This window comes from Ranitomeya variabilis, chromosome 4 (genome assembly GCF_051348905.1).
Source record: "Ranitomeya variabilis isolate aRanVar5 chromosome 4, aRanVar5.hap1, whole genome shotgun sequence".
In the NCBI taxonomy this organism is placed as follows: Eukaryota; Metazoa; Chordata; class Amphibia; order Anura; family Dendrobatidae; genus Ranitomeya; species Ranitomeya variabilis.
Genome location: NC_135235.1, coordinates 269422475 through 269566191, shown reverse-complemented (window position 1 = coordinate 269566191; position 143717 = coordinate 269422475). Strand labels below are relative to the sequence as shown.

The window sequence follows — 143717 nt, the reverse complement described above, 5'->3', positions numbered from 1 at the left end:
GTCTAATTATACTCACCTACTCCTGGCGCGGTCCCTGCAGGTCCCTGGCTTCTTCCTGTACTGAGCGGTCACATAGTACCGCTTATTACAGTAATGAATATGCGGCTCCACCTCCCATAGGGGTGGAGCCGCATATTCATTACTGTAATGAGCAGTAATGGTGACCGCTCAGTACAGGGAGAAGCTGCCGGCGCCGGGGAACCAGGGACTGCACAGCGCCAGGAGCAGGTGAGTATGATGGGGAGGGGGAGCGCTGTGCTGTGCGATATTCACCTGCTCCTCGTTCCAGCCGCCGGTCCGTCTTCTGCAGTGACGCTGAGGTCAGAGGGCGCGATGACGTAGTTAGTGAGCGCCCTCTGCCTAAACGTTAGTGCAGAGGAGGCGGAAGATGGAGCGGTGGCTGTAACGAAGCCAGGTGAATATTGAAAGTGCGGGGGCCTGAGCGACGGAGAGGTGAGTATGTGATTTTTTTTGTATCGCAGTAACAGCAAATGGGGCAAATATCTGTATGGGGCCATAACGTTGTGCAGCACTACATGGGGGCCATAATGTTTGTGCAGCACTACATGGGGGCCATAATGTTTGTGCAGCACTATATGGGGGCCATAATGTTTATGCAGCACTATATGGGGGCCATAACGTTTGTGCAGCACTATATGGGGCCATAATGTTTGTGCAGCACTACTGTATATGGGGGCCATAATGTTTGTGCAGCACTATATGGGGGCCATAATGTTTGTGCAGCACTATATGGGGGCCATAATGTTTGTGCAGCACTATATGGGGGCCATAACGTTTGTGCAGCACTATATGGGGACCATAACATTTGTGCAGCACTATATGGGGCCATAATGTTTGTCCAGCACTATATGGGGGCCATAATGTTTGTGCAGCACTACATGGGGGCCATAATGTTTGTGCAGCACTATATGGGGGCCATAATGTTTGTGCAGCACTATATGGGGGCCATAACGTTTGTGCAGCACTATATGGGGACCACAACGTTTGTGCAGCACTATATGGGGGCCATAATGTTTGTGCAGCACTATATGGGGGCCATAATGTTTGTGCAGCACTACATGGGGGCCATAATGTTTGTGCAGCACTATATGGGGGCCATAATGTTTGTGCAGCACTATATGGGGGCCATAACGTTTGTGCAGCACTATATGGGGACCATAACGTTTGTGCAGCACTATATGGGGGCCATAATGTTTGTGCAGCACTATATGGGGGCCATAATGTTTGTGCAGCACTACATGGGGGCCATAATGTTTGTGCAGCACTATATGGGGCCATAATGTTTGTGCAGCACTATATGGGGGCCATAATGTTTGTGCAGCACTATATGGGGGCCATAATGTTTGTGCAGCACTATATGGGGGCCATAATGTTTGTGCAGCACTATATGGGGCCATAACGTTTGTGCAGCACTATATGGGGGCCATAATGTTTGTGCAGCACTATATGGAAGCCATGATGTTTGTGCAGCACTATATTGGGGCCATAATGTTTGTGCAGCACTATATGGGGGCCATAATGTTTGTGCAGCACTATATGGAAGCCATAATGTTTGTGCAGCACTATATGGGGGCCATAATGTTTGTGCAGCACTATATGGGGGCCATAATGTTTGTGCAGCACTATATGGGGCCATAATGTTTGTGCAGCACTATATGGGGGCCATAACCTTTGTGCAGCACTATATGGGGCCATAACGTTTGTGCAGCACTATATGGGGGCCATAATGTTTGTGCAGCACTATATGGGGGCCATAATGTTTGTGCAGCACTATATGGGGGCCATAATGTTTGTGCAGCACTATATGGGGCCATAATGTTTGTGCAGCACTATAACGGGGCAAGTGTCTGTATGGAGCATCTTATGGGGCCATAACGTTTGTGCAGCACTATATGGGGCAAGTGTCTGTATAGAGCATCTTATGGGGCCATAACGTTTGTGCAGCACTATATGGGGCAAATATCTTTATGCAGCATCTTATGGGGCCATAATCAACGTTTCTGCAGCACTATATTGGGCAAATGTGTATATGGAGCATCTTATGGGGCCACTATTAACCTTTATGCAGGATTATATGGGGCTCCTGATTCAATATGGATATTCAAAAACACTTAACCTACTGATGTCTGAATTAAATTTACCTTTATTGGTATCTATTTTAACATTATGGAGATTCAGGAATGTACCTTGGCTTGGTCATACAGTTTCAATAGAGTTAAGGCCCCGTCTCACTAAGCGATTTACCAACGATCACGACCAGCGATATGACCTGGCCGTGATCGTTGGTAAGTCGCTGTGTGGTCGCTGGGGAGCTGTCACACAGACAGCTCTCTCCAGCGACCAACGATCACGGGAACGACTTCGGCATCGTTGAAACTGTCTTCAACGATGCCGAAGTCCCCCTGCAGCACCCGGGTAACCAGGGTAAACATCGGGTTACTAAGCGCAGGGCCGCGCTTAGTAACCCGATGTTTACCCTGGTTACCAAAAAAAACAAACACTACATACTCGCCTTTCGGTGTCCAGGTCCCTTGCCGTCTGCTTCCTGCTCTGACTGAGCCGCCGTACACTGAGAGCAGAGCGCAGCGGTGACGTCACTGCTGTGCTCTCACTTCTCACTGTACGGCGGCTCAGTCAGAGCAGGAAGCAGACGGCAAGGGACCTGACGGACATCAGAAGGCGAGTATGTACTGTTTTTTTTTTTTTACATTTACGCTGGTAACCAGGGTAAACATCGGGTTACTAAGCGCGGCCCTGCGCTTAGTAACCCGATGTTTACCCTGGTTACCAGTGAAGACATCGCTGGATCGGTGTCACACACACCGATTCAGCAATGTCAGCGGGACCTCAACGACCGAAAAAAGGTCCAGGCCATTCCGACACGACCAGCGATCTCGCAGCAGGGGCCTGATCGCTGGTACGTGTCACACATAGCGAGATCGCTATGGAGGTCGCTGTTGCGTCACAAAACTTGTGACTCAGCAGCGATCTCGCTAGCGATCTCGCTATGTGAGACGGGGCCTTTAAGGTTCAAATGGGGGAGGGTTTGGGGGGGGGGGGGCGCCAAACTGATCCTTTGCCCCGGGCGCTGGAAAGGCTAGATACACCCCTGCTTCTAGGACCTACAACACACAGGCCACTCAGTGCCAAAGCCCAACCATGTGCTATTTAGGAATTCCAACACAGGCTTCCAGGGCCTTGCACTTGGACCATTCAGATACAAACACAGGAACCATGTGATCCACACCCTGGTCACATTATATACCCTCAACCACTCCCTTGGATGGGAGTGTAGATGTGTGGCTAGTTTGTCCCGGCCATCTCACACAACTAGCCTAGTAAGTCTCCCTTGACCATTATACAACACTACACAAACTCTTGAGGGACTACAGGTCCCAGAACAACCACGTTACATCAGAGTTACCACGCAGACTCCCTCTGCGACACATATCGGCCAATCACAACACTGCCAGTCACTGTTTCATCACAACTATGCCTCCAAGTGCATCTTGATGTGCACACACAGCACCCCCTGGCTGTAACATTGGTCACTGCACCACAGATGGTAAATGTGGAAACAAAGGTTCCCCCCCCTTTTTAACCCCCTTAACTACTGGAGGTATTTTCCTTTTTGCGTTTTCGTTTTTTGTTTCCCTTCTTCCCAGAGCTATAACTTTTTTATTTTTCGGTCAAAATGGTCATGTGAGGGCTTTTTTGTGGCGGGACAAGTTGTACTTTTGAACAACATGATTGGGTGGTGAAATTGCAAAAAAAGTGCAATCCCACACTTGGTTTATTTTTTACCATGTTCACTAAATGCTAAAACTGACCTGCCATTATGATTCTCCAGGTCATTACGAGTTCACAGACACCAAACATGTATAGGTTCTTTTTTATTTAAGAGGTGAAAACAAAATCCAAACTTTGTTAAAAAAAAACGATGCCGGCTTAGTGTCTCCATTTCTCGTGATCTCGGGTTGGGTGAGGACTTATTTTTTGCGCACCGAGCTGATGTTTTTATTGATACCATTTTGGTGTATATATGATCTTTTGACCACCCGGTATTGCATTTTATTGCAATGTAGCAGCGACCAAAAAAATGTAATTCTGGCGTCTTAAATTGTTTTCTCATTACGCCGTTTGGCGATCAGGTTAATTTTTTTATATTGATAGATTGGGCGATGCTCAACTCGGCGATACCAAATATGCGTATGTTTGATTTTTTTATTGTTTCATCTTGAGCGGGGCGAAAAGGGGGTGATTTGAACTTTTATATATATTTTTTTTTTATATTTTGAAAAACATTTTGTTTTTACTCTTTGCATGCTTCAATAGTCTCCATGGGAGACTAGAGGCTGCAGCTATCCGATCGGCTCTGCTACATACAGGCGATGATCAGATCGCTTGTATGTAGCAGAAATGCTGACTTGCTATGAGCGCCGACCACTGGGCGGCGCCATTAGCAGTCTGGCTATAACAACCATAGAGGTCTGCTGGAAACCTCTGGTTGGCAATGCCAATCCATCAGTGATCCGAAATCATGTGACAGGGTTGCCGATGGGCGGGATTTCTGATTCTCCTACCGGAAGTGTGAGTTAAATGCCACTGTCAGAGATTGACAGAGGCATTTAACAGGTTAACAGCAGCGGGTGGATCGCAATTTCACCTGCTAGAGGCACATGTCAGCTGTTCAGAACAGCTGACATGTGCAGGGAAAAATGTGGCCTCAGCACCGCAGCCCACATCAAAGGGAGGGATTCCGATGGGCTCAAAAGTGCAACCTTGGACAGTCTTGGCGTTAGCAGGTCTCAGAAGAGCCCTGGCTTTCACATTTTATCCACTATACAACAGTCTGGACTTACACTGGGGCCCCACTGGGTTGTGTCCACAGAGTAGGTGCCAGCCTGAGTACTCAAATCACCTGGCACAGAAATTGGATGGACTGAACCAGTGTCACAATCGGGAGACAACATTGTAGTCAGAGGAATAGCTGGGGTCAAATACCAGGAGGATAGACAAAGGCAAAGTCAGGCAAGTTGAGTTCAAAATCATGGGGCGGAGCAGAGAAGGAGAAAGAGAGCAGAGCCGTATAGCACCACAAACCAAGCAGTAAATCAAGTGATAACTTGCAACTCACAAAAAATTGCTGGTAGTTTTAATAGGGTGTGGTACTACCCCATAGGCCACTTTGGCCAGTTGAGTACCTTTGCTGTGAAAATGGTGATCACACATGCACTGAAAAAGCTCCCCATAAAATGAACATAAAGCACAGCAATGTCAAAATGGCATTGCTGTGCGCATGTTTTGTCTTATGTCGATATTTTTAACAGTTTCAGGGTTCGTAAACTCTCAAGTGGTTAAATGAAGTAGCATGCTCATTCTTAACAGTATAAAGTGAAAGTCGCCAGGAAGAATGCAAGAACGATGGCAGAACCTCCTTTAAAGCTGCCTAAGGAAAACAGACAACCGCTGGCTGAAAAACCCTCGTCTGAAAACTTTATAGACCCTTTTTTGTTGTGTTTTATGTGTTGGCATTTTTGCTTCCATTGATTCCATGGTCAAATTTGTAATGTTTTTTACTAAGTATGAAAGCCTCAAATTGATATGTTGCTTCCTTTTCCCATGTCGAAAAAAAAAAAAAAACACCTGGGAAAAAACAGCACTATGTGTCCTGCAGGCTTGTTTTTCTAATAAAATTAATAGTAGGCTCATTCAAAAATAATTTGAAGTGTTTATTTTAGAGTAGATTTTGGAGCAGAATCCTTTCCAAAAATCCACATGAAAAAAATTCTCGGAGTGAACGTCCCCTTAAAAAGAATATTATATTTTAAATCAAAAGCCTAAATGAGATTTTTAGAAGTTTGGAGAAAAGTTTGCTGAACTTGGAGATAGATCACGACCCAATTGTCACTTTATACAGAAGGTTATTTATCACATATTTAGACACAAACCTAAAAATAAAATATATGAAAAGCTATTTTGACATCCAGTCATGAGAAGGAGATTTGGTCAGCATGAAGAAACTGACGGCGGACCTTGACCGGCTTGTGTGACTCATGGATATGTGGCAAGCTTGTGATGAGGGCCATATAATGTCATAAATATGTCCTCTGTGATATCAGGGTGTTATTCACACTATCGCGGAGGAAACAAGGACGTGTCAGCGCATTATATCATTGGTATATGGAGGTACCAGTCATTCATTTATTATTGCTTTTAACTACCGTAACCTGTCCTGCAAATAACAAGCCCTCATGCAGTGATGAAGGCAGAAGAATAAAAAAAATGTTATGGTTCTTAAAAAACGGGAAGGGAATAAAAACAAATTAGCAAAAATGAAACTTTCAATTAGTTTATCCAATTATTTTATCTTCGGGAGCACACGGCTCCTCAGCCTCCTGGCTTTATGCACGACAAAGGGCAGTCTGCTCTTAAAGATTGACAGTCGGGGTTTGTGCACACATTAATAATAATAATAATAATAATTTTATTTATATAGCGCCAACATATTCGCTTACAACTTATAGAGGGGACTTGTACAGACAATAGACATTACAGCATAACAGAAATCACAGTTCAAAACAGATACCAGGAGGAATGAGGGCCCTGCTCGCAAGCTTACAAACTATGAGGTAAAGGGGAGACACGAGAGGTGGACGGTAACAATTGCTTTAGTTATTCGGACCAGCCATAGTGTAAGGCTCGGGTGTTCATGTAAAGCTGCATGAACCAGTTAACAGCCTAAGTATGTAGCAGTACAGACACAGAGGCTATTGACTGCATAAAGTGTATGAGAACATGATGCGAGGAACCTGATTATGTTTTTTTTTTTTATTAGGCCACACAGGGATAGTTAGGTTCATGCATTGAGGCGGTAGGCCAGTCTGAACAAATGCGTTTTTAGGGCACGCTTAAAACTGTGGGGATTGGGGATTAATCGTATTAACCTAGGTAGTGCATTCCAAAGAATCGGCGCAGCACGTGTAAAGTCTTGGAGACGGGAATGGGAGGTTCTGATTATTGAGGATGCTAACCTGAGGTCATTAGTGGAGCGGAGGGCATGGGTAGGGTGGTAGACTGAGACCAGAGAGGAGATGTAGGGTGGTGCTGAGCCATGGAGTGCTTTGTGGATGAGGGTAGTAGTTTTGTACGGATTCTGGAGTGGATGGGTAGCCAGTGTAATGACTGGCACAAGGTAGAGGCATCGGTGTAATGGTTGGTGAGGAATATGATCCTGGCAGCAGCATTCAGGACAGATTGGAGCGGGGAGAGTTTGGTAAGAGGGAGGCCGATTAGTAGAGAGTTACAATAGTCCAGACGAGAATGAATAAGTGAGACAGTAAGAGTTTTTGCAGAGTCGAAAGTAAGAAAAGGGCGAATTCTAGAAATATTTTTGAGATGCAGATAAGAAGAGCGAGCCAGTGATCGGATGTGGGGGGTGAACGAAAGCTCGGAATCAAGGATGACCCCAAGGCAGCGGGCATGTTGCTTGGGAGTAATGGTGGAACCGCACACGGAGATGGCAATGTCAGGCAAAGGTAGGTTAGTAGAGGGAGAGAACACGAGGAGTTGAGTTTTTGACAGGTTCAGTTTCAGATAGAGGGAGGACATGATGTTAGAGACAGCGGTAAGACAATCACTGGTGTTTTCTAAGAAGGTCGGAGTGAAAGCAGGAGAAGAGGTGTATAATTGGGTGTCGTCAGCATAGAGATGGTACTGGAAACCAAATCTACTGATTGTTTGTCCAATAGGGGCAGTATACAAAGAGAAGAGGAGGGGGCCTAGGACTGATCCTTGAGGAACCCCAACAGTAAGGGGAAGGGGAGAGGAGGAGGAACCAGCAAAACATACAGTGAAGGATCGGTCAGAGAGATAGGAGGAGAACCAAGAGAGAACGGTGTCCTTGATGCCGATGGAGCGGAGCATAGTGAGGAGGAGCTGATGATCCACAGTGTCGAATGCTGCGGAAAGATCCAGGAGAATTAGCATGGAGTAGTGACCATTAGATTTAGCTGTTAGTGGGTCATTAGAGACTTTAGTTAGAGCAGTTTCAGTAGAGTGTAAAGAGCGGAAGCCAGATTGAAGAGGGTCGAGAAGAGAGTTATCTGAGAGATAGCGGGTAAGACGGGAGTGGACCAGGCATTCGAGGAGTTTAGAGATGAAGGGAAGATTAGAGACAGGTCTATAATTAGCGGCACAATTTTGGTCGAGGGAGGGATTTTTAAGTAATGGATGTATGATGGCATGCTTAAATGAGGATGGAAAAATAGTGAGGGAAAGGTTGAATATTTTTGTTATGTGAGAGGTGACAGCCGGGGAAAGGGACTGGAGGAGTTGTGACGGAATGGGGTCACTGGTGCAAGTGGTCGGGCGAGAAGATGCAAGGAGCCTGCTTACTTCTTCTTCTGTAACTGGTTCAAAGTCAGAGAGTGAACTAGATGCAGTGGGGGAGGGAGGACAGTGCCTGGTATGAAGAGATTGGGAGATGATTTCCTGTCGAATGTGGTCAAGTTTTTCTTTGAAGTAATTGGTCAGCGCGGAGATCTGTGGTTGGGGCCTGCTCTCTTGGGTTGAGTAGGGACTGGAAAGTGTCGAAGAGGCGTTTAGGGTTATTGGACAGTGAGGTGATGAGGGTGTTGAAAGGTTTGTTTGGAGAGGTGAAGGGCAGAGTTGTATGTTTTTAGCATGAACTTATAATGAATGAAATCTTCGGGTAGATTAGATTTTCTCCACAGACGTTCGGCGCACCTGGAGCACCGCTGCAGGAAACGTGTTTGCATCGTGTGCCACACGGTTGTCGCCGTCTGTGTCGAGTTGCTCTATGTATAGGAGGAGCAGCTTCATCCAGGGCACTTTGCAGGGTTTCATTGTAATGCTTCAGAAAAACATTAAGTATTTGATGCAGACATTTCTGCTCGCAGAAGAATATGCAGCATAAAATACACAAGTTTTTGTTGCGTTTTTTATGGATTTTCTGCACCAGCCCTAATGCCTTCTGTGATGTCCGCACTAACCCCACTGTTTCCTCTGATGTCTGCACCAGCCCCAATCCCTCCTGTGATGTCCACACTAACCCCACTGTTTCCTCTGATGTCTGTGCAGCGCCCCAGAGTCCTGGTCGTTGCAGTACTGACGCTAAGGGGAGTGATGGTACGTCTGATGGCACTTAAGGAGTTCACCTGACCAGGTATCACAGACACCAATACACTTCATAGTCTGGCCTCCAGGGGGAGCAAAGGGCACTATGTATTGGGCCACCCCTCACAATCTGGTAAAACTGGGGGTTGGATAGAAAGTTAGACAGAAGCTGACTGGGTTGGAACCAGGCAACATCCTGTGGCAGAGGGTGTTGCAGGGGAAGATTCAGGGGGGTCCCTGTCAGGGGTGGGATCCTGACAAAGGCCTAGCGAACAAGACAGAACGTTAAGGAACCGCGCCTGCACTACATCGCGGCGGTATCTCAAGAAAGGACAAGAAGCGAGGTTTATTGTGAAGAGTGAGAAACGAGATCATAGCAAAAGAGGAGATAACACCAGTAGGAGTCGTGCCATAAGAGCGAGGCAGCATCCTACTGAGGCGCGTAGCCGGTGGCCGGAACGCCGAGGAAGTATTGGGCTCCAAGCATTACTTTAAACCAACGGCAGGACAGTTAATTATAGGTTGGCTGTCTCACCTAAATCACCTAAGCAGACATAGGGGGTAACTGTGGGAGAGGGGCGTCACTAGGGTCCCGGAAGAACTCCAGGCCTTCCCGTCATACGGGTGCGTCCTAGCCATATCATCTGGGGGACGGAGAAGAACATCAGAACAGACATAAGTTGTGGGAAAGAACATCAGAAAGAGACACAACAGTTGTGAGGACTATCCCGTGGTGCTCAGCAGGGAAGTACTACAACACACAGGCGCTAGAAGGTAGGCACAGATTTCCACCTGCAAAGGGAACTCTGGAGGTGCCATCGGACCGGCCGGTCTCAGACAGCCCTGTTGACAGTACTCTGTATTGAGGATCTTGAAGCCTTCAGTAAAGAGGTAAAGAGACTGCAACACTGTGTCCTCGTTATTCATCGCGACCTGCACCACGCACCACCACCTACACCTTTCATTGGACGCCCCTTAGCAGGGTCACGGACCGGGTCTAGCCACCGTGACAACCCCAGAACTGAGACAGAGAGGCCCGGTACCGAGTACCCCGCGGCCCTGCGTCTGGGGGGCGCTCCATCTGCACCAGCCCCAATCCCTCCTATGATGTCCGCATTAACCCCACTGTTTCCTCTGATATCTGCACCAGCCCCAATGCCTCCTGTGATGTCCGCACTAACCCCACTGTTTCCTCTGATATCTGCACCAGCACCAATGCCTCCTGTGATGTCCGCACTAACCCCACTGTTTCCTCTGATGTCTGCAGCAGCCCCAATGCCTCCTGTGATGTCCGCACTTGGAGCGCCCGCCATGGGGCCGTGGGGTACTTAGTACCGGGTCCTGCAGTTCACAGGGGAATGTCACGGTGGCTGACCCGGTCAGTGGCCCTGGGACTCCTTCTGATATCCTCTCCTTTGCTTCCTCTCCTTACACGCTCGCTGCAATACAATTCTGCCTTCTGAATGTCTCTTTCTGGGAGCTGCAGCTCTGAGGGCATGCACAGCTCCTTGGACCCTCTGTCCTCCTCAGACTACTGTCTGGAACTTTCTAACAGAACTCCTGTGTGGAGCTCTGCCAGGAACTGACAAACTTTCCTTACAGACTACCAGTTATATATATATGGGGAGTGACCTAATAAATAGGAGCAGACGCTCCCCCTGGTGGTCTGGAGTGTGAAATGTGTTGCATGTTTGTGATACCTGGATGCAGTTATCCTTCTTTGCCTCCAAACGCAGCATCACTCTCCCCGAGAGGAAAGCAATACCACTGCGATGACCAGGACCCTGGGGCACCGCACACTAATCCCACTGTTTCCTCTGATATCTGCACCAGCCCCAATGCCTCCTGTGATGTCCGCACTAACCCCACTGTATCCTCTGATATCTGCACCAGCCCCAATGCCTCCTGTGATATCCGCACTAACCCCACTGTTTCCTCTGATGTCTGCAGCAGCCCCAATGCCTCCTGTGATGTCCGCACTTGGAGCGCCCCCCATGGGGCCGTGGGGTACTTGGTACCGGGTCCTGCGGTTCACAGGGGGATGTCATGGTGGCTGACCCGGTCAGTGGCCCTGGGACATCCGTGTAAAAGGGAAAGGTCTTTAAGGGGAATGTTCATGATGTCACCTGTGGTATTCGGTCAGGGTGACCGACGCTGCTTTAAGGGGTCAACTGGGGTGATGTTATGGCAGCTAGATGGTATACCTTCACATGGTGACCAATAATACCACATACCAGGGACAACTACCACCACACCATGACCAGACCACATATTACCACCACAGTGACCAAATAATAGCACATACAAGGGACAAATACCGCCACACCTTGGCCGGACAACATATTACCACTGCATAGTGACTGAATACTGATCATTAATAAAAAAAAATAAAAAAATTCTATCACCATAAGTGCCGTTATACACAGGAGATCTGTACTTAGTATGTAGTGTCTGTGTAATGATTATAGGGGATAACTCAGGAGACTATTTGCATGGAACAAGACAACTACAGGACACAGTTTTATAAGTGGTAAAGTCTATATTATCACACGGTGATTCAAACAGGTGCAGAGCAAAGCTCAAGTCCACAACAGTTGGTGTAAATATAAAATGCAGCTTAACAGTCTATAGTGTTATGATCCGGTGACCCTGGAGCCGCATGAGACTATCTCTGGAGTAGGTGGAACCTGTACTGACCGCAATCCTAATTCTGACACCGCAACTAGAAGTAGCTGTGGGATGTACCTAACCAGGCCTAGACACCTCGACACAGCCGGAGGACTAAATACCCCTAAAGATGGAAATGGGAAATCCTATCTTGCCTCAGAGCAGAGCCCCAAAGGATAGGAAGCCCCCCACAAATATTGACTGTGAATTTAAGAGGAAATACGTACACAGGCAGAAAAGACAGAGTTTAGCAAAAGAGGCCCTTCTAGCTAGATAGAAAGGATAGGACAGAGTTCTAAGCGGTCAGTATTAAAACACTAGAAAAATCCACAGCAGAAAATACTATACACTACATCTAACTAAAGACATAGGATGTATATCTGCATCTCCAGAGAAACCAGCATGACAGAAAAATCCAAACAAGTCAAAGCTGGACAAAAACACAATAGATTGCACTGCACATAAAAGCACACTGCATGCGTGCTACAGAGAACCAAAACAGGGCACTTATCTTAGCTGAAATGACAGCAGGGCAAGTGGAGCCAGACAGAGATGCAATCCCTCCAAGATACAATGGACAACTGGCAGGGATAGATGGATCCTACAAACCTAAATACCTGATAGAGCTGCAATAAGCAGAAACACCTGCCCAGCTTATAATCCAGAGACCACTGCACTACCACTAACAACCACCGGAGAGAGCCCAAGAGCAGAATTCACAACACTATAGGAACTTTAGAGGAAAAACGCAATCAAGCAGAAAGTCTTTGAAGCACAGTTGTACTTGTGGAAACTTGACACGAATAAGTCCTTGCTTAGTCCAAACACAGATACATATGCTTATAAGGCAGTTCAAGGAATGTCTTAGCTCAACCAGGAAGGCCTGGGTGATAATCTCAGGTTTAAGCAGAGCAGCAACAGCTTACATGTCCAGCAAATGCAGATGGAAACAAACACAAGCAGCCAGATGGAGGAGGATTACTGGAAACCGATGTATGCAGCAGAAACTCAGAGCTGAGTAGCAGGATATCCACACCAGTTCACAGGAGCAGGTGCAGGTGCAAAGCCAGGGAGACACCAGGGTAGGAAGCTGGATGCAAGGCAGAATACTCTAGTGTCGCGCCCCCACTGCCGCAGGGCCGAGGGGTACCCGGTACCGGGCCTCTGAGTCTCTGCTCTGGGGTTGTCACGGTGGCTAGACCCGGTCCGTGACCCTGCTGAGGGGCGTACAGTAATAGATGTAGATGATGGTAGTGGTGGTGGTGGTGCGGTGCAGTAAATAACGAGGACACCAGGTTGCAGTCTCTTTACCTCTTTACTGAAGATCTCTGGGTCCTCAGTCCCGAATACGGTTTACCAGGCTGCGCAAGTCCGGCCGGTCCAATGGCACCTCCAGAGTTCTCTTTGCAGGTGGAAATCTGTGCCTTCCTGCTAGCGCTATGTGTTGTGGTCCTCCCCTGCTGTGCTTACGGGATAGTCCCCACAACTGTTGTGTCTGTTTCTCGTGTTCCCTCACAACTCGATTAGATGATGTTCTGCTAATCCTCCGTCCCTCCCGGTGTTATGGTTGGGACGCACCCGTATGACGGGTAGGCTCGGAGCTCTTCCGGGACCCTAGAGTCGCCCCTCTCCACAGGTTGCCCCCTATGTTTTCTTAGGTGATTTAGGTGAGACAGCCCGCCTATGACTGACTGTCCTGCCGTTGGTTTGAAGTATTGCCTGAAGCTATTTGTATAGAAATACTTCCTCGGCGTTCCGGCCGCCGGCTTTGCGCCTCAGTAGGATGTTGCCTCGATCTTACAGCACGACTCCTACTGGTATTCTCCTTCTTGCTTTGATCTCGTTTCTCACTCAGCACAATATATCTCGCTTCTGATCCTTTCTTAGGGCACCGCCGCTATGCTGAGCAGGCACGGTCCCATAGCTTTCTCTCTGTTTGCCAGGCCTCTGTCAGGATCCCACCCCTGACAGGGACCCTACCGAATCTTCCCCTACAACACCCTCTGCCACAGGGTGTTGCCTGGTTCCAACCCAGTCAGCATTCTCCCTAACTTCCTGCCTGACCCCCAGTTTTACCAGTATGTGAGGAGTGGCCTAATGAATAGAACCCTTAGCTCCCCCTGGAGGCCCGGCTGTGAAATATATTGGTGTCTGTGATACCTGGTCAGATGAACTCCTTCAGTGCCATCAGACGTACCATAGCCCCCCTTAGTGGCGGAGCCACAGTACTGCAACGACCAGGACTCTGGGGCGCTGCACTCCCCCCCGGTTAAATCCAGTACTCCTGGACTGGGAAGAAAACAACAATACAGGTTAGCAAAAAGACATACAATTTTGAAAATGCAATAACGATAAGTAAGCTTGAACAGAGCTTCCCTTTATGGGAGGTGAGGACACTTGAACGTTACAAACATGGTTAAACATTATAGATTACAGGCTATAAACAACTCCTGTTACCCAACCGGGTATTCTACTCAGTGCAAACTTTTGAATAATAAGTTAACATTGTCCTTAAGGACGTACACTTCCTATCCACTAAAGACTTTACTTATAAAACATTATGAAACTGACTTCTTCTTCAAGGGCGTACAGACTAAACCCACTAAAGAATTATTCTGAACATTATAATATTAATTAACTCTTTCTCTTTCATTCTCCTTCGTTAAATCTGCAGGACCGCCTGTCCTAACTGCTCCAGGCCTGCTGCCTCTCCTTTCTTTACAGGACCGCCCCTTTCAGCCCGGGCCTACTGCCTTTTCAACTACTATACACAGTATAGAACATAACATTTACTTTCAGTTTGAAATCACTGAGCCATCCTTACATGGCTCCTAAGAGGACTCGCTGACTAACCCCGTACGGGTTCACTTTCTGTCCTCATTTTTCTATCAACGTTATCAAACATTTCTTACAATCAACTAGTTGGATACATATAACTTTTTGTGTAAATCAAGTTTATTAGGTTGTAAATAAGCATATACAAGAATCAAAACAATAAATTATAATTATATTCACTTATAATGGGGTAAAGTGAATGTGATAGATAACTTTACTTGGAATCAAAGAAAAAATGTCTCTCTTACATTTTGAAGATATAAGTATGACTGTCTCTTAAAGAGAGTTGGGTTTGAGAACGAAATATTGTATAATCTGTCTTATAAACATATTACTTTTAGCTACTTTTAAAAAAATATACAGTGAGAAAGAAAGGGAAAGAAGAAGAGAAGAAAAGAAAAAAAAAAAAAAAAAGGGGGGGGGGGAGGGAGGGTGGGTGTGGGGGATGGAAAATGGGAAAGAGGGGTTAGAGGACCTGAAATGTAAGTCTGGGATCTAGTCCAGATAAACTTGGTTGCATGGTTTGTAGCATTACATTATTTCTCTCTTTCTCGATAAAATTTATGTATCAAGGCTCCAACGGTCCCGATTAAGTTAACTAGCAAGCCAACCAACCATTCAACTCTTCAGTCTCTCTAAAGATAATCCAGGGAGACCAAGTATTCAATACTTTATCTAGGGTTCCAGTGTCTTGACCAATCAGTTGCTCCATTCTAAAAATATGATTGAGTTCTGTAACAAACTCGACACGTGTGGGATATTTTGATTGTTTCCAATAACGGGGGATCAAATTACGAGCTGCCGTTAGAAAATGCCGCAACAGGCTCTTCTTGAATCTAGCGATAGAAAGATTACATATAGATAATAATGCTAGTTCCAATGTAGGTTGTAATTTGTGGAGAGACATTTTATTGTGAAGTTCAAAGACCCCCTCCCAGAAGCTGAGAATAGGTGGACAGGACCACCAGATGTGCGAGTATGTTCCCCTATCTCCCCAACATCTCCAGCAAATATCAGGAGTGGTGGGAAACATAATATGAATACTTGATGGGCATCTGTACCACCTACATAAAAGTCTATAACTTCTTTCCTGATAGTCCGAGCACAATGAAGATCTAAAAGTAAAGAGGAGACTTTTGCAACGGTCTTCCAGGGTTAGTGGTTTACCTAATTCATTTTCCCATTTAGAGAAAAATATATTGGAGTCAGTTGAGGTTAGTTGGTGGTCTAAGAACATTTTATATAATGCTGATACTGTGTGAGGCAAAGGGCCTCCACCCAGGCACGCAGACTCAAAGGGGGTAAGTTGTCTATAGATGTCAGTCCGTCCCGACAGTTCTGAGAGGTAGCTTTTAATTTGTTTATGGAAAAACCAGGAACCCCGTGGAGGTTCAACTCCAGCATAAATCTCTTGTAGGGATTTTATCGAGGTCCGGTCAATGTAGTCGTGGGCTATTGGATAGTTATCTTTATGTTTATGTAAAAAATTGATCCTACCAAGGCCCGCTGGGAAGTCAGGGTTATCAGAGAGTGGAGTCAGTGGTCCTGGTATAGAAGAAGTGTTAAATTTATGATTACCGTATTTAATAAATAATATGAGATTTCTCGTAAGAAAGGGTAGATCACTTTGTTGAGTGCGTTTGGATCCCTCCCTCCAAATCTGGGCTATGGGATTATGGTCTGAGAGCCTCATCTCCAGACCAACCCATTTTTTATTGAGTTTGTGGTGAAATAGATCTAGAACACAAGTTCCAAGAGATGCACTTTTGTAGAATGAAAAGTCTGGGAGACCCAACCCCCCGGTTGGATACATATAACTTTTACACGTAAGCATCATCATCACTTTCTTTTTGTCAAGACATTATTGCTATCTATCTGTCTTAAAGCAATACCATTCTTTAAGTGCAACAAGTGAACATCCCCTTTAAGAGGTGATCCAGTCTGTATGAGGTAGCACATCTTCTCAAGCTACCAGTCTGTACTCAGCAAAGGCTCCGGTGCGGTATCTTCACAAAGAGTCCTTCTTTAAGTAAAACCAGTAGGGAGCACCTTTAAGAAGGTGCAAACTATTTACAAGCAGTTTGTATCATGCACTGTTCATGATTGCGGCAGTTCTTGATAACAAAGAAGAAAATAGAAAATAACCAAACAGCAGTAGGGATCCCGGGTCAACAAAGGGATCCCTTTTAAAAGTTAACCCTGGACGGGTTTAGCAGCAACATAGTAAAAATAATTAACTTATTTACAGTCATTAAAACTTATTCAAAACCCAATTTCTGGCAGCCCCCACCGAGGCTTTACCTGGCAGGTGGCTTTCTGCTGCCCGGACAGGCTGAACTCCAAGTCCACTCCCGCGGCCAGGTGTACCCCGTGGGTCCGGGTCTTCTGCACGACCAGGTCGTGCGCTGCAATGAGGGTCTGGGTGGGTCGATGGATGATGCTGGCAGCGGCGGCGGCGGCAGCAGCGGCTTCAGCGGCGAGCTCCTCCCCCTCGGTTCGGGATACCGCCAGAACGGCGGTGCAGCGCTGCATATCCCGGGCCCACCAGCTGCTCCCCTTTAGGTGCCGGCGATATGTGACCACATCCCCCGGCTTCATGAAGGACTTGGCGCCGTCTCCGCACAGGCAAGGCTCCACTTCATCCCGGGTGATGCGGACTCTCAGGGCTGTCCCAATCTCCTGCACAAAGCCCTTTCCTGTCTGGGGCAGGTAAACAATCACGATGCCCCACTTCGGCAGGGAGCCCTCCAGCAGCTCACCACACGCCTCCCGCTCCACTTCTCGCTGGAACTCCGCAATTAGGTGATTCCTGTACTCTCCCCAAGGGAAGGGCCCCATGTCTGGCCCCCCCCGGTTCTTTGGGAGCAGGCGGCAGGAATGCTGGAACGCCAGTGGCCGCAGCGGCGGCCGGGTCTGGTGCAGAGGTGAGGCGATCTCCCTGGGGGTCGCGGGACTCAGTACCCCTACCTGAGGTGACTTCTCCAGCGTCACTCCCTTCCCCTGAGGGAGGCACACGAGCTGGGGACTGTGCAGGCAAAGGGTGCCCCATCGACAGCTCCCACGGATCCAGATCCTCCAGCGGGGGCATATCCGAATAATCCTCCGGTGACGGGGGTCGATGCAGGGCCATCCTTTTCTGCAGGCCTTCTCCAGTCTCCAGTTCCACCTCATCTGAGTCATAGTTTCGTTTCTTCGGTCTCCGCCCGCCATAGAAGATCAGGAGGCGGATCTCCCCTGCTGACGGGCCCGCCCTTAGGATGCAACAGTATTTAGACTGGGCGGCCATGGTCCTTCGCGCTCTTCAGCTTGTCTACGCCCACTCCACGCCCCTCTTCTTCTCCTGCGCTCTCCTCAGCGCTGTGGCGGCGGTTTTGGCGGGGACTTTTGGCGGCAAGTGGCAATCCACAGTCTTTGCAATAAATCACAGTCCAAGTATAATAAATCACAGTTCCAAGGCACACATGTGTTGTGAATTAGACTTTTTGGCTCCTTCTTGTGGTTACTAGTGATATGACTCTGGGAGTTTCTTCCCTCAGTTTGCACCCAGCTGGGTCATTAGTTCAGGGGTGTTGCTATATAAACCTCCTGGAACCTTAGTCCAGTGCCTGGCATCGTTGTAATCAGACACCTTCTGTTTGCTCCTATCTGCTGGTCCTGGTTCGTGCAAAATTAAGCTAAGTCCTGCTTCTTTGTTTTTTGGGTTATTTGCTTGTTCTCATTTTTGTCCAGCTTGTACTAAATGTGATTCCTGATCTTGCTGGAAGCTCTAGGGGGCTGGTGTTCTCCCCCCGGGCCGTTAGACGGTTCGGGGGTTCTTGAATTTCCAGTGTGGATATTTTTGATAGGGTTTTTTGCTGACCATATAAGTTATCTTTCTATATTCTGCTATTAGCTAGTGGGCCTCTCTTTGCTAAATACCTAGCTCATTCTTATGTTTGTCTTTTCCTCTTACCTCACCGTTATTATTTGTTGGGGGCTTGTATCCAACTTTTGGGGTCTATTCTCTGGAGCAGGTCAGGATGGTGTTTCAGGTTTTGCCTGAGAATGCTTTGTTTGTTAAAGGCTCAAAGTGTCTCTTTGGAGTCACAGAACCTGTTGGTATTCTTAAAGAGGGAGTTATCTTGTCAGCCATTTCTCCTGATTTGCGACGTGTGTTGCAGAGATTTCAGGCTGGTAGACTTGACTCTTGTCCACCTGACAGACTGTTTGTTCCTGATAAGTGGACCAGCAGAGTCATTTCCGAGGTTCATTTACAATGAAAGATAGCTGGCGCACTACAATTATGCATAATGTACATAAGACGGGGGTGCAGTAGAGTGGCTAATATGTAACAGCAACAAAACAAGAAAAGTAGCCATCCATAAGAACTGCACACCACCAGTAAATAATGAAAAAAGAGAACAGCTTTATTGGTAAACAATATTTAAAAACCAATTAAAAACATGAAAAACACCCATGTCCACCCATATGTCTGCTCAAACAATATACAAGGAATATACTTATGCATGCCTAATATGTACAGATATATACCTATTACAATACAGTGCTGAATATAAATCCACAATATATATGGGAAAGATATATGTTGCAATGGTCCCTAGATGCCTATAGGTTATCGATTCAGCCTCGTCCCCCAAAGCTCTGAACACCATGAGCCGTGGCCCACCACGGTGAAATGATCAATCTAATAGCCAGAGGCAGCAACACTAGGGACCAAATGTGTAGCCCTCACAATGCAGTGCTAGATATAGAGCCACAATGGCCAGATATAACTAGGGCAAATATATATTGCAATGGTCCCTCAATGCCAGTAGGGTAAAGGTTAAACCTCGTCCCATGGGGCCCTAAGCATCGTGCACCATGGCCCACCATGTGAGACAATGCTCACGACTGATATCGATATCCCCAGAGCCTGGGCCGTCAGAGACCAAACATACAAGTGCACTGTATTCCCAATACAACCTACAGGAGAATGAAGAAGCCAAAGTGGTCGGGAGCGAGAGCAGAACACAGGGTGGCAGGACCCCACGCGTATCGCGGCTTCCAAGAGCCGCTTCGTCAGGGGAAAGTGACTTACCAACCGCCGCATCATCCTAATATAACAATGTGCCAGATGCCAAGTACACACACGTGTGTTGCAGGGCAGTGGTAATGCCCCGGACCGGAACAGGAAGGAGTAGGTGGGACCGTAAAGCCGCGCATGCGCATTCAGCAGGGAAAGAAATAAAAGTAATGGGCAGACGTCTCTGCCCATACTACACCACTGCGCACGCGCCGTCAGAGTCGACAGCGGTGTGCAGTGGAGCTAAGAAGGAGAGAATGCAGCTTGTGCATAATAAGCTCCCCTCTACATAAACGTCTATTACAGACCGAATCCCGGTGGATTTATTCACTCCATTCTATTGCACCCCACGGAATTAATGAAGATTGCCTCTTTACGGGCTTTCTGGGCTAAACCCTCCCTGGATAATCCCTATTGTTTGCTCTTAACAGATAACTTCTTGGACTTCTGGACAAATAGGGATACAATCACCAAGGTCTATGTACCAAGGAATTCCAGCATGGAGGGCCCTGTGGGTATGCTTGCTTGGATCATCTATCCAGTGTGGAACTACTTGGAAGGAATGGAGTTGTGGTTATTCTTCCACTACTGCGAACTCGGCACCCCGTTGGACATTCCTTTGGGACCATGCAATTCCTGGTGGCCTGGATCATCCACCTACTGTGGAACAATTGGGAAGAAATGAAGTGGTGGCTACTTTTCCGCTGTTGCGGACTTGGTATTCCTGTTGGACATCCCTGTGGGACTATGTAATTCCTGTTCTGGTGACCCACCTCACATATGGACATAAAGGGGCGCCGTGGGGACGGATTTCTTATTATCATCTTTTTATGTAGTCTGTCGAAGGATCCTTATAGGTGGCTACAATCCTACCATATATTAGGGCTCTATGTATAGCTTGCTATTTATATATTTTGGGGAGTGATGTCCGCATATGTGCTGTTAATATTAAGTAGCTTGTATCAACATATGCATTTTCCTTATGGTCCTTCCCTCTCTTTGAGTCTATGGCATTATGACATCTGTTAAAAGTGCCAAAAATGTGTTGTGTGTTCCTCTATGTTCTTAATTCTATGATGATGTTGATCTTACTATAACGTGATGGTTTCTTTTCAGCTTCTTTTTCTGTATGTGCCTCTCACTGTGGCCCTTCTGATTGCTTTATGCCTCCGTGTCATGTGCCTTCAGTACCCCTTTTGCAGCTAATTATGCACAAGCTGCATTCTCTCCTTCTTAGCTCCACTGCACACCGCTGTCGACTCTGACGGCGCGTGCGCAGTGGTGTAGTATGGGCAGAGACGTCTGCCCATTACTTTTATTTCTTTCCCTGCTGAATGCGCATGCGCGGCTTTACGGTCCCACCTACTCCTTCCTGTTCCGGTCCGGGGCGTTACCACTGCCCTGCAACACACGTGTGTGTACTTGGCATCTGGCACATTGTTATATTAGGATGATGCGGCGGTTGGTAAGTCACTTTCCCCTGACGAAGCGGCTCTTGGAAGCCGCGATACGCGTGGGGTCCTGCCACCCTGTGTTCTGCTCTCGCTCCCGGCCACTTTGGCTTCTTCATTCTCCTGTAGGTTGTATTGGGAATACAGTGCACTTGTATGTTTGGTCTCTGACGGCCCAGGCTCTGGGGATATCGATATCAGTCGTGAGCATTGTCTCACATGGTGGGCCATGGTGCACGATGCTTAGGGCCCCATGGGACGAGGTTTAACCTTTACCCTACTGGCATTGAGGGACCATTGCAATATATATTTGCCCTAGTTATATCTGGCCATTGTGGCTCTATATCTAGCACTGCATTGTGAGGGCTACACATTTGGTCCCTAGTGTTGCTGCCTCTGGCTATTAGATTGATCATTTCACCGTGGTGGGCCACGGCTCATGGTGTTCAGAGCTTTGGGGGACGAGGCTGAATCGATAACCTATAGGCATCTAGGGACCATTGCAACATATATCTTTCCCATATATATTGTGGATTTATATTCAGCACTGTATTGTAATAGGTATATATCTGTACATATTAGGCATGCATAAGTATATTCCTTGTATATTGTTTGAGCAGACATATGGGTGGACATGGGTGTTTTTCATGTTTTTAATTGGTTTTTAAATATTGTTTATCAATAAAGCTGTTCTCTTTTTTCATTATTTACTGGTGGTGTGCAGTTCTTATGGATGGCTACTTTTCTTGTTTTATTTCCGAGGTTCATTCCTCGGTGTTGGCAGGTCATCCGGGAATTTTTGGCACCAGAGATCTGGTGGCTAGGTCCTTTTGGTGGCCTTCCTTGTCACGGGATGTGCGGTCATTTGTGCAGTCCTGTGGGACTTGTGCTCGAGCTAAGCCTTGCTGTTCTCGCGCCAGCGGGTTGCTCTTGCCCTTGCCTGTCCCGAAGAGGCCTTGGACACACATTTCCATGGATTTCATTTCTGATCTCCCGGTGTCTCAGGGTATGTCTGTCATCTGGGTGGTATGTGATCGCTTTTCGAAAATGGTCCATTTTTGGTGCCTTTGCCTAAGCTGCCTTCCTCTTCCGATCTGGTTCCTGGGTTCCTTCAGAATGTGGTTCGTTTACACGGCATTCCTGAGAATATTGTGTCTGACAGAGGATCCCAGCTTGTTTCCAGGTTCTGGCGATCCTTTTGTGCTAGGATGGGCATTGATTTGTCGTTCTCGTCTGCCTTTCATCCTCAGACTAATGGACAAACTGAGCGAACTAATCAGACTCTGGAGGCTTACTTGAGGTGTTTTGTTTCGGCAGATCAGGATGATTGGGTGACCTTCTTGCCGTTGGCTGAGTTTGCCCTTAATAATCGGGCTAGTTCCGCTACTTTGGTTTCGCCATTTTTCTGCAACTCTGGTTTCCATCCTCGTTTTTCCTCGGGACATGTGGAGCCTTCTGACTGTCCTGGGGTGGATTCTGTGGTGGATAGGTTGCAGCAGATCTGGAATCATGTGGTGGACAACTTAAAATTGTCACAGGAGAAGGCTCAGCGTTTTGCCAACCGCCGCCGCGGTGTGGGTTCCCGACTTCGTGTTGGGGATTTGGTGTGGCTGTCTTCTCGATTTGTTCCTATGAAGGTCTCCTCTCCTAAATTTAAGCCTCGCTTCATCGGTCCTTACAAGATATTGGAAATCCTTAATCCAGTGTCCTTTCGCTTGGATCTTCCGGTTTCGTTTGCCATTCACAACGTGTTCCATAGGTCTTTGTTGCGACGCTACGTTGTGCCTGTGGTTCCTTCTGCTGAGCCTCCTGCTCCGGTGTTGGTTGAGGGCGAGTTGGAGTACGTGGTTGAGAAGATCTTGGATTCTCGTCTCTCCAGACGGAGGCTTCAGTATTTGGTCAAGTGGAAGGGCTATGGTCAGGAGGATAATTCCTGGGTGGTTGCCTCTGATGTGCATGCGGCCGATTTAGTTTGTGCCTTTCACGCTGCTCATCCTGATCGCCCTGGTGGTCTTGGTGAGGGTTCGGTGACCCCTCCTTAAGGGGGGGGGGGGTACTGTTGTGAATTAGACTTTTTGGCTCCCTCTTGTGGTTACTAGTGATATGACTCTGGGATTTTCTTCCCTCAGTTTGCACCCAGCTGGGTCGTTAGTTCAGGGGTGTTGCTATATAAACCTCCTGGAACCTTAGTCCAGTGCCTGGCATCGTTGTAATCAGACACCTTCTGTTTGCTCCTATCTGCTGGTCCTGGTTCGTGCAAAATTAAGCTAAGTCCTGCTTCTTTGTTTTTTGGGTTATTTGCTTGTTCTCATTTTTGTCCAGCTTGTACTAAATGTGATTCCTGATCTTGCTGGAAGCTCTAGGGGGCTGGTGTTCTCCCCCCGGGCCGTTAGACGGTTCAGGGGTTCTTGAATTTCCAGTGTGGATATTTTTGATAGGGTTTTTTGCTGACCATATAAGTTATCTTTCTATATTCTGCTATTAGCTAGTGGGCCTCTCTTTGCTAAATACCTAGCTCATTCTTATGTTTGTCTTTTCCTCTTACCTCACCGTTATTATTTGTTGGGGGCTTGTATCCAACTTTTGGGGTCTATTCTCTGGAGGCAAGAAAGGTCTTTCTTTTCCCTTCTAGGGTTAGCTAGTTCTCCGGCTGACGCGAGACGTCTAGAACCAATGTAGGAACGTTCCCCGGCTGCTGTTATTTGTGGTGCTAGGATTAGATATATGGTCAGCCAGGTTACCACTGCCCTATGAGCTGTTTTTTTGTGTTTGCAGACTTAGAAATTATTTCTGAGACCCTCTGCCATTGGGGTCATAACACACATGACCCGATTTCTCAGGCTTAAGTAGATCCTGTTCGTGACGCCAAGTTGTAGCGCCCCCACTGCCGCAGGGCCGAGGGGTACCCGGTACCGGGCCTGTGAGTCTCTGCTCTGGGGTTGTCACGGTGGCTAGGCCCGGTCCGTGACCCTGCTGAGGGGCGTACAGTAATAGATGTGGATGGTGGTGGTGGTGCGGTGCAGTAAATAACGAGGACACCAGGTTGCAGTCTCTTTACCTCTTTACTGAAGATCTCTGGGTCCTCAGTCCCGGATACGGTTCACCAGGCTGCGCAAGTCCGGCCGGTCCAATGGCACCTCCAGAGTTCTCTTTGCAGGTGGAAATCTGTGCCTTCCTGCTAGCGCTATGTGTTGTGGTCCTCCCCTGCTGTGCTTACAGGATAGTCCCCACAACTGTTGTGTCTGTTTCTCGTGTTCCCTCACAACTCGATTAGATGATGTTCTGCTAATCCTCCGTCCCTCCCGGTGTTATGGTTGGGACGCACCCGTATGACGGGTAGGCTCGGAGCTCTTCCGGGACCCTAGAGTCGCCCCTCTCCACAGGTTGCCCCCTATGTCTTCTTAGGTGATTTAGGTGAGACAGCCCGCCTATGACTGACTGTCCTGCCGTTGGTTTGAAGTATTGCCTGAAGCTATTTGTATAGAAATACTTCCTCGGCGTTCCGGCCGCCGGCTTTGCGCCTCAGTAGGATGTTGCCTCGATCTTACAGCACGACTCCTACTGGTATTCTCATTCTTGCTTTGATCTCATTTCTCACTCAGCACAATATATCTCGCTTCTGATCCTTTCTAAGGCTACGTTCACATTTGCGTTGTGCGCCGCAGCGTCGGCGCCGCAGCGCACAACGCAAACAAAAACGCGGCAAAACGCACGCTAAAACGCTGCGTTTTGCGCCGCATGCGTCGTTTTTGGCCGAAAGTTGGACGCAAAAAAAATGCAACTTGATGCGTTTCTTGTGTCCAACGCTTGCGGCCATGCGGCGCAAAACGCAGCACAACGCATGTCCATGCGCCCCCATGTTAAATATAGGGGCGCATGACGCATGCGGCGCCGCTGCGGCGCCCGACGCTGCGGCGCTGACCGCAAATGTGAACGTAGCCTTAGGGCACCGCCGCTATGCTGAGCAGGCACGGTCCCGTAGCTTTCTCTCTGTTTGCCAGGCCTCTGTCAGGATCCCACTCCTGACAGGGACCCTACCGAATCTTCCCCTACAACACCCTCTGCCACAGGGTGTTGCCTGGTTCCAACCCAGTCAGCATTCTCCCTAACTTCCTGCCTGACCCCCAGTTTTACCAGTATGTGAGGAGTGGCCTAATGAATAGAACCCTTAGCTCCCCCTGGAGGCCCGGCAGTGAAATATATTGGTGTCTGTGATACCTGGTCAGATGAACTCCTTCAGTGCCATCAGACGTACCATAGCCCCCCTTAGTGGCGGAGCCACAGTACGACGACCAATCAGTTTGGCTGCATTTGGCTGGATCTGAGCACACAGTATGGCTCTGAATACCTTAGAATTCATTCGGCTGCTTCTGTCCTGTGTCCCATCATCAATAAACACTAGTGACCCAGTGCCACTGGCAGCCATGCATGCCCAAGCCATCACACTGCCTCCGCCGTGTTTTACAGATGATGTGGTATGCTTTGGATCATGAGCTGTACCACGCCTTCGCCATATTTTTCTCTTTCCATCATTCTGGTAGAGGTTGATCTTGGTTTCATCTGTCCAAAGAATGTTCTTCCAGAACTGTGCTGGCTTTTTTAGATGTTTTTTTAGCAAAGTCCAGTCTAGCCTTTTTCTTCTTGATGCTTATGAGTGGCTTGCACCGTGCAGTGAGTCCTCTGTATTTACTTTCATGCAGTCTTCTCTTTATGGTAGATTTGGATATTGATACGCCTACCTCCTGGAGAGTGTTGTTCACTTGGTTGGCTGTTGTGAAGGGGTTTCTCTTCACCATGCAGATTATTCTGCGATCATCCACCACTTTTGTCTTCCATGGGCGCCCAGGTCTTTTTGCATTGATGAGTTCACCAGTGCTTTCTTTCTTTCTCAGGATGTACCAAACTGTAGATTTTGCCACTCCTAATATTGTAGCAATTTCTCGGATGGGTTTTTTCTGTTTTTGCAGCTTAAGGATGGCTTGTTTCACCTGCATGGAGAGCTCCTTTGACTGCATGTTTACTTCACAGCAAAACCTTCCAAATGCAAGCACCACACCTCAAATCAACTCCAGGCCTTTTATCTGCTTAATTGAGAATGACATAACGAAGGGATTGCCCACACCTGTCCATGAAATAGCCTTGGAGTCAATTGTCCAATTACGTTTGGTCCCTTTAAAAACAGGGTGGCACATCTCCACAGGATTAACCCGGAGATCTCGGACGCCTGCTGGAGATGTGGCTCAGCCACGGGCTCTATGCTTCATGTTTGGTGGTCCTGTGGTCCCCTGCAACCCTTCTGGAACTCAGTTTTCGACGCCTTTCACTTGATGACTGGGGTCCCCCACGAGCCCTCCCCCCAAATGGCCCTACTGTCCCTGATACCTAGTTTGATAGCTTCCGTTAAAAAGGGGATCCTGAGATTTTGCCTAATAGCTGCCAGGGCAGTTATTCCCCGACATTGGAGGTCCACCGAGGTCCCCTCCACGGAGTAATGGATAGCTGAAATGGATAGATTACATCATCTGGAGTCGCTGGTGGTGGGTGATGGTGATGCTGCATATGACCAGGGACGCACCTGGTTTCTCTGGCAATCCTTCAAGGAGAGCACAGGGTTCCTGACTTGGCTGCGTACATTCTCATAATTCTCAATGTGTGGGCGTGTACATTGCTGGGTCTCCCTTAACCCCCCCTCCCCTCTTCCTCCTTACTCCCCTTCTTCCCCATTCCCCCCTCCCCCCCCCTTTTTTTTTCTTTTCCTCTCTCTCTTTCTTTTCTCCTATCTCTACAATTGCTTTTCTTAAAGGTTCTGTATTCTGTATATAAGGTCCATGTCCTGAGGTGATTCTCAAGATGAGAAGCATGTACCCTTTATGTGCCAGAGTCCTTGTTCAACTACACTTGTGCTGTGTTCTCAGAGGTTAATGTATAGCTCAGGACATTGTAATGATTCTTTTTATTGTTTTTCCTGTTTAAAAATTTCAATAGATATATTTACTGAAAAAAAAACAGGGTGGCACATGTTAAGGAGCTGAAACTCCTAAACCCTTCATCCAATTTTAATGTGGATACCCTCAAATGAAAGCTGAAAGTCTGAACTTCAACTGCATCTGAATTGTTTTGTTTAAAATGCATTGTGGTAATGTCTATTACCAAAATTAGAAAAATGTTGTCTCTGTCCAAATATATATGGACTTAACTGTATGCTCTCCCATCCTGCCCTCATGAGTATCCATTCTGCCCCCATATGATCTCCCCATCCTGCCCCATCTGTCCCATGATCCTGACCCATCTGTCCCATTATCCTGCCGCCCCATCTGTCTCTATCGTATCCATCCTGCCCTGTGATCCTGCACCATGATCCTGCCCCATCTGTCTCCATCCTGCCCCATCTGTCTCCATCCTGTCTTACATCCTGCCCCCCTGTCTCACATCCTGCCCCCTGTCTCACATTCTGCCCCCGTGTCTCACATTCTGCCCCCCTGTCTCACATCCTGCCCCCCTGTCTCACATCCTGCCCCCCTGTCTCACATCCTGCCCCATGTCTCACATTCTGGCCCAGTGTCTCACATTCTGCCCCCGTGTCTCACATCCTGCCCCATCTCAGACGCAGGTTCAGTGAACTGTCAGAAGCCTGCCGCTGGACAGATGAGACGGGGCCCGATGAAGGCCCCCTCTGCCCACCGGGCCCCATACGCCAGTCAGGGCAGTAATGCCCTGATGGCGGCCGTGAGTACCAGCAAAGTGAATGAGATTCCTGAAGCCTCATTTACACATTGCATGTTTTTTCCTTGCAGATTTGAGGCAGATTCCTGTCGGCAGCGTGTCAATTCTTTCAGCGTCTTATACCTATTCTAGTGAATAGGGAAAGACGCATCAAAAACGCAGCAAACACGCAAGTATTTTATGCTGCATTTTTCCTGCCAACACTTCAATATCTGCAGCAGGTATATTTGCAACAAATAGTTAACATGTTGCTGGCCCAAAATGTGCGCTCACTAATGCTGCAAGCGAAGGTAGATCTGCCTCTGCAGCATCGAAGATGAACCCGGGCATTGAAGCTCGCTCATATAGCGGTCTGGTCAGCTTCAGAGTAGTGTGTGCAAGCTGTATAGCAAACAACAAGCTGTACACTCCAGAGTTACACAATCCTTCTTTCCTAAAGGGAATCTATCAGCAGGATTCCCCCTTCCACAAACTATTTATACAGACATATAGCTCTTTCAAAGTCAAGTTCACAAATACATTTACATGTCTAGTCCATCCCTCCATTACTTAGTATCAGCGCTTGAATTGAACCCTCTGTCACTCCAGCTCTATTTCCCACCCAGCACCGCCTCCTCCTCCAGCCTCTTCATAGCTTTATTATTGATATTTTATTTTGGAGCCAAAAAACTTCCCAGGAGTTCCACCTGGTGGCAGAAGCATTACATGACATTTTTTTTTTAAATGGTCACTTTCTTTTCAGTATTTTTAGGCTCAGTTGTTGGCCAATGCAACAACTAACAAAATGCAAAGTATTTTACTAACAGCCCTAAAATTATTACAAAGTTCTGACCACTAGGTATCTCCATTCTGCTAACATTACAGGTATTTGTCTTCCTGAAAGAAGCGAGGGCAGTTTTATATCTGTATAGGAAGTGCTGGCAGCAAGTTGGGGTGGGATTTTGTTTCTTTATAAGAAATGTTGGGGATCTTTGTCACTCTACAGCATGTGGGGACAGGTGGTTGTCTCTCCATAGAAAGAGGGGTGGGTTATGTCTCTTTCTGGGAAGTGAAGGCAGGGCTTTTTCTTAATACAGGAAGTTGGATCGGGTCTATAACGCTTAACAAGAAGTGGGGGGTCTTGATCTTTCTACAGGAAGTGAGGGCAGGGCTTTATCTCTCTACAGGAAGTGGGGAGTGGCTTTATATCTCTAAAGGAAGTGAGGGCGGGGCTTTATCTCTACAGGAAGTGGGGAGTGGCTTTATATCTCTGCAGGAAGTGAGGGTGGGGCTTTATCTCTCTACAGGAAGTGGGGAGTGGCTTTATATCTCTGCAGGAAGTGAGGGCGGGGCTTTATCTCTACAGGAAGTGGGGCGTGGCTTTATGTCTCTAGAGGAAGTGAGGGCGGGGCTTTATCTCTCTACAGGAAGTGGGGTGGATCTTTGTTTCTACAGGAAGTAGGGGGGGTCTTTATCTCTCTATTGAAGTGGTGGCAACCTTTAAGAGACTGAGTGTCCAAACGCTAACCCAAAACCCACTTATTTATCACAAAGTGCCAACACGTCAATTTAACCTGGGGCTGGTGCAGACATTACAGGAGGCATTGGGGCTGGGGTGCACATCACAGGAGTCATTGGGGCTGGTGTGGACATCGCAGGAAACATTGGGGCTGGTGTGGACATCGCAGAAAACATTGGGGCTGGTGTGGACATCGCAGGAGACATTGGGGCTGGTGTGGACATCGCAGGAGACATTGGGACTGGTGTGGACATCGCAGGAGACATTGGGACTGGTGTGGACATCGCAGGAAACATTGGGGCTGGTGGGGACATTGCAGGAGACATTGGGGCTGGTGCAGACATCGCAGGAAACATTGGGGCTGGTGGGGACATCGCAGGAGGCTTTGGAGCTGGGGTGGATATTGAAGGAGAAAGTGGGGCTGGTGCGGATATAACAGAAGGCATTGGGGCTGGGGAAGACATCGCAGGAGGCATTGGGGCTGATGCAGAAATCGCAGGAGACATTGGGGCTGCTGCGGACATCAGAGGAGACAGTGAGGCTGGAATGGACATCGCAGGAGAAATTGGGGCTGGAGCGGACATCGCAGGAGACAGTAGGTCTTGTGGGAACATAGCAGGAGGCACTGGAGCTGATGCGGACATCACAGGAGACAGCAACATCTCGTGGGCCTGGTATGTGTGCCCACAGAGAGGACACTGGCTCTGCCATGTGTGCCATAGGTTCGCCACCATTGCTCTATTGGAACCAGGGGTGGGTCTTTATCTCTCTGCAGGAAGTGGGGGAGAGTCTTTATCTCTACAGGAAGTGGGGAGCGGGTCTTTATGTCTACAGGAAGTGGGGGCGAGTCTTTATCTCTACAGGAAGTGGGGCGGGTCTTTATTGCTCTTGTGGCACCCCTAGGGGTATTTGCCACAAAAATAGTTATTGACACCAAATACAAATATTAAAATAGCAAGACTGCACTACCATCTCCGGCCAGAAGGGGGAGCTCCAGAGACTCCCCTTGATCTATTCTGGTCTGAGAAAAGGATTGGCACTTGGGTTGAGGAGCTGAAAGTGAGAGGTCGTATAACTGAACTCCTAACAGCCCTATGACGGATTATAGGCCTGTAATACCCATAGTAGGAAAAGAGGAATAGAGAAAAAGGACATTGTGAGAACCAGGTAGCAATAACCTCTACCCAGAATAGGCGCAGAGACGGATAGCGGATCCGTGGCTATATTCATTAGATATAATACAGCAACCGGAAGGAAGTGAGGTGATATCAGCTTCACCAGGGTAAGACGCAGCAACAGACACAGAGTTCAGCTGTACTCTCAGAGGGGGTAAGCCGACAAAAAAAAGGACTCGGGTTGTCCGTCGAACCAGAGCACAGAAGAGACAGATTGGGTCGGCAGCCAGTTCACATACAGCAGCAGGGCCATACAGAAACTGCGCATAATAAGAGGTGGAAATACTGACAGGATCAAAGTAATTCAGAGTTCTTAAACAGACTCCGGTGACAGTATTGGTTGCAAATCCCTTTTTGTTAAAGTAAACTGGTTAAACGTTTCAGCGCCTCAGTCTTTCATTTGGACAATAGCCATCGATCCAGGATCGGGGTCATCACAGCTGAGAGGACCTGCTGCTGATCAAGTAAGTGTCTGTTCCTTCATGATATCCCTTACACTGTGCATCGCCTGAGGCCACAGCACCGGGTCAAGCCACTAGTGACATCCCCCTCAAGAGACGGATCTCATTGATCTGGTGCTGGGTACCTCGGTCTCACGGGCGTCATACTCTACAGGAAGTGGGGGTGGGTCTTTATTTACAGGAAGTGGGGTGGGTCTTTATCTCTCTACACGAAGTGGGGTCTTTGTTACAAGGGTCAGAAGATTTAATTTCCTCCTTTGTGCACTGTGATGGAGAGTTTTGTGTGAGCGCTTATGGCAGACAATGGATAGAATGGACAGTTGCAAAAAGTCGCTGTTTACACATTGACATCTTAAGTGGTTGTCCAGATGAAAAAAGTATGTCTAAATATTTTTAGAGAGCACCTATACAGTTACTTTTGTGTATTTTTTGCATAGGCAGAATTAGCCAACTCCCATCACACAGCACTGGGAACAGTAATCTCTATTGGCTGGAAGAGGAGCTGCGGGGGCCCAGGACCAGTGCAGATATCTTCAGATCAATTCATTTTTGATAATTAAAGAATATTAGTAAGCTAGATATTTTAAACACATCTATATGTCATTTTTTTCAGCCTGTCACCCCCCCAGGCGTTTGAAACTGAAAGAGCCACCTTGTGCAGCAGTAATGCATGTGGCATTACTGCTGCATAAGGTGGCTCTTTTAGTTTCAAACGCCTGGGGGGGGGGGGGGGGTGACAGGTTCCCTTTAAGCTAAATAAATGAATGCCATAGAAATTGCTGTCAGTGTGACTTTATTTATAAAAGACATCCTTTAAAAAAACATTCGAAAAACTGAATGCAGAGCAAATCGGAGAAATAGCAGCATGGTAGCTAGTGCGGTTTATTGGCGGACAATCCTGCACCTGGACGTATTAAGAAAAATAACAATTTCCATGTTATGCCATATGTAATGGCCAGACTGGTACATTCCCTGTTCTCCGACATACGCTGTACATGTAGAGGTGATTGCCAGGAACCCTTCGGCTTGTAGAGATTGCTCGTTGGGTCACATTAGAAGGCTTTGGTCAGCTGTTCCCATCTCTCGCTTGCTGTGTTGAAAAATGAGGCGTACAAAGAGCTGACGTACTCGGATCCAGAATCATACATGCCACTAAAGGAATAAAGGACAGAACAGTCAAGCTGGGTTCACACTTACAAGTCTGTGAAGGAAGAACATTGGCCAACGCTTGATCCAAACCACCCTTTGATATAACGTAAAGCATTTTTGAAGTTCAAGCAAAAACTTGAAACTAAAAAATTGCCATTAGTGCCCCCATTTCTTTTCTACCCCCTCTCCCTTAATGGTGTTTTTCAAGACTTCGATATCAACTGCCTGCTATGACATATGGTGTACGCAAGAAAAGGAGATGTGTTGCAATACCCGGGTATAGTAACTACACAGTGTGTGGAGCTGTAATGTTCCAACTCCATACACTTTTGGTCACTATGATCAAGTGCCATGTCGACCCCTAGCGATCTGATATTGATGACCTACCCTAAGGCTGAACCATCAATACCAAAGAGAATCTCTTGACGTCTCCTTGGTGGAGTGCCATTTTCAATATCAGGTGACGGTGAATTTGGATTGCCATGTTCCCAAAGTTTACGACATACCAAGCTCCAAATCTAACAAAATCCTCACACAAACCTGCAGTGGAGGTATATTGGGATACATGGGACATGACTGAATAAGGAAACATTTTGGGTCCAGCTTTGGTAGCCCTGCACTAAAGCCACATCACCCTTAACCAACTTACCAAAAGTCCAACTCATTGCCACCTCTAAGGAACAGGAACCATTTTGATTTTATCTTTTGGTTGAAGGTTATAGGTGACAAGCCTGGGTCATATGTTTCCATTCTTTTAAGGTTGAAATTGACCTGCTTTGGGGGCCTAAATACTAAAGGGACACTGTGATTCCTCATAGGTTCTAAGTCATAGTTCCCAGCTCTTCTGGAAGTCCAGAAGGCTCCTCGATGAGTTGGCAGCCTCCAACAAGGCAATGCTTCCCCTAACTTTTCTAGACCATACACCCCCAAACCCAATCCACATTCAGGGGGAAGGCAAAGGGGAGAGACCTAAACAAGAGGTATGTGTGCTCTCATATCCGTCTTATATCCAAAATATCCTTACATTGCCTGCTGTGCCAGGGGCATTTCCTTTACTTGGTTCAAAGCGTCTGTTGTTTTAGTGGCAACCTCACTGGCCAAGTCCTGCACATAGTTGATTGTCGTTGACAGGAAGGATTCTTCCTCTGCAGAGACTGGAATCAGAACAGTAAAAGAACAATTAAAGCAGAAGAGTTGTGGTAAGAAGTTCATTAAGGGTTACATGGGTTAAGAAAGAACATTGGTAAAGAGGCAAAATGTTTCCTGTAGGTACCTCCCTTCCTTCAAAATGCACAACCCCTTGGCTGGTAGCCATTAACATAGTTGGAGAAACTTTATTTAAAAAAAAACTTTTCACGTGTCATAGGGATAAATCAAGTTTTGATCGGTGGGATTCTGAGTTCCGAGACCCCCACTGAAGATACGCTTCATAGAAATCACCCTCCTCACTGGGATCTCTGCCGATGACTTGACTTATGACACACCAAGAGGTTTTCCAAATGAGTTGAAGAAGACAAGAAAAACATGGCTGACGTTCTAGAGAAACTTGCAACATCCATCTATAGGTATCTAATATTACAAATCATTCCTGTAGAAATGGATGAGGCTGGGTGGCAATATATGGTCACACAAGCTGCGTTCAGTGTTTTTGGAAGAAGGTAGTCATGTTTTTTCTAATCCTGTCCAACACCTTTATAGGGTGGTTAACCTTAGTTTATTGAAAACCTACCCACAGGATAGTTGATAAATGTATGATCATTAGGGGTTTGACCTCACCATTCAGAGAACCGGGACACCAAAGTCTCCTGTGTGAATAGAGTAGAAGTGACCATGCGTGACCATCACCCTATTCCCATGCCATCGCTCTATTCATAATTGCTGACTTTGGACCCTTGTTCTTGGGATCGGTGATCGGACCACCGACGGTCATACATTTCTCACCTATGCTGTCATTAGATGATGAATGTATATAGTAGATCAACCCGGATCCAGCAGTTCTGCTCATCCACGGTCAATTGTTTCATCAGTTTGACATACTAAGGATGCATTTAGGGAGCGAAAATGCTTTTCTACATGTCTTCTGGATGTGTCCACACCAAAAAATGCAATACCCATCTGTACTGCTTATGGCGTGCTTGGTGCATGTTTTTATGCTTCTGGGTGCGCAGAAAAATGTAGTGTAAAAATAGCATCTTAGGCTGCCCATAGAAGTCTATGATGAAAAAACTAGCACCAAAAGTAATAGTGGTATTTTAGGGAGTAGATTTATAAAGTGAGTCCAGTCTTAGGAGGAAGATGGGTCAGAAAGATCTAGAAAATGTATCCCGGCAACATTACTACTAAGTCAGCCCCAATGTTTTTCCCTCCAGACCTCAGACGTTAATCAACCTCTGGATTGCAAAACTTTGTGTACAACATTAGGAAAGACAGATGAGGGTTCATGAGTCACAGTCCGACAAGAGGAAGTCAACAAAGGGTTATTAGGGGATGCAAGCTGAGGCAGGAACATGGAGCACGTAAATAGTCAGATTAAAGGGTAACTGAACTTTTACATGATTTCTTCATAGGTTGTAGCTCCTGTAAAGTAATGTTGATCGGTGGGGGTCTGGGTTTTTGGATCCAAACCCATCACTCAAAGCACTCAGCTTATGCTCGGGGGTTTTACCGATCCTCGGAGGTGGTACTCCATATTCTATGCCCTTCACAACTATCTACATGGATCAACAATACTTTTTATTCGCTTTTACGTATCAAAAAACATGTAAAAGTTTAGTTACCCACAAAACCTTTCTGTAAGTTGCAATATAGAGGAAGAAGTTCTCACCTGCACAGACTGCAAGGACGAGCAGAGCAGAGATCACCAGGAGCTTCATGTTCAGGTTAGTATAGCGGACCTGTGAAAAAAAAGAAAAACATCATAAAATGAAACACAAAAATATAACATATAAGTGGAGAAAGTCGATTTGTTAGCGATTTACATAGCAAAAAAATTTGCATCAAAATCCAGAGCCGCAAAATCAGCACCAAATCGTACAGATTTTGTTGCAAAGGATGAAATCAGCAATTAAAATTTACTCTGCAGAGTTTGAATGAGATTTTGCGATCTTTCTTAAATCTCATCCATACTTCTACTGCAATAGCGAATTTTGTACATGCAAATCTGCTATGTATCAGTCCTGAGTGGGCCCTGATGGTCCCTATGACTTATCTACGGCACTGCGGACTGGTACCTGAATAAATTAATCTGCAAAATTTACAGCGGGAAAATCAGCACCAAATTGAACAGATTTTGTTGAGTTTCAAAAAGTGAAAACTGCAGTTAAAATCCAGAAGTTAGTCAATTTCAGCGCAGATTTTTTTTTCTCGCCTCGTATGGATGAGATTTTTGAAGATTTTGTAAAATCTGATCCACAATGCTGGTATCGTCTGAACCAAAATTTATTAACATAACTCCACTTATAGGACAATTATTGGCACAGATTTAAAGGGGAACTCACCAGTTCAATACAGCACTTCGAGCTCAGTCCAGTCTCTTGGTCCAATATACAGGTGCTAGTGTTATATAGGCTGTGTCCGCTGAAGGGAGGGAGGAGGAGGAAAGTTGTGCAGAGAAGGGGTGAAGGTTGCAGAGCGAGATCAGAAAGCGTGCGCTGGAACTGCTGACTCTGGTGTCGAAGAGATAGCAAAGGATCAACTGATAGGAAACAATCTCAGAGCCAATACCTGTATAGGTGCCGATATTTGGCATATTTTGCTGAGATTTCTGCAAGTTTTAGACAAAGAGGTTTCTGGGTTTTGGGAACATTTTGCAAAAAGAAAAAAATATATACAAGTAAGAAATCACAAGAACATGGTTAATTTGCACGACAATGTTTTGTTATTTTAAATTTTTTAATGTAAAAATCACCTGAAGCATTGCAAATAAATGGCCATCTGATATAAAGCATGGGATCCCACGCTTGGGAGGTCTGCATACTGTAATATCGCATAAGGAAGGGGCTCATCTTTCCATATGTTGTATATATATGTGTTACGATTCGTTGGGTCACCTCTCCTCTTTCTGACCACTGTTGTCCTCCATCATCGCGACACTTCATCTGTTGATGTCACGGGCTCCTGGTTTCTTTCAGAGTCCGTGCACTCTAATACACTCAGTGATTAGCTCTATTACTTTGCACCACTGGGGTCTTGGGTGCAAATCCCACCCAGGACAACATCTGCAAGGACTTTGTATGTTCCCGTTTCCTTTGCGTGGGTTTCCTCCGGGTTCTCCATTTTTCTCCTACACTCCAAGGACATACTGGTAGGGAAAGTAGACTGTGAGCCCCATTAGGGACAGCGATGATGATCATATTCTCTAGTCTATATCCTACTTTATCTTCAGGACCTCCATTCCTTTGTGCAGCGCCCCAGAGTCCTGGTCGTTGCAGTACTGTGGCTCCGCCGCTAAGGGGGGCTATGGTACGTCTGATGGCACTGAAGGAGTTCATCTGACCAGGTATCACAGACACCAATACATTTCACAGCCGGGCCTCCAGGGGAAGCTAAGGGTGCTATTTATTAGGCCACTCCTCACCGTGTGGGTAAACTGGGGGTCAGGCAGGAAGTTAGACAGAAAGCTGACTGGGTTGGAACCAGGCAACACCTTGTGGCAGAGGGTGTTGCGGGGAAGATTCGGTAGGGTCCCTGTCAGGTTTGGGACCCTGACAGAGGCCTGGCAACAAGAAAGAACGTCACGGGACCGTGCCTGCTCAGCATAGCGGCGGTGCCCTAAGAAAGGATCAGAAGCGAGATATATTGTGCTGAGTGAGAAACGAGATCAAAGCAAGAAGGAGAATACCAGTAGGAGTCGTGCTGTAAGACCGAGGCAACATCCTACTGAGGCGCACAGCCGGCGGCCGGAACGCCGAGGAAGTATTTATATATCTAGCTCCAAGCAATACTTCAAACCAACGGCAGGACAGTCAGTCACAGGCGGGCTGTCTCACCTAAATCACCTATGCAGACATAGGGGGCAACCTGTGGAGAGGGGCGACTCTAGGGTCCCGGAAGAGCTCCGAGCCTACCCGTCATACGGGTGCGTCCCAACCATAACACCGGGAGGGACGGAGGATTAGCAGAACATCATCTAATCGAGTTGTTGTGAGGGAACACGAGAAACAGACACAACAGTTGTGGGGACTATCCCGTAAGCACAGCAGGGGAGGACCACAACACATAGCGCTAGCAGGAAGGCACAGATTTCCACCTGCAAAGAGAACTCTGGAGGTGCCATTGGACCGGCCGGACTTGCGCAGCCTGGTGAACCGTATTCCGGACTGAGGACCCAGAGACCTTCAGTAAAGAGGTAAAGAGACTGCAACCTGGTGTCCTCGTTATTTACTGCACCGCACCACCACCACTATCTACATCTATCATTGTGCGCCCCTCAGCAGGGTCACGGACTGGGTCTAGCCACCGTGACAACCCCAGAGCAGAGACTCAGAGGCCCGGTACCGGGTACCCCTCGGCCCTGCGGCAGTGGGGGCGCTACAACTTGGCGTCACGAACAGGATCTACTTAAGCCTGAAGAATTAGGTCATGTGTGCCTTGGAACTGTGATTTATTATATTTGGACTGTGACTTATTGCAAAGACTGTGGATTGCCACTTTCCGCCAGAAGTTCCCGCCAAAACCGCCGCCATTACAGCGCTAAGGAGAGCGCAGGAGAAGAAGAAGGGCGTGGAAGTGGGCGTGAACAAGCTGAAGAGCGCGAAAGACAATGGCCGCCGAGTCTAAATATCTCGGCCCCTTGAGGACGTGTCCGTCAGCAGCCGAGATCCGCCTCCTGATCCTCAATGGTGGGCAGAGACAACGAACACGAAACCGCCCACGAAGGAGAGAGCGGGAAAAGGACCAGGAAGAAGAAGTCAGTGAGATGGAGGACGCCATGGCCAGCCGCCCGGAGCCGGAGTGTGGGGTCGGAGCCGAGGACTCCCCCAGCTACCCGGAGAGGCATCGCAGCCAGACCTCCACAGTTGATGCTGACCTCCTGCAGACCGGAGCGGATGAGCTGATCCACCAACTCCTGCAGACGCAGCTGAGCACTGAGGCCGGGTGGAAGAAGACCATCATCGGGAGCCTCACCAGACATCTGTCGGCAGCCTCGCCTGGTCCGGAGCAAGAAAGAAGTTCCAGCGCTCCGAAGCCAGAAAGCAAGGCCCTGCCGGAAAGCGAGATGCTGCAAACGGAGATGACAACGCCGCAGCGCAAGGCCCTGCAACCAGCGTTCCAGATCCCAGCGGAGGCAGAGCAGACCGGCACCGGAGGGACTGCATCTGAAGCAGGTATGAAGGACGACCCTGCCCTGACGACCGACACCACTCCAGTGACTGCTAGTGCCACAACTGCTGACTCCATTCCAGTGACTGATCTTGCAGCAGCCGCTACCTCTGCTGCAGCAAATGCCCATACTCAAGCTGCGCAGACCTCCATCGCTGCGCATGACCTAACCGTACATGAAAGACGGATTAATGGCGTTTGTCCAGCACTGGGTGCAACCCTGGACTTCACCCTTCCCGGGCCAAGAGGGGTTAAGTGCCAGGTACAGCCCTGGAAGCCGTCAAACTAAACCTCGGAAACCTGAACCTGTAAATAGTTGACTGTTTGTCTTTTGCTGTTTTGCTGCTAAAACCCATCTAGGGTTATTCTTAAAGGGATCCCTTAGTTTACCCGGGATCCCTATTTTTGTCTTTTGTTTTTGTCTATTCATGTTGAAAAGAACTGCTAGAATCATGAACAGTGCATGATACAAACTCCTTGTAAATAGTTTGCACCTTCTTAAAGGTGCTTCTTACTGGTTTTACATACAAGAAGGACTCTTTGCGAAGATACGGTTCTTGGAACCCGCACCGGAGTCCTTACGGTGTACGGACTGGTAGCTGAAGAAGCTGCGCTACCTCATAAAGACTTGGTCCTCTTAAAGGGGATGTTTACCTGTGCACTTATGAGTAGTACTGCCTTAAAACAGTAAAGTGATGATGATGCTTTAAAAGAAGAAGTAATAATGTTGATATGTGAAAGTTAAATGTAACCAATTAGTTGATTGTAAAAAAAAAAGTTCAATAATGTTAATAGAAGAATGAGGACAGGAAGTGAACCCGTAGGGGTTAGTGGTGAGTCCTCTTAGGAGCCATATAGAGATGGCTCAGTGATCTCAAACTGAAAGAAAAACATGTTCTATACTGTGTATAGTAGTGGAAGGACAGTAGGCTCGGGCGGAAAGGAGCGGTCCTGTAATAGAAAGGAGAGGCAGTAGGTCTGGAGCCGTTAGGACAGGCGGTCCTGCAGACGTAAAGTAGGAGAATGAAGCACAGTTGCTTAAGCCTTATAATGTGTTATAAGAAGGTCTTTAGTGGATTCAGAGTGTACATCCTTAAAGGCAATGTTGAATTAATGTTTAAAAATTTTGCACTTAGTAGAATACCCGGTTGGGTAAGAAAAGTTATTTAAAAGTATTTAACCATGTTTGTAACGTTTAAGTGTCCTCACCTCCCATAAAGGGAAGCTCTGTTCAAATATGCTTATTGTTATTGCACTCACAAAAATTGTATGTCTTTTTGCTGACATGTATTGTTGTTTTCTTCCCAGTCCAGGAGTACTGGATTTAACCGGGGGGGAGTGCAGCGCCCCAGAGTCCTGGTCGTTGCAGTACTGTGGCTCCGCCGCTAAGGGGGGCTATGGTACGTCTGATGGCACTGAAGGAGTTCATCTGACCAGGTATCACATACACCAATACATTTCACAGTCGGGCCTCCAGGGGAAGCTAAGGGTGCTATTTATTAGGCCACTCCTCACCGTGTGGGTAAACTGGGGGTCAGGCAGGAAGTTAGACAGAAAGCTGACTGGGTTGGAACCAGGCAACACCTTGTGGCAGAGGGTGTTGCGGGGAAGATTCGGTAGGGTCCCTGTCAGGTTTGGGACCCTGACAGAGGCCTGGCAACAAGAAAGAACGTCACGGGACCGTGCCTGCTCAGCATAGCGGCGGTGCCCTAAGAAAGGATCAGAAGCGAGATATATTGTGCTGAGTGAGAAACGAGATCAAAGCAAGAAGGAGAATACCAGTAGGAGTCGTGCTGTAAGACCGAGGCAACATCCTACTGAGGCGCACAGCCGGCGGCCGGAACGCCGAGGAAGTATTTATATATCTAGCTCCAAGCAATACTTCAAACCAACGGCAGGACAGTCAGTCACAGGCGGGCTGTCTCACCTAAATCACCTATGCAGACATAGGGGGCAACCTGTGGAGAGGGGCGACTCTAGGGTCCCGGAAGAGCTCCGAGCCTACCCGTCATACGGGTGTGTCCCAACCATAACACCAGGAGGGACGGAGGATTAGCAGAACATCATCTAATCGAGTTGTTGTGAGGGAACACGAGAAACAGACACAACAGTTGTGGGGACTATCCCGTAAGCACAGCAGGGGAGGACCACAACACATAGCGCTAGCAGGAAGGCACAGATTTCCACCTGCAAAGAGAACTCTGGAGGTGCCATCGGACCGGCCGGACTTGCGCAGCCTGGTGAACCATATTCCAGACTGAGGACCCAGAGACCTTCAGTAAAGAGGTAAAGAGACTGCAACCTGGTGTCCTCGTTATTTACTGCACCGCACCACCACCACTATCTACATCTATCATTGTGCGCCCCTCAGCAGGGTCACGGACTGGGTCTAGCCACCGTGACAACCCCAGAGCAGAGACTCAGAGGCCCGGTACCGGGTACCCCTCGGCCCTGCGGCAGTGGGGGCGCTACATTTGCATATGGCACAACTCTGCCAAACCCAACCTTTGGTCTGCCTGACCACATTCACGCCAGCTGCCACAGTACCGCAACTTGGATTCTTCTGCTGTCTACATGTTAGCTGTCACAAATGGAGACCACTGAGGGCAGCAACATGTCTACATGCCCTGGTGGTGGTCATGGTTGATGAATGCAAAATTCCATAGATTCCGGTCCTTGGTTTATAGCTCTACGACAAATCTGCACAGTGGGTCTTTGAGTGAAATGGGTCCATGCATCCAGTTGTCCATTGGTACGCATTTGACACGCTGAAGCAAAAGTCTTTGTTTCCATGGCTCACCAAATGGGATGTTCCACTAACTTGGCTACCTTGGGTCCTTTCAGGAGTAAGATGATCATAAGATTAAGGGATACTGGATGGAGACAGAATGTTATTTGTGGCTTCTCTCTCGGTTACAAAAAATAATATCTAGAAATCTGACTGTGCCCAATTACATTGGGACCAGCAGAAATCTTCCCTCCTTAGATGTGGTTCTGAAAACTATGGTGGTGCATCATCAATACATGCCACCAGCCCTTCTGTAGTTCTTTGACAAGATCTGGTGGCCTGATGAGGTATGTGCCCCCAGTTGTTGGGTGCCAGGATGGTCACCAACATGGTACTCTGCTTTGGCCAGAGTTTTTTAGATTACAAAGTTAGAGTAGCAAACTGAATCGTTACCTAAAGTGAATGAGGACCTAACTGCATCTCTACTGTGGGATCATATGAGGTGTAATGGAGCATCGTGTATTTCATGAAATCCCTCCAGGGTCAGATTTAAAGATTTCACATGGAGATATTTCTTTATGAAAAACGTTGGGTTAATTTGAAGGAAGCAGGAACTGCAACACATGGGACTGCAGGTAAGTATGCTTCTTAAAGGATGATTCCCCCCAAAATCAAGTATTCTGTGGATAGGGGATAATTTTCTGATCACTAGGAGTCTTACCACTGGGACCCCTCAGTGATTTTGAGGTTGGAGCTCGGAAACCCTGAGAACGGGGCTCTGCAGCCACATCACGGATATAGTGGAGGTGCACATGCTTGACCTCTACACCAATCGTTGCCTATGGGACTTATGGAAATAGTGGTGTGCAGCGCTCAGGAGACCCATGAACAATGAAAGGAGAAAAGGCCGCGCATGCACACCTTCATACTGTTCAGGATGGAGCTACAGGGGATAACGTAACTTGTTTTTTTTGGGGAAAAATACTTTAAAAAGGTGAATTACTTGAATTTTCAATTGTTATACCTCATTTTTGCACGCCTGCTTAGAATTGTCAGAACTCCCTTATAAGTAAACTCACCACACAACTGTTAAAGAAACAAAAAGAGAAAAAATTCATAACCAGCATCCTCACGCCGGCAAACAAGAGAGTAGTAGACTCAAAAGGGATTGCCGAGACCTTCCGGCAATACTATGAATCCCTATATAATTTGCCCCTTTCTGATGACATGAATAACTACTCGTCGGCCACGGCTAAAATTCAAGCTTTTTTGGCTCCTCTTTCCCTCCCGACAATTTCCCCTGAAGACTGCAAAGCACTCACGACCAAAGTCACACTTAAAGAACTAAATGATATCTTAAAAACGATCCCGAATGGGAAAGCACCTGGCCCTGACGGTTTCCCGGTGGGCTATTACAAAAAGTTCTCTGATATCCTTCTCCCCCACCTAGTAAGTCTTTTTAATTCCTTTTTAGAAGGGAAGCTTCCACCTCGCCAAGCATTAGAGGCTTACATTACCATCATACCGAAGGAGGGAAAAGATGATAGCCTGTGTAGTAATTTCCACCCTATTTCATTACTCAATTCGGATCTGAAATTGTGGGCTAAAGTGTTGGCTTCAAGGATGAGTGGTGTTTTGAGCAGGGTTATTTGCCCCGACCAGGTGGGTTTCGTGAAGGGCCGCGAGGGCAAAGATAATTCCACTAAAATTCTTCATGCTATTTCGTATGCAAAGAAAACTAAGACTCCACTGACTATTCTGTCAACTGATGCTGAAAAAGCATTTGACAGAATCAGTTGGAGATACATGGTCTGCACGCTAAAAAAATTTGCCTTCCCATCAGCTTTTATAGACGCTGTTATGTCCCTCTACGTGGACCCATCTGCTAAAGTCGGGGTGAATGGTACTTTTTCTGAACCTTTTAACATAACTAACGGCACCAGGCAGGGCTGTCCTCTCTCACCCTCCCTATTTATCATGGTTATGGAAACCTTGATGGAAAAGATTAGACAAGATAACGAGATCAAAGGCCTTAGGATGGGTAACCTAGAGGTCAAAGTAGCTGCTTTTGCCGACGATCTTTTAATTTTGACCTCCAACCCCAAAATATCTTTTCCGAAATCAATGTCCCTGTTTGCTGACTTTGGCGAGATTTCTAACTTCAAAATAAACGCAAACAAATCTGAAGCATTAAACATCTCGGCAAAGATCTCAGATATTCTAGAATTAAAAGAAAACACCCCTTTTAATTGGCCCTCAGAAAAACTAAAATATCTTGGAATTTATCTAACAGCTAACCCCACCTCCCTTTACAAATGCAATTACACTCCCCTCCTGGCACGGCTTCAAGCAGATCTAAAAAATTTTGACCTACCCTACTTATCTTGGATGGGAAGAATAAACGTCATTAAATCCTACATATTCCCAAAAATCTTTTATACCATGAACATGGTTCCCATACCCCTTCCCAATTCATTCTTCCATTCAGTCAACCAACTGATTTCTCATTTCATATGGAAATACAAAAAAGCCAGACTCCCTTTTAAAATTCTATCTCTCCCAAAAGGTAGGGGCGGTCTAGGCCTTCCAGATATCAAAACTTATTATAAAGCTATACATCTCGCTAGATGGATAAACCTGCTAAAACCTAATCCAGAAAACCTCAACACAAAATTAGAACTTGCCCTGTTGGGCAAAGAAGTTAATCTTTATCTCTGGTCGTCTTTTAACTGCCCACATAAAAAACTTGATGAGATCCTACATAATACTTTATTTATAAGACGCTCCCTTATACCAAATCAGCTCCCGTACTGTCACTTTCTAGAAAGTATTCCGATTGGGATAATTCCATGGTTGGTAGACCCTACATATGAGGACATATATGGACTTTGGGCATCTCTTCCAGATGCCTCAATTTCTCAATTTCTATCAAATAAAGTACCTTGCAAAGATAATTGGCCAATCAAAGCCACAAAACAACCTACTAATTTCCTCCAAAAATATCACATATGCCGCATATTGACGAATTTTAGAACCAAGGTAAGTCAATCATCAGATTGGCTTTGGCTCGATTTACTAGTGAAGTTGAAATCCCCAATCACCAAACTGGTTTCTAAACTTTACGCAAACCTTCTCAAAAGCCCAACTCAATTTAAGCCTTTATATCTCTCCTCTTGGGAAACGGAGTTGGGGGTGACATTGTCCTCCCAGGAAACCCGACAGGTACTTGCCAACTCTCACGGGTTCTCCAGATGTATCCTACTACAAGAGAATTCATTTAAAATCCTATCTAGGTGGTACCGAACCCCAGAAAAGCTGTTTCATTGGGGACTGGTGGATTCCCCGCTGTGTTGGAGATGCTCTCGATCCGTGGGTTCCTTAGCTCACATTTTCTGGTTCTGTTTGGAACTAAAGCAATTCTGGACAGACATAAACAAATCTCTCCATAGTATGGGCCTAATGGATCGAGATCTAGCTCCTCAAGATGTTTTGCTTTCCCTCCCTTCCTCCTCCTTTAACCCAAAGAAACACGGCTTACTACCCATCCTATTAGCAGCTGCAAAACATTTGATTTCAATGCACTGGAGAAAAACAACCCCCCCATCGTTCAACGAATGGACCCTTAAAGTTCAAGACCTTTATCGTTTGGAGGAATTATCCAGTTGGGAGACACGAACCCACGAGAAGTTTAGTGCCTCTTGGCTGCCTTGGGTTTCTTTTTCATCCCCCACTCCTAGTTCTAGGATAAGAAATCTAAATTGAAGTCTGTTCCTTCAAATTCCCTACCAATAGTTCCTTCTATTCCCCCTAACTCGAATTTTAGTGTCAAGACGCAATGACCGACCTGCCTCCACGTTCGCAACAATTTTTTGCACATTGCCTACATTCCTCCTCTTCAATTTGATAACAACTTTACTTGCGATATTTTAGTCCTTCCTGTCACACCTACTAGCCTTACAAATTCTCTTATATAGTTCATATTGATACCTAAGGCTAGTTTCTATGATCCTGAAATGTTTGTTTTTTCTGTTTTGTATGCTCAACTGTTATTATTATCTAACGAGTATATATTGTTAATACAGTCTCTCTTGATTGTCTTATGAACTTATTATACAGCAACAAACCATCTGTATTTCTGTCACGAGAGCTTATGTTTGTTATAACATGTTTCTCTTATGTTTATTGAAAACTTAAATAAAGAATTTCAAAAAAAAAAGAACTCCCTTATAAGTGAATGAAGAGAGTTGCACATGCGCAGCCACCTATACATTCCCAGGAGCACAAGTCAGGACCATTCTAACATTAGGTACCGGAGATGGGACCTGCATCTCTAGACATTTATGACATATCTGGAGTATACTTTCTAAATGGCTGATATAAGATTCCCATTAGAGTGATTTAGCATGGAAACCATATTGTAAAGGTCTAAAGCTAGGCTCACATTCATACATTGCTGCGTTGGGGGTTTCCATCTAATTCCCTGAAAACAATATTCAGTCAGAACCCCTGATGGAGCCGTTCAGTTTAATTGAGCTGACGGAGTCACTTTGTCTTCCATTCAAGCAGTGTCCCTCTTATTAGGTGGACAAAAAAGCATAGTCTACCCTAGTCTATTATGTCCACCTAAAAAAACCCCAATGGTCATCATGAGAATTGAGGCCAAACGGAGTGCAAAGGGATTCCGTCTGCCCCTTTGAATATTGAATGTCTTCATTGAGGCTTCTTCAGGGGTTACAGCTGAATCCGATTGTTTGGAGATTTTGACAAAAAACCCAAAGTGCTCAGTGTGGAGGATTGTACAGATGTGAACCTGGCTTACTCCACATGGCCATTTGATTTATGTCATTTTCATTAGAGTTGGTGCAAATCAATACCCAGGACCTGGTCCATCAACCATGTCAATAATGGTCGCTGAATGGGAGCCATAAGACCTGTCTCCAAACTCCTGACATCTGACGCTCTTTTTTTGATTACCCGACCTGGGCACATGTTGGCTACTCAAAAGAATAACCTTGGATATTGCCAGGTACTAGGAGGTTCTTACAGTTCCTGTCCAGCGACCACAGATCATTGACGTGGCTGATGGACTGGGTCCTGGAAATCGATTTGCACCATGTCTAGATTTTATACACATTTTATGATGTTGGAGTTAATCTGAACTTTCTGTTTTTGTCAGATACTTTGCCCTGATGGAAGGTGAGCAGACTTTGGTATGGGATACACATCACAGCTTCTAACTACATGGAGATAAGACTCTGTGCTGACAACATATTTATCTCAGTCCGTCCATAACCTGACATGGCTCAGATCCACGTATATGGCACGGAAAGCCCCATAGTCCAGGAATATGAACCAACAATACAATATCATCTATTCCGCTTTATGTTATTTTAGAAAATTAGACATAAAAGTGATCACCGTTACCACAAAGTTCACACCGGGCTACTGCAGCCCCAAATGCCATATTAGCAGCCTAAAAAAGGTTCTCCGGTCAGATTTACTACAGAATCTGGCAATCACGTGCTCACCATCTGCTGTTCTGCAAGGGGGCAATAAAAGTCTAAGTCAAGATCACATCTGCAGGTAGTAAATTGCTGTTTGTTTTGCTGAGAATGGATGTTAGACCTTGTTCAGACCAAAACGTACCTGTATTACGGCCTCAAGTCCTGGGCCAGCGGATTTTATTCCTCCAACTACCAATGTTATAGAGTTCTATGAAGTTGTCAGGACTTGCAGGTGCAATATTGATGCTAAAATGTCCCCCAATGAGTCTTTAATCTGTCAAATGGAAGGATAGTTGATCGCTCTTTTATCCATCTATAGAGCCATATATTTTGTGGCACTCACCACCGATGATGGCCATAGGATGTATCAGATTGGAGCGTCTCACTTGCCTTCCCATTGGTGTAGTATGTTCCAGCGCCAATGATAACAAGTGCTGTGTCCAATCAAAAGTCAGCGAAAGAAAACGGTTTTAAAACTTTTCAAAACTGCTTTAAGAAGCAAAAAACTTCCCCAAAAACTCCTTAAGGCTATGCGCGCACAGAGTTTGTAGAGACACTTGGGGGAAACTGGGCAGGAACTCTCTAAATACTCCTGGAAACGTTGAGTTTCTGCACAGCAGAAAGCCTCCTTGTCCACATAGCCCCCAAAAATAGCATTTCATGCAGTAGTTTCTACAAGAAAACTCGTAATTTTTGAACAGCCCCCAAAAAACTCTCTAAGGATATGTTATTATTATTATTATACATTTTTATAGCGCCATTTATTCCATGCCGCTTTACATGTGAAATACGGGGCAAATATAGACAAATACATTAAACATGAGCAAAAAACAGGGCACACGGGTACATAAGGAGGGAGGTCCCTGCCCGCGAGGGCTCACAGTCTGCAGGGCATGGGTGATGATACACTAGGAGAGGGTAGGGCAGGTTGTGCGGCGGTTCAGTAGTTTGAGGATCACTGCAGGCTGTAGGCTTGTCGGAAGAGGTGAGTCTTCAGGTTCTTTTTGAAAGTTTCTATGGTAGGCGAGAGTCTGATGTGCTGAGGTAGAGAGTTCCAGAGTATGGGGGAAGCACGGGAGAAGTCTTAGATGCGGTTGTGGGAAGAGGAGATGAGCGGGGAGTAGAGGAGGAGGTCTTGAGAGGATCGGAGGTTGCGTGTTGGTAGGTACCGGGAGATCATGTCACAGATGTATGGAGGAGATAGGTTGTGGATGGCTTTGTAGGTCATTGTGAGGGGTTTGAACTGGAGTCTTTGGGCGATAGGAAGCCAGTGAAGGGCTTGGCATAGGGGAGAGGCTGGGGAATAGCGGGGAGACAGGTAGATTAGTCGGGCAGCAGGGTGTAGGATGGATTGGAGTGGTGCCAGAGTGCTAGAGGGGAGTCCAGAGAGTAGGAGGTTGCAGTAGTCGAGGCGGGAGATGATAAGGGCATGCACTAGTGTTTTTGCGGTGTCGCGGTCAAGGAATGCGCGGATCCGGGAAATGTTTTTTGAGTTTGAGGCGGCAGGAGGAGGCAAGGGCTTGGATATGTGGCTTGAAAGAGAGGGCAGAGTCGAGGATCACCCCGAGGCATCGGGCGTGTGGGACTGGGGAAAGTGAGCAGCAGTGTGAAAGTAATGTTCACACTGCATCATTTTCCTGCATTTTTTTGTGCTAATAAAGATCGGACAAAACGTTAAAAAGGACGGATGTATTTATTTCCATGGAAAAATGACTCGCTATTCACATGTTCAGGCTTTTAAAAGATACCAAATGCTTAAAAGAAGTATCATGTCTATTCTTCTGGGGTTTATCACTAGGAAAACGCTCAGGACTTTACAATGTAAGTAAAAGGGAAGGTTAAAAGAAACGCCCAGAAGACACTGGCATTTTCTCTATTGCCTTATGGATTTAAAAAAAATAAAAGTCTGGAAAAAGCCAGAAAAAAAAACCACTAGAGAAAAATAATCAAAATAATGAGAGAGGGAAAAGCCGTAAAAAAAACATCAGTAGACCAAAATGTATGAAAAAAGATGCCTTAGATTTTCAAAACGGGAAAGTTTCTGGATGCATCTTCTTCTTGAAAAATGGATGTTTTTCACCGATGGAAAAAAAAAATGCAGTTGGAAGATACTCCAAGAATATGCTCTCTCAATGAACCTTTTTGCTGAATTTTTGGAACAGAAACTGAGCTGAATCTCCAAATTTTTAAGGTTTTGAATTTTTGAAGCGGATTCATAAAGTTTCTTCTCAGTTTCAGGAAGTTGCTTTTTAGTTATCAACTCTATAAAGATGGATGTACTTATTAACTTATCATTAAAGTAAACTTTCACAGCAATAATAGAATAGAATGCGAAAAAAATAGCGGCCAGTTGGGTCCAATTGGTGTCGATAGGATATCGAAAACCTGAAATTGTTTTATAAAATCCCTTTCCATAGGTTTCATTTTGGCTCTTGGTGCTCACAAAAAGCAGCAGATGTCCCGGTAAAGGGTCCCACACTGAATCCAGTGAGCAGATAATAATTTTTGTAGTCTAGAATATCCCTTTAAGTGTCGATGAAATGCTAAATCATCACCGGTATCAGCATATCCCTACGGGACAAATCCCAGAGGATGGTGCCGCTCCGAGCCCTGTGATCCCGGGCATTCTCATTACATTATGACACTTGACCGCTGCAGCCGATGATGGACTGCAGCCTACACAATTCCATTATATTGAACCTTTCCTAGCCAAAATTAATTATCATGATGAGATCAAAATCCTAAACCCTTCACGTAGATTTATGTCTAGCAAATATTTTCTCAGTTCCCGGGATTGTCAATTAACTTTGTATTCTTCCAAATACCAGAACAGACCACAAAGTAATTCCAAGTATTCTATTAGGACAAAGTGATCAATTTGTAGAGTTTTTTTTTTTTTTTCATTAGTTGACCCCGTTCCATCAGTAAACAGATTATTCAGGCTGATGCTTTAGAATCTTTTCCCCTTGTTATTATGAATGTCCACAGATGTGACCCAAAATAACCTCCGGCTCACAGACAAGGAGCGTTTTGTAAGGATGGACACTTGTTATTTTTTTGTGTGTCAACTAAGCAGTTTTTGAACAAAAACAAATATTCACCCCCCCCAACCTCCTCCTCCACCGCCATCACCACCGTCCGTCATCGTGACTGTGACTCAGTGTCCAGGGTTTACAGAACTAATCAAGCTTTCAGCTTCGCTCGGAGAATAGGAACACGTCAGGAATTCCACGTTGTAAAGGTGATCTAAAGTCCAGGACGTTGCCTTGAAGCCCCGCCGCGACACAGAGATAGTCTACTATAAAGGGCGGCTCGTGGTTTCTACTCATCATCGTCAGACACCCGGAGATCAGGTAAGGAAACTGGGGCAGAGAGGGGTATCCGAAACCCCAAAAATGGAAGGGGGTCTGGTGGGATTAATAGACTGCAGCTCATTTTTACTCATGACCACCCTTTCTTTCTATAGTTTTATACGTCTTGGAAACTTGGCCCCCATCCAAAGAGTCAACATGTTGGCGAGGGTGACAGTGGTGGCACTGGTTTTGTGCACAATCACAGGTCAGTATCGGTTGTGTGGTTCTGTATGATCTGTAGTTGTCTAATGGGAGGATGAGAATAATATATATTGGCACTTAAAGGGGGTGTCCACTTTAGCTTTATTTTAACAAAATGTATTGAGGACATGACTTTGTGACTCTAATAAATAAGTATTGCGGGTTCTCTTTCTTCATCACAGACAGCACAGATTTCTTATTCCCAGTATGGCCGCTGATGGAGGAGCACGTGACCAGACCTGTCAATCAGCCTCCTCCAATTGAAAAGCACTGCACATGGGAAAGCTATTTTTCGATTGGAGGAGACTGGTCAGCAGGGACGTCTCTATAATAGATGTCGGGGTTGCAATCGCACCTGATCCCTGGAACCTAGGGAGCCCAAAAGGGGTCTTTGGCCCATATGAAAAGACCACTAGTAATAAGGACTTACAATAGTTGGGGTACCCGTTAGTGCTTTTGCATTGGGGTCTATGCTCTACAAGTTACGCCTCTGCTGATGAGGTCTAGTCACATGCATTTTTGAGAATCGGTTACTGTGCAGTTTGTGAGGAAGGTTCCGCTAACAAGGGAGTAGACAATCTGTAATAATTAATACTACACTATAAGAGTGCGCTCACACTGGCAGATAACATGGCCGAGTGCTATGTAATGTTTTATCGGATAGCCCTCTGGCCAGTGTTATTCTATGGGGCAGAGCAGATCTCATGCCGACTCAGCATGCTGCGAGTAAAACATCAAAATGCAGTCGGATGTCATCCGAGTGCAGTCCAATGTACGCTCACAGAGACAATGGAGAAATTAAGTTCTCCATCTTCTTAGCAGTTGTGCTTGGATTCTCTCATGTCATTGAATCGGAACACTCTTGGTTCAAACTCTGACAAAGTTTGAGCTGAGTGTTATTAGCATAATCGGCCCGATTGTCTTGCATGAGAGAATATATGCCAGTGTAAGCAAACCCTTATACTGTAAAATACTATAATGATAATGCACAAAATCATATCTCCATCACCTGTTGAAAAAAACACACAACATAGACAAATCCTTTAAAGCTGTCTCATAGATTCCATGTAAAATGTCAGCCACATTTCTTTCACCAGCAGTATCTTCTGCTCATGTTTTCATCTCCACCAGAATATCAGGTGTATATGCAATATTTGTAATATATGTTTTACTTACTTATTAGTAAATTATCTTCCAGCCATTCTTTATATCCTTTTGCCATGCAAGTGTCATAGCGCAAGACAACTAAATGTCCTAAACTATCCTGTTGCTCATGCTGTGGAGTTTACAGGTGACACTTGTGCTAGGCAGATATCTGTAGAGCAGTGTTCCCCAACTCCCATCCTCAAGAGACACCAAAGGGTCATGTTTTCAGGATTTCCATAGTGTTGTACAGGCGATAATTCCATCATCTGGGCAATACTAAGGAGGTCCTGAAAACATGATCTGCTGGTGGTTCTTGAGGACTAGAGTTGGGTAACATTGCTGTAGACGGATCCTGAAAACATGATCTGTTGGTAGTTCTTGAGGACTAGAGCTGACTAGACGGATCATGTTGCTCATGCTGTGCAGTTAATCAGTGACACACACTAGCCAAATATCTGAAGAGGGATCCTGTTGATCATGCTGAGCAGTTTATGGGATGACACACACATACACAAGCAAACTAGCCAAATATCTGAGGAGGGATCCTGTTCCTCATGTTGTGCAGATCATCTAGGAGGAAGAGTGGTGGATGGAGTATGAATTGTAGATTTTTTTTGTTCTTCACTTTAAAAAAGCTCATGTCTAGAACGGAATAATCTTATAATGTACTTAATGGATTAATATCATCTTAGTAAGTTATCACCAAAGTTATAGGAAATGTGATAACTTGTTGATCCCTAGAGCTCCCACCTTTGGAATCCTTCTCGATTCCAAGATTGGAGCTTTATGACTAGATTAGCGGTTGAGCATGTACGCCACCGCTTCATTTATTATCTTATAGACCACCAGAGAAAGATCCGTACAGCATTTGTCTATATCTTGCAGTCCCATATAGAATGAATAAAATAGTAATGCACTTCAGTGTCCTACTTGTGGGATCGGTAAAGGGTCCAAGAAATCGACAAGTAATCACCTATTCTTTGGATGGTTGATAACATGCTGAGATATTACTAACCCTATTAAGTTATGTTTAATATGACTGTATACACTAAAATGCAAAATAAGAACTTCTTTCTATCTTTAGATCTCCTCAGTGTCTATGTCTATTGTTTTTTTTCAGGATCCCAAGCTGAGATCAGCTCTGACCAGATAACCGATGCTTTCTGGGATTACTTCACCCAACTGACCACTGATACAAAGGATAAAGTGGAGCAAATCCAGCAATCAGACATCACCAAACAGCTGAAGTAAGTGAGCAGTGCCGGAGCTTGTCTAATCCCTATGAATTTAGATTACTATGGTATAAGGAACAATATTAAAGAGGTTGACCAACTAGATGAATAAAGATGCATTTCACATCCAGATATATGCAATTATTTTTATTATACAAGTTCCACCATTGTCGTGGTCTTTGCAATGCTCCTGGGTCTCGACAGCTTCACTTCTACGTTGGGTTTGAAACAGGATAGTTTTCTATGTTGGCATGTTATGTCTAAGAATTGGGGTGACTGGCTTTCATTTCAGTAGCTAATTCAGCCTTCTTCTCAATCTGTTCATCAGCCATGAAGGAGAAGGTTGCTAGTTTATATATTATAATGATCAGTCAGCCATCCGTCCCTCTTCATACACATTACTGGTCACATGACAACTCAAGAAGCTCTGCTCTTGTTGAACCTCATGCGGAAGTAAAGTTTGAGGCCCTTGACTGGTGAAGATAATGGGACATTAATAATAATAATAATAATCTTTATTTTTATATAGCGCTAACATATTCCGCAGTGCTTTACAGACATTATCATTGCTGTCCCCAATGGAGCTCACAATCTAAATTCCCTATCAGTATGTCTTTGGAATGTGGGAGGAAACCGGAGTGCCCGGAGGAAACCCACGCAAACACGGAGAGAACATACAAACTCTTTGCAGATGTTGTCCTTGGTGGGATTAGAAGATATATTGCAAGCATTTCAAAATTGAACATTTTTAAATATTTTTTTTTCTACTTAAACAACCCCTTTAAAAGGGTTGTCTTGTGAACAGTAGACCACCTGTTAAACAATAGAAGAAGATCTGGTGATCATCCGTTGGTCTAGATTCAGAAATCCCCACCAATTGTTTATTATTACGGCAATGTGTATCTGACCATACATGTAGTCTCACATGTAACATGTTAGTCATCGGGAAAGGATTGGACTGAGGTCATCTCCTTATGGTAAAAAACTTGGAATCACTACTGATATTGACTGCTTTTTGTAGTAATTAAGTCCTTTTGTTTCTTGGCAGTGATCTAATTGAAGAAAACCTGAAGAGCGTCAATCTTTATGCCGGGGAACTTCAGCAACAGATCATTCCCTTTGCAAAGCAGATACATGAGCAACTAACTCAAGATTCTGAAAAATTGAGGGAGCAAATAAGACAGGAACTGGAAAGGCTGAAGGTCAAGTTGTCTCCTTATGCAGATGAGGTGCACAAGCAACTAAACAGAAACGTAGAAGAGCTTCAGATAAAACTGACACCATATGCAGAACAGCTACGAACACAGCTGGATAAAAACACTCAGATCGTAAGTGAGCAGCTAAAGTCTGTAACAAAGGATCTGGAAGCCAAGATCAGAGAAAATGCTGACCGTGTTCAGGATTCACTGACCCCATATTCTCAAGAGCTCAAGGCTACGATAGACGACAATGTGGAACAGCTGAGAAAGCAACTGAAGCCCATCACTGGAAAAGTGAAAGAAAATATTGACCAACAACTCCAAGAACTATATAAAAGCCTAACACCCTACGCTGAAGACGTGCAAGATGAACTGCGCAAGCAGATTCAGAACATGGAGTTTCAGATGAGGAAGAATGTTGAGAAAATGGAGAGCAAAATGTTGGAGTTCACCGGGCAGCTGAGAGAACAACTCTACCCCTATGCCAATGAGTTGAGGAGCAAGCTGAATGGAGATATGACAAACGTCAAGCAGATGTTGGAGCCATACCTGACCGAGATGAACCAGAAGATGGACCAGAAGGTAGTAGAGTTCAAAGACACAATGGCCCCTTTTGTTGACGACCTCAACAAAGCCCTTGTACAAAGAGTGGAGGACATGAAGCAGAAGCTGGGAGAATACACCGTGAGTGTACAGGACCAAGTGGAGTATCTGGAGAAAGATGTCCGAGACAAGATCCAAAATTTTATCAACAAGGGAGTTTCCACCGAAAATTAGATGCTATTTCATTGACTTTTTGCCAACTGAACAACGTCGCACTAACACATAGGACATTGGCTTACAAGCTAAAGTAATTATATCGTTATTGAGCTAGCCTTCAGTACTGACCAGCTGGCACCGTCCTAAATTCGTAACATACTTTGTTTCTAAGTGCATGTAAAATGTATGGATTTCTAAGTATTACGACCAAGAACTTTGTTGTCTCCCATCACGGTGTTGGATCATCCGATGTCTGTTTTTTTCTCCTTTAATGTTTTCAGTATTTGTTATTTTTACTTCTGGTAAATAAAATGCAACAGAGCAATGCACAAAGCCTTTATGTCAATGATTCGGAATAAAAGTTCTCACCGGGGTTCAGAATTCTATTATTCTGTTCCGTATTAGTAGCAGAATAATGGAACTCGTGGTAGGGAATGATGCAAGATGGAGGAAATGAAGTGGTACGGCACATCCAGTGGGTAAAACAAAAACATCTTTAATTGAAACATCTTTAAAACAAAAGTATCCATCCAAAAAACATGTCAAAAAACTGATGCGTTTCTGGCACAATAAATGCCCTTAGTCATACTTACTATGATGTTTCAAGAAAGATTTTCTGATTTTATCCGGTGGATGTGCCTTACCACTTCCTTTCCTATGCGTGTTTGCTGTGCTTCACCAGCGGGATCTGGCACCCACCGGCTTCGTACCTTCAAACAAGCATGGTGAGCTCTCAGTTCTTGGTTTCTCATCTCACACGTGATGCAAAACGGACCCCATCAACCTAAATAGAGTCCACCATGCTTCTGTTAAGGTGGCCATCAATTTACTTCGTTCATTCTAAAGCAGAAGGTCTCACAAGTCCAACATTCATGGTCCAAGTACAAACAACGTTGTACGGACTGGCTACAGATCTCCTCTCCCAAATTCAGTAGTCTCATAAACATGTGAGGCTATTGATTTCAGGTAATGAGACCAGACACCAGTCCAGACATCGGAATTGGTACTTGAAAGGTGAATGCCTGTCATGTGAAACCACCTGTTCGGTCATTAAACATCTCAAAATATCCACAGATGAGCAACCATATAATAGGATACTACCACACATGAGCTTTGGGGTTTGTTTCTGTACTATCCTTACCCCTTTCTGGACTATAATAGTACATAGGGGTGTACGGGTCATTCAGGTGTACTATTACAGCTCAGTAATGTTGTAGGCACTGTACTGTGCCCATGTCACCAGTGGTGAACATCAAATATTCTTGCATTGTAACGGCTTAACTTGGTGATAATCCTGATTCCAATTGTTTGACTGTTTAGATGCAATGAAAAAAACTAAAATAGAAAATAAATGAACATATACCTGGTTGTAAGTAAGTAAAATAACATAGCGTACTTAGTAAACACCGTTTTTGATCAAAAGAAGCATAAAAGCCATCCCACCAGCGACAAGGTGTACTCAAATCGGGTCGGTCCTAACCTCTTATATTAAAACCTTACCAAATGTCAAAATGAAAGCAATGTGAATAAGGGCCCGTCCCGAATATGGATACCCCGCCATTGGGAGCTATGTAAAAATAATGCCTAGCTCAAAAAAAGGAGGTCACACCCTTACCTGCACTGAGTACAGAAACAAAAAAAATGAACTGGAGTATAATTTGGTATGCGTGCAAAATATATGAGTATGTTCACACTGGTCATTAAACAGACAAAACCTAATATAGAAACAAAATGAACATATTTTGTACCGATTTGGGTCACCTTGACGCTGGTGTGATGACTTTTATGATTTTTTTTCATCAAAAACGGCGTTTACTAAGTACCCTATGTTACTTATATTTTCTTTTGATGTTACTTATTTACTTACAGGGTATATGTTCATTTGTTTTTGTCTTAGGTTTTGTCTGTTTATTGGCCAATGTGAATATGCTCCTAAATTTTGCATGCATACCCACTCATACTCCAGTTCTTTTTTTTCTGTTTAAATGTATTGGCCAATAACAACTTAAAAAACCAATGGAATGTATATCTGTGCCATAATAGGTTAAGGGGGTTATCCATGATTGGAAAAAAACATGGCTGCCTTCTTCCAAAAACAGTGACACATGTTGGTACAGGTTGTGTGTTGTAACGGAGCTTTGCATCAGTGGAAAAAAACTGCAATATAATACAAAAGGTATACACGGGGGAGAAGCTGTTTTTGGAAAAAAAACCCAGTCATGTATTTCTAATTGTGGACAACCCCTTTAAGGGCTTAAAGTCAATGTCTGTGTATAGAAATGGTCATACAGTTTATGTATAGAATGATTCCACATGGGAAAAGTTATCTTTTAAATATATTGCCTCCTTCACACGTCCATCTGGTATGTTTGTATGTTGTTCATTTTTTATGGACTGCATATACGGACATACGCACACCCATTGTATTCAGTGGTGGAGCGCACATGTCAGGTTTTTCACTCGGACCGTGTGTCCATTTAAAAAACCCGCCGATTTGTCAGTTTTATTTGTCCAGCACAGACAAAGTGCATGCTGCGCACGTGCACACTGATGACACACGGATGACATCTGTGTGTCATCAGTGTGAAACGTACCTGTGCCTGGGAACAAGTGGTAAAGTTCATGCTGCTCCCTGGTGCCGGTAAGTGTCACATGGACGACACACAGGTGTAACACATGGACACACGTACACACTGCCAGCAAACACGGACACGCGGAGTGCACACGGATGTGACATTCGCACACACGGATGGCACACTGACACAGACCACGGATCTCACCAGTACAGCTTGTTCCCAGGCCCCCGTTAAGTATTACACGGACGGCACAATGGACGCTCATTCATTAGGGGTTAGGACCTCTTTAAATACAGGATCGAGCAGCTGATTAGTTGAGTGTGTCATTTGATATACTCTGCTGAATCTGATTGGTCAGAGCCATGACTTTGGATTCCTTCAAACACAAAGTGAAAAAAGTCACAAAAATACAAGTACCCTCCAAACCTAGCGGCCTGACCCTAGAAAGCAGCACGTTATCCCCTATTTCCCATCCTATCAAGAGGGGATATTTTGCCATTGATACCTTTGAGGAAGAGAAATTTCATCTCAAAGTTCAACAGCTCCACTTTCTTGTCTAATCTGTGAAACAATGAACCAGGTTCCCAATGGTGTAGGGAGACTAATAGACCAGGCAATGTTCCCTGGAAAAAATAGATATGCATATTAACCCACATCCATATTTGATTTATTTTACAATTCCCTACTATTCTTCCAATACAGCTAATCCCTTTATCTGTTTTAATTTTTGGTACCTCCTGTGAAGTTTCAATGGAGGGGAGACTAAATGAAACATCATAGGAGGATGGCCTTGTACTGACTTCTCTGCAGCATCTATCACCCCTCCTGAAACAGGACATCATCAGGGGATGGAGCAGAGGTCACTTGCTACAACTTTGTCTCTGTCCTCCCCTGATGATGTGATGTTTCAGTAGTGATGATGGAGATGTGATCGCAATTCTTGTTTCTGCTGCCACACTTACACCTCCACTGCAGCATCTTCAGTTGCCAATTCTACAGTCACTGCTTCTATCCCAGCTGCTGCATCTTCAGTCTCCACTTCTTCAGTCACTGTTTCTGCCCAGCCATCCATTTTCAGTCACCACTGCCACAGTCATCACTTCTTTCCCCGCCACCTTATTCATTAAAATGAGATGTCAGGGGGTGGTGATAGGAGCAGGGTAAGTGAAAGCAGAAACACTCACTAATGATGATTAGTTTTAGGTTGACTGGTAACAGAAGCTGTGGGGCAGCACTGCTGTCACTTGCTCTTCTGCTATCATCACCCACTGATGATGTCTCATTTCAGTGAATGAGCTGACAGAAGCAGTGACTGTGGCGGTGCAGCACCCCAGGTAGCTGGTTGCTGCAGTGATGTTGCCTTCCCTTTTGGGAGGGTGATGTCATGCTTGGAGGCAAGGGGGATTCTTCTATCAGGTAAGGCACTTACATTCAACACATCTGAATCTAGGTCAGGAGGGGGAGCTCTGAACCCAGATTCAGGGGAGCGTCCCTTAGCTATATGTATCCTTGTCTGGAGGAGGAGACAGCGAGTTGTAGAAGAGTGAGGAGAGTGGAAGGACGTCTGGAGCAGACGTGGGGGCCGAGCAGCCACGAGGGAGCTGATACCCCTGGAAAGAGAAGCAGAAAGAGAGTTGAATTGTGAAGGAGCTTAGAGGGAAGAAGCACAGTTGAGGAAAGGACTCAGGAGGGGAACAGCGGAAGGACACCCTCAGAGCCAGAGAGCAGAAGCCGAGTAACGGGAGCCCGAGGTCCTGTTGTTCTTCAGGATGCGCGACAGAACCGGAGGGCATAGTACTATATGTCAATTGCCTGTAACAAGTCTGAGGTGAAGCAGTAACCCTAAGAGTTGGGTCATCTAAGAGATCCTATAAACAGGTTCAAACTGCCTATCGTACCGACATCTGTCTTAGGAGAGGGGACCCTGTCAGCAAGCTTTAAGCCGCAGGGACCTCGCCATCTGGCGCAAGTAGGAAAGGCTTACGGACCTCACCTGAAGTGGGATCCCTTATTGCCTCCAAGCCAGCCGGACTACAAGTACCTGGTACTCTGGACTGAGGTCTGCTACCATCAGTAAACCAGGTAAAAGACTGCAAACTCTGTGTCCTCCACTTATTCGTTGGCATACACCATCTTTGCCACACACCTTGGGAGCCCTGGAGACCCCGCTTCACCATTTTGCTGCAACAACATCACCCCAGAGGACCCTTTTAAGCAGCGTCGGTCCCTACTGACTGAATACCACAGGTGGCATCACGAACATTAGACATTACAAATTACTTTAAAGACCTTTCCCTTTAATTGGGTGCCCAGGGCCACGGACCGGGTCGCAGCCACCGTGACATCCCCTTTAAGACCGGACCCAGTACCGAGTACCCCGCTGCCCTGGCGGGTGACTCAGCGGCGGGGACAAAAGCTGTAGTCACGTCTCCAAGACCACTACTGAAATATGACTATTTTCTATACAGGAATCTGATCTTTCAGAGGGGCTCCTTGGTTGGGTCCATGGAGTGGCAGCTGGCTGATAGAGCAGGCTGGCAGGAAGCTGAGTCAATACCATCAGGTCTTAGATCATAACAGAATCATCAGGCAAAAGAATAGACTAAATATGGGTAGAGATCGAAAACAGGAGTCAACTCATTAAGCAAGAGCAATGTAGGGAGCCGACCAAGGTTAGGTTAAACCTTATAACTAGCAATGGAGACAGGGAGCTGGGAATATATATGACGAGAGCCTTAACTAAGGCTCAGAGATGAGAGGTATTGAGAACTATATTTAGGATTTATCTCAAAAACTTCTTCCACAAGACCCAGAAATCAGAGTTGTTGCACTGTTGCCTCATGTCACTCACGGTATAGGCGTGTCTCCATCTGGCGACAGAAGCAGCAGCAGAAGGAGGAGCGAGCACGGGCAGGAATGTGACAGAAACATTGCACTTACTGAACTTAGGCCAAACCTAAGTCTTATACTGACTATGTATCTAATATATATATATATATATATATATATATATATATATATATATATATATATATATATAAATATATATATAGTAAGGCAGTGACCGGTGTCATATGCGAGGGTCGCTATGTATCCCCCAGGATGTGCTTAGAAGCATATTAGATCCGCTGGAGTGCCCTGTGCTCACAGCAGGTTTGCCTGTGAGACACAGGGAAGAATAAAAGTGAGTGTGAACTGGATCAAGTTATTTGTCCCAGAAATTATTCAGGAAAACCCGGTATGGGCTTTTATTTTTTAAACGGACTGCAGGAAGGCAGTGGGGCCGGTCCGTTTTCTCCAGCCCAGATATTATAGTGGCCAATGGCCATAGAATCTGGAGCAAAGAAAAAAAAAACCCTGCAAGAGAGTTTGGGTGTGTCAGTGTTGGTCTGGGAGTCAGACCTAGCAGGAGCTTTATGAGGAGCTCTGTCCGTGTGGTGCAACACGGGCCTGGCAGAGCCTGAAAAGCCTGACACCCCAGCGTACACGGTGGTATATTACGTTCACGGCAACAGATTGTGGACTGTCTTTACTTTTTCCCGGCTGCATACCGAAGGACTTGTTTGCTTATTTGTCCGGTTTGTGAGTATGCTGTGAAATAAACAAGACTTTATTTTGAACTTTATATGGGTCACTGCCTATTCACTGCACAGCAAGGACATCGCTGCATCACAATATATATATATATATATATATATATATATATATATATATATATATATATATATATATATATATATATATATACACACTGCTCAAAAAAATAAAGGGAACACTTAAACAACAGAATATAACTCCAAGTAAATCAAACTTCTGTGAAATTAAACTGTCCACTTAGGAAGCAACACTGATTGACAATCAATTTCACATGCTGTTGTGCAAATGGAATAGACAATAGATGGAAATTATTAGCAATTATCAAGACACCCTCAATAAAGGAGTGGTTCTGCAGGTGGGGACCACAGACCACATCTCAGTACCAATGCTTTCTGGCTGAGGTTTTGGTCACTTTTGAATGTTGGTTGTGCTTTCACACTCGTGGTAGCATGAGATGGACTCTACAACCCACACAAGTGGCTCAGGTAGTGCAGCTCATCCAGGATGGCACATCAATGCGAGCTGTGGCAGGAAGGTTTGCTGTGTCTGTCAGCGTAGTGTCCAGAGGCTGGAGGCGCTACCAGGAGACACAGCAATACACCAGGAGATGTGGAGGGGGCCATAGGAGGACAACAACCCAGCAGCAGGACTGCTATCTCCACCTTTTTGCAAGGAGGAACAGGAGGAGCACTGCCAGAGCCCTGCAAAATTACTTCCAGTAGGCCACAAATGTGCACGTGTCTGCACAAACGGTTAGAAACCGACTCCATGAGGATGGTCTGAGTCCCCAACGTCCACAGATGAAGGTTGTGCTCACAGCCCAACACTGTGCAGGACGCTTGGCATTTGCCACAGAACACCAGGATTGGCAAATTCGCCACTGGCGCCCTGTGCTCTTCACAGATGAAAGCAGGTTCACACTGGGCACATATTACAGATGTGACAGAGTCTAGAGACGCAGTGGAGAGCGATCTGCTGCCTGCAACATCCTTCAGCATGACCGGTTTGGCAGTGGGTCAGTAATGGTGTGGGGTGGAATTTGTTTGAAGGGCCACACAGCCCTCCATGTGCTCGCCAGAGGTAGCCTGACTGCTATTAGGTACCGAGATAAGATCCTCAGACCCCTTGGGAGACCATATGCTGATGCGGTTGGCCCTGGGTTCCTCCTAATTCCTAATGCAGTACAATGCCAGACCTCATGTGGCTGGAGTGTGTCAGCAGTTCCTGCAAGATGAAGGCATTGAAGCTATGGACTAGCCCGCCTGTTCCCCAGACCTGAATCCAATTGAACACATCTGGGACATCATGTCTCGCACCATCCACCAATGTCATGTTGCACCACAGACTGTCCAGGAGTAGGCAGATGCTTTTGTCCAGGTCTGGGAGGAGTCCCTCAGAAGACCATCTGCCGCCTCATCACGAGCATGCCCATGCATTGTAGGGAGGTCATACAGGCACGTGGAGGCCACGCACACTACTGAGCATAATTTCCTTGTTTTGAGGCATTTCAACTGAAGTTGGATCAGCCTGTAATTTGATTTTCCACTTTGATTTTGAGTATCGTTCCAAATCCAGACCGCCATTTGGTTAATAAATTTGATTTCCATTGATGATTTTTGTGTGATTTTGATGTCAGCACATTCAACTTTGTACAGAGCAAAGTTTTCAATGAGAATATTTAATTAATTCAGATCTAGGATGTGTTATTTGAGTGTTCCCTTTATTTTTTGAGCAGTGTATATATACACTGTATATATATATATATATATATATATATATATATATATATATATACAGTATATAAAGACATAAGACAGTCTGGTGATCTGCTGCCGAGTTGAGCGCAAACGTAACATTAGCAGTTATTTTTGTGACGTGTATGTATTCACAATGGCAATGAATATACAAATCAATAATATGTGCGGGAGGGGTGATAGGACGGGCGGCTGCGGATTACAGGTAAAAGTACAACTAGTTGGAAGAAGTGAACCTGAGCAGGGTAAAGAGCAATTCTAGTCACAATTGACAACACATCATTTTTTGTTGCACTTGGCAGGTGGACAATATTACATACAGACCTTACTACACAGCAACCTACACAACCTGCTCTGCATGTTAATATCGCTCTCTGTCAATAACTATTTGGGTTTCAATGGATTGAAGCATTATAAGCATCGCGCTTCCGTTATTTTTTTTAGAAGGGTTCTCCAAAAATAACCTGAGTGCAGATTGTCCGGCTCCTGTAAAACCCAATAATCAGCTTTAAATGTAGTCTGTCAGCACAAAGTGACTGTTTAATCCAAGCACCGGCGCTCCGTGCACCCTCCATGTGGCCAAACAGTTCCGTGCAACTTCCCTCCAACTTGTTTTCCATCTATCTCCCTGGTCCTCTTACTTGATTGACAGCTCTGGCTTCATAGGAACCAATTAAGGATGGAGAGAAATGGAACACAAGAAGGTGGGAAGGTGCACTGAACTATCATATGGGCTCTGAGTATCTGTGCTTGGTTTGTACAGTCATTTTGTGCTAACACACTGATTGGAGTAGAAACAAGACAACAAGCGTCACAACAGGGAAAATCCAGCATTACATGGTGGCCAATGTGTTCATCAAAATCCCATGGGCAATCATCCCTGAGATAAGTTTTGCTTCCCCAAATAACCAGAATGCAGCTTCCGTTTACTAGATTGTACTAGGAAAAGTGTGAGATTGGCTGCTGGTACTTCTCGCATTGGGAAGTGAAAGGTGCTATGAGGGGGCATCCATGTGCCACATTCCTAGTCTTGTGCATATCTGGCCAGTACTATGCATCTATCCTACTAATAAAAGGGAATCTGTCAGTAGGATCACCCTTGCTAAACCGTCTATATGACCAGGGCTGGCTCCAAGTTTTCGTGGGCCCTGGTGAAAGTCTCAGTGGGCCCCTTTAACACATGATACGGCAGAGAAATATAGGTATAGTACAATGGCAAAGATTTCACTTCTTACATTACGTGAGTGATATCCATTGTAAATTCTCCAACAGCTCAGAAACCAGACAGTATAGTCCTCGATACAGTATTATGGGAACCACATAGTCCTCCATACAGTATTATGAGCACCACATAGTCCTCCATACAGTATTATGGGCACCAAATAGTCCTCCATACAGTATTAAGGTTACCACATAGTCCTCCATACAGTATTATGAGCACCACATAGTCCTCCATACAGTATTATGGGCACCACATAGTACTTCATACAGTATTATGGGCACCACATAGTCCTCCATTCAGTATTATGGGCGCCACATAGTCCTCCATACAGTTTTATGGGCAATAATTTGTCATCAATACAATATTTTGGGCATCACATAGTCCTCTATACAATATTATGGGCATCACATAGTCCTCCATACAGTATTATGGGCATCACATAGTCCTCCATTCAGTATTATGGGCCCCACAGTCTTCCATACAGTATTATGGGCACCACATAGTCCTCCATACAGTATTATGGGCACCACATAGTCCTTCATACAGTATTATGGGTACCACATAGTCCTCCATTCAGTATTATGGGTGCCACATAGTCCTCCATACAGTTTTATGGGCAATAATTTGTCCTCCATTCAGTATTATGGGCCCCACAGTCCTCCATACAGTATTATGGGCACCACATAGTCCTCCATACAGTATTATGGGCACCACATAGTCCTCAATACAATATTATGGGCATCATAAAGACTTCCATACAGTATTATGGGCATCACATAGTCCTCCATACAGTATTGTGGGCATCACATAGTCCTCCATTCAGTATTATTGGTGCCACAAACTCCTCCATACAGTATTATGGGCACTACATAGTCATCCATACAGTGTAATGAACCCCATATATTGCTTTATACAGAATAATGGGCCCCATATAATTCTCCATACATAGTAGTGGACCCCTTATAATGCTCCATACAGAATAATTATCCAGTATAATGCTCCATACAGAATAATGGACTCCATATAATTCCTCATACATACTAATAAACTCCATATAATGCTCCATATAGAATAATGTGCCTCATATAATGTTACATAGAGTATGGGCACCATATAATGCTCCATATAGTATAATGGTCCCCATATATTGCTCCATACAGTATAATGGGCCTCCTATAATGTTACATAGAGGATGGGCACTATATATTTCTCCATACAGTATAAAGGCCCCCATATATTGCTCCATACAAAATAATGATCTATTTTAATGCTCCATACAGAATAATAGACTCCATATAATTCCCCTAACAAACTAATGGACTCCATATAATGCTCCATACAGAATAATGTGCCTCATATAATGTTACATAGAGTATGGGCACCATATAATGGTCCATACAGTATAATGATCCCCATATATTGCTCCATACAGTATAATGGGCCTCCTATAATTTTACATAGAGTATGGGCACCATATATTGTTCCATACAGTATAAAGACCCCCATATATTGCTCCATACAGAATAATGATCCATTATAATGACCATACAGAATAATGGACTCCATATAATGATCCATACAGAATAATGTGCCTCATATAATGTTACATACAGTATTGGCACCATATAATGGGTCATACAGAATAATGGGCCTCATATATAATGCTTCATACATTAAAAAAAAACCCATATACTCACCTCTCCTCGCTGGCCGCTGCTCTGCTCCGGACTCCTCAGCGTCGATGTCTTCCAGCTCTCTGCACTGTGACTGCTCAGAGCAGAGGGCGCACAGTAGTGACATAATTGCGCTCTCTGCCCTGAGACGTCACAGAGTAAGAACACGCAAAGACAACGGAGCTGCGTAGGAACAGGGAGAGATAAATATGGCAAGTGCTGGGGACCTAAGCAAGTGAGGGTCCCACTCACGGGCAATGGCACTGGGTTCCCCCAACTCATGGGCCCCATAGTGTGCCAATGTCCTCCACATGAAGTGGACCCCCAGGCTTGCTTAACGCCCTGGCACTTACCCAGGTGTGCCGAGTGCTGACGCCGTTCCTGTATAAGGGCATGCAGATCATAGGAAGTTGAGTAAAATGATACCTTGATATCTGCAATCCGATGTCTTATTCCACAGAAATCTACATTTTTCTTAATATGTAAAGGAGCTGTTAAGATCTATGGGCCGGACATAGATCTCTCTAAGAATCTGCCTCCAAAGCTTATTTTAAAAGAAAGGGGTTGCCACCAGTGCGAGACATGTAATGACTGACAATAGAAAAAAGAGCAGCATCCAATCCAGGTGAAGACAATTGAAGAAACACTTTATTCTGTCATCATACAACGATTCGACCAGTATTGGTCTTTGTCAAGTACCAATACTAGTTGAAACGTGGTATGATGGCAGAATAAAGTGTTTCTTCATTTTACTTCACCTGGATTAGATGCTGCTCTTTTTTTCTATTGTGAGTTTTTGTCCGGTTGGGTCTGTGGACTTTGAGCGTGCATCCTAAAATCGTCTGATGTGCTGTCTGCTGCTGATTCTTTTATGTAATGACTGACGAGTTCATTTACAATAAGCTCTGGAGATTCTCGGGGAGATCTATGTCCGGCCCATAGATCCTAACAGCTCATTTATATATTAAGAAAAATATGGATTTCTCTGGAATAAAACATCAGATCGCAGATATCAAGAGGAGAAAAGATGTATATAGTATAGGGATAGGACTCTTTCTCCCCTCCTTTGAAGTAAGTGGAGCTTCAATCCTTCAACTCCCCATTTTCCCGTGAGGACTCACTGTGCTCTTCGGCTGGCGCTCCTTTTTTTGTTTGTTTTTTCAGCTGTCTTACTGAAATAGGGCACCTGATTAGGATGTCCAGACCTGGTAGCAGCAGGCTGATTGAGCTCTAACAAAGTTGTACACATTCAAGATACCTATTTAGTATGTGTTTTGTTGTTTTTCTTCCTTGCGCCCTCCTTAGAAATGCTTCTTTTCAGCCTTTTTTCTTGCTTTATTCAGTGCTGGACCAGGAAAGGGTGGGTAAAGCCCAATTTGTTTTCTTAGAACCAACCATATCTATGGGTCAGAGATTTTCCAGAATCAGAAAACCCATTTATTTCATGTACTCCATTTCAATTTGCTTCTTGAGCTCTCAATCTTCAAAATATCTCCTTGTGCTTCTTATACATCACATCAAACAGACCTTTCTAACAATTTTTTTTGCAAAGTTGGCTTCTCGAGTCAGCAAATCAGCTGTTGCACAAAGCTTTTGAGAGCAAAGGACATAGACAATGGCACCGACCAGTCCTGAAATGGCCTTCCTTTGACTCACGGTAACATTATTTCAGCGCCTCATTCTACTTAAACCCAAAGTTGACCTTCAATGACCGCGAAATTGAAAGATCACAACCTTTAGTGATGGTCTGTTCTGATCAGCACTTTTTGGGTTAAGATCACAAGCTCAGCACTCTTCTATTTCATCACGATTATGACTGTGACTCACAACATTGCTCACCGAGCTTTTCAGACTTCCAGCATCACTTTAAAAACAGAGACACGTCATGAACTCCACATCTGATCTAAAGTCCATGAAGCTGCCTTGGAAATCAGCCAAAGTAGGGATGCTCTAATATAAAGGGCCAGCAGTGGCACAACTTCATCCTCAGATCCAAACACCAAGGGATCAGGTAAGCAGCAATCTCATCCATCCATCCTGAAGAAGGAGACATGCAGAACTTGTAGAAGATCCTAGGGTCTTGGTGAACTACCACTTCTGACAAGCACAGAAACCATCCTCAGTTTTATGATTTCCCATCCATTTCTTTACTTTTGAAACTTTTTTTTCATTTCTTGCAGATTTTCATCATTGGGACAAGGTTGACCTATCCAGAGAACCACCATGCTGCTGAAAGTCCTAGGTCTGGCGCTAGTTGTGTGCGCAATTACAGGTCAGTAAATGTCCAGGTGAATAGTATCTGAGCTTGGGGCTCCAGTACCAAAATCTAAGAGGAAATCCCAGGAACCATGTGCCACAATATTGCCTTCTTATGTGGTAGAGGGGCATTTAAGCATCATAGCTAAACACTGATGGGTGAATAAATCATGATATACATCAAGTGATACCATGTAGTCATACTTCAGATGTTTTTTTTTTCAAATGATAAATAAAAGGATATCTAAACTTTCAAGAACTTTTCAAATATGTTGTAGCCCCTTTTTAGTACAGTTGATTGATTGGTACTTACATCAAGAGACCACCACCCTTCACTTATTTCAGGGGGCAGAGGTGCTCATCTTATTCTCAAGAGCGAGCAGAGAGGTCCACAGGCCTAAAAGGATTTTCCAGTGTTACTATAATGAAGACTGATCCATAGAACTGCAGCTCAGCTCCTATTGAAGTGTAGAGGAGCCGAGCTGCAGTAACCAGGAATGGCCACTACTCAGTGAGTGGAGCTGCAGAGCTCTGACTCCAATCACTGCTATGTGGAGCTGAAAACAGCAACTCAATGGGGGGCATCGGGCTGATCTGATATTGATGACCTGTCTTAAGCCTGGTGAACTTCTTTAATAAAAAGTTTATGGCTCCATATGCCACTTTGCTCTCACTTGAATATAAGCTCATCCCTTCTTTCTCTTTTTTTCCAGGAGTCTCTAGACCCTGAACCCCACCAATAACTACTCCTGAACTATAACCTATCAACAATCATTAAAGAATAACTGTAGTTTTATTATTTCTCATATCAATAGTAGAGATGAAAATAATCAACTTTGTAATATATCTTATCAGAGGAATCTGCTTCTTTCTCCTCCCAGACTGAGCTTTCACTCTTAATTCAGGGATAAAATCTATAAAATCAGTATTCAAGGAAGACAGATGTTCCCATTACAGTGATGACAGTTGGTGCTTTTAAAATTCTATGGAGAAGGCGGAGATAGAGGCCGACACAGACATTCTACTGAAATGACAATTACACTTCTCCATAGAACTTTAGAAGCACCAACTGTCATCTCCTATCTCAGTAATGGGAAGTTTTGTATTCACTGAAGACACATTTTACCTGTGAACTGAGAATTTTGAGAGCGAAAGAACAGTCCAGGAGGAGAAAAAAGCAGATTTTTCTAATAAGATATATTACAAAATTGCTTATTGTCGTGTGTATTATTTATTTATGGCAAAAATTAAAGCGAGGGTTACTCTCTATACAATATTATTCTATATGTATTGTGAAAAGACTGCGATGTTCTAATATCTGTTCTTCTGTCCTAGGATCTCAAGCTGAGATCAGCACTGACCAGATAAGCGATGCTTTCTGGAATTACTTCACCCAGCTGTCCAGCGACACCAAAGACAAAGTGGAGCAGATACAGCAATCTGACATCAGCAAACAGCTAAAGTAGGTGTCCAAAATATGCGGGGACGGCCTTCACCGTAGACTGAGCCATCCTGGGCATCTTTCTGTAATAATGTCTCCCATCCTGGCTCTTTTCTGGGGATATTACCCATCCTGGACTTCATTCTGGTATAATGACACCAATCCTGGGCCTCTCTTCCTGTTATAATTTCCACCATTCTTGGCGCCTACCTGGTATAATGTCCCCCAACCTGGGCCCCTTACTGTAATAGTGTCCCCCATCCTGACACCTTTCAGTAACAATGTCACCTATCCTGGTATAATGTCCCCCATCCTGGGCTTCTCCAGTAATAATGACCCCCATCCTGGGCTCCTTCCTTGTATAATGTCCCTCATCCTGGGCTTCTTCCTTGTATAATGTCCACCATCCTGGGCTCCTTCCTTGTATAATGTCCCCCATCTTTGGCTCCTTTCTTGCATCCCTGCAGCCCTGGAATCACAATAACTTGTAAGGTCAACATGAACTTTGACCATAAGCAGAAGGTTAATGTCCACTATCCTGGGCTCCTTCCTTGTATAATGTCCCCCATCCTGGGTTCCTTCCTTGTGTACTGTCCCTCATCCTGGGCTCTTTCCTGTATAATGTCCCCCATCCTGGGCTCCTTCTTTGTATAATGTTCCCCATCCTGGGCTCCTTCCTTGTATAATGTCCCCCATCCTGGGCTCATACCATGCATAATGTTCCCCATCCTGGGCTCCTTCCTGTATAATGCCCACCATCCTGGGCTCCTTCCTTGTACAATGTCCCCCATCCTGGGCTCCTTCCTTGTTTAATATTCCCCATCCTGGGCTCCTTCATTGTATAATGTTCCCCATCCTGAGCTCCTTCCTGTATAGTGTCCACCATCCTGGGCTCCTTCCTTGCATAATGTCCCCCATCCTGGGCCCATTCCTTGTATATTGCCCCCCATTCTGGGCTCCTTCCTTGTATATTGCCCCCCATCCTTGGCTCCTTCCTTGTATAATGTTCCCCATCCTGGACTCCTTCCTTGTATAATATCCCCCATCCTGAGCTTATTCCTTGTATAGTGCCCCCCATCCTTGGCTCCTTCCTTGTATAATGTCCCCATCCTGGGCTCCTTCCTTATATAATGTCCCCCATCCTGGACTCCTTCCTTATATAATGTCCCCCATCCTGGGCTCCTTCCTTATATAATGTCCCCCATCCAGGACTACTTCCTTGTATAATGTCCCCCATCCTGAGCTCCTTCCTTGTATAATGTCCCCCATCCTGGGCTCCTTCCTTGTATAATGTTGCCCATCCTGGGCTCCTTCCTTATATAATGTCCCCCATCCTGGGCTCCTTCCTTGTATAATGTTCCCCATCCTGGGCTCCTTCCTTATATAATGTCCCCCATCCTGGACTCCTTCCTTGTATAATGCCCCCCATCCTGAGCTCCTTCCTGGTATAATGTCCCACATCCTGGGCTCCTTCCTTATATAATGTCCCCCATCCTGGACTCCTTCCTTGTATATTGTCCCCCATCCTGGACTCCTTCCTTGTATAATATCCCACATCCTGGGCTCCTTCCTTGTATAATGTCCCCCATCCTGGGCTCCTTCCTTGTATATTGTCCTCCATCCTGGACTCCTTCCTTGTATAATATCCCCCATCCTGAGCTCATTCCTTGAATATTGCCCACCATCCTTGGCTCCTTCCTTGTATAATGTCCCCCATCCTGGGCTCCTTCCTTATATAATGTCCCCCATCCTGAGCTCCTTCCTTGTATAATGTCCCCCATCCTGGGCTCCTTCCTTGTATATTGCCCCCCATTCTGGACTCCTTCCTTGTATAATGTCCCCCATCCTGGACTCCTTCCTTGTCTAATGTCCCCCATCCTGGGCTCCTTCCTTGTATAATGTCCCCCATCCTGAGCTCTTTCCTTGTATAATGTCCCCCATCCAGGGCTCCTTCCTTGTATAATGTCCCCCATCCTGGGCTCCTTCCTTGTATAATGTCCCCCATCCTGAGCTCCTTCCTTGCAGCCCTGCAGCCCTGGAATCACAATGACTTGTAAGGTCAACATGTTGGCTGAACTTTGACCATAAAGCAGAAGGTTAATCCTCTGTGTTTGTCTGTGACTCTCAATATCTGATTGCTTTTCTATTTATTGTATTGCTTTTTTGTTCATTTTCATTCTCTTCCTCCGTCTTCCACTTTCCTTCATTACACATTGACATTGTCTATCATTATTACATGCTCTTTCCTCCACTATTTCATAATTTTCTTCTTCTTTGCTTTCACCATGTTTTGGTTTATAAAACATATTTTAATTTTATTTCTTAAATGGGATTTCCAGAAACCCCAAATTTCATTATTTTTAAAGTGCTATTATTAAAAAGTAACATTTTAATTTTTACTTCATAAATCAACAGTACATATAAAAAACAATTTTATAACAAATATAATCAGAGAAATCAGTTTCTTTCTCCTCCTGGACTTATTATTTACTCTAAAAAATTTCATGGTTAAAATCTGTCTTCAGTGAGCACAGATTTTCCTACTATTGAGCTAAGAAATGACAGTTGGTACTCATAAAGTTCTATGGAGGGCTGAGGAGGAGCTAGAAGAAGACACTGACATTCTATTGCAAGTTCACCTGAAACAATAGTTACAGTTTGAAGTGTTATTACAGGAGAACTTGCATCAAAATGTCCGTGTCTGTGGATGTTAGACATTAATAATAGATATTGGACAACCCCGTTAATTAAATGGGTTGTTAATTTTATGTGTTTTTGTGGTGTGAAGAGTTTCAAGTTTCTTGTAATTTGTCTGCTTAATGGGTTATTTCCATTCTAAAAAGCTATCACCTATCTAAAGACTAGGTAAAAACTTGCTGAACACTATGGTTCTGACCTCTGGGTCTTCCCCCAATGCCCAAACTGATGGCCACACATTGCTTGCCACTGGTCTATTCACTGACCGCTGGATCTATCGCCGATGCCCAGAGTGATGCCAACATGTTCATGCCACTAGTCTATTCAATGACTACTGGGTCTTCCCTGATGCCCAGAGTGATGGCCACACATTCATGCCACTGGTCAATTCACTGACCACTTGGTCTTCCCCCGATGCCCAGAGTAATGGCCACACATTCATGCCACTGGTCCATTCACTGACTGCTGGGTCTTTCCCCGATGCCCAGAATGATGGCCACACATTGCTTGTCACTGGTCCATTCGCTGACCTCTGGGTCTTCCCCCGATGCCCAGAATGATGGCCACACATTGCTTGTCCTGGTCCCTTCACTGACCTTTGGGTCTTCCCCGATGCCCAGAATGATGGCCACAAATCGCTTGTCCTGGTCCATTCACTGACAGCTGGGTTTTACCCCGATGCCCAGAATGATGGCCGACATTGCTTGTCACTGGTCCATTCACTGACCGCTGGATCTTCCCCCGATGCCCAGAGTGATGGTCACACATTGCTTGTCACTGGTCCATTCACTGACCGCTGGGTCTTCCCCCGATGCCCAGAGTGATTCCCACACGTGTGGACTACTTGACCATTCATACCTATGGGACTGCCACAGATAGTGAAGGGCGATGCTCTACTAATTCCGGCAAAGCAAAGTCCACGAAAATACCATAGAAGTGTCCACAATACTTTTATGCACATAGCAAGAATGTTTTTTTTATATTTTAGAGGTCGTTCCATAATTATTATTTTTTCTTCTCCACAGTGGTTTATTTGACGAAAACCTGAAGAGCATTAATCTTTATGCAGGAGAACTGCAGCAAAAGCTTGTTCCATTTGTCAAGCAGATACATGACCAACTAACTCAAGACCCTGAAAAACTGAAGGAAGAAATTAGACAGGAGCTGGAGAAATTGAAGGACAAGCTGATTCCTTATACCGAAGAGGTGCAGAAGCAGCTGACTAAGAATACTGAGGAGCTTCGGGTAAAACTTGCACCGTACGCGGAAGAGATTAGAGCCCAGCTGGACAAAAAAACTGAGACCCTCATTGAGCAGCTGAAGACTGTAACAAAGGACCTGGAAACCAAGATCAGAGAAAACACAGACCAGGTGCAGTCATCATTGACCCCATATTCCCAAGATCTCAAGGCTACCATAGACGACAACGTAGAACAGCTCAGAAAGCAACTAATTCCCATCACTGAGAAAGTCAAAGATGATGTTGATCAACAACTCCAAGAGCTACATAAAAACCTAAAACCCTACGCAGAGGATGTACAGGAAGAACTGCGCAACCAGATCAAGAATATGGACTTTCAGATGAAGAAGAACGTCGAGCAGATGGAAAGCAAAATGTTTGAGTTCACTGGGCAGCTGAAAGAGCAACTCTACCCCTATGCCAATGAGCTGAGAACCAAGCTGGATGGAGATATGACAAACGTCAAGCAGACATTGGAGCCCTACCTTACCGAGATGAACCAGAAGATGGACCAGAAGATCGTAGAGTTCAAAGACACAATGACCCCATACGCAGATGCCCTCACCAAGGATCTGGTACAGAGAGTCGAAGACATGAAGAAGAAGTTGGGAGAATATACTGTAAGCGTTCAGGATCAAGTGGAGTATCTGCAGAGAGATGTCCGAGACAAGATCCAAGATTTCATCAATAAGGGCGTCTCCACCAAAAATTGAATTACAAGAAGACTGAAGAACAAAGTCATCAGCTATGATACCACTCAACATTACAATTATTAGCGGTGCTATTCCACTACTACATTGCTAGAGCTTGTATTTTCTGTCTACATGGTTTACTCCGTTACAAGCCCAAGCCTCTCCCGAGCTTAGAACCATCTTTGACTTTTCTTTGTTGTTTACAGTCCTTTCAGTTTACCTCCATAGTAATAGCTCAGATCCGGTAATCTACCTGTAGCTAATCTGAACCTCAAAGATCCCTTCTGTCACCTGTGCCAGTGCAGTATCCCAATATTGCGATGTTTACGTCATCTTTCCATCATTGCCTTATCTTTGTGCTATTTGCATTCTGTTGAATAAAATTAAACTCAACAATACGTCTTGTGTCCTGGTTGCTTAAGTTAGAAGATATCAGGGATCCGAGTTCCAAAAGTTTTAATACTTTTGCTTGTGACCCTCTACACAGTTCTACATCTCTAGTAAATGTACACCTAATCTGACCTGGCATCAAATGTTTTTTTTACAATAGAAAATGTTGCAAATAATCTATAAATTGAACCAATTCTCCAAATTATTGACCATTGTATGTGAAGATAACATGCAAAAATTGGCACCGAGTTCATCAATATGGTGCACGACTAGACTTCTTTTCTGATACTGTACATGTTTTATCAAATATTAAAGTTAGGATTAAGGGATTTTATACCTATTTTGCATTTTTCATAAAGGCATCCTGTGATTGTGAATATGCAATATTGCCTTAAAGGGGCTGTTCAAAAGTTATATAGTACTGACCCAGGGGCGGACACAGACAGCTTGGGGCCCCTGTGCAAGAAATGTATCTGGGCCCCCTCCTTTTATGGCGACCAAGCTAAAGATATACATATTTTTTTTACAGTCTCCTCTCATTATATTTTGCCGCCCAGTATTACACAGTACCCTCTCTTTATGTATAGCGCCGTCCCTTATCACATAGTTCCCTCTTGTTATACATAGCACCGTCCCTTACATATCAGATTCTCGTTATTTTTGTTATTTATACCTACCTGTTCTTTATTACATATCGTCTGTTCTTGTTAGATATAAACTGAAATGATGGCTGACGGAGCATGCTGATGGCCTGGTCTTCCGGTCAGATGCTGCTCCATCAGCTGTCATTTTACATTTTACAGGAGAGGACCCTATGCAGTAAAGAAAGGGCGCTGTGAACAACAAAAATAATGAGAATACTCAATGTAAGGGACGGTGCTGTAGATGACAAGAGATGATACTGTGTAATAATGGATGGTGCTCCACATAACAGGGCACTATATAATAAAGGATGGCACCATACATTAATAGAGAGGATGTTATGTAATAAGGGACGGGAGGGTACCGGTACCGCAGGCACGATTTCAGGATACGGACACCCAAGTCACATGAAGCGAGCACTAATACTAGTACCCAGGGTATGGGATATGGGATACTATAACAGATATAAAAACTCAATTCCAGCTCACCCAGTTGCTCTATGCTCATCCACCTGGGGCTCAGACACCAGCCTGGCCCTGGCCTCACATCAAGGATAATAGAAAAAATTGGAGTCCGGCTCAACAGGACTGGATTTTCCTTTTCTTTTTCAAAAGAAAATATAGTGCATACAAAAGAAAAATTTACACGGTCGACATGATCCAGTCAACACGTTTCGACTTCACTAAGCAGTCTTTCTTAGCGCAGTCGAAACGCGTCGACTGGGTCATGTCGACCATGTAAATTTTTCTTTTGTATGCACTATATTTTCTTTTGAAAAATGAAAGAAAAGGAAAATCCAGTCCTGTTGAGCCGGACTCCAATTTTTTCTACTATACTATAACAGACCAGGGATGGGGGACCTGGCAACATACAGTTGCATACACACCAACCACCTAACATACAGTGAGGAAAATAAGTATTTGATCCCTTGCTGATTTTGTAAGTTTGCCCACTGACAAACACATGAACAGTCTATAATTTTAAGGGTAGGTTAATTTTAACATTGAGAGATAGAATATCAAAACTAAAATCCAGAAAATCCCATTGTTATTGTCTGTTGGTGGTTCAATAAAGTATTGGCACACTATTTTACCCTCACCCTGTGTTGTCTGAGTAGTGCTCTCCCCATGGGATAGGAGAGCAGGCAATCAGTGTGATGAGCCCTGGTTCATGCGGTCTTTCTAAAGACAGCCGGGCCCGTGGATGGGAGCACCGTGACTGACCCCATGTCTTCCCATTATGTTACAGTATATTATTCAATGGCTTTATGTATAGGGTGAATATGAAGCACATATCCGCAACACATAGAGACGACTACCCCAAAACCACAAGACGTACGGTAAGTCCCATATCAGTTTGTGGCTTTCGCATGGCATGGCACCCGGAAGACTTCATCTCTTATTTATTTATTTTTTAAATTGCCGTGAACTACTAGTTAAGTTTCCAACCCCTATTATAGGTAGATATCCTGAAGATTGCTGAATAGATGACATTGTAATGGAAAAAAATGGAGTGCGGTGGTATGTTAATGCCTCCCGTCGTCCAGCTCAATGGTTCGATACTCCTTGTTCTAGTTTCCACAATGTTTTTACCAAAAGGAAATAACATTATAGTAATCTTGACCCACTAAGCACTTTCCCATGGCTAACAAATGCAAATCAGACAAATAATAGAAGAGCTCTTTGGACTCCCCATTGTATCCTCTAAGCCTGCCATTGTGTATATTCCCAGCTACGACCTGCAATAACCTGTTACTCCATCACCACAAGCATTTGTGATGGGGTCCGGTTGTTATTTCGATGTCAGCTGCAGCTAGTGAATAAAACCACTCGGAGGTCTTCTCCTCCTTCGTGATTATGATCAGACACAAGAACTCACAAAGCTCTTCAAACTTCCAACATCGCTCTGAAAAGAGGAACACATCAATGATTCCACATTGTAAAACCGACCTGCCCACAAAGCTGACCTGGAGCATAGCCAGAGTCACAGAGGAACTCATAAAAAGAACCCACAGCCATCAACTTCAATACTGGCCCAAACACCAAAGGGCAGGTAAGGAACAATCTTCTCTCCAGGAGTAACACCGTCAAGAACTTGTAGATTAAATTAATGTGGAGCTATAATTAATTAATCTAATAATCATCTAACAATCACCAGATGATAATTACAATACTTATGGACCGCATTTGTTTTTTTAATTTTTTATTTTTCAGTGATGAGGACTGAGTCTTAATTAGGGCTGAGTCTTTTGAGAAAGTCTAACATGATTACTTTTTTTTTCTACAGTCTTAAGTCATTGGAAATTTTTAGAACCCGTCCTGTGTCTCAAAAATGTTGGCTAAAGTGTCAGTGCTTGTACTAGCCATGAGCATAACAGGTCAGTATATTTACTTGTGGTGTTATGTCAATCACAAAGGTAATGACTGGAATGTCATGGCGAATGTTACCTGGTCTCTCCATCCAACTCCTTTGGGCCACAGTGTTGAGGCCAAGAGAGGACTAGGATACATCAGGGTACATACATCTGTCCTGGTGATCAGTGGGGGTACCTGCAACCTACACACCAAGCTAACAATTATCAGTTATTCAGTAAATAAGTGATCATTTTTGCAGACTGGATTAACTCTTTAAGATTGTAATGTTGCAGTGCTAACTTGCAATTGAACTCCTTGTGTTTCCTCCCTCTACAAACCTACCTATATCTGATATTTACATTTCTGTGTTGCGACCAAAACTCCTAAACAGCAAGCACACTGTTTTGGGATTATATACATCCGCCCATTCGCTTGCTTGTGTCACCTGCTCCTCAAACATATCTTCAGAACCATTGTTTCCTTTCCTTTGAAACTACAAAATTACTGTTGCTCTGATTCATTCTCGTCTGGATTACTGTAATGCTCTACTAATAGGTCTTCCGCATACTAAATTCTCCCCTGTCCAATTTATTCAGAATGCAGCAAGCAGGATCGTATTTCTGTCCAGCCGCTACACCAATGCCTCCACCATGTGCCAGTCATTGCACTGGTTAACCGTCTGCTACAGAGTACAATAAAAACTTATCTCTCTCACCCACCAATTTCTTGACAGTTCTAGACCACCATACATCTCATCCTCATCTCTGTCTACCACCATACCCATGCTGTCCACAGTGCTTTTCCCTAAATTTCCTCCTTCACTGTCTACTACTCTACCCATACTCTACACAGTTCTGCACCACCCTACACCTCATCCTGATCTATGTCTACCACCATACCCATGCTGTCCACAGTGCTTTTCCCTAAATTTCCTCCTTCTCTGTCTACTACTCTACCCATACTCTACACAGTTCTGCACCACCCTACACCTCATCCTGATCTATGTCTAACACCATACCCATGCTGTCCACAGTGCTTTTCCCTAAATTTCCTCCTTCTCTGTCTACTACTCTACCCATACTCTACACAGTTCTGCACCACCCTACACCTCATCCTGATCTATGTCTACCAACATTCCTATGCTCTCCACAGTCCTCTTCCCTAAATTGTCACCCTCATCTCTGTCTACTACCCTACTCATACTATACACAGTTCTGCACCACCCTACATCTCATCCTCATCTATGTCTACCACCATTCCCATGCTCTCCACAGAGCTCTTCCCTAGTTTTTCACCCTCATCTCTGTCTACTACCCTACCCATACTATACACAGTTCTTCACCACTATATGTGTCTTCAGTCATCTCTGACTACCATCCTACCTGTGCTATTCATTTTGAAAATGATCTAGGACTAACATCATCCATAATCCGAACCTCCTACTCCTGTCTCCAAGACTTTTCTTGTGCTGCGCCAGTTTTATGGAGTACTTTACCCTGGACAGTCCGGTTAATTCCCAGTATCCACAGTTCCCTGGAAACACATCTCTCCAATGACGTTACTAATCTAACTGCTCATATGTTCCTCATAATCTGGTTTCTCCTAACATCTGTTTCCTCACCTTCCTTGCCATCAGTAACACTTTGTATCTGGACTTATACAATTACTGGCTTGTGACCGGCTCATGCAGCTTTACTTAAATACCTCGGTCAATAATAATGGTGACTGGACCATTTTTCAGGACCCTCACTCTTGTTTAATTTGTAGAATTTTTTTAAATACTTGGCAATGTCTGAGCTTGTCTGACCAAGTCCCCTCTCAATTGTAAAGTGCTGTGGACATTGATGACCTATTCAGACCATTAGTCATCAATGTCAAAGCAATGGACAGCTAATTTATTGGTTAAATCATCTAATGAGTGGTCTTCCAACACTTCCTCTTACACAATTAGTTTCTGACAACGATACTTTGGGATTGTCCAAACCCAACTAAGCAAAATTGCATCACATTATGTGTCCATTTCGCAGGTTCATACATTTATTTGGGGTTTTTATGTGTTCTTTCCTTTTTTAGGATATCAAGCTAAGGTCCCCAGTGACCAGATAAGTGAATATTTCTGGAATTACCTCTCACGGCTTGCAGGTGGTACTACAGAAAAGGTGGAGAATGTTCAACAATCGGACTTCAGTAAACAGCTTAAGTAAGTGGACATTAAAAGACAGAACCTCCCTAAGACAAATAAGTCATACATTGTAGATTAGAGATAGATGGACTTTTATGATATAGAAGTTATTTCTTTCTTTTTTGGCGTAGGAGTTGGATATAACCACATAATGTGGTTGCTCGTAATGGTTTTATTCATTTTATCCTCCAAACTGGAGAAAAAGTATAAAAGAAGAATTAAAAGGAGAAGGAATTATAAGTAGTAAAGAAGTGTTGCGCACCCCTCTGCACCCCCGCAGCACCAGAGCTGATGATATCTGGTCTATCCAGCCACCTGGGGTAATGGATTGATGGCAGAATAATGTGACAGATTGACCAGACATCATTACTTCAGGTGGGGTGATGTCCCATCCATCATTCACCTAACCTTGCAGCCAATCAGATACCTTACGATGGGTTCACATAGCATTTTTTCCTACATTGATTGGCCCAATTTGGGCTTATGTCCAAACCCCCCAAAACAGGATTCTATGTTTTTTATGCCTGCCTCCAATAGGCATATACAGACAAAATTGATGCCTGACCGAGCATACGGTGACTCCGTCTGCATCATTATAGTTAATAGCTTTGTCCGCGAATCCCATTTTGCAGGGTGGGGGGTTCGGACGTAAGCCACCAACAAGGCCACTCAACATAGGAAAAAATGCTATGTGAACCCAGCCTTGACAATCAGACTGAATGGACAGTTAGTCATCAGTTGAAGACAACATTAGCAGCAACGCTGGAAAAACGGGAGGAGCAGCTAAAATGTCCTTATTTTATAAAGCTATGAATAACATTGTGAATTCCTGAGATTCCTATAATATTGGGCTGTTTATAAAAATATTCAGGGAATATAAGTAGGTAGGGGAGCACCACAAGTTGGGAAGAATCAATATCATATATGTATAATAACTTTAGGGGTGCAATTCAGTGCGTGGCCAAAAAGTGTACTGAACCAAAAAAGAAGAAAAGAGGGCCACGTAAAAAGAATGCACACCCGGGAGGGTATAGACTAAATAGTCAAAAAATTACAAAAGTTTATTAAATACAGAAACCAATACACCACAATAAAAACATATTAAAATCTAATAACCACACCACTGGTCCCAGGATAAATATTGAGAAATGAATGGTACAGATATGCAGATGATGTTGTCACGCATAAAAAGAATACTAGGCAATATACCATACAACAATGATTATAATATATCATTATATAACCTCAAACCCTAGGTGAGTAAAATATGATATAACTCAGAGAGTTGATGACCCAAATATATACCTATGATGTATAAGGTACCAAAAGACACGTGGTCTGGGCGTCCCCAGACAGACCTAAATGGGGCCCCCTATCAATCAAAGGCATAACAACACCAGTAGGCATAATGCATACATGAAAAAAGGTGTAAAGGAAACCTAGTAGGAGAATCCTAAGACCCTAATCATGAGGTGGTACTCATATCAATAGGGTCATATGCCATAGTGAAAGAAGCGCAGGGATAAAAATAAAAATAAATATAAGTCACCCAGCCAGGTAGTCCGGTCAATAACGTGGTCCGTCAACTGTCAGGATAAGGGGATGGCAGCGATACGCGTGGGGCTCTCCCCCACACCTCCTGGATCCCGGGATCACCTTTCCTCATCCCCTTATCCTGACAGTTGACGGACCACGTTATTGACTGGACTACCTGGCTGGGTGACTTATATTTATTTTTATTCTCTCTCCAGCGACCAACGATCAGGGGAACGACTTCGGCATCGTTGAAACTGTCTTCAACGATGCCGAAGTCCCCCTGCAGCACCCGGGTAACCAGGGTAAACATCGGGTTACTAAGCGCACTAAACCCGATGTTTACCCTGGTTACCAAAAAAAACAAACAGTACATACTCACCATCTGATGTCCGTCAGGTCCCTTGCCGTCTGCTTCCTGCTCTGACTGAGTGCCGCCGTACAGTGAGAGCAGAGCGCAGCGGTGACGTCACCGCTGTGCTGTACTTTCACTTTCACTTTGCGGCGCTCAGTCAGTGTGGGAAGCAGACGGCAAGGGACCTGACGGACATCAGATGGTGAGTATGTTTTTTTTTTTTTACATTTACGCTGGTAACCAGGGTAAACATCGGGTTACTAAGCGCAGCCCTGCGCTTAGTAACCCGATGTTTGTTACCAGTGAAGACATCGCTGGATCGGTGTCACACACACCGATTCAGCGATGTCAGCGGGACCTCAACGACCAAAAAACGGCCCAGGCCATTCCGACACGACCAGCGATCTCACAGCAGGGGCCGGGTCGCTGGTACGTGTCACACATAGCGAGATCGCTACTGAGGTCGCTGTTGCGTCACAAAACTTGTGACTCAGCAGCGATCTCGCTAGCGATCTCACTATGTGTGACGGGGCCTTAAGATGTCGCATTCGACAGGGGCTGCACAGCGACTTTGGCCATAAAATAATACAACATTGGTCGACAACTTACAGCTAAAGATAGTGAATCGGGTCATGTTGAAATCCAGTAGATTTGGATTTTTGTTGGCTGACGTCAAGGTTGAGTCAGCTTGGGTTTTGTAACTTGACCATGTTCTCTATCATTAGATGCAACTTAGGAGAGCAAAGTTACTATCCTAATGATGGAACGTCAACGTCAAAGGACAATTACATATCATAGTCTGGGGTGGATGCAAAACCCCTGTGCATGGGCAACATGTTGGCCCATTGCTTTCCAAATATTCTCATTTGATGAGCATGAAATGCTAGTGTTGCACCCCCAAAAACTGTGAGCAATAGATGGAAATCATTACCATAATTCCGAATGTGCAATATAGTAGACATTGAGTTAAATTTTTCTTCTCTGGTAAAAATGGGCCCCCTTACAAGCAAGGACCATATGTGATTGCTCAGGTTGCAATTAGTGTATGTCCTCTCCAGACCTTAAAGGAACCGAGTGGGATTGTGTACTCTTTAGAGCCTTAGGTCCCTCCTATATGGCCAAACGTCACAATATTGACGCTGACACTATAATGTGTATAGGGGCCTCCACCTTCACCAATATGATGGTTTCTAGAGTTATCCTGATTGATTCTTTTCTTCCACAGTGCTCTCATTGAAGAAAACCTGAAGAGTGTAAACAATTTGGATGATGAATTTGTGGGTCAGCTGGTTCCTTTGGCCAAGCAAATCCATGAACAATTGATGAAAGACTCTCAAACAATGAGAGAACAGGTTAGACAAGAGTTGGAGAAGTTGGCGGTCAAGTTGTCTCCATATACGGATGAGGTGCAAAAACAGGTGAACAGGAATGCAGAGGAGCTTCAGGTCAAATTGGCTCCACATGCCAAGGCATTTCAAGCCCAATTGGATGAAAGCACCCAGGTTCTCAGTGAGCAGCTGAAATCTATATGGAAGAACCTAGGGATGACCATCAAAGACAATGCTGACCATTGGCAGGCATCAGTGGTCCCATACTCCCAGGAACTGAAAAGTGTAATAGATTGCAACATGGAGCAGCTGGAGAAACAGCTCAAACTCATCAGCAATCACATAAAAAGTAATATTGATGAGCAAATGGAAGAGTTGTATAAAAGCCTGATACCCTACGCAGAAGATGTGAAGGATGAGCTTCACAAACAGATCGAGAACATAGACTTTCAGATGAAGAAAAATGCTGAGCAGATGGAGAGCAAAGTCTTGGACTTTACTGGGAAACTACGAGACCAACTTTACCCCTATGCCAATGAGCTAAGAACCAAGTTAAATAGTAATACATCAAATGCCAAACAGACGATGGAGACATATCTCACGCAGATGAACCAGCAGATGGACCACAAGATTGGAGAGTTTAGGGAGACGATAACGCCCTTTGCAGATGCCCTCAAGAAGGCTCTAATAAAGAGAGTGAAAGACATGAAGAAGAAACTTGGAGAATACACAGTGAGCATACAGGATCAGATGGACTACTTGGAGAAAGACGTTCGAGAAAAGATCCAAGACTTCATCACCCAAGGGGATCCAGAAAACTAAGATTAGAATGTAAGATTTATGGTTAAAGAGTGAAGACAGATAGTGAAACGCAAACTTGCATCATCATTTCTAGAAATATATATGTGAATAGATGTAAATGTAAAAGAAATACAAATAGCAGTAAATAAACACTGAGATTGAAACGATTGCACATTGCATGTAGTGTTTTCATATGCCGAGTCCAAAAACCTAAAGGTGTTATCTAGCCAGAATAAAATAATTAGGGGGACCATGGATGGGGTTCAAATAACCATAACTCGCATACTCATCTACTGTCCATCCCCCGAAAATCAAGTGAAACCCATACGGGGAAGCTCTTCCTGTAGATGGAGCTATAAGAAGGCTCCTCCTGCAGATAGGGATTGAGTGGGAAGCTTCTCCTGCAGATAGGGCCATAGGGGAAGGCATCTCATGCAGACAGGGCCATAGGTGAGGCTCCTCCTGTAGATAGGGCCAAGAGGACGCTCCTTCTGCAGATAGGGCCATAGGAGGTTTCTCCTTCAGATAGGACCATAGAGATTCCTACTGCTGATAGGGCCATAGGGAGAGGCTCCTTCTGCAGATATATCCATAGGGAGAGCCTCTTCCTGCAGAAAGTGTCATGGGGAGAAGCTCTTCTTGCAGATAGGGCCATGGGGAGAGGTTCCTCCTGCAGATAGGGCCATAGGAGGATCCTCCTGTAGATATGGCCAAGAGGAGGTTTCTCCTGCAGATAGAGCCATAAGGTGAGCTTAGTCCTGCAGATAGGGCCATAGGTTGAGACTCTTCCTGCAGATAAGGTCATAGAGCAAGGCTTCTCCAACAGATAGGGTCATAGGGAGAGGCTCCTTCTATAGATAGGGACATAGAGGGAGGCTCCTCTTGTAGATAGGGCCATAGGGGAAGGCTTCTCATGCGGACAGGGCCATAGGTGAGGCTCCTCCTGTAGATAGGGCCATAGGGGGAAGCTGTTCCTACAGATAGGGCCATAGGTGTTGTGAATTCCGTTCTCGGGCTCCCTCCTGTGGTTATGAGTGGTAGTGTGTGAGTTTGTTCTTGGGCTCCCCCTGGTGGCCTTTAGCGATATGGCTGGGCTCAGCTGCTTCATTTCCTTCTATGCTGGGCCTATTTAACTCACCTGGACCTTCATTTGTTGCCTGCTGTCGGTGTATTCAGTCCTGTCTCTGAGCTCTCCTGAATATTCCTTGTGACCAGTCTCCTGCTGGAGAAGCTAAGTTTGCTTGTTCATTTTGCTCATTATTTCCTTGAAAACGTTTCTCAGTATATTATGAGTTCAGTCCAGCTCGCTTTTATGTGATTTTTTGCTTGCTGGTTAGTTCTGGGGTGCAGAGGGCACCCCTCACATCGTGAGTCGGTGTGGGGGTTCTTGTTTTCTCTGCGTGGTTTATTTTTGATAGTTTTTGTACTGACCGCACAGACTCCTATCTATTTTCTGTCTATCTAGTGTTAGCGGGCCTCATTTGCTAAACCTGTTTCATTTCTACGTTTGTATTTTCCCCTTAACTCACCGTTATTATTTGTGGGGGGCTGTCTATAACTTTGGGGTTATTTCTCTGAGGCAAGTGAGGTCTTTGCTTTCTCTCTAGGGGCAGTCAGTTTCTCAGGCTGTGAAGAGGCGTCTAGGTTTTTAGGTAACGCTCCACGGCTGCCTTTAGTGTGTTGGATAGGTTCAGGATTGCGGTCAGTATAGCTTCCACTTCCCCAGTACTTGTCCTATTATTCTGGTTATATGTGTCAGGTCAGTTTTGAGATCCTACCACCGGATCATAACACATAGGGGAGGCTCCACCTGCAGATAGGGCCATATTGAGAGGTTCCCCCTGCAGATAGAGCCATATGGAGAGGCTCTTTCTGCAGATGGGGCCATAGGGAGAGGCTCTTTTTGCAGAAAGTATCATGGGGAGAAGATCCTCTTGCATATAGGGCCATGGGGAGATGCGCATCCTGCACATAAGGCCATAGGGGAGGCTCCTGCTGCAAATAGAGTCATAGAGGGAGGGGGAGCCTCCTCCTGCAGATAGGGCCATAGAGTGAGGTGCAGCCTGCAGAGAAGGCCATAGAGGGAGGCTCCTCCTGTAGACATAGAGACAGGCTCTTCTTCCAGGCCATAGGGGAGGCTCATCCTTTAGAAGCTCATTCTGAGAAAGAGGCAATAGAAGTAGGCTCCTCTTGAACATAGAGTCATAGGGGGAGGCTCCTACTGCAGATAGGGCCATAGAGGTAAGCTCCTCCTATAGATAGGACCTTAGAGGTAGGCTCATCCTGCAGAAAGGGCCATAGAGGAGACTCCTCCTGCAGATAGGGCCATAGGAGATACTCCTCCTGCAGATAGAGCCATACAGGGAGGCTCCTCCTGTAGGTAGCACAATAGAGGGAGTCTCCTCCTGCAGATAGCACCATAGGGGAGACTCCTCCTGTAGGTAGCGCCAGAGGGAGAGGCTCCTGCTCCTCCTATAGATAGCGCCAGAGGGAGAGGCTTATCCTGCAGGTAGGACCATAGAGTGAGGAGCTTCCTGCAGACAGGGCAATAGGAAGAGGCTTCTCCTGCAGACAGGTCTTGTAATAGTAAATATATGGTGGATCCAGGACCTCCTGCATTTTCAGGATTTGATTATTATGACTAAATTCTGTATAAACTAATGAACATCAGCAGATATTTATAGTAGAGTAGCGCCACCTGATGTTATAGTATAGGAAGAGCAGGGATATGAAACTGAGCGGCACATCCATCCACAATGTGTAAAAATTAGTTCATGCTTTAGTAAAGATTCATTACAAAATGGAATCCAAAAAGTATGTATAAAAACCTGATGCATTTCTGGAATCTAAGTGCCTGTAGATTGTACATGTTTGTAACTCTTCTATGTATGGGTATATACCATGTATGTGTGTCACAGTGTGTATATATGTATGTAAGTATGAGTATATAAAACCATTGACACATCCACGGTGGTGCATAGGCCCACGGCAACAGACTGATACGGACTGTTATGGACGATCCAGCTGTGAACCGGAGGAGAATGTTTGACTTTATTTTCGTAAGTTGCCAAAATAAAGACATTTCAGTTGAACTAACCTGGGTCCCTGCCTCCTTACAGAATGGACGTGAAAGCCACTGCTTTACAATATACACTGGGGAAAATAAGTATTTGATACACTGACGATTTTGCAATTTTCCCACTTGCAAAGAATGGAGAGGTCTGTAATTTTTATCGTAGGTACACTTCACCTGTGAGAGACAGAATCTAAAAACAAATCACATTGTATGATTTTTACTTATTTCATGCAATAAAATGCAATTTAACTAAGTATTTGATCACCTACCAACCAGCATGAATTCTGGCTCTCACAGACCTGTTAGTTTTACTTTAAGAAGCCCTCCTACTCTGCACTCATTACCTGTATTAATTGCATCTGTCTGAACTCGTTACCTGTGTAAAAGACACCTCTCCACACACTCAATCACACTCCAACCTCTCCACCATGGCCAAGACCAAAGAGCTGTCTAAGAACAGAGGGGACAAAATTGCAGACCTGCACAAGGCTGGGACAGGCTACAGGTCATTAGGCAAGCAGCTTGGTGAGAAGGCAACAAGTGTTGGCACAATTATTACAAAAATGGAAGAAACACAAGATGACTGTCAATCTTCCTCGATCTGGGGCTCCATGCAAGATCTCGCCCTGTGGGGCAAGGATGATTCTGAGAAAGGTCAGGAATCAGCCCAGGACTACATGGGAGGATCTGGTCAATGACCTGAAAAGAGCTGGGACCACAGTCTCAGATATTACCGTTAGCAATACAGTACGTTGTCATAGATTAAAATCCTGCAGCACACGCAAGGTCCTCCTGCTCACACCAGCACATGTCCAGGCCAGTTTGAAGTTCACCAATGAGCATCTGGATGATCCAGAGGAGGCATGGGAGAAGGTCATGTGGTCAGATGAGACCAAAATAGAACTTATTGGTATAAACTCCACTCGCCTTGTTTGGAGGAAGAAGAAGAATTAATAAAACCCCAAGAACACCGTCCCAAACATGAAGCATGGTGGGAGAAACATCATACTGTGGAGGTGCTTTTCTGCAAAGGGGACAGGACAACTGCACCATATTGAAGGGAGGATGGATGGAGTCAGGTATCACAAGATTTTGTCCAACAATCTCCTTCCCTCAGTAAGTGCATTGAAGATGGGTCATGGCTGGGTCTTCCAGCATAGAAATGACTTGAAACACACAGCCAGGACAACAAAGGCTACTTTCACATTAGCGTTAACTGCATTCCGTCACAATGCGTCGTTTTGCCGAAAAAACGCATCCTGCAAAAGTGTTTGCAGGATGCGTTTTTTCACCATTGATTAACATTAAGCGACGCATTGTGACGGATTGCCACACGTCGCACCAATCGTGCGACGGATGCGTCATGCAGTGGCGGACCGTCGGGAGCAAAAAACGTTGCTTGCAACGTTTTTTGCTCCGTCGTAAATGTCTTTTCCGACCGCGCATGCGCGGCCGGAACTCCGCCCCCACCTCCCCGCACCTCACAATGGGGCAGCGGATACGCTGGAAAAATGCATCCGCTGCCCCCGTTGTGCGGCGGAGACAACGCTAGCGTCGGGAACGTCGGCCCGACGCACAGCGACGGGCTGAGCCCGACGCTAGTGTGAAAGTAGCCTAAGGAGTGGCTCCGTAAGAAGAATTTCAAGGTCCTGGAGTGGTCTAGCCAGTCTCTAGACAGGAACCTAATTCGAAAATATTTGGAGGGAGCTGAAACTCAATGTTGCCCAGCCACAGCCCCAAAACCTGAAAGATCTGGAGAAAATCTGAATGGAGGAGGGGGCCAAAATCCCTGCTGCAGTGTGTGTAAACCTGGTCAAGAGCCACCGGAAACGTCTGACCTCTGTAATTGCAAACAAAGGTTTCTGTACCAAATATTAAGTTCTGTTTTTGTATTGTATCAAATACTTATTTCATGCAATAAAAGGTAAATTAGTTATATAAAAATCCTACAATGTGATATTCTAGTTTTTATTTTTAGATTCTGTCTCTCACAGGTGAAGTGTACCGACGATAATACTTACAGACCTCTCCATTCTGTGTAGGTGGGAAAACTTGCAAAATAGGCAGTGTATCAAATACTTATTTTCCCCACTGTATACTATGTATGTGAATCACAGTGAGTGTATATGTGTATAAGTGTGGCTATATACTATATATGTGTGTCACAGTGTGTATGTACAGTATAGTATATAAGTGTGGCGGGTATACACTATGTATGTGGATCACAGTGAGTGTATATGTGTATAAGTACGGCTATATACTATATATGTGTGTCACAGTGTGTATGTACAGTATAGTATAAGTGTGGCGGGTATACACTATGTATGTGGATCACAGTGAGTGTATATGTGTATAAGTATGGCTATATACTATATATGTGTGTCACAGTGTGTATGTACAGTATAGTATATAAGTGTGGCGGGTATACACTATGTATGTGGATCACAGTGAGTGTATATGTGTATAAGTACGGCTATATACTATATATGTGTGTCACAGTGTGTATGTACAGTATAGTATAAGTGTGGCGGGTATACACTATGTATGTGGATCACAGTGAGTGTATATGTGTATAAGTATGGCTATATACTATATATGTGTGTCACAGTGTGTATGTGCGTTATGGTATATAAGTATGGCAAGTATACACTATGTATGTGGACAGATTTTTACTTTTCTACATGAAGTTTTGGGGATGTTCCTTTGTCCCTCTGCTTCTGGATAGAGGCATTATAGAGAAGTAGACTTTCTGTTCAGGGCAGACGTAAAGTGATGAAAAGTTCCAGGTCCCATAGTGCTGGCAGAATGGTGGTGCAATAATCTACAAATTTTAAGAGAAGGGATGTCAACCCACAGGGCATGAAATTGGTGACAGTTCCTGCATTGAATTGAAATATGTACCAAAAACAGTTTTAACTCATTGTAGGAGCCCGTACATTTTGATTTTTGATACTTTAGAAAAACATTTGTATCAGTTTGCTCCATCTATATATATAACTAGCTGTACTACCCGGCTTCGCCCGGGTTAATGACTGCTGTTAGCAAAATAGAATGTGTTAACAAAAATTTATTCTGCACACAAAAACCACAAAACAAATAGATAGAAATGTAATTATTAAAAGGCAAAAACTAAGCAAATAGAAGCATTTCACAACATATATTAGCTTTGTTATACTGAGAATGTCTTTGTTGCCTATATTAACCAATCAGAGCTCAGGTTAATTAACTGTAGCAAAATAGAAGCTGAGCTGTGATTGGTTGCTATTGGCAGCCTGATAAATCCCCAGCCAACAGGAAGCCCTCCCCCCTGGCAGTATATATTAGCTCACACATACACATAATAGACAGGTCATGTGACTGACAGCTGCCGTATTTCCTATATGGTACATTTGTTGCTCTTGTAGTTTGCTTATTAATCAGATTTTTATTTTTGAAGGACAATACCAGACTTGTGTGTGTTTTAGGGCGAGTTTTATGTGTCAAGTTGTGTGTGTTGAGTTGCGTGTGGCGACATGCATGTAGCGACTTTTGTGAGATGAGTTTTGTGTGGCGACATGCGTGTAGCAACATTTTGTGTGTTGAGTTGCATGTGACAGGTTAGTGTAGCAAGTTGTGTGCAGCAAGATTTGTGCATGGCGAGTTTTGCGCGTGGCGAGTTTTATGTGTGGTGCATTTTGAGTATGTGCAAGTTTTGTGTGAGGCAACTTTTGCATGTGGTGCAACTTTTGTACATGTGGCAATTTTTCTGTGTGTGCAAGTTTTGCATGAGGTGAGTTTTCCATGAGGTGAGTTTTGCACGTGTGGCGAGTTTTGCGTGAGCCTAGTTTTGCATATGGCGAGTTTTGCATGTAGCGAGTTTTGAGTGGTGACTTTTGTGTTTCGACTTTTATGTGGCGAGGTTGGTGTGTGTGTGTGGTGAAATGTGTGCTGAGGGTGGTATATGTGTTCAAGCACGTGGTAGTGTGTGGCGCATTTTGTGTTTGTGTTCATATCCCCGTGTGTGGTGAGTATCCCATGTCGGGGCCCCACCTTAGCAACTGTACGGTATATACTCTTTGTCGCCATCGCTCTCATTCTTTAAGTCCTCATTGTTCACATCTGGCAGCTGTCAATTTTCCTCCAACACTTTTCCCTTCACTTTTTCCCCATTATGTAGATAGGAGCAAAATTGTTTGGTGAATTGGAACGCGCGGGGTTAAAATTTCACCTCACAACATAGCCTATGACGCTCTCGGGGTCCAGACGTGTGACTGTGCAAAATTTTGTGGCTGTAGCTGCGACGGTACAGATGCCAATCCCGGACATACACACATACATACATACACACATTCAGCTTTATATATTAGATATACCTGTATGTAATCTCCTGTATATAGTATATACCTGTGTGTCATCTCACCTATATATAGTATATATCTGTGTGTCATCTCCTGTATATAGTATATACCTGTATGTCATCTCCTCCTATACATAGCATATACCTGTGTCATCTCCTCCTGTATATACTATATACCTGTAGGTAATCTGCTCCTGTATATAGTATATACCTGTGTGTCATCTCCTCCTGTATATAGTATATACCTGTATGTCATCTCCTCCTGTATGTAGTATGTACCTGTATGTCATCTCCTCCTCTATATAGTATATACCTGTGTGTCATCTCTCCTGTATATAGTATATATCTGTGTGTCATCTCCTCCTGTATATAGTATATACCTGTGTGTCATCTCCCCTGTAAATAGTATATACCTGTGTGTCATCTCCTGTATATAGTATATAGCTGTATGCCATCTCCTCCTGTATTAGCCCTCGTTCACACGTTATTTGGTCAGTATTTTTACCTCAGTATTTGTAAGCTAAAATGGCAGCCTGATAAATCCCCAGCCAACAGTAAGCCCACCCCCTGGCAGTATATATTAGCTCACACATACACATAATAGACTGGTCATGTGACTGACAGCTGCCGGATTCCTATATGGTACATTTGTTGCTCTTGTAGTTTGTCTGCTTATTAATCAGATTTTTATTTTTGAAGGATACCAGACTTGTGTGTGTTTTAGGGCGAGTTTCGTGTGTCAAGTTGTGTGTGTTGAGTTGCGTGTGGCGACATGCATGTAGGGACTTTTGTGAGATGAGTTTTGTGTGGCGACATGCGTGTAGCAACTTTTTGTGTGTCGAGTTGCATGTGACAGGTTAGTGTAGCAAGTTGTGTGCAGCAAGTTTTGCGCATGGCGAGTTTTGCGCGTGGCGAGTTTTATGTGTGGTGCCTTTTGAGTATGTGCAAGTTTTGTGTGAGGCAACTTTTGCATGTGTTGCAACTTTTGTGCATGTGGCAATTTTTCTGCGTGTGGCAATTTTTCTGCGTGTGCAAGTTTTGCGTGTGGCGAGTTTTGCACGTGTGGCGAGTTTTGCATGTGGAGAGTTTTGCGCGTGGCGAGTTTTGAGCGGCGACTTTTGTGTTTCTACTTTTATGTGGCGAGGTTGGTGTATGTGTGGTGAAATGTGCACTGAGGGTGGTATATGTGTTCGAGCACGTGGTAGTGTGTGGCGCATTTTGTGTGTGTGTTCATATCCCCGTGGTGGTGTGATTATCCCATGTTGGGGCCCCACCTTAGCAACTGTACAGTATATACTCTTTGGTGCCATCGCTGTCATTCTTTAAGTCCCCCTTGTTCACATCTGGCAGCTGTTAATTTGCCTCCAACACTTTTCCTTTCATTTTTTCCCCATTATGTAGATAGGGGCAAAATTGTTTGGTGACTTGGAAAGCGCGGGGTTAAAATTTCACCTCACAATATAGCTTTGACGCTCTCAGGGTCCAGACGTGTGACTGTGCAAAATTTTGTGCCTGTAGCTGCGACGCCTCCAACACTTTTCCTTTCACTTTTTCCCCATTATGTAGATAGGGGCAAAATTGTTTGGTGAATTGGAAAGCGCGGGGTTAAAATTTCACCTCACAACATAGCCTATGACGCTCTCGGGGTCCAGACGTGTGACTGTGCAAAATTTTGTGGCTGTAGCTGCTACGGTTCAGATGCCAATCCCGGACATACATACATACACACACACACACATTCAGCTTTATATATTAGATTGTCTAAGGGGTACTTCCGTCTGTCTGTCTTTCTGTCGGCAACTTCCGTCACGGAAATCCCGCATCGCTGATTGGTCTCGCCAGCTGCCTGTCATGGCTGCCGCGACCAATCAGCGATGGCCACAGTCCGATTAGTTCCTACTTACTCCCCTGCAGTCAGTACCCGCTCCATACTCCCCTCCGGTCACCGCTGACACAGGGTTAATGCCAGCGGTAACGGACCGCGTTATGCCGTGGGTAACGCACTCCGTTACCGCTGCTATTAACCCTGTGTGTCCCCAACTTTTTACTATTGATGCTGCCTATGCTGCATCAATAGTAAAAAGATCTAATGTTCAAAATAATTAAAAAAAACCAAACTGCTATTCTCACCTTCCGTCGTCCGACAATGCGCTCGCGCCTGCCGCCATCTTCCGTTCCCAGAGATGCATTGCGAAATTACCCTGAAGACTTAGCGGTCTCGCGAGACCGCTAAGTCATCTGGGTAATTTCGCAATGCATCCTGGGAACGGAAGATGATGGCAGCCCCACGCGCATCGCCAAAGTTTCGCTGGACGCCGGAGGGTGAGTATATAACTATTTTTTATTTTAATTAATTTTTTTAACAGGAATATGGTGCCCACACTGCTAAATACTACGTGGGCTGTGTTATATACCACGTGGCTGCTGTATACTATGTGGGCTGTGTTATATACTGTGTAGGCTGTGTTATATACTGCGTGGGCTGTGCTATATACTACGTGCCTTGTGTTATATACTGCGTGGGCTGTGTTATATACTGCGTAGCTGCTATATACTACATGGGCAGTGTTATATACTGCGTGGGCTGTGTTATATACTGCATGGGCTGTGCTATATACTGCGTGGGCTGTGCTATAAACTATGTCACCTGTGTGCCTGTGTTATATACTGCGTGGGCTGTGCTATATACTGCGTGGGCTGTGCTATAAACTATGTCACCTGTGTGCCTGTGTTATATACTGCGTGGCTGCTATATACTGCGTGGGCTGTGCTATATAGTACGTGGTTTATGTTATATACTGTTTGGGCTGTGTTATATACTGCGTGGCCTGTATTAACGCATTGGCTATTCTATAATATGTATGTATGTATATAGCAGCCACATAGTATATAGCACAGGCCACGTAGTATTTGTCTGCTATATACTACGTGGCCTGTGCTATATACTATGTGGCTGCTATATACATACATACATATTCTAGAATACCCGATGCGTTAGAATCGGGCCACCATCTAGTTCTAAAATAAAGACTTATCATTCACCTTTTTTGATCTGTGTTACTATGTCCAGACTGTAGGGGGCAGACATGTATAACCGGTCACTATGCGGCCGATTCCATTTATGCTGCAAAATATTGTCCCTGTGATGAGGACGGGTAATGATTCAAATCATGTAAATGACAAGTTAATAAACGCAAATGTTTATTGTAAAACTATTGTAAAAGATAAACAAATGCATTTCTGGATATTCCGCAGACTGTGAAATGCTGAAATTAATCATGTACGTCATTGCTTTATAGATTCGCATAGAACGATTGAAAACGTCTTTTTATTAACACATTTATTAAACTGTCAGCAATTCTAAGTCAGAAAGCAATGTCCTACGCAAGGCCAGCTACAAACGCTTAGACAGGCTTCCCCCTTGCAAGTTTTTACTGCTTTATTCTAAATAAAATGCTATTTTTACCAATAAAATGATGATGACCTGAAATAAAACCAAAAGTGAAAAAGGCTTTTTTTAATGCTCCTTGTTTTTGCATCGCAAGCTGACATTTTTATTGATACAAATTTGGGGCACATGCGATGATTTGATAGTTTTTTTTTTAATAGTATTTTCTTTAGGAAGTTGAGGCGACCCTTGCCAAAAAGAATGTAATTCTGAAGTTTAATTTTTTTTTCTCTTTAAGGCATTTATCACATAGTCAGATGCACCTGCTTAATTAAGAGGTTCACGCTTCTTAATGAATTAGTGGCATGTGCCTCCGAGAGCCTCGTCATAAATCTTTCTCCAGTGTAGGACTGGAGTAAGATTTCTGGCATAAGGTATGCCACAGTTTGTAATGTCCCCATTGTTCCTGCTTTGGCAAAACTGGCCCAAATTGTCTTCAAAGCGGCAAAAGTAGCAACATTTTTGTTTAACCTTGAGTTGCACAAAATTTTTGCAACTTATCATAGTGCTATAACCCAGAATTTTGGTGAAAACACTGTAGAAAAGTCAGGTAGGTTAGGATGAAATCCTGTCACTGCAGGTCTTGATTAGATGCACTTATCTTGCTTTGTGTCAGTCTGCTGGATGGAGCAGAGTCGAGGGTGCTCAAGCTGGTGAGTGACCAGCCAAAATGTGAGCTGTAGCTAGGAAACGGACATGCCAGAATCTCGCTCTGAATGGAGACTGCATGGATCAGCTAGGAAAGCTGAGCAGTCTGTGTGTTGGAGCTGCAGAGTGTTCATTGTGAACTGTGTATGGAGTTGAACACTTCTGTTTGGTGCTGGAGCTCAGGCTGGAGGAGATACTGAGACTAGTAGGAGCGTACCACTTCTGTGTATGAAGTTTTCTCCAAGAGAAAGAGCTGTAATCTGGTCGGGAGAGCCCGCACTGTCATTTCTGTGCCTGATCAATGAACTGTTTATTCGCTGTGATACCTTTGTGCCCAGAAAAGGCAATTTTAGTTTTTTTATTCCCTTGGAGTTTTATGAAAGCAATGAAACTGCACGTGTTTGGACCAAACCGCACACTGCCCGTGTGGACACTACCTTATGCTTACCTGAGAGCGTGAATCCCTACAATACTTTTATGAATCTGTGCCAAAAATTATGATTTTTTGTTTGCATAAATTATGCCTATTTATTCAGCTTTCCATAGGAGCCTTGTGAGCCGCCTCATACATGCCGGCATCCACGGCTCCTCTTATCATTAGCCAGCCTGGCTGTCATGATCCAGACCGGGTTTTGGGTCTTGTCTCTCCTTTCCCGGTCTGGTCATATCTGGGGTTAACTTTCTCTGCCTCGTTCTGGTTTTGGGTCTGCTATTTCTCTGCGCTGCATCCTGCAGGCAGTGTGTTATATTTCCTGCCTACGGCGTGTGTAGCTGGCTCTGGTGAAACCCTGATTTGTCCTGCTGCGTTTAGCTGTCTTTGCCTTGTCTGTTCTTTCCTCTCTTCCCGCCCCAACTCTGTGTGTCCCTGTGTGTTTGAACTCCCCAGTACTCGACTCGGCTTTCGCTCTGACCTAATTCTGCCTCTCCCTTCTGGTACTTCTGCTGCGGACTGGTACTGACCTTTTGGCACTGCTCTGACTTTGTGTGCTTAGCATTTCCCTTGGTACTTCGCTACTCTCTGGCATCGACCCGGCTTGTCTGACTATTCTGTTGCCACCACCTGGTGGTAGCCTCGCTGCAGTTCTGCTGGTCTGCTCTGAGCAGGATTTCAGCCCTCTCTCCACTCTGCTGCCATCTAGTGGAGTTTGCATTTTCCTGCAGTGCGTCAGCGTGACAATGGCGTTACATCGTGTACGCTGGAACAACGATGAAGAGAGAGAAAGCTCCAGGGACATAAAAATCTTCTTTATTGGTACATGTTAAAATTACAAATGACGTCCATATCGGATTAGAACAATACAAGACCCCGACGCATTTGTGGTGCGTCAAGCGCCTTTAGTCATGGCGCCAGAAACACGTCTGTGTTTTTATTGTTCTAAGTCTTTGTTTTTTCTTCAATCAACTTTGTAATGAATTTCGGTTCTGGATACCTGATCTTTGCTTCGTGTCGCGGAGGTGACTTTTCTGCTTAAAATGCAATTAATATATGTTTTGCGATGATCAGTAATTATATCGCCCCGCTCCGTGCACTGATACGTGAGAAGTTTGGCCGGGAGAGAGAAGCTGTGAAATGAAGTGAAACTCACCAGCATTGGCGTCATGTAGAAAAGCTATAACAACTCCATGTATTTATACAACTTTTTTGAAAGTACAAACGTTTTCCTGTGCTTCCACGTAAAACCACAGAAGCATGGTCTTTGTGCCTTTGCCCCCCACAATTACTTTGGCTCATATACCAGTCTAATATGTCCAGGAACTGTGCTGAATCTCTTGCTCTGTAATTGTGTATGGACAGTTCATCTTCATTAGCATTCTGCCAGAACTGTAGGTGTTGGAACTGCCTTCCCTCTTTTTTCCAGCATACATTGCTTCTTTTATTGTCCAATGACAATGACCTGAACAGAAATCCTGTATATAGGAGCATAGATAATAACAAACCCTCTTCCTGTGGACAGAAAAAGACCTCCCCCACTTCCTGTAATAAGTCTCGGCTGCTAGAGATGGACTATGCTTGACGACAGGCAGCACAAGTTCACTTTGGAATAATGTTTTTGGGATAAAACATCATAATTTATAAATAAAGCCAAATCCGCCTTGCGATACCCAATACTCCATTGTTGTTAAACGATCCTCTTCCTCTTCTCGTGATCAGCAACACCAAAGGATCAAAACGTTATCACTGTGCAATGATCATATAAGAGATAAAGATACCAAATCACTTTTCTGTTCCCACAAAAACAACATATTAATAGTGAAATGTACAAGACAGTCATAGTCCAAGCAGCCTGATCAGAGTTTCGCCTACAGCAGCTTCCTCTCGGGCTCTATGGTATTTTGTTAGAGGTGGATTTGGCTTTCCTTAAATCGTACATGGCTTAAAGGAGTTGTTCAAAACAGGTCACCAATTTCAGATTGGTGGGGATCTGACATCCTGCACCAGCACTGATCAACAGCTCCAGTGATAGCCGGACTGTCACAGTGTGCAAATCGGGGACAGCACAGGGCCGTACACTGTGTAGTGGCCTTTCTGGGGTACTGCAGCTCCTATTGGATACACCTTAGATACCTGTCAACCAAACAGCTTTAAACTCCCAACTTGTCCCCCCATACACATGCAAGTTCTTATGCAGCCTGCAACCCCATAAACTTACGATTCTGATCCCACGGTAGGTTCAGTCTAGCATTAACTTATGTTCAGATTAGAGTTCAAGTCTGCAGTCAATCAATGTGACTGCAGACTTGTGCATCCTCACGGCTCGCACACTGTGCGCTGTCAGAATTCTCCGATGTCAGCACTGGGAAAGGGTGGTTATGTGACCGCAAGTATACAATTTGCATATTTCTGGCCACATTCCGACTAGACTGTGTCTGGCCTCGCTTATTTCAGTTGTATTGAGCGAAGGCTGCACACGACTAGTTGGCATGTGACTGCATAATAGAAGTCACGTGCCCACCTGCTCCTGTTCCCCAAGAATCTTGACAGTGTGTTGTGAGGATTCACATGTCTGCAGTCACATAGACTTGAACCCCAACCTCCTTTCAAGATCTGTTCGCATGAGCAATATAGCATTGGTGAGACCCACATTTAGCTTATATTCATGGCATATCTTCTGGATGTATGGGTTCGAAAACACCCTTTTAACAACAATCCTTATGCATAAATCAGTTTTTCATCCCTTTATGGATCTTAAAGGTGATTTAGTATCTCTGAGACCATAAAACTAGTACAGGAGGTGTGTGTAGGATGTCTTTGTCTCTCTATTGGAAGTGGAAGGGGTCTTTGTTCTTCTGCTCCTGCTCTCCTGTCTGCCACACTACATACCAGCAGACAGGAGAGCAAGCAATTGGACAATGGCAAACAGAATGCATGCGGTGAAATGACAGAAAGCAAGTTCCATCACCTATAGTGCTGGCAGAAACCTGATTTAGAGAATGGGTGTTATGCTTTTAAGCAAGAGAATTGGAACAGTTCCTGGACATATTAGACTGGCATATGCACCAATGTAGTTTTTATTTGTCCCGGGGAACGAGGTCAGGACGACCGGGCTTTTATACACATTTTCTGCTCTTGATATAGTTACATTATTCCGGTATTGTGCATTCTGTTTCCTTGTGACTTTTCATTGCTTGTAAACTCTCGAGTTCATCAAATTTCCTGTGTTACCTTGAAATCAGAGACGCGTCAGGGACTCCGCGCTGTAACACAAGCTGCGATGCCAACAGCAGGACGACGTCTGCGCTCATATAAATATCGGCTTACAGGACCATCACCGAATCCGGAGAAGGAGGCGAGCAGCCACCAGGTAAGGAACGCACCCTCTTCCTTGGGTGTCAGGGGTCATACTGGACCTATAGATTTGGCACCACATTCCTCTAGTTTCCTCCTGATCATTTATTTATAGGATTTTTACCCTTTTTCTATGCCATTGATAATATATGGCTCGGATCCCTTAAAGGGGTTGTCCATTACTGTCCTATTTATGACCTATCCTTGGAAAAGGACACGATGGGGCCCGGCACTGATCATCTGATACCTGTAGTTGCAGTTCCGTATATATTGCTCTCAGCTCCCATTCACTTGAACGTGAGCTGATCTGCAGTACCTGGGATTGGTGACTACACAGCGCACAGAGCGGTGCGGTTCTTACTTCGTACACTTCAGGCAAATAATAACTAATCAGTGTGGGTGCTGTTAGCAGTGGAGAGCCCCTTTAAGAGTATTTCTGCAAAGACATAGGGCTAAGTGGTGACATACCAGCCCTGGCATGCCAAGGTAAGGAGGCTTATACGCCGTGCAATGCTCCTCCGGGTAATGTAATAGGCAAATTGCCTCTTCAGAGAGGAATAGGACTAGAACTTTATAGCACCACCTGTTGGATGCAGCGAACATTATCGACCCTTTAACGAGCCTTGCAATATGACTTAGGATAAAAGCCAAATCAGTATCTCAATTCGCAGACACGGTGTTTCGTGGGTGTTGCCCCTCATTAGTGCCAAGTATGAGAACTGATTTGGCTAGGTGAGAGGCTCTAGACTGAGGTCTAAGGGGTAACGTTTCTCCTTGAGGAGAGAGACATACCGGCCATGGCATGCCGATGTAAGGAGGCTTATTCGCTTCGCTGTGCAATGCTCCTCTGGGAAATTGAATATGCAAATTGCCTGTTCAGAGAGGAAGAGGACTGGAACTCTATAGCGCCACCTGTTGGTAGCAGCAATCCTAGTCACAGAAAAACATTACCCCTCAGACCTCCATCTAGAGCCTCTCACGTAGCCAAATCAGATCTCATACTTTGCACTGATGAGGGGCAATACCCCCGAAACACTGTGTTGAAATTTTTGTTAAAGGGTTGAGAGTGACTTGTAGAATTGCTGCTTCCAACAGGAGGCACTATAGAGTTAAAGTCTCTGAAGAGGCAGTTGCATACAAAGACATAGAAAAGAGATTGAGCTTTTATTTAAAAATATAACATTCTAGGAATTAATATACCAATAGCGAAATTCCCTTAAGGGAAAAAGTAGAGAACATGGCACTTTCTGAGAGTAGTAACTTTAAAAAGAGAAATTAAAATCAGGGAATTTGCTCACTTGATGGAATTGTGAATATTTGGGAACAATGCCTATAAATGCATGAAACAAATCCAATATGTGCAGCCGACCTGGTGTGCTGATGGAAATTCCTCCAATGAGGATGGAGATACAAGGTAAAGGGCGCTCTCACGACAGGAGATGTAATCATTTACCAAAAAAGTACCAGAAAAAAAAATAAAAAATACAATGTGTTTCGGGGGTATCCTTCTTCAGGTGTTTGAGGCACCTGAAGAAGGCTGGATACAGTCGAAACGCGTTATGTTTTTCAATATATATATTTTTTCTGTTATGGTAATTTGATTTCATCTTCTATCGTGGGAGCGCCCTTCACCTGGTATTTCCACCTACATTCTGGGAATTAAGCAAGTTTTTCACAAAAACATTCATCTGTTGCAAAAATGCATGTTTCATGATACTGGGTATCAAGGGATAGTAATAAAGTGCTGTGGAGTAATAGAGAACATTTCACTCCGCAGGGTATAAAGGAAAATGTTGGCTAAAGTGGTAACCATCACTCTTATAAGCACCATCGCAGGTCAGTCCATGTTTTTTTATGAAAAGTAGCAAATAAATTATGCTTTTCTTAATCGTCTGAAATCTCAGTCTAAGGCCTCATTCACACATCAGTATTGTGCATGTGAAAAGCAGGAGTGGAACTTACAGAGAAAAACTATAATTGAAACACTGACACATGTCCTGGATTTTGGAGACACAAAATACTGATGAAATACTGATCAAAGATACTGACGTGTGAATGAAGCCTAAAGTGCACCTATTACTCTGTGTTCTTTATGTTAAAGGGAAGGTCTTACAATGTGTTAGCAACATGTCATAGAGCAGGAAATTGATATACAGGATTCAGAATTGATTCTTTTAAATCAGTTCTCATTCTGGGCTTAGGAGTCCTGTGGGCGGTCCCAAAAAATGATTGACAGTTATATCTGTATACACAGTCTGTAATGCTTTTTTTTCATACCATTCCCCGGCTTTTCTTTTATTTTTTAGTTAACTATAACATAAATTCCCTCTAATATTGTCTTTAGTTCATTTTTAGCTTCTCTTTTTCTGTTAAATCTCTTCTTAAAGGGAATCTGTCACTAGGATCAACCCGCCTAAGCCGCCTATATTGGCATGCAGGTAACTGAAAGTTGAATAAAATGATACCTTGATATCTGCGATCTGATGTTTTATTGCAGAGAAATCCATGTGTTTCTTAATATGCAAATGAGTTAAGATCTATGGGTTGGACATAGATCTCATGGAGAATCTGCCTCTAGAGCGGATCTTAAATAAAAGGGGGTGTTACCAGACACATACATCATGGGAGCAGACGGAGAGTCATTAAATGTCTCACATTGGTAACGACTCCTTTCATTTACAAAGCGTTCTGGATGCAGTTTCTCGGTAAGATCTATGCCCGGCCCATAGATCTTAACAGTTCATTTACATATTAAGAAAAACATGGAATTCTCTTGAATAAGACATCGGATCACAGATATCAAGGTATCATTTTATTCAGCTTCCTATGACCTACATGCCCATATAGATGGCTTAGAAAGGTTGATCCTACCAACACATTCCCTTTAATGAGTAACTAAATCTTTATAAGGCTTTTTCTGAGTCGAGTTCGCAGTGGGTCTAGGTCATGAGATCACCGATTGTTCAAATACCCTGTCCATTCTGAGAAGTTCATCTCGGCTCGGGTGACAGGAGCGCACCGCCCGGAGTACAAGTCTATAGAAAGCATGGGCCTCTCAGGGGACTTCTGAGCGACTGGTGGCATTCTCGAGACCTGGACCCACCTTGAAATTATAAGGACTCTCAAGTAAGAAAAAAAAAATTATAAAAGTTTAAGTTATTCTTTAAAACTTACTTGAGTTATTTTTATCTACATTATTGGGAAGGTAAAAGGGGCAATTTCTCGAAGACTTTTACCATCTTGTTCCCTCCTGAGCTATCACGTCTGACCCCGCTGATGTCATGGTTGAACATAAATCTTGCCAATTCAATATAAATATAACGATTGTCATTCTTCCCTAAGGTTCTCTCGTCGATGACAACACGAAACTACTGGATGATGCCTTCTTGTCTTACCTCAACCTCCTGAGCGGCAGCACCAAGGACAGCAGCTCCTCACAAGTGTCCCTGTCTGACTTCAGTAGCCTCTTGGAGTATGTGAGATGAAAGCAACTGCAGCTAAATGTTTACAAATAGAAGGAAACTCTTGACACAATGTATACAATCATTACATGGAAGCATACTCCAATTACTTGTTAAAACTTTTTCTATTCTTTATAGTTGTTTTTTTGTGTGTTGCATTTGGGCTCCGAATTCATCAATGCTGTTTCTCCACTTCTCTGGAGTAATTTGCTGCCTTTTGTCATGATCCAGGTCAGGGTTTACTTCTTGCTTTTCCTTCCCCGGCCTGGTTATGGTGGGATTAACCTTTCCTGCCTCTCTTTGGTTTGTGGGTGGCTATTTAGTGGTGCCACTCGTGGTAGCATTTGTCAGTGATAGTTCCAGTCCCTGGCTTGAGCAGCTGATCCTTATACCCTAGTGATCCTTCTGCCTCTGACTACCCATATTTGTGCCTGACCAGTTCCCTATCCCTGACTTAGAGTGTGTTTGGTGGTTTCCTTACAGTGTATGACTCGGCTTGAATTCTGAACCCCGCCTCCTGCTTTCCGTCTGTTACTACGCTTCCTGTCTGGCTTTGACTCTTTGGCTCGTACCCTGACTACATCTTCTGTCTCACGTTTTGGATCCCATGCTCTCGCCTGGCTCCGATTTCTGTCTTGTCTCTGACCATGCGCATTGCTGTGACCTCCAGTACTTATCTTCCTGTTTTTTACTGACCGGCCTGTCTGACTTCTCTGCCACCTCCTAGGGGCGCTCCGCACTTTGCACTGTGGTGCTACATGGTGAGTGCTACCGGTTTCCCCTTACCTGCGCCCCCTGGTGGAGGTTGCGTGCAACTGCCTTGCAGGTGCATTACATTATCACTGACAAATGCTACTAGAAATGGAACTAATAAATAGCCACCCACGAAACAAAGAGAGGTAGGAAAAGTTAACCCCACCATAACCAGGCTAGGGAAAGAAAAGCAAGAACCAAACCCCGACCTGAATCATGACACCTTTTAGTAGCTTTAGTATTTGCACAACATGAAGAGCAGACTCACCAGAGCCTTGTCAGATGACAAATGCACTCGCAGGGTGCAGCAGGCCCCCAATAATAAATGCTAAAGCAGCACAGGTGCAAGCTACTGATGAGAGCAACCACCCACTCGCCCAAACATTAGAGGGGTTGGCTGCCTAGTAGCAAAAATGCACACAGGAACGGCTTGCATAAGACTCTATTCACACAGATAAATGTGATGCACAGTGTCTGGACAACCCATTGATCACGCCCATAGTATTAGCAGGCGGGCCGTCCAGCACTATATATATACATGCAACACACAAGAAACAGCATAAATAGCTTTAGTATTTGCTCCTTATTCTCTATACATTTTGTGTCAATTTCTAAGTTGTCTTTCTTTTTTGAGTCTTTCTTTTTTTATATTTTTTCTCGACAACATCGCTTATCCAGATTTTTTAGACAGATTCATGAAATGTTGCATTTTTTGTGGTACTATTATGGATTGAGTAGAGGATAAAGAAGATCCTTAGAAACTCATAGAACAAGTTTTTTAAATAGCGTTATGACAGTGCCGCCGGTCACGCTACACCGATGCAGCAGGGCGCGGGAGCGCCGCTCACATATGTACGTTACCAGACCCCATACCAGGGTTTCCCACAACTCCACCACTGTGACATAACGCTATTTAAAAAGCTTGTTCTACAAGTTCCTAAGGATCTTCTTTATCCTCTACTCTACCCATAATAAAGCAATATGATTAAGGCTCTGGCAGAGCCGAAACGTCAAAATTACTTCTGGTCGCTTTCAAACACACATTTATGTTCAGGTCATCAATAAATTTTCATTATTATTGCATCTTATAAGCCTAAAGTGTGCGGTGTATTGCATATCTTTCATTATACTAGGGATTTCCCACAGCCCGTTACACCTGCACCTCGCTCCCATAGTATACTGAGTGCGCGCCAATTTTCTTTAATAGGCAGAAAATATAACTGACACCGTCTGCAGGATGCAACAGAGCTAAATAGCAAACCTGAACCCAGAATAAGGCAGAGCAAAGTTAACCTTTGACATGATCAGCCCGGGAAAAGGGTAGACAGGACTCAAAACCCAGACTGGATCATGACACGATTATTATAAAGTGTATGTTTAAGGACAGAAATAGTATCATTCCTCAAGTACGCACAGGACAGCTTATTCTGATAAGTCATCTGACAAGACATTAGATGACTATGGGATGAATGATGCTTTAGTTGATCGTTCAGCTGTCTTTCCCATAAACAGGAGCAACAATTTAGTTGAGCCCTTCTGTATTTTTTACAAGAAAGACGCCGATAGACATCTACAGTATTTTGGAAGCTTTTTTCCAAGAAAACAAAGTGATCGGCAGTCTGAAAACTGACATCTCTCCCAACGATCAGTGGACTGATGCCCCCTGGACATTAAGGCTCATTCCGACGTGTATGCACATCGGTCTGATCGGAGCGCTAATGCACAGGGACTGGCCAAGGGTGACATCATGACAGCTGCATGTATTTCTATCAAACTGTCCCAGTGGGGTAGGGAGAGCCGCTGCCAGTCCGTGTATTAGTCATCTGATCTCGGACTGAGGTGCGCGGATGTCTGAATGAGCCGCACGAGTGTCGTCCAAACCTGTCGATATCGGTGAGTTCGGCCAACATTAGTCCTTTGTGTATGGGCGTGTTTAGAGACTTTTTTGCCTATCATAGGAAACAGAATTCTTGCACTTTTACAAGTAAATCATTTTCTTGCTTCCAATTTCAGCAGCACTCTAACATTGGGTGAAGAAGAGAAAAGCATCAACGCACAGCTACTGAACAAGGTCTCGTTTTTTGCCAAAACAGTCTATGAACAGGCGACAAAAGACTCGGAAAAACTCCAGTTGGAGTTGGAACAGCTGAAGATCAAACTCATCCCTTATTCAGAAGAGGTGACAAAGCTGCTAAGTAAGACCACAGAAGAGCTGGAGATAACACTCAATCCCTACGCTGGGGAACTTCAGACGCAAGTCGAAAAAATTACTTTGGAATTTATCAAAAAGTTACAAAGTTTCAGTCTAGACTTGAAGTTGCCTTTGGTCTTGTACTTCCAAACACTGGACGCTAGAATGGCGGAGTGCCTTAATGCGCTGAGGAGCGCGGTCGCAACATGCACTGAAAAAGTCAAAGAGACGATCGATCTGCAAGTTGTAGCTTTGCATCAAAGTCTTTCTCCTTTTGCAGAAGAAATGCAAGACGCTTTGAGGAAACAACTGGAGAACCTGAACTTTTCGATGAAAAAAAGTGTCATCTTGATTGGGAGTAAGATCCTGGAGAACACGTCAATGCTGGAGAAGCAAATGAGTCTTTGTATCAGTCAGATAAAGGAGAAGAAGGGCTCTCTCTACAGGAATGTCCGATACACAGTAACATCCTGCCTGGTTGATTTGAGCCAGAAGATTAAAATGTTTAATTCGGTAATGACCCCCTTTGCAGAAACTCTCACAAAGTCAGTCTTATTCCGCATCGAGAACATACAAAACTTGCTTCAGGGATCTGCAGCTGTGAATCTGCAAAACAAGAAAGATATTCTAGAAAAGAGCATTTTTGACACGATCAGCAATTTTATTAATAATAGCACCTTGCTGACAAACGCAAGCGTCACTGAGTGACAGCATAAACCTGCTCATCTGATCCCTACACTTAAAGGGGTTGGTCACTTTAATGTCCCATATGAGCTAGAAACAGCAAAGTAACTAACGTACCATTATACTGGGATCAGATGTATGCTGATACTGCCGCCCTATGTTTTCTCCGCTCTGCGCCAACACACTCCAGTCCCAACATGGCATCTGATGAAGGTCTGTGTGACCAGACTGGTCATGTTGAAGTTGGGCGATGTGCTCCAGATGGAGAAAAGTTAACACATGGTCGGCAGCATACAAGTGAACACATCAATGCAAATCTTCCTATAACATTTTATCGTTAGAAAGGACCTGTCCTTAGGTCAAAAGTGTCCAGTTTTTGTCCTTATTTTATTCCTGCTGTTCCCCAAATTTTCTGTTAATCCGCCTTATGGTTCCTGAGATATGGGCCTTTTTATACAGTGCAATTTTGGTCTTTACTAATGGGGGCATGTCTCACAGGGTATTTATGCAGAGAAGCCTAAAGACACGCCCCAGAGGATCCCATGAGCCACACCCCTGCGGTAATTTTTTTTAACTAAAAAGGTCTATATTTCTGGAACCGAATGGTGAATTAAAAAAAAATTTGAATACAGCAGGAATAAACAGGTCCTCTATATTTGCTGTCTCTAACATACATGTAAGAATGAAGAATAAGTGACCCCCCCTTTACTACAGGGGCTTCGCATAGGTGCAGGGCTGGTGGGACATGTGTCCATGCGTGGCAGAGGGTGCCAAGAAGCCACTCAGCCTTGGCCAGCTTATTTAGATACAGAACTACTGCTCTAACATTACTATGTATTATTTTAAGTTATTTTATGGTTTTGCTAACTTACACTGTTGCATTCTCTCTGATACAGTATATAAAATCTAACGTGCTGCCGCCTTTCATTAGCAACCTTCAGTAAGGAACCTGTGAAGTGGCCCGCTGATTATTAATATATGCAGCTCAGGCCACAGCAATGAGACTTAGTATTAGTGGGAAACTTAAATAATCTTCTATCATTACGTTTTCTCCTGTACTTTATATAATCATTTTCCATCTAATAAAACTTAAATAAAGCTTACCTCAAATTAATATGCATTCATTTTTTTTTTTCCATATTTAGAGGCATAGCTATCGGGGTGCTGAGGTTGCATGCAGCTGCGCCTTGGAGACCCAAATAGAAGATTTTGGTGATGTCTGTGGCCACTGAATAACTACAGTGCTCACTTTACATAATGCCAGAATCACTGAAATAGCACCAGCAGGGGAGGGGTGCATGTGATTTTATTTTACATCATCTCAAATATCATATCACATATCAGAGCTCACATCCAGCCTATATTACAGTGAGACACAGACCTCACATCCAGCCTATATTACAGTGAGACACAGACCTCACATCCAGTCTATATTACTGGGAGAGACACACAGACCTCACATCCAGCCTATATTACAGGGAGAGACACACAGACCTCACATCCAGCCTATATTACTGGGAGAGACACACAGACCTCACATTCAGTCTATATTACTGGGAGAGACACAGATCTCACATCCAGCCTATATTACAGGTGGACACACAGATCTCACATCCAGCCTATATTACTGGGAGAGACACATAGAGCTCACATCTAGCCTATATTACAGTGAGACACAGACCTCACATCCAGTCTATATTACTGGGAGAGACACACAGACCTCACATCCAGCCTATATTACAGGGAGAGACACACAGACCTCACATTCAGTCTATATTACTGGGAGAGACACAGATCTCACATCCAGCCAATATTACAGGGAGAGACACACAGAGCTCACATCCAGCCTATATTACTGGGAGAGACACACAGACCTCACATCCAGCCTATATTACTGGGAGAGACACACAGACCTCACATCCAGCCTATATTACTGGGAGAGACACACAGAGCTCACATCCAGTCTATATTACCAGGAGAGACACACAGAGCTCACATCCAGTCTATATTACTGGGAGAGACAGACAGACCTCACATCCAGCCTATATTACTGGGAGAGATACACAGAGCTCACATCCAGCCTATATTACTGGGAGAGAGACACAGACCTCACATCCAGCCTATATTACTGGGAGAGAGACACAGACCTCACATCCAGCCTATATTACTGGGAGAAAATTTTTTGGTGATGTCTGTGGCCACTGAATGACTACAGTGCTCACTTTACATAATACGAGAATCACTGAGATAGCACCAGCAGGGGAGGGGTGCATGTGATTTTATTTTACATCATCTCAAATATCATATCACATATCAGAGCTCATATCCAGCCTATATTACAGTGAGACACAGACCTCACATCCTGTCTATATTACTGGGAGAGACACACAGAGCTCATAACCAGCCTATATTACTGGGAGAGACACACAGACCTCACATCCAGCCTATATTACAGTGAGACATAGACATCACATCCAGCCTATATTACTAGGGGAGATATAAATAGCTCACATCCAGCCAATATTACAGGGAGAGACACACAGACCTCACATCCAGCCTATATTACTGGGAGAGACACAGAGCTCACATCCAGCCTATATTACATGTGAGCACACACAGACCTTACATCCAGCCTATATTACTGGGAGAGACACACATAGATCACATCCAGCCTATATTACTGGGTGAGACATACAGACCTCATATCCAGCCTATATTACTGGGAGAGACACACAGACCTCACATCCAGCCTATATTACAGTGAGACACAGACATCACATCCAGCCTATATTAGTGGGAGAGACACACAGAGCTCACACCCATTCTATATTACAGGGAGAGACACAGAGCTCACATCCAGCCTATATTACAGGGAGAGACACACAGACCTCACATTCAGCCTATATTACTGGGAGACACACAGAGCTCACATCCAGCCTATATTACTGGGTGAGACACACAGAGCTCACATCCAGACTATACTACTGGGACAGACACACAGAGCTCACATCCAGACTATATTACTGGGAGAGACACACAGACCTCACATCCAGCCTATATTACTGGGAGAGACACACAGACCTCACATCCAGCCTATATTACTGGGTGAGACACACAGAGCTCACATCCAGCCTATATTACTGGGGGAGACACACAGAGCTCACATCCAGACTATACTACTGGGAGAGACACACAGAGCTCACATCCAGACTATACTACTGGGAGAGACACTCTGCATAAGTGTATCAGGCTGTAAACTACATATAATAGGATCTAAAAATGAAGAAAAGAATAAAGACTGGAGAGTTAAGCATTTTTATTAACCATAGGTTAACACGTATGTAAAATCCGTTTATCCAAGTCAAAGGTGTGCATAGCCTTTAAACCATTTATGGGGTATTTTCCTTCTGGAAATCAGTGGTGCATGAATGGGTGGTCTTCTCACATGTATTTGTGACAAGATCACTTTAACTTGATTTCCCCTTTGAACTAGTCAGCTTGCTCTGAGTGCACATCACCATTACACAATGCAAGATGCAGCCGGCTGTGACGCACTGAAGATGAACTTTAATCAGGATCATCCAGTTCTGTATAGTTGGAGGTATAACGCTGCCCGTTGGACTTTGGTGTTGACAGACTTTTGTAGACAGAATGAAAACAACAGATAATGATCATCTAGTGGAGATAACAACTCAGGAGCTGTCAACTTCGCCCTAGTTTTCATTGTTTGTACACAAAAATGGTGACAAGTGCGATGCTTCATCCCCAACAAGGGGCCAGACATGGCTTAAGAGTAGATCCCCGGTTAGGCGATTGGGTGACTGACAAACGTAACCCTGTGGTCTGACTTTGCACTGACAACCATAACATTCCTCATTGACAATATCGAAGAGCTGTCCGTACCCTCGCCCAGTGCTGTCCGACCCTTCACCCAGTGCTGTCCGAACCCTCACCCAGTGCTGTCCGAATCCTCACCCAGTGCTGTCCGAACCCTCACCCAGTGCTATCCGAACACTCACCCAGAGCTGTCCGAACCCTCACCCAGTGCTGTCCGAACCCTCACCCAGTGCTGTCCGAACCCTCACCCAGTGCTGTCCGAACCCTCACCGAGTGCTGTCCGAACCCTCACCCAGTGCTGTCCGAACCCTCACCAAGAGCTGTCCGAACCCTCACCCAGTGCTGTCCGAACCCTCACCTCGTGCTGTCCGAACCCTCACCCAGTGCAGTCCGAACCCTCACCCAGTGCTGTCCGAACCCTCACCCAGTGCTGTCCGAACCCTCACCCAGTGCTGACCGAACCATCACCCAGTGCTGTCCGAACCCTCACCCAGAGCTGACCGAACCATCTGCCAGTGCTGTCCGAACCATCTCCCAGTGCTGTCCGAACCCTCACCCAGTGCTGTCTGAACCATCACCCAGTGCTATCCTCACCCTCACCCAGAGCTGTCCGAACCCTCGTCCAGTGCTGTCTGAACCTTCGCACAGTGCTTTCCGAACCCTCACCCAGTGCTGTCCGAACCCTCACCCAGTGCTATCCGAACCCTCACCCAGAGCTGTCCGAACCCTCGTCCAGTGCTGTCTGAACCCTTGCAATGCTTTCCAAACCCTCACCCAGAGCTGTCCGAACCCTCGTCCAGTGATGTCTGAACCCTTGCAGTGCTTTCCTAATCCTCACCCAGAGCTGTCTGAACCATCACCCAGTGCTTTCCGAACCCTCACCTAGAGCTGTCCGAACCCTCGTCCAGTGCTTTCCGAACCCTCGCCCAGTGCTGTCCGAACCCTCGCCCAGTGCTGCTTGAACCCTCACCCAGTGCTGTCCGGACCCTCACCCAGTGCTGTTCGGACCCTCACCCACAGCTGTCTGAACCCTTGCACAGTGCTTTCTGAACTCTCACCCAGAGCTGTCTGAACCCTTGCAGTGCTTTCTGAACTCTCACCCAGAGCTATATGAATCCTCGCCCAGTGCTGTCCAAACCCTCGTCTAGTGTTGTGTGGACCCTTGCCCAGTGCTGTCCGGACCCTCACCCAGTGCTGTCCGAACCCTCGCCCAGTGCTTTCCGAACCCTCAACTAGAGCTGTCCGAACCCTCGTCCAGTGCTTTCTGAACCCTCGCCCAGTGCTGCTTGAACCCTCACCCAGTGCTGTCCGCACCCTCGCCCAGTGCTGTTCAGACCCTCGCCCACAGCTGTCTGAACCCTTGCACAGTGCTTTCTGAACTCTCACCCAGAGCTGTCTGAACCCTTGCAGTGCTTTCTGAACTCTCACCCAGAGCTGTCCGAACCCTCGTCTAGTGCTGTCCGGACCCTTGCCCAGTGCTGTCCGGACCCTCGCCCAGTGCTGTCCGAACCCTCGCCCAGTGCTTTCCGAGCCCTAACCCAAAGCTGTCCGAACCCTCACTCAAAGCTGTCCGAACCCTCACCCAGTGCTGTCCGGACCCTCGCCCAGTGCTGTCTGAACCCTTGCCCAGTGCTGTCTGGACCCTCGCCCAGTGCTGTCTGAACCCTCGCACAGTGCTTTCCGAACCCATGCCCAGAGCTGTCAGAACCTTTGCCCAGTGCTGTCTGAACCCTCGCACAGTGCTGTCCAAACCCATGTCCAGTGCTTTCCGAACCCTAACCCAAAGCTGTCCGAACCCTCACTCAAAGCTGTCCGAACCCTCACCCAGTGCTGTCCGGACCCTCGCCCAGTGCTGTCTGAACCCTTGCCCAGTGCTGTCCGGACCCTCGCCCAGTGCTGTCTGAACCCTTGCCCAGTGCTGTCCGGACCCTCGCACAGTGCTGTCTGAACCCTCGCACAGTGCTTTCCGAACCCTTGCCCAGAGCTGTGCGAACCTTTGCCCAGTACTGTCTGAACCCTCGCACAGCGCTGTCCGGACCCTCGCCCAGTGCTGTCCGAACCCTCGCCCAGCGCTGTCCGAACCCTCGCCCAGAGCTGTCCGAATCATCGCCCAGTGCTGTTTGAACCCTGGAATCTCAGCAAAGCCCAATATTTTGGAAAATCATGACAGATAGCAATCTAAGATGTATGGGAAAGATAATATTATGCGATCCAGACAGAATGTATCAGAATTTTCTCCAGTAACGTGCTCAATTTTTGCAATATATAGATATATTACTGATGAGCGAACATGCTGGGATAAGGTGTTATCTGAGCATGCTCGTGTACTACTTTTTTCACCATTGATTTGCATTAGCGTCGCATTGCGACGCTTTGCCACACGTCGCAACCGTCGTGCGACAGTTGCGCCGTGTTGTGGCGGACCGTCGGCTGCAAAAAACGTTACATATAATGTTTTTTGCTGCTGACGGACTGCCATTTCCGTCCGCGCATGCGCGGCCGGAACTCCGCCCCCACCTCCCCGCACCTCCCAATGGGGCGGCGGATGAGATGGAATAATGCATCCGCTGCCCCCGTTGTGCGGCGCATTCACTGCTAGCGTCGGTACGTCGGCCCGACGCACTGCGATGGGCCGAGTATGACGCTAGTGTGAAAATAGCCTTAGACAATCCCTGCATATGTTGCCGCTGTCCTATAATTCAGAACAAGATCAGACTGCAATGGACAGACTGGCCGGCGGCTCTCCCTGCCCAAGTGTGACAGCTGCATAGAAATATATGAAGCTGTCATGCTCAGGTGGGGAGAGCCGCCGGTCAGTCCATCCATTGCAGTCCTGTGCCCTTAGGTTGTTTAGTCACCGTGATGAACAAGCAAAACACTAGTCCATTGGGCACAAGGAGTCAATAGGTGGTTATTTACCGGCTGCAGACATGTCTAAACCAAGCATTCATTATAGATAACTCCTTTAATTTTTTGCAAGTTTTTTTCTGTAAGCTGAACTATAAAGGACATGTTAGCTGTGGTCTTTTATTTTTTAGGTTTTTCATTAGGAATGAATTGATGTTTCCATTGTGGTACGTATTTCTTCTTGATTGCTGTTAATTTCAGATTCTACAAAAAAGACGAACAAAAAACAGCAATTCTGACATTATATTTTTTTTTATTTATTCATCGAGCATTGTGAACTGTAACGTATGGGTTATACTAATGCACTTATGCCAAGTATGTATACTGTATAGCTATGAATACATAAAGTATTTTTTAATCAGAGTGTTTTTTTTTTTTATTTAAACTTTTTTTTATGGTTTATTTTCGGTAAAAGTATCACGTGTAGAGTAGGATATTTGTCTTCTTTCTCAATAAATCAATGTCAAATAATTAGTGATTTAATAAAAAATATCACGCTACGCTGGAAGCGCTGCCTCCTTGTGGTCAGTGAGTATCTTACATCACAGCCCAAATAGTCGTGTGTGTATGTCCCATAAGATCAGGCGTGCTGACGACATCTCTCCTGAAGAAACCTCGTTCACACCACGGACGAAGAGGCGGCACCAATCATTCTGTGAAAGCATGAAGCCATCGAGATCTCCGCTTCACTCCAGGATTTACCACTGACCGGGGAAGAAATTACTGCAGGTAAGACTTCCATCATTGCATTATCCTAGATTATCAGCATGCAATAATCACTAATTCAGGGCTAACATAGCGAATAAAAGTTGTACAGAATACGTCATAGACTCCATGACTTTAGGAAAAGAAATAAACTTAATGCCTTTTTTTTATAATTTAAATATAACAATTTTTAATACATTTTTAAATCAATAAAAAAAATTCCGTAAGTCTGCGACTTGCCATGTCGGTTTTGTTATTGGCTTTTATTGATTATTATATTAAAATATGGAATATTTCTGCACATTGCAATAAATGATAGAACGTGGCAGTATAATTGTACTTATGGGGCCCCAATGTAACATCTGGGGCCCCGGATGCCATGTGTTATATATAATACTGTAGCTACGGATAGGAAGAGCGCCCCCAAGAGGAGACGAAAGAAAAGGATTATTTGTGAAAAGAAACACCAGATGATTAGTTGGGGTCCATAACTGCTATAAAAGTGAATGCATGATGCCGAGCAAAGATTAATGGGGGTCCCAATAGTCCGGTCTCTAGTGATCATATATATTCAGTGCGCTCTGCACTTACTCTTTTCATCATGCGCTTAGTCTGCCAGGTTAGTCTGGCATTTTGCTAATAGTATGAATGATCGGACAGTAGATTGATCCGCCGCCTTCTGGACTATGATAATCTGAAGTTTATGGCCAGACTGCGACTTCCAATTAGGGCTGGAGACCACTGGTGTGGGAAGAAAGCTCGAAAGCGAAGTTCACATATTGCTCTTTTTTGTGCGGAGAGAATCTGCAGCAACGTCTGTGCGTGTGTCACCTGTGGATTGTGCTGCAGATTTCACCCTTTCTACTCACAGGAAGGGATGTGCCGCTGATCGACTGATTTTAAGGCGTCATAAAAGATGCAATTAGATGACAAATGTTAGCTGGATGGTCGCTGATTAGAGATGAGTGAATCGATTTGCAGCATCGGATGGGAGCCCTGGGAAACTGCCTCCTACCTGCTGGCAACTCCATCGTGCCGAGCCTGCAAATCGGAAGAGGTTCCAGGGATTCCAGCAGGTAGAAGACGGCCACGGAATACTGACCATCGCTCCCATCTGGCGGGCATGGGATACTGACCTGGCCACTACAATTCCATGGCTCCCATATGGTGGGTATGGGGTACTGACCTGGCCGCTGCAATTCCACGGCTCCTATCTGGCGGACATGGGATACTGACCTGGCCACTGCAATTCCATGGCTCCCATCCGGCGGGCATGGGATACTGACCTGGCCACTGCAATTCCATGGTTCCCATCCGGCGGGCATGGGATACTGACTTGGCCACTGCAATTCCATGGTTCCCATCTGGCGGGCATGGGATACTGACGTGGCCACTGCAATTCCACGGCTCACATCTGGCAGGTATGGGATACTGACCTGGCCACTGCAATTCCATGGTTCCCATCCGGCGGGTATGGGATACTGACCTGGCCACTACAATTCCGCGGCTCCCATCCGGCGGGCATGGGATACTGACCTGGCCACTGCAATTCCATGGCTCCCATCCGGCGGGCATGGTATACCGACCTGGCCACTGCAATTCCATGGTTCCCATCTGGCAGGCATGGGATACTGACCTGGCCACTGCAATTCCATGGCTCCCATCCGGCGGGTATGGGGTACTGACCTGGCCACTACAATTCCACGGCTCCCATCCGGTGGGTATGGGGTACTGACCTGGCCTCTACAATCCCACGGCTCTGTCATGTCGGACGCTGTTCAGACCAGGTCGTTCGACAGACAGCGGTAATTCCGCTTTTGACCACTATGTGCTCATTGGCATCGGCTAGATTTTATTTAGCTGGTCCGGGGTTAATTTACCTGATGCTCGGATTGGAAGCTGGGCCATGCCCATTGCCTTTAAATAGTTCTCCTGAACATTGGGCATCGCCGATTATAGCTTCTGTCTTGTGCGTTGTTATCTCGGTCTGGAGTGGTGAGCTAGTAGTTGGAGTATCGTTGCTGGTGGTGTATTTCCCTTTGTCTTATTTACTCCTTCCTATATTTGTATTTATTTTGCCCTGCGCATTTATTGTGTATTCCTGAGTGACTGTGGCGTGGTGTATATTTTCCGTTATCCTTATCTGTTCTAACTGTGGGTATTGGTGTATGATCTTTTCACTGGGTGGTGGGCGGTGGTTTCAGCCTAGGGTTGAAACAGGAGACAGGGCGAGGGTCGAGGCCTAGACATGCACACCATCAGTGTAAACTCTAGGTAGAGGGTCAGTCAGGATTTCCCTAGTCTGAGGGAAATTGCAGGGGCCCGGGTTATTAGCTCTTGCCCACCTAGTCTCCCCGTGACAGGCTCCCATTCGGCGGGCATGGGAAACTGACCTGGCTGCTGCAATTCCATGGCTCCCATTTGGTGGGCATGGGATACTGACCTGGCCGCTGCAATTCCATGGCTCCCATCTGGCGGGAATGGGATACTGACATGGTCACTACAATTCCATGGCTCCCATCCGGCGGGCATGGGAAACTCACCTGGCCGCTGCAATTCCATGGCTCCCATCTGGCGGGTATGGGAAACTGACCTGGCCACTGCAATTCCATGGCTCCCATCTGGCGGGTATGGGATACTGACCTGGCCACTGCAATTCCATGGCTCCCATCTGGCGGGCATGGGATACTGACCTGGCCACTGCAATTCCATGGCTCCCATCTGGCGGGCATGGGAAACTGACCTGGCCACTGCATTTCCATGGCTCCCATCTGGCGGGCATGGGAAACTGACCTGGCCGCTGCAATTCCATGGCTCCCATCTGGCGGGCATGGGATACTGACCTGGCCGCTGCAATTCCATGGTTCCCATCTGGCGGGCATGGGATACTGACCTGGCTGCTGCAATTCCATGGCTCCCATTTGGCCGGCATGGGATACTGACCTGGCCACTACAATTCCATGGCACCCATTTGGTGGGTATGGGATACTGACCTGGCCACTACAATTCCATGGCACCCATTTGGTGGGTATGGGAAACTGACCTGGCCACTACAATTCCATGGCTCCCATCCGGCGGGTATGGGAAACTGACCTGGCCACTACAATTCCATGGCTCCCATCCGGTGGGCATGGGATACTGACCTGGCCACTGCAATTCCATGGCTCCCATCTGGCGGGCATGGGATACTGACCTGGCCATTGCAAATCTGTGGCTCCAAAGCGTTGGCCATGGATTAATAACCTGGCTGCATGACCAGGATCCAGCAAATGTATTCCCCCTCATTGCTTCCATATTCATGAACGTTATACTAACACTATTCTATCTTTATACAAGGTTTCTACATTTTGCATTCTTGGAAATTGAGATTTAAGTCGTTGGCTCGCAAATGGCACATGGGAAGGTCTTTTACCTGTTGCTGATTTTGGGTATAGCTGGTAAGTTATCATTACAGTGCGTTATCTCCAAAAATCAAAATCGACAGCCAATTTTATGAATGTACAGAGTGTAGCCTTTCCTAAACTAACAAAAAAAAATAGATATCACAAGATAAACTCAACACTTATTGTAAATGAAAGGGAGAGTTACCAGTGTGAGTCATGTAATGACTGACAGTCGTCTCTCCTGATCTATATAGCCATATACTGTATTTAATTTATATTTCATGAAAATAAGCAACTATGTAATAACTATGTAATATAACTTCTTTAGAGAAATCCGCTTCTTTCTCCTCCTGGACTGATCTTTCACTCTGAATCAATGGATAAAATCTGTATTCAGTGGACAGGTCTCCCATTACTGAGGTGTGAGATGACACTTGGTGCTCACAAGAATCTATGCAGAGGGGAGGAGATAGAGACAGACACAGACATTCAGCTGCAGTTCTCCATAGAACTCTATGAGCACCAACTGTCATCTATCTTAGTTAGGCCGGTTTCACACGTCAGTGGCTCCGGTACGTGAGGTGACAGTTTCCTCCCGTACCGGAGACACTGACACACGTAGACCCATAAAAATCAATGCATCTGTTCAGATGTCATTGATTTTGTGCGGACCGTGTGCGGACCGTGTCTCCGTGTGCCAAACACGGAGACATGTCAGTGTTCGTGGGAGCGCACGGATTACACGGACCCAATAGAGTAAATGGGTCCGTGTAAAACACGGACCTCACACGGACATTCTCCGTCTGGGGTCCGTGTGGCGTGCCGGAGACAGCGCTACAGTAAGCGCTGTCCCCCCCACATGGTGCTGAAGCCGCCATTCATATCTTCCCTGTAGCACCGTTTGCTACAGAGAAAATATGAATGATAGTGTTTAAAATAAAGATCCATGTGTCCGCCGCCCTCCCACCCCCTGTGCGCCCCCCCGCTGGTCAGAAAATACTCACCCGGATCCCCCGTCGGCAGTCGCTCCTTCCTGGTCTGGCCGCGGCTTCTCTACTGTATGCGGCCGATTACACTCATGAATATGTGGCTCCACCTCCAATAGGGGCGGAGCCGCCTATTCATGAGTGTAAATGAGCGGCCCCACGTGACCGCATACAGTAAGCCGCGGCCAGACCAGGAAGGAGCGACTGCCGACGGGGGATCCGGGTGAGTATTTTCTGACCAGCGGGGGGGCGCACAGGGGGTGGGGGGGCGGCGGACACCTAAATCTTTATTTTTAACACTATTCTTCATATTTTCTCTGCAGCAAACGTTACTGCAGAGAGGATATGAATCGCAGCTTCAGCACCATGCAGAGTGGGTACCACACGCTCCGTGTGGTACCCACTCGCCATACGGGCGGCACACGTGTCCCGCTCGTATGGCCTCCGTGAGTTCCCAGGCACACGGACACGGATAACTCCGGTACCGATTTATTCCGGTACCGGAATTATCTGGACGTGTGGGTCAGCCCTAATAGGAAAGTCTGTAATCAATGAAGATGCATTTTACTTGTGGACCGAGAACTTTGAGAATGAAAGATCCATCCAGGAGGAGAAAGAAGAGGGTTTCTTCGACAACATATATTTATATTTATTTTTAAATTTACTATTGATTTTAGAAAAATAAATGTTTATATTCCACTTTTTAACAAAACTTTTTCCTTGTCAGGTTGCCAGGCTGATTATACTAGAAATGGCTTCTGGGATTATTTCAGCCAGTTGGCTAATGAGAAAAATGAATGGCACCTTCATAAAACTCCGGTGACCGAAGTCAGGTAGGTTTATCTGAAACTAAAACATATGATCTGCATAGTTACGTGGCAATAAATAAAATAAAACCTTTTTATTTTATTTCAGATGGCAAACTTTAATTAAGGACAAGGATAACGAGTGCAGGTCAAATTACTGGGAGAAAACCAAATTTATTTCCTCCCAGGAGCTGCCGGCTTTCAGTCATGGAGGCGAGCACAGAGTGGCTGCAGTCACCGCTCACTTTCCTGTGAGTGGCAGCTGTTATTACGCCCTGGTAATTTGATTGACAGCCTGCTGTGTAAGACATCTGTGCAGAGCGAGCTGTCAATCAAAGTGCCGTGGTGTGCTTACATTCGCCGCTCACTGGATAGTAAGTGGAGCTGCTTTGTGCATTCCGCCATGACTGAAAGCCGGCGGCTCCTGGGAAGAAATAAGTTAATTTTCTCTTGGTTCCCGCACTTTCAGAAAGGTGGCCGGCCAGCATTGTAACGTGACTTATCTGCAGATTACATAGTGTTTACAAAGGTGACAGGTTCCCGTTATGCCATACTTGCCAACCCATGCAGAACGATTCTGGAAAATGGAGATTTCATGACTCTTGGAAGAGCTGCCAAAATCTCCAGGGTGCAGATGAAACCTCCCAAACACCTCACAAAACACATTGCTCCCAAAAAATGTCTTTGCATGACGCGGGAATACTCCGCCATCAGATGTTGTCATTGGACACCATGGCTATGTGCCAAAACTTGGGCCGCCACATGGATCATCTCCCGGAATAGTGGCCAATATGGCTAGAGCTGTTTGCAATCATGTACTTTACTGCGATGGAAACATGAAATTGATATGAATCTTTTATTTTTCTCCTCTCTAGCGGCTTGAGAAACAGTTTTCAAAATGGAGTCAACTACGTGGGCAATATCTTTAGTCCATGGAAGAGCGGGCTCCAGAAGCACTTGTATGAAGACTCAGAGGGACTGCACAAACTTATCCGAAGGGAACTGCAGGAGATCCAACGGAAGATTTACCCTTACATTGATGAAGCGCACCAGAAGATAAGCAAAAATCTCGAACAAGTACAGAACCGTCTGCTGCCTTACACCGATGAACTGAAGCACCATTTGGAGTGGGGCACAAAGGAGATGGTCGCACAGTTCAGCTTGAGCAAGGATCACATGAGTAATAAAGTCCCGCACAAGCTGGCAGAGAACATCCAAGACCAAATCATTCTGCAAACAGAGAAGGTAAGAGAAGTTCTACTTCCATTGGGCGAAAGACTCCTGGCAGAGATCCACCATGCAGTTGAAGAACTCCATGAGACCCTTTCTCCGCAATCTTTGACCTCCCAGGAAAAGCTAACGGCTCAGGTACAAGAATTATCTCGTAAATTGACTCAGAATGCAAATAATTTGCACGAGAAAATCCATAAAAACTTGGATGCACTGAAAGAACAGCTGGTGACGTATCCTCGAAATTTGAGAGAGAGGTTTCCAGAAGGTCAACCCAACGTACCGGTGGCTCCTTATGTTGAAGAGATGGCAGCTCAGGTGCACAGAGAAGTCGAGGAGTTTCAGAGGAATACCCTGATGCAGATTGAACACTTTACCCATACTATTAAAATGGAAATGGAGGAGACGAAGTCCAAAATGTCTCCGGCTACGTCAGACTTACACGACACGGGGTCTTCGATAGAGGAAATACAGGAGAAACTGGAGTCTTTGTGGACGGAGATATCACTGAACTTAAAATGATCCTGCATAAACTCTGGGGTAATCTGAAAGTTACTTAGTACTGCTACCCCATAAAATGGGACTCCTGGCTCCTAATCATGAAAGCACTTAGATTTCTTCTCTGACTTTTATATACTGTATATACAGACCCACATTGTTATTGGGACCCACAACCTCAACTTTGGTCCCATAATTCGCTTTTGGAGGAGAGATGTTTTTCCAGAATGTCCTTGCAGAAAATTAGAATTTCAAGATCTCGTGAACTGCATTAGTGTTGTATCTTCCAAGTCTCCATGACCAACCAGTCTTTACATAACATGAAATGTGGTCAATATTGTTAAAAGGGGTTGCCCAAAAATTGGGGCCAAATACCAAAATAAGCATTAATTACCTGTTGAAGCCCCTACAGTTCTAGCGCTGCTGTCACTCTTCAGTTACACACATAACTGCTGCAGCCAATCATTGTTCTCTGAAGCGATGCCAAACTATGTGAGATGAGGGTGCAGGACTCAGTGATTGCCTGCAGTGGTCATTTGTAGACTAGATATCATTGCTCCAACCCTGTAAACAAAGTTAATTGAGAAGCAGCAGAGAGGGAGAAGAGGGTAGTTGCAGGGTATTCACCAGGTAAGTAATGCTTGGCTGCAAGGTGGTCCGATCCTGTACAACTGCTTTTAAAGTGGAAGAACCTTCTAAATTGCATTACTTTTGTAAATAAAGACTGTGATGTCCTGTTGTGTAATCATGGTCGCCGATCTGACTTTGAAAGGACTTTTGGATTAAAGGTACCTTTGCACTCAGCAACTTTACAATGAGAATGACAACGATCCGTGACGTTGCAGCGTCCTGGTTAGCGATCTCGTTGTGTTTGACACGCAGCAGCGATCTGGATCCCGCTGTGATATCGCTGGTCGGAGCTAGAAGTCCAGAACTTTATTTGGTCATCAGATTGGCGTTTATCGTCGTGTTTGACAGCAAAAGCAACGATGCCAGCGATGTTTTACATGGAGCTAATGACCTGTGAGAACGATAAGTGAGTCACCGCTACGTCACAGGATCGCTCCTGCATTGTTCTGGAGCTGCTGTGTTTGACGTCTCTACAGCGACCTAAACAGCAACGCTGCAGCGATCGGCTCGTTGTCTATATCGCTGCAGCGTCGCTGAGTGTGACGGTACCTTTAAGGTGAATTTCTCCTGGAGATACAATAGGTGCTTAGTACTGATGAGAAAATGTGCTGGGATAGGGTGTTATCTGAGCATAACCAGGTTTTAAAATGTGCATGCTTCTCGTTTCCAGTACCCAAAAGTTACGTTTAGATGACAAAGTTCCTTCTGATGATCTAGTGTGATGACAATGCACATCGTCTACGTATCTCCCATCATTGGAGATACACCAAATATGCTCTGTGAGAGTTGGCCGCAAAGCACACAGGCAATGAGCTTAACAGAAGGGCTGTTCTCTTTCAATTTATAGAATCCTAGCATGTCAAGAGTTGGAAGGGACCTCCAGGGTCATTGTGTCCAACCCTCTGCTCAATGTAGGAGTCACTAAACCATCTCAGACAGATGTCAGTCCAGCCTCTGTTTGAAGACTTCCATTGAAGGAGAACTCACCACCTCTCAGGGCAGCCTGTTCCACTCATTGATCACCCTCAAAAAGTTTTTTTTTTACAATATCTAATCTGAATCTGTATCTTCTCCCTTTCACTTTCATTTCATTGCTTCTCGTGTTTCCATCTGCAAATGAGAATAAGGATGATCCCTAATTAAATTAAATTTCTCCCTTATAAAAAAAAAAAGGAAAATCCTTCAGTAATCTCCTTCCCCGGGTCCACCGGTGAGTCTCCGCTGCTGCTACCTATGTCTGCCATTGGCTGCGGCGCTGACGCCACCTAACATTGTGGCAGCCGCTCCTTCACTGTGAACGGAGAACTCCGTCTCTGTGGGTTTGTCCCGCTGGCTCACTGAGTGGCTGCCGCACTGTCACGGTGACGTCAGGGCTGTAGCCGATGAAAGACATAGGGGACTTACGTGGAGACTCACTGGTGGAACCAGAGAAGGTGGGCACAGAGACATTTTTTTATATGGGAGAAATTTAGTTGAAAGGGAACAACCCCTTTAATTATCCGGTCAATATGGCTTTGAGGAAAGTCCCAGAGTCAGTGTCTCTGTCGGCACAGCAGTATAAACCTTGACACGTCTGTAAAGTGATACACATGCCATAGGAAATATGCCAGGAGCATTGTTTCTCAGGTCAAAAAGTCCCGGTCTCTTCGGGTGTCCTGGGCCCGGTCCTGATTAGTAGGCCCGACGTGATGAGTACGCCGCACAGCAACAATGACATCACATCAGATCTGGTGATCACAAGAGGATCTGGAGATCCCGGCAGGTAGGAGGAAGTTCACTAAGCGGCCACAGACAACAGACATGGCGACTGGACCAGGGTCCTGTGACCCAATTTACTGATCTCTGATGTGATATACAGTATATATACACACATTAGTGTCATTGATCAATCTTCTTTAGTGTTGAGCGAATATACTCGTTACTCGAGATTTCTCGAGCATGCTCGGGGGTCCTCCGAGTATTATTTTGTGCTCGGAGATTTAGTTTTCCTCACCTCAGCTGAATGATTTACATCTGTTAGCCAGCATAAGTACATGTGGGGGTTGCCTGGCTCCTAGGGAACCCCCACATGTACTCAGGCTGTCTAATAGATGTAAATCATTCAGCTGCGGCAAGAAAAACTAAATCTCCGAGCACTAAAAAATACTCGGAGGAAACCCGAGCGTGCTCGAGAAATTTCGAATAACGAGTATATTTGCTCATCAATAATCGTCTTCCTCTCCATCTAAGATATATTTATCAATTGGGGGCCTAACAATGGCCAATATACCAGGATGAGGACATATATACGAGGAAGAAACTCCAGATGGGAGGCATATAAACCAAAGGGTCCAGAATGGAGGAGATTAGTGCAGGATGGAGGATACTTACTGCTACATAATTGGGGGCATCACGTTTGTCCTGACAGGATCTAGAAAGTTACAGACGCCCACACATCTGACCAACATGCGGGGAGGGGCCCGTCTGCTATCTACACGCCCGCCGCGTCCCAGCTTCACGTCCCGGCTGCCCCTACACTGAGCGTTTCCCGCTTTCTCCACTGGAGGCGCTGCCGGGCATCAGTCAGTCACACACGTGCTGGTGACGGCTACTTCCGGGTCACGTGGGCCTCCTCGCTTTCCGGCATCTCGCAGCCACGTTACTTCTCTGTGTACGGGATACCGGGCACCGTGCTGCACGCAGCCGTCAATAATGTCAGTCCTCCGCGCCTCTGAGGCTCCAGCCTCCTCCTCCGCTCCGGTGTTCCGGGAGTTCAGCGCGGACGATGAGGAGCAGCAGCCGGCAGAGATCGAGTCCCTGTGCATGAGCTGCTACCAGAACGTGAGTGTCCGCCCGGGGGGACGGAGAGCGCGGGGCCGGGACGGACGGAGAGCGCGGGGCCGGGACCGAGTTTGTTTCTTTATTTCTATTTGTATTTTTTTGAAATGGGGGTTTGGGTGTCACAAAAGAAGGGCGCGGGGCGTTGACACCGGGTGTTTTTCAACCTTCATTTTCCAAGAAAAAACATACACATTATAAGAAAAAATAATAATGTTGTGAGACGCGTAACTTGTATTTTTCCGTTGTTGGAGCGGTGACGGCTGGTTGCTTTGATCGCTTGGGGAAGTGCGGAGACAAAAAAAAAATTCTGATTACCGGTAGGTTTTTTTTTTGTGTGTGTGGTTGATCATTTGGGTTCATTTTTATAGGTTGGACTTTGAGGCGATGCTGAATATGTTCAGTTTTTTTTTTTAAAGGGTGTAAACGTATTTATTCAATATTTTAATATATTTGATACATTAATATTTATATATCTGATACATACCGTAATTAATAATGTAATATGCAGAATCTTTGATACATAATTAAATATTTTTAGATACAGTATATTGGATTTTTTTATTGCTACCTAATATTTTAATATATGATACATAATATTTAATAATTAAACCCAAACCTTTCTTGGTTACATTTTCTGTATTCCCCGGGAGACTCGCCCCTTTGATCGCTTGCTCTATATGCTGCAGGACGGCAATATATAGTAAAACTGGCGTCGTTCTTGCAAATGGCTGATTTTTATGAGAGGACCACAATGGAGAGGGTCTGGGGTCTTCCAGTCTCTCACCTGCCTTGGCGTTGCCCACACACGTGGACCCTGACGTGTATGTACGTGAAGGGGTTAACCCTGTGCAGAGTTTGGTAAAGCTTTTCCACTGTGGATCCAGAGAGACCATCACGGCAATCGCGGGATTTCTCATTCCGACCAGTATCCGTTCTGGAGATTCTCACGTCTACGTTTAACCCTTTGACCCCCTTTGGGTCTCACCATGAAGGTATAGCGCCGTGGATAATAACGCGCAGGACTTGTCTTCCGCAGGGAGTGACCCGGCTTCTGCTCACCAAGGTGCCTTTCTTCAAGGAGATCATCGTCAGCTCGTTCACGTGCGATTCCTGCAGCTCCAGCAACACAGAGATCCAGAGCGCAGGCCGGATCCAGGACCAGGGGGTCCGATACTCGCTGAGCGTCCGAAACAAGAGGGTGAGGAGCCAAAGACAAGCAAGTTCACGTATAGTCTCAAAAGTGTTAGGAACCCCAACAGATGGTGTTCTGTTACACCGCATGGAAATGATTTGTGGAAAATGACCGACGATATCGCTGTGTATCCGATCGTGCCCAAGTAACAACAAAATTATCTCTCTATCCAGGATGTGAACCGGGAAGTGGTGAAGACCGACTATGCCACCACACGGATCCCTGAGATTGACTTTGAGATTCCTGCTTGTACCCAGAAAGGAGGTGAGTGGGAGATATGCCTGTATATCTGTGCCCTCTATGACACATACCACGGCCTATGGTTTATCTTCTTCCAGCTCTGACGACCATTGAAGGGATCCTAGAGAGGACTGTGGTGGGTCTGCAGCAGGAGCAGCCGCTCAGACGGGTAAGAATCTGCTGCCGCGATCTGGGGGCGAAGTGATGGAAATATGAAGAATTTACGTGTGAGTTAAAGGGAATGTCTGATACTCTTATATTGATGGCATATTCTTAGAATACGTCATCAATATCTGATCAGTGGGGGGTGAGAACTGGATATACCCGCCGATCATCAGAAGTGCTGCACAGCACCACAGCACAGCCTGGATACTGTGTGTAAGCCCCTGATTAATTTGAAAAAGAAGACTTCTGTCTATTACCAGGTCATGTCCACCGTGCAACAAAACTGTGCTGTACTACACCTTATCGCATTCGGCCGGGATCAGCCGATCGGTGGTTTCTCCCCCCCCCCCCCAAATCACATGGCGATGACCTATCCTAACGACGGAGTCATTAGGAGACGGCCATATGTATCGGAGCAAGGACTGGCCGGCGGCTCTCCCGACTCAATGTGATAGCTGCATAGATATACATGAAGCTGTCCCGCTCAGGTCGGGAGAGCCGTCGGCCAGTCCTTGCACTGCATGCCGATCTTGCACAGATTTATATCGATGTCTGACTCTCCCCTGAGGATGGGACGTCTATACAAAAGTCCCAAACTGTTAGGCTATGTGCACACGATGCAGAATTGGTGCAGAATTTTCTGCACAAAATCTGCATCTCCTGGCAGAATCCGCAGCTGCGTTTTTTGTGCGGATTTTCTGCAGTTTTTACCACTGCGGATTTCTATTAATGGAGGGGTGCAGAAACGCACAAAAGAAGTGACATGCACTTCTTTGAAATCTGCAGCGTTTCTGCGCGGATTTTTCTGCACCATGTGCACAGCTTTTTTTTTTTTCACATTGATTTATATTGTACTGTAAATCACAGTGCAGATCTGCAGCAGAAAAAAACGCTGCAGATCTGCACTAAATCTGCATCGAGTGCACATAGCCTTAGGCCATGTGCACACGTTGCGGTTTTTACTGCGGATCCGCAGCGTTTTTGACGCTGCGGATCCGCAGCAGTTTTCCATGCAGTGTACCATGTTAACCTATTTAAAATAAAAACTGCTGTGCACATGCTGCGGAAAAAAACGCGCGGAAACGCAGCGGTTTATTTTCTGCAGCATGTCAACTCTTTGTGCGGATTCCGCAGCGGTTTTACACCTGCTCCATATTAGAAAACCGCAGGTGTAAAACCGCAGTAGAATCCGCACAAAAACCGCGGTAAATCCGCAGGAAAAACGCAGTGTTTTTGCCCTGCGGATTTATCAAAATCAGTGCAGAAAAATCCGCACACCAGTCCGCAACGTGTGCACATACCCTTAAGACTTTTCACTCTTGAAGATAAAGAGCTGTAAGGCCGCTGTCACATGTTCAGGACTTTGTCGGGATTAAGGTTTCACCCCTGAATCCTGACATTTGGCTGTCAGTGCTGGTTACTAACATCCACGCCATATTGATTTAACCTAAAATTGGGCATACCTGGCTGATTGCCAGGGGAGGGGATTGTGGCATCTACCTATACTAGTTAGGACCCTCTGGCTGCAGTTTCACAGCTGCGACACGTGGATTCGCCTTTCTTTGTGCTTCCTGTAACGTCATCTCGTTGATGGTTTTGTCTTTGTCTTCTAGGTAGCGGATGCACAAGTTGCAGAGAAAATTGAGGAGTTCATCAGAAAACTTCAGACCCTGAAGGACGGAGAAACGCCCTTCACCTTCGTAAGTAAGATGGTTTAGTGACACTTTGTCTAGCACCTCTCGCATTTGGGGATGTGCAGTGCTGATGACAGTGCTTGTCAGGAGGCGAGTATGGCCGGCATGAACCGGACATGTACTTGACACCTGCTGACGTTCCCCAACCTCTTGTAGTTTAAGTGAACAGCGCCACTGGAGTAACCCTTTAAATCTATGTTGGGGCTAATTTGCAGGCATTAACTACTAGTTTGGAAAACGAGATCCGCAGTTGGGCTGGGCCATAAAAATGACATGGCTACTGTATGGGTGTGTGACTTGGCACTTATAACATGTAAATATAGTAACCACGGCACTCAAGGCTCCTTGGAGGTGCACAAGTCAGGTTTCCAAACCGTCAGTTAGTAGCAAAAAATCCCGGCGGTCCCGGGACTAACTGCAAACCCTGCGATTCAGCGCCACATACTTGGAGGCATCAGCGCCACTTCCCTTGCGATTTAGTCGCCCTGCTACGGCGTTTATCTCCCACTTCTCCTGGACCTTAAAGGCACATCTTTCCAAGTGTTTTTGCGCTGGCTCTGTGGGCCCATATAGCTTGCTGTTTTGGCTTCCAGTACACCAAAAGCGTTTCTGATGAAGGTCTTGTGATTAGACCGAAAACGTTTAAACATTTAAACTGGATGCACAAAATAAACTAAATGTTCATCTTCATCTTGCATAAAACTTCTGAGTGCCAAGTGATTTTTTGGCACTTATAACAGTCAGATAAGACACTCCCCAAGTTTAGAGGAGGAAAATGGGGGGGGGAAAAATTCATTTTTAATCCATCATCTGGATCAGGCATGTCTTTGGTCACCGGTGTGTCTTGCACTCTCCAGATGTCTGCGGTGGAGCAGGGTCACATTTATGTCATTTGCCAGCAGGAGTGGAGCCATGCTGCGGTCCCGGGCTGAGAGGAGGGGGTGTCCTGGCAGGTCGAGGCAGGAGTGGAGTCCCCGTTGCATGCATTCATCTTCTGGTGATCTTCAGTAAAATGGCGCCAGAGTTGGCGCATGTGCAAATTGAGATCTCTGCTCTTCATTAAGCTGAGATGTAAATCTGCGCATGTGCCAACACAATTTTCTTGAAGTCCTCTAAGGGCAATGCGCACAGCGGAGACTCCTCTCCTGCCTTGAATTGCCCCATCCCTGCAGTGGCGACCCTGCTCCTGCCTCCTGTGACGCCTCCCACCGGTAAGTTTAATTTGGACTGTAAGACACCTTCCCCCCCCATTTCCTCCCTAATTTTTTGGGAAAAAAGTGCATATTAGAGTCCGAAAAATGCAGTAGACATAATAAAGAGGAACCCTGAGTAGAGAAATGAGTAGCCATCCACAACTCTTCATGGTGAGAACACCAGATTACACGGGGCTGATATCTCTGATCATTGTCGGTGCCCCCCCCCCCCCCTTCCCCAAAGTCAAGTGTTGGAAATGGTATTCCTCTCTGCCTCTTCCTGGCAGTGCAGAAATCTGAAAAACAACTTGTACTGCTCGCTTTTTTTTTTACCCCTTTTGCTAGATCATCGATGACCCCTCTGGGAACAGTTTTATAGAAAATCCATTTGCTCCTCAGAAAGATGAAGCCCTGGTGGTCACACGTTACCGGAGGAGCGGAGAGCAGGATTCTCTGCTAGGAATAGAGGTGACGTGCCACTCTACCTTTACGGCTGTGGTGTTGCTGCTTTTCAGGATTTCATCTAATGATTTGTTTTTCTTGCTGCTTAGATCTCGGACGGCCAGAGGATTTCAGAAGAGAAGCCCGAAGATCTGAAGGACGAGGTACGACCATACCGGTGACACTGTCGTCTATTGTACTAGTCCTGAAAGTCCCTTTACTGCAATGGGTTGTTCTGGACGTTGATATCGCTTGCCTATTGTCAATATATGTCATCGGGGGTCTGGTACCTGACACCAAGCCGGCTTTGTGCTGCGGCTGATTTGCACAATGTGCTGAGCTGAATCACCTCCGCTCCGTAGACTGTGTTGAGGCTGTCCTGGATGTCGCAGCTCGGCTTCTGTTCAGCAGTATTGAGAACAGAGATGCCCCCTCTACATACACTGTACATCTACCTGCTGCAGAGCTGATAATGGCTGATCAGTGGGGGTGCCGGGACTTGGACCCCCTCACGATCTGATATTGATGGCCTTTCTGAAAAGATTTAAAGGGTTTGCCAGAGGACTTGATGATGACCTATCCTTAGGACATGAACTGTGTGTTGTGTCCATATATACAGTGAGATATTTGCTAATCCTTTATCTTCTTACAGGTTCTTCAGTTCCAGACTAACTGTCCCGAGTGCAATGTACCGGCGGCGACCAATATGAAATTAGTGCGTATCCTTTACCGCTGAATGCCCACCTATAACTTGCACATTAGGCCGAGTTTCTCCGGCATTGAAGGTGTATGAGAGACAGTGGGACATTTTTTTGGACTTTTCAGCTTTGTTGTATAGACTGGATCAGCGGAGTCCTCTCATGACTGGTGGTCTGGGGTTACAACAAGCTAAGACTGTTTGTGCAGTGAGAATTACTAGGGAATACGTAGGGCTTTGTGTACATAATGTCCTTAATAAATTCTCAGAAATCCCTCACTTTAAAGAAGTCGTCATCATGGCCACAAACTGTGATGCCTGCGGCCATAGGACCAACGAGGTGTGCTTTTTTTTTTTTCTCCCCTCTCCCCTTCTTCCTAGAGCCATCGATCACCTGCGATCGAGGTGGGGGCCATCCGCAGTCCAGCCTCTTAGCCACTTTCATTGATTGACGGCGGCATCTTAGTAATAAAATCCCTACTATTGGCCCCCTGACCGCCGCTCATAAGGCAGATCCGAGTGTATGAGGCCGCTGGCACCTGCTGCTTATGGCATGGGCTCAGCATCGGACCCGCTCCGTACATGCAGACCCTGGGGTCCATACGCACTAAGGGGTTAATTATACATGGATTCTAGGAACCAGTACGGCTATTTTAATTACTTTTACACAATTGTGGCATCACATAACTGTACAGCATGTTTTTTTTTTCTAGGTGAAATCTGGAGGCGCTATTGAACCTCTCGGCACTAGGATTACACTTCACATAACCGACCCGTTAGATCTTACAAGAGATCTCCTCAAAGTAAGTAAACGCTAGCAGAAACCTAAACCCAAATCCCCCTCCAATTCTTTACCGTCACTATGGGCCCCACCAGGATCGGAAGTGCTGCAGCCAATCAGTGGTGACGTGTGACTGCCGAGACCAATGATTGGGCCGCAGCTATCGGGTTAGTGATGACCGGATGTGAGCCCACCAGAACTGGTGATGTCTCAGCCGTAGATGACTTAGGTTGCCGGGGATTCTAGCGCCACAGAATATTTAGTTTCTGATGAGCCACAAGTCCTGAAGATCCCGATTTTAATAATCCTAAATCTGTGATCCCTTTTCTACCGTTACATCGCACCTGTACGAAGATAACTCTTGTTTTCTTCCCATAGTCCGATACCTGCAGCGTTAATATTCCGGAGCTGGAGTTCGAACTGGGCATGGGCGCTCTAGGAGGGAAATTTACCACCGTGGAGGGGATCCTGAAAGACATCCGAGACCTGGTAACATACTCTGCACATGTCCAAGGAGGTGTCCCAGACTAATCAATGTCAGATCAAAGGGGTATCACACCTGATCCCCCACCAATCAGCTGAATGCAGGTCCCATGGCGGAGCCAGAACTGCACAACGTTTACTTCTGGCTGTTGCTGGAGAGCTGGATGTTGGACCCCCATTATCTGAAATTGATAACTTAAGTTCTGGACGGTCCCCTTTTAGGGCTCTTTGACGTCCGAGATCAGACCACAATCCACGGACTGGCCGTGGGTCTCCTGACCCAAGCGTGACGGCTTCATATGTAGCAGTCATAATTAGGTGGGGAGACCCTCAGCCGATCCTTGCATTACAGACCAATTTGCACCTACAACTAAATGTGCCCTTTGTGTTTTTTAGCAAATTCTCCCCCCTCTAATCCTGAGAAATGCCCTCTAGAATAGAGCGGTCGAAGCACACCTCTGCTCCTTTCGTTTTCTTTGGGACTTTATTTATCAAGCATTGAATGCTGCACTTGCCCATCCGTAGACCCACCGTTAAATTTCTGCAGGGCATTTCAAAGCCCTGTTCTTGGTATCAGGGTTATTCCAAGCAGTGGACCCGCAGCAATTTCTGATTGAGCTGTTAAATGCTCATGTACCCCGTCTGGTGATAAATGATCGTCAGAATCCACTGCTTCTTGTAGCTTTCACAGCGCTCTTATCCATTTCCTATATCTAACTATACAGCAGAGATCTGATCCATCTGTCAGATGTTTGCAGCCTCTGTTTTACCTGTTGTCCTTTTACAGGTGGTTGACAAAAATCCCTTTACACTTGGTGACAGCACGACGTCAGACCGGAAGGCGAAACTGCAAGAATTCGGCAAGAAGATCGATCAGGTAGTAAAACGGACTGACGATGCCGGTCTACAGTATGTGCTTCTCTTTGTATCTAGGGCTCTGGTCACTGGTAAATGTGGCCACTATACTGTCATGTGAACACACCGTACAGGCTTTCTGCATACCTTACCCTAAAGGGGGCGTCCACTTTTTACTTCACATACATACTATACAGTCATGGCCAAAAGTATTGACACCCCTGCAATTCTGTCAGATAATACTCAGTTTCTTCCTGAAAATGATTGCAAACACAAATTCTTTGGTATTATTATCTTCATTTAATTTGTCTTAAATGAAAAAACAAAAAGAATTGTCCTAAAGCCAAATTGGATATAATTCCACACCAAACATAAAAAAGGGGGTGGACAAAAGTATTGGCACTGTTTGAAAAATCATGTGATGCTTCTCTAATTTGTGCAATTAACAGCACCTGTAACTTACCCGTGGCACCTAACAGGTGTTGGCAATAACTAAATCACACTTGCAGCCAGTTAACATGGATTAAAGTTGACTCAACCTGTGTCCTTATGTGTACCACATTGAGCATGGAGAAAAGAAAGAAGACCAAAGAACTGTCTGAGGACTTGAGAAACCAAATTGTGGGGAAGCATGAGCAATCTCAAGGCTACATGTCCATCTCCAAAGACCTGAATGTTCCTGTGTCTACCGTGCGCAGTGTCATCAAGAAGTTTAAAGCCCATGGCACTGTGGCTAACCTCCCTAGATGTGGACGGAAAAGAAAAATTGACAAGAGATTTCAATGCAAGATTGTGCGGTTGTTGGATAAAGAACCTCGACTAACATCCAAACAAGTTCAAGCTGCCCTGCAGTCCGAGGGTACAACAGTGTCAACCCGTACTATCCGTCAGCATCTGAATGAAAAGGGACTGAATGGTAGGAGACCCAGGAAGACCCCACTTCTTACCCTGAGACATAAAAAAGCCAGGCTGGAGTTTGCCAAAACTTACCGGAAATAGCCTAAAACATTTTGGAAGAATGTTCTCTGGTCAGATGAGACAAAAGTAGAGCTTTTTGGGCAAAGGCATCAACATAGAGTTTACAGGAGAAAAAAGATGCATTCAAAGAAAAGAACATGGTCCCTACAGTCAAACATGGCGGAGGTTCCCTGATGTTTTGGGGTTGCTTTGCTGCCTCTGGCACTAGATTGCTTGACCGTGTGCATGGCATTATGAAGTCTGAAGACTACCAACAAATTTTGCAGCATAATGTAGGGCCCAGTGTGAGAAAGCTGGGTCTCCCTCAGAGGTCATGGGTCTTCCAGCAGGACAATGACCCAAAACACACTTCAAAAATCACTAGAAAATGGTTTGAGAGAAAGCACTGGAGACTTCTAAGGTGGCCAGCAATGAGTCCAGACCTGAATCCCATAGAACACCTGTGGAGAGATCTGAAAATGGCAGTTTGGAGAAGGCACCCTTCAAATATCAGGGACCTGGAGCAGTTTGCCAAAGAAGAATGGTCTAAAATTCCAGCAGAGCATTGTAAGAAACACATTGATGGTTACCGGAAGCGGTTGGTACCAGTTATTTTGGCTAAAGGTTGTGCAACCAAGTATTAGGCTGAGGGTGCCAATACTTTTGTCTAGCCCATTTTTGGAGTTTTGTGTGAAATGATCAATATTTTGCTTTACTCTGTCGCCTCATTGGGGGACACAGGACCATGGGACACAGGACCATGGGTGTTATGCTGCTGTCCACTAGGAGGCGACACTATGCATAATCTAAAAAAGATTAACTGTGGCTCCTCCTGTGCAGTATACACCCCTGGACGGCATCAGCCTTCTCCAGTTTTTGCTTAGTGTCGCAAAGGAGGCACACCTAAAGATTTTTACTTCGTTTTCCCGACGGGATTACAGATGAAGAAAAGAGGGTCTCCTGTGAGATGGATGGGGGCAGTGTTCTGGATCACTGCGTTGAGAAACACGTGATGGATGTTTTGGTCTCCCCGAGGTCATTCATCTGTTTCTTCATAGCCTTTCACCAGGCACTGCTCCTAATAGCCAGTTTCCTACTCCACACTGATGAGGGGCAAAAACCCCGAAACAGCTGTTTGTGGATGGATACCATGCTTGGCATAGGTGGTCTTCCTTTATTGGATGCTGCCCTTCCCGTGGTTGTTCCTTCCCGGAGAAAGGCCTGGCTATTCATTGCTTGCGTTGAGAAACACGTGATGGTGTCTCCGCAGCTTACTTTACATGCATTTGCATATTTCCCATAAGGGATGGGGGCAGTGTTCTGGATCACTGCGTTGAGAAACACGTGATGGTGTCTCCGCAGTGTTGGATGTTTTGGTCTCCCCGAGGTCATTCATCTGTTCCTTCATATCCTGTGAGACTCCCGGCATGGCTCCTTCCTCGGCCCCCTATTATGGGGTGCCCAGTTGAAGTTGAGATGGCTATTCCCCATGCTGCTCCTTCCCCAGCCCCTCGGGTGCTGGTTCGAAGTCGAGACCCCCCTCCTTCCCCAATTCCTTTTGGTTTCTGGGTTGAGGTCGAGGCGAGGATAAAGACCCCTGAAGGTGTGACAACAGCACCCTCCCTATCCCCCTCTGGGGGTATTAGGTTGAGACACCTCAGGTAGGGCCTGTACAGGCAGCATCCTACAGCTCCCAGCAATGGGCCAGCATACTGCGCCTGCATCCAGGGACCCCAGCCCAGCTGCGGGCTCCTGTTGGGGCCGGGGGGAGTGCAGGCAGGCATGGCACATACAGACACAGGGCTCCCTGCGCCCCTGTCTCTGCGGCAGCACCAGATCTATACTGCCTCTGGGAGACCCCTACCGGGCTCCCCCTTCCGCTTATAGCCCCATCGCCATCCTGCCTTTAAATCCGGAGGGGTTTGGTTCAGATCCGACCCCCTCCCGGACTTTCGCGCCGGCCTGGAGCCCTTCTGGGCCTCAGGCATCTAATTTACGCCCCGGCTTCGGCCTAGCTGAAGCTGCTGCCTCCTCTCCGCCCCCCGGCCCGCCCCCCGGATGACAAATCTGACACTCTGCAGTGTCATAAAGGGGGTGGATCGAGACAGAAAGGGCGCGTTTTTACACAGCCTTGCCGCCTTTTTTTCAGCTCTCCGCCCCCTTCTCCTCTCTTCTGTCTCTGCAGCCATTTTTGGCTGCAGATTAACCCTGCATCTCCCGGTCTGCAGGACCAGGACCAGGCAACCAGTCTCCGGGGGGCACAGGACTGTGGATCTTCGGCGCTGGACCTAAGGGCACACTGGTGGGGTAAGATCACAGCTGGGTTCTTTTTACTCAGCTGTGAATCCATATTACCTATAAGGCTCCCCTGTAGGTTCTCTACTCCTGTAAGGTCCATCTGCTGGCAGCACTTCTGAACTCTGTGCACTATGCCGGGCTCAAGGTCCAAGAGAACCAGGCAGAACTGCTATTATGCATTCTGCACAGCCTGCGGGACCGCTCTCTCCAGTAGTAGCACGTACCCGCATTGTCAGAACTGTATACAAACTAATGTGTCACAGCCTCAAGAAGCCCCTGCCAATGCCTCGGTGTCTAATGCCACGCCGGAATGGGCTACTCAGATATCGCAATCTATGACGCAGTCTATAGATAACCTAACTTCCACATTGCTGCAGGGTCATGCCCCGGCTATGACCGTTACCCAGCAAAGGGAGAGCTTGACTCAGGAACAAGATGACCCTGGCACATCCACGTCTAGGTCAGGACGCAAACGGATCCATAGATCAAGTCCATCTGCGTCATCCCATAGCACACGGTCATCCCCCTCTAGGGAGAGACACCGTAGCTCCAGGTCATCTAGACCGTCCCATCCCAGGGACAGACAATGCAGATCTCCGCAATCCCCAACCAGAGAACGCCTCCTCCCCAGCTCACCCAGCAGGGGACGCCTCAGTGATATACAGGATTCGGAAGGCATCTGCGACTCTGACTCGGACAGAGAAACGGAGGGGTCCCTGATCCCAATCCCTCCTAGCAATACAGCGCTAGTTGAGGACATAATATCGTCCATCCATCGGGTGCTGGACATTTCTGATCCGCCACCAGAGGCCCCGGAACATCAGATTTCCTTTGAAGGACTTCTGAAGCCGCCTAAGGTTTTCTCTAACCACCCAGAGTTTAAGGCGATCCTTAAAAAACAGCTCTCACAGCCTGAGAAAAAATTCGCTAATCGCAAATATCTGGAGGCGAGGTGCCCCTTCCCACAGAAGGACACCAAGGAATGGACAGATCCAACTGAAGTGGATCCCCCAGTCTCTAGGCTGGCAGCACAGACCCTCCTTACACTGCCAGATAGCTCAACCCTCAGGGACGCAGCAGACTGGCAGGTAGAACGCATGGCTCGTTCAATTTTCAAGGCAGCAAGGGCATCCATGGCTCCTGCGTTCGCCTCAGCTTGGGCTGCCAAGGCCATCCTGGCCTGGGCAAAGAATTTACAAGCCTTCCAAGCATCCGCTCCTCAACTGTCGGACCAAGCGGTTCAAATTGCAGTTGTAGCAGATTACATGCTCCATGCAGCTCTGGTTTCAGCAAGGGGAGTCGCGGGGATAGCATCAAACGCCATCACGATTCGGCGTATCCTCTGGCTGCGGGAATGGAAAGCGGACGCAGCCTCAAAGGAGTCCCTCACGCACCCCCCCCCCCCCCCCCCCTACCTCAGTGGGAGACTTTTCGGTGAACAGTTGGACACTATGATATCCAACGCCACAGGGGGTAAGAGTACTTCTCTTCCCCAACTGAAACCTAAACGCACTTACAAGAAGCGTAACCAACCTCGATTCCGATCCTTTCGGAATTCCTCCGGCTGGTCCGTCTCACGTCCAGTACAAAATCGTGTGTTCCACGCAGGGACAACTCATGATCGACGCAAAGGTCGGACAAGACTGGCAGTCAAAAGCAGGCCAGTCTAAGCCCAGAGGAGGAAAATCCCAGACTTTCTCCTCCTCATGACGCACGGACTGCGGAAAACACCATACCAGTAGGCGGCCGACTTTTGCAAAACCGCCAGCCAAGGCTCGAGCCTACCACCAAGCGGTCTCCTCGCTTTGTCAATCAGGAGTCATAGTACCGGTACCCACGACCGACCGCTTCCGAGGGTTCTACTCCAATCTGTTCGTAGTTCCCAAGAAAGGAGGCAGCGGACGGCCCATACTAGCCCTAAAACAGCTACAACAAATATGTACGGGTCCGTCACTTCCGCATGGAGTCCCTTCGGTCCATCACTGCGTCCATGGAGAAGGGAGAATATCTCGCCTCCATAGACATACAAGACGCACACCTGCATATACCTATTGCACCTGCCCATCAGAGGTTTTTTCTCAGGTTCGCAATAGGCCAGGACCACTACCAATTCGTGGCTCTCCCCTTTGGACTCGCCACGGCTCCCAGAGTGTCACCAAGGTCATGGCAGCACAAATGGACGTCCTGCATTCCAGAGGCATAGTAGTCGTTCCATACCTGGACGATCTACTCATCAAGGCTCCCACCTTCAAGGTTTGCGAGCTCAGCGTCTCAATCACAACCGATACTCTGTCGTATGGGCTGGTTAATCAACCTACAAAGTCATCACCAACTCCGAGTCAGTCCCTGACCTTCCTGGGAATGTTATTCAACACTTCCAGGGGTCTAGTGCTCCTTCCCAAGGACAAGGCACTGGCCCTCCGACTAGCAGATGAAGAAAAGAGGGTCTCTTGTGAGACTCCCGGCATGGCTCCTTCCTCGGCCCCCTATTATGGGGTGCCCAGTTGAAGTTGAGATGGCTATTCCCCATGCTGCTCCTTCACCAGTCCCTCGGGTGCTGGTTCGAAGTCGAGACTCCCTTCCCCAATTCCTTTTGGTTTCTGGGTTGAGGTCGAGGCGAGGATAAAGGCCCCTGAAGGTGACAATAGCACCTTCCCTATCCCTCTCTGGGGGTATAGGTTGAGACACCTCAGGTAGGGCCTGTACAGGCAGCATCCTACACCTCCAAGCAATGGGCCAGCACACTGCGCCTGCATCCAGGGACCCCGGCTCAGCTGTGGGCTCCTGTTGGGCAAGTGGTCCTCAGCGGAAGCGTCCATGCCCATCAACATCCTGAAAATTCGTGCCATCCTTCTGGCATTGAGGGCTTTCCATCACTTACTGGCAGCCTCTTACATCAGGATACAGTCGGACAATACCACGACTGTGGCATATGTGACTCATCAAGGGGGGACCCGCAGTACCCAAGCGACGCAGGAAGTGTCATATGTCCTCCGCTGGGCGGAGGACACAGGGTCGGTCCTTCGGCGGTCCACGTGCGGGTGTGGACAACTGGGAAGCAGACTTCCTCAGCTGACAAGGAATAGACTCGGGAGAGTGGTCTCTCCATCCCGAAATTTTTCAACAGATCTGTCTCCGCTGGGGGACCCGGATGTGGACCTAATGGCATCCCATTTCAATGCCAAAGTCTCCAACTTCATTGCCTGAACTCACGATCCGCGGTCGCTCGGAGCAGACGCTCTGGTTCAGGACTGGACTCAGTTCCAGCTTCTGTATATTTTTTCCACCTCTCCCCCTGATATCCAGAGGGTGAGGAAGATCAAACAAGAGGGAGTTTCAACTATCCTCATTGCACCGGACTGGCCCAGACGCACATGGTACGCCGACATCGTACAACTCACAGCAGACGCCCCCTGGCGTCTCCCCAACCGCCACGATCTTCTATCACAAGGGCCGTTCTACCACCAGAACTCAAGGGCTCTCAACTTGATGGCGTGGCCCTTGAGACCTGGGTTCTAACCCAGGCAGGGTTCTCGACAGAGGTCATTGCAACCATGATCAGAGCACGGAAATCAGCCTCTGCCAAGATGTATTACCGTACCTGGAAAGTTTTCTTTACCTGGTGCGAATCTCGTGGCCAGGTTCCACTTCCTTATTCCCTACCCAAAGTTCTTGGTTTTCTCCAAGCAGGTCTGGAGGCCAGTCTGTCATTGGGCTTATTCCCTACCCAAAGTTCTTGGTTTTCTCCAAGCGGGTCTGGAGGCCAGTCTGTCATTGGGCTCGCCTAAAGCCAGGTGTCAGCCCTCTCAGTGCTTTTTCCAAAAGCGCATTGCTACCAAGCCGCAAGTAAGGCCTTTTCCTTCAGGGGGTTCCCCGATTGGTTCCCCCCTACAGACGACCACTAGAAACGTGGGACCTCATCCTGGTCCTGACAGCATTGCAGGAACCACCCTTCGAACCCCTTAAGGAGGTCCCGCTCCGCCTTCTTTCCCAGAAGGTGTTTTTTTTCCTGGTGGCACTCACCTCGCTACGCAAGGTGTCTGAACCGACAGCACTCTCATGCAGACGGCCTTTCCTGGCTTGTCACCAGGCCAAGGTAGTTCTTCGTACGGTCCCATCCTTCCTTCCGAAGGTTGTGTCAGACTTCCACCTCCATGAGGAAATTTCACTACCATCCCTTTGTCCGGTTCCGGTTCATAGAGTGGAGAAGGCTCTGCATACGCTTGACCTTGTCAGGCCTTTGCGTATATACGTGTCTAGGACTGCGTCCTTCCGGAGGTCTGATTCTCCTTTCCTCCTTCCGGAAGGCGGCCACAAGGGTAGGCCAGCTTCCAAAAGCTACTCTTGCCAGGTGGATCAAATCCACCATACAAGAGGCGTACCGCCTTAAGAATCCTCCTCTTCCAGCCGGTATTACGGCACACTCTACACGGGCGGTAGGGGCCTCTTGGGCCATTCGGCACAACAAGTGTGTAAGGCGGCCACTTGGACTAGCTTACACACATTTACTAAACACTACAGGGTTCATACCCAGTCCTCAGCGAGCCTGGGTAGATGTGTCCTGCAGGCGGCGGTGCCCTAAGTGTACGGGCCTGTCTGCACAATATTCGTCCATTGCTTCCCACCCAGGGACTGCTTTAGGACGTCCCGTGGTCCTGTGTCCCCCAATGAGGCGATAGAGTAAAGGAGATTTTTGTGTACTCACCGTAAAATCTCTTTCTCTTAGCCTCTAATTGGGGGACACAGCTCCCACCCTGTTGCCCTTTCAGGGCTGTTGTAACTGAGTTCTCATATTGTTTCTTGAGCTCGTACATAGTTGCCTTCTTACAGGCATAATTATGTTATTCATGTTACGTTCCTCCTACTGCTTTGGCACAAAACTGGAGAAGGCTGATGCCGTCCAGGGGTGTATACTGCACAGGAGGAGCCACAGTTAATCTTTTTCAGATTATGCATAGTGTCGCCTCCTAGTGGACAGCAGCATAACACCCATGGTCCTGTGTCCCATGGTCCTGTGTCCCCCAATTAGAGGCTAAGAGAAAGATTTTACGGTGAGTACACAAAAATCTCCTTTTTGCTTCATTCTCTTTTGTGTCTTTTCATTTAAGACAAATTAAATGAAGATAATAATACCAAAGAATTTGTGATTGCAATTATTTTCAGAAAGAAACTGAGTATCTGACAGAATTGCAGGGGTGTCAATACTTTTGGCCATGACTGTATAGACAAAAATATCTGCATTTTTCATCCTTCTGCTCCCGGTCTACGCTGACATGCGTGTTGCGGTGGCTTCACATGTGGGCTCAGTGGTCTTGTGCCATCTACCTCCAGCATTATCACTGATGATCCAGTCCTGACATCGTTGCTGCCGGAGGGCTGCAAGGGGCAACTTACATTTTTTTTTTTTTTTTTAACAGAGCATGCCTATGGACTTAATGGGGCGGACTTTTTTTTTTTTTTTTTTAACGGGCTATCTGGGCATCTAATCTTATATAAAGATTAAAGATGAATTCACATTTTCATGCAGATAGGGGCCGATCTGCAGTTCTTGGCAGCGGCTGCTACACTGTTGTATTCGCTCTGTTCAGTGTTTTGACAGCTGATCAGTGGAAGCCCCAGACCTTAACTACTCTACTGTAGTTGGTTGATCTTAGGTACCCAGACAACCCCTTTAACTTTAAAACTGAACCCTGACTGATCTGTCGTATGTCAATGGGTAAAAGGCAGCATAATGGCTGTCAGTATATGCTATTACATCTGCTCATGATCCTCCTAATTCTTCTGCCTTTTTTCCCTGCAGATCTTGGAGGGACAGATGAAAGCTCATTTAGTTCTGGACGATCCTGCAGGGAACAGCTATCTCCAGGTATCTGCCATAATGTGTGACCACAGAGGCGGCTCGGGATTGTGGCCGCTGTACACGCGCATCACCATTTTTCTTTCCTTGCAGAATGTTTACGCACCAGAAGAGGATCCTGAAATGAAGACTGAGAAGTACGAGCGATCGTACGAGCAGAACGAAGACCTGGGACTCAATGATATGAAGACGGAGGGGTACGAAGAACAGACAGTGGGTAGTTGTTAGCGTCACTGTGCGTGGAAAAAAAAAAAAGCCAAGGATCATCGTTACTTTGTGATCTAAGAAACGTCCGACAACTACCTCGCCTCGTGCCAGCCATGATGAGGGTCTATATTGGCGCAGAAACACAGCCTATTGCCTCCCCTTATATAATATTATGGGGTGCACCATTCATTTTTTCTCTCTCCATTTCTCCATGATTTTTATTTATTTTTCTTCATTTTTTAATTCTAGATGAAGTTTTGGACTTGGAGACTAAAATTCCCACGGCGCTGGGGGAGGGTTCTGTTGGTAGAACACCGGTAGTTAAGTTATTGGAAAACTTTTCTTTAAACACAAACAAAAAAGCTGCTTAAAATGTCTTATGACCTGCAGAGACTGCTCTGTGTGACTGAGCGGCACCATGATGGTTAGAATAGGGTGGAAGGATTAAAGGCGTATTCCCATCCCGTATACAGACGGCATAGTCACAGGACAGGCTAAGATGGGAGTGGATGTGGGTCCCACCAGTGGCCCTGTCACCTGCTGTTAATTCCCACCCATGTAGGACCACCTCTTCTCTGACAGCAACGGACATCAGTGGTGGGACCACCTCTTCTCTGACAGCGACGGACGTCAGCGGTAGGACCACCTCTTCTCTGACAGCGACGGACGTCAGCGGTGGGACCACCTCTTCTCTGACAGCGACGGACGTCAGTGGTGGGACCACCTCTTCTCTGACAGCGGTGGGACCTCCTCTTCTCTGACAGCGACGGATGTCAGCGGTGGGACCCTTCTCTACTATACATTAATGGCTTATTGGGTGAATATGCCAATGGTGTATGAGATGGGAATACCCCTTATACTCAAACGATGGGTTTATCAGGACAAGAGGGGATGTATCGTGCAAGACACTGGTGGAAAATCACTAGTAAATGTCGGATCACTAAGGGTCGGACCGCAGTGACTGCTAGAATAAAGTAGCAGCAGCACTAGGATCACATCTGGTTCCAGACATTGGTGGTGGGTCCTAGGTTGCTATGTCTGTGACCGTTCCACATCTAAGAACATTCGCACTTATTTCTCACATTGGAGCAGCAGGTGCCCATGGGGCAGAGTTCACACCGCGTATTGGGGAGGATGCACTTTTCCTTCTACCAATTTAAGTACAGATAAGACGGCATATCCTTATCGGGAGCAACGCAAGGAGCTGAGAGCCGGAGTCGGCAACCTCCGGCAGTCCTGATCTTGTGAAGCAACACCAGTCCGGGCATGTTGGGAGTCGTAGTTTCACAACAAGTAGAGTTTGCTCTTCCCTGCACTTGGGGATAAGAGTAATTGGGTGAGAAGCATCTGAATGTCCGCTAGATCATTTGCGGGGGATCCTAAGAAAGCAGCTGGTAGATTTGATGCAAGAGTTGGTTGTGTACCGTCCTCGGCAATACTCACCAGTGCCACAGTCTTCAGTGGTCACGGTGTATGTTTAAAGGGAACCTGTCAGCAGAATTATGCACAGTAACCTGCAGACAGTGTCAGGTCGGTGCCGTTATATTGATTACAATGATACCTGGGGATCAGATTCATCTTGTGGTTATTGTTTAACCTTTTATTTGTAGTTTTCAGTTAATGAGATTCTCGTTTTGTGGGTGCGGAGTTGTGGGTGTGACTGGGCGGTTTTTCATGTGGTGTTCTACATACATGTTCATCCTTATGGGCTTATGACAGGTCATTGATCCCTCAGTGACCTGCCCTCTATTTTACATAATGCATAGAATATTGTGGCGGTTACAAAGAACACTCCATCAAATTTGCACCAGCGCAATAGCATGATATATGCTTATATGTATTTATGCTTTATTCCTATACTATCGTGGGGTTAAAAAAAACAAACGATTATCAAAATGGTGGTGCCTGTGCAGTAGCATCTATTGTGTTCCAATAGATGCTGCTATGCAAATGCTGCCGCAAGCGCCATTTTGCTGGAGGGAAAAAAAAAGGCTCCATCAAAATGGCATCTCCTGTGCAGTATCATCTATCTGCTGGCGCCATTTGGATGAAGATTTTATTTTTTTTTTCTTTCTAACCCCAATATTCTATGCATTATGTAAAAATATGGGGCAGGTCAGAAGCCCATAGGGAATCATATGTAAGCAGAGCATAAAGCCACCCCAGAGCATGAGAATCTCAAGAACTGAAAATAAAGATTTACAAGAACCACAAGATGGATTTCCTCACCAGATGTCATTGTAATCAGTATAACGGCGCCGACCTGACACTGCCTGTAGTTACTGTTCACAATCCTGCTGACAGGTTCCCTTTAAAGGGTCATTCCCCAACATTGCAGGTTATGTGATAATTTGCAGATTGGTGGGGGTCTGATACTCGGACCCCCAGCATTACTGAGAATTAGTGTTCAGCACTCGACTGTCTCCAGCCGCCCCATACGATGAAGACTCCATTCCTACTGGGCATTTCCAAGCCCCGTTCTCAGGATCGCTGGGGGTCCCAGTGCTCGGCCTCCTATCAATCAGTTGGAAATAATCCATTACCTTCAGCCTGTTTGAGGTGACAGCTACAACGGGGGCTGGGGGTCCTGTCCTCGCCCCACTAATTAACCCATCACAAATATCAGGGCTCTTTGACCTTAATTATCCTCCATTATTACTTGACATTTTGTCTCGGTCCATTGGTCGTAATATACTTGTTACTCTCCCAAATATGGAAGAAGCTTCATCCAGAGGAAATGTTCAGCTTCTGTGTTCTGTCACTGCCAGTGCTTAGCGCTCGGATGAAGAGGGCTGGGGGACTTGTATAATATATATTTTTTTGCATAGGGGATAATGTTATATATAATTTTGTTGTTGAAATAAAGGTGACTTTTGTTTTTTATGTCTGCGCTCACGTCTGACCTTTCTTTACATTTTTATCTTGGTGACATTGAACATTAGACTTTATGACGAGTTCAGTGTTTAAAGGACAAGTGAATGTTACGGACCCCGTTCAGAGGTGTTGATCCACGGGGGTCCGGCTCTAATCGCTGAAAGCAGGGGGGGCACAAGTGCTCGGGTTATCCTGGAGCCGGAGGTCTGTATGGGTTTGTGCACCGCTCTGATCACGGCCC

At 45.7% G+C, this 143717-nt stretch overlaps 7 protein-coding genes across 9 annotated transcripts; 6 read left to right on the top strand and 1 right to left on the bottom strand.

Annotated features, from left to right (window-relative positions):
- Window positions 1–31807: 31807 nt before the first annotated feature.
- APOC3 (apolipoprotein C3) lies at window positions 31808–36532 on the bottom strand. Its single transcript, XM_077256350.1, has 5 exons — window positions 36386–36532; window positions 35678–35845; window positions 35005–35074; window positions 33205–33334; window positions 31808–32183 (listed from the first exon to the last, which is right to left on the bottom strand). The coding sequence occupies exons 1-5, from the start codon at window positions 36530–36532 to the stop codon at window positions 32084–32086; spliced, it is 615 nt and encodes a 204-aa protein (XP_077112465.1). The 3' UTR covers window positions 31808–32083.
- A 13360-nt stretch (window positions 36533–49892) lies between these two features.
- Window positions 49893–54956, top strand: LOC143764387 (uncharacterized). The gene is made up of 4 exons (XM_077249911.1): window positions 49893–50086; window positions 50200–50291; window positions 52554–52680; window positions 53714–54956. Exons 2-4 carry the CDS (start codon window positions 50243–50245, stop codon window positions 54639–54641), a joined length of 1104 nt encoding a protein of 367 aa, XP_077106026.1. The 5' UTR covers window positions 49893–50086; window positions 50200–50242; the 3' UTR covers window positions 54642–54956.
- A 12390-nt stretch (window positions 54957–67346) lies between these two features.
- Window positions 67347–74169, top strand: LOC143764363 (uncharacterized). Of its 2 annotated transcripts, none has more exons than XM_077249847.1 (4): window positions 67347–67456; window positions 67626–67717; window positions 69037–69163; window positions 72865–74169. In XM_077249847.1, the coding sequence occupies exons 2-4, from the start codon at window positions 67669–67671 to the stop codon at window positions 73790–73792; spliced, it is 1104 nt and encodes a 367-aa protein (XP_077105962.1). In that variant the 5' UTR covers window positions 67347–67456; window positions 67626–67668; the 3' UTR covers window positions 73793–74169. The 2 variants fall into 2 exon arrangements, with proteins under 2 accessions (XP_077105962.1, XP_077105964.1); XM_077249849.1 differs by having other exon boundaries at window positions 67410–67456; window positions 69046–69163.
- A 2384-nt stretch (window positions 74170–76553) lies between these two features.
- On the top strand, window positions 76554–83524 carry LOC143764362 (uncharacterized). The gene is made up of 4 exons (XM_077249846.1): window positions 76554–76855; window positions 77090–77180; window positions 79231–79357; window positions 82453–83524. The coding sequence occupies exons 2-4, from the start codon at window positions 77135–77137 to the stop codon at window positions 83375–83377; spliced, it is 1098 nt and encodes a 365-aa protein (XP_077105961.1). The 5' UTR covers window positions 76554–76855; window positions 77090–77134; the 3' UTR covers window positions 83378–83524.
- Window positions 83525–98537: 15013 nt separating this feature from the next.
- Window positions 98538–106846, top strand: LOC143764385 (uncharacterized). Of its 2 annotated transcripts, XM_077249908.1 has the most exons (4): window positions 98538–98667; window positions 100429–100487; window positions 101994–102123; window positions 104879–106846. In XM_077249908.1, the coding sequence occupies exons 2-4, from the start codon at window positions 100442–100444 to the stop codon at window positions 105762–105764; spliced, it is 1062 nt and encodes a 353-aa protein (XP_077106023.1). In that variant the 5' UTR covers window positions 98538–98667; window positions 100429–100441; the 3' UTR covers window positions 105765–106846. The 2 variants fall into 2 exon arrangements, with proteins under 2 accessions (XP_077106023.1, XP_077106024.1); XM_077249909.1 differs by lacking the exon at window positions 98538–98667 and having other exon boundaries at window positions 100310–100487.
- Window positions 106847–113011: 6165 nt separating this feature from the next.
- APOA5 (apolipoprotein A5) lies at window positions 113012–120837 on the top strand. Its single transcript, XM_077249910.1, has 4 exons — window positions 113012–113213; window positions 116526–116626; window positions 118286–118391; window positions 119240–120837. Exons 2-4 carry the CDS (start codon window positions 116578–116580, stop codon window positions 120114–120116), a joined length of 1032 nt encoding a protein of 343 aa, XP_077106025.1. The 5' UTR covers window positions 113012–113213; window positions 116526–116577; the 3' UTR covers window positions 120117–120837.
- A 2288-nt stretch (window positions 120838–123125) lies between these two features.
- On the top strand, window positions 123126–143485 carry ZPR1 (ZPR1 zinc finger). Its single transcript, XM_077249907.1, has 14 exons — window positions 123126–123542; window positions 124579–124740; window positions 124908–124998; window positions 125073–125143; window positions 126753–126839; window positions 128372–128494; window positions 128578–128631; window positions 129120–129186; window positions 129434–129504; window positions 129878–129967; window positions 130324–130434; window positions 131216–131305; window positions 140339–140404; window positions 140489–143485. The coding sequence occupies exons 1-14, from the start codon at window positions 123414–123416 to the stop codon at window positions 140621–140623; spliced, it is 1347 nt and encodes a 448-aa protein (XP_077106022.1). The 5' UTR covers window positions 123126–123413; the 3' UTR covers window positions 140624–143485.
- Window positions 143486–143717: the final 232 nt, after the last annotated feature.

Bases quoted from the DNA above. Each gene is read 5' to 3' on its own strand.
- APOC3 (XM_077256350.1), bottom strand. From the start codon at position 36,532: ATGATCATCATCGCTGTCCCTAATGGGGCTCACAGTCTACTTTCCCTA. The intron at 35,075-35,677 runs GTGAGTTCCCCT...TTTTTTTCACAG, and splicing joins CGAAGTGCTGTATTGAACTG to GTCCGCTATACTAACCTGAA. The intron at 33,335-35,004 runs GTGAGAACTTCT...TTCTGATTCCAG, and splicing joins CGTCCTTGCAGTCTGTGCAG to TCTCTGCAGAGGAAGAATCC.
- LOC143764387 (XM_077249911.1), top strand. From the start codon at position 50,243: ATGTTGGCGAGGGTGACAGTGGTGGCACTGGTTTTGTGCACAATCACA. The intron at 50,292-52,553 runs GTCAGTATCGGT...GTTTTTTTTCAG, and splicing joins GGTTTTGTGCACAATCACAG to GATCCCAAGCTGAGATCAGC. The intron at 52,681-53,713 runs GTAAGTGAGCAG...GTTTCTTGGCAG, and splicing joins GACATCACCAAACAGCTGAA to TGATCTAATTGAAGAAAACC.
- LOC143764363 (XM_077249847.1), top strand. From the start codon at position 67,669: ATGCTGCTGAAAGTCCTAGGTCTGGCGCTAGTTGTGTGCGCAATTACA. The intron at 67,718-69,036 runs GTCAGTAAATGT...CTTCTGTCCTAG, and splicing joins AGTTGTGTGCGCAATTACAG to GATCTCAAGCTGAGATCAGC. The intron at 69,164-72,864 runs GTAGGTGTCCAA...TCTTCTCCACAG, and splicing joins GACATCAGCAAACAGCTAAA to TGGTTTATTTGACGAAAACC.
- LOC143764362 (XM_077249846.1), top strand. From the start codon at position 77,135: ATGTTGGCTAAAGTGTCAGTGCTTGTACTAGCCATGAGCATAACAG. The intron at 77,181-79,230 runs GTCAGTATATTT...TTCCTTTTTTAG, and splicing joins ACTAGCCATGAGCATAACAG to GATATCAAGCTAAGGTCCCC. The intron at 79,358-82,452 runs GTAAGTGGACAT...TTTCTTCCACAG, and splicing joins GACTTCAGTAAACAGCTTAA to TGCTCTCATTGAAGAAAACC.
- LOC143764385 (XM_077249908.1), top strand. From the start codon at position 100,442: ATGTTGGCTAAAGTGGTAACCATCACTCTTATAAGCACCATCGCAG. The intron at 100,488-101,993 runs GTCAGTCCATGT...TTCTTCCCTAAG, and splicing joins TCTTATAAGCACCATCGCAG to GTTCTCTCGTCGATGACAAC. The intron at 102,124-104,878 runs GTATGTGAGATG...TTCCAATTTCAG, and splicing joins GACTTCAGTAGCCTCTTGGA to CAGCACTCTAACATTGGGTG.
- APOA5 (XM_077249910.1), top strand. From the start codon at position 116,578: ATGGCACATGGGAAGGTCTTTTACCTGTTGCTGATTTTGGGTATAGCT. The intron at 116,627-118,285 runs GTAAGTTATCAT...TTTCCTTGTCAG, and splicing joins GCTGATTTTGGGTATAGCTG to GTTGCCAGGCTGATTATACT. The intron at 118,392-119,239 runs GTAGGTTTATCT...TCTCCTCTCTAG, and splicing joins ACTCCGGTGACCGAAGTCAG to CGGCTTGAGAAACAGTTTTC.
- ZPR1 (XM_077249907.1), top strand. From the start codon at position 123,414: ATGTCAGTCCTCCGCGCCTCTGAGGCTCCAGCCTCCTCCTCCGCTCCG. The intron at 129,505-129,877 runs GTGTGCTTTTTT...TTTTTTTTCTAG, and splicing joins GCGGCCATAGGACCAACGAG to GTGAAATCTGGAGGCGCTAT. The intron at 129,968-130,323 runs GTAAGTAAACGC...TTCTTCCCATAG, and splicing joins TTACAAGAGATCTCCTCAAA to TCCGATACCTGCAGCGTTAA.